This window comes from Ranitomeya variabilis, chromosome 2 (genome assembly GCF_051348905.1).
Source record: "Ranitomeya variabilis isolate aRanVar5 chromosome 2, aRanVar5.hap1, whole genome shotgun sequence".
In the NCBI taxonomy this organism is placed as follows: Eukaryota; Metazoa; Chordata; class Amphibia; order Anura; family Dendrobatidae; genus Ranitomeya; species Ranitomeya variabilis.
Genome location: NC_135233.1, coordinates 823,654,900 through 823,799,078, shown reverse-complemented (window position 1 = coordinate 823,799,078; position 144,179 = coordinate 823,654,900). Strand labels below are relative to the sequence as shown.

The 144,179-nt window shown below is 42.8% G+C and overlaps 1 protein-coding gene across 1 annotated transcript; it reads left to right on the top strand.

The window, feature by feature from the left end:
- Window positions 1–56,591: 56,591 nt before the first annotated feature.
- LOC143807923 (uncharacterized) lies at window positions 56,592–138,051 on the top strand. Its single transcript, XM_077290020.1, has 4 exons — window positions 56,592–56,645; window positions 101,087–101,296; window positions 103,912–104,145; window positions 137,374–138,051. Exons 2-4 carry the CDS (start codon window positions 101,276–101,278, stop codon window positions 137,515–137,517), a joined length of 399 nt encoding a protein of 132 aa, XP_077146135.1. The 5' UTR covers window positions 56,592–56,645; window positions 101,087–101,275; the 3' UTR covers window positions 137,518–138,051.
- Window positions 138,052–144,179: the final 6,128 nt, after the last annotated feature.

The window sequence follows — 144,179 nt, the reverse complement described above, 5'->3', positions numbered from 1 at the left end:
TAAGTTACAAATTCTGATTGCACTCCTAAACAAATTCTTGACAGCTTTAGTTTCCAAATTGGAAGTCACTTTTGAGGGGTTTCTGCTGTTTTGTCACCTCAGGGGCTCTGTAAATGCGACATTGCATTCTCATTTTATTCAAGCCAGATATCTCTCCAAAAATCAAATGGTGCTCCTTCTCTTCCAAGCTCTGCTTCATGTCAAAATAGTAGTTTTTGACCACATATGGAGTATTCTTGCATTTTGGAGAAAAAAGTGTGGCATTTATTTTCTCCAATTACCTACACCTTGTGAAAATGAAAAACAAATTGGGGCTAATGCAATATTTTAATGGGAAAAAATATACTGTTATGAAAGTAATGTCCCCCGATTCTGTACTAATGTCCCCCATCCTGGTATATATGATCTCCATCCTAGTTTATATGATCACCATCCTGTTATAAATGTCCCCCAGCATGCTGCATACATTTAAAAAATTCTATTCGCCTTTTCTCAGCTGCCTTGTAGCGCGGTGTCCTCTTCTAATGCTGGCAATGGACTTCAGCATGTAAGCGGCTCAGCGCATGACTTCAATGCCATGCGCCCCCACGCACCAACGTCAACTGCCAGTATATTCACTGCTCCCCACGCTGGGGACTATGGGTGTGGGGAGCCGGCGACTGCGGTTAACATGTGTCCACTATATAAGAAAGTGAATATTCACTGCTCCCTATGCTTATAGTCCTGCCCACCTCTCAGCACCCGCTTCACTGCAGAGAGGTGGGTGTGGGGAGAAATACATATTCATCATCTTTAATAGCGAGCACACGTTTTAGACCTAGCACCAGCTCCTGCCTCCTGTGACCCGCTTTTCCATCACCACTCCCCTACTTCCACAGGCACAGCCAGGTACACACCCAGACTATACGACGCCTCCCCTTCCTTTTTCTCTCAAAATTTTTTTTGGGGGAAACTGAGTAATATTCTGCAATGTTTAGTAATTCCTGTGAAAAGTTAGCAAACTTTCTGAAAACAGTTTTAAATGCATTGGGGGATTCCCATAAATAAGCTCCTCAGTCTCATCAAATCTGAATAGGTCCATAAAAAAAATTTGTAGGTTTTCTTGAAAATGTACATTTTGAACTTTTAATTATTTTAACTTTCTAACATAGGAAGAGATCACTGGAAAAATTATGCATAAGGTAAAAATAAAATTCGATCCATAACTATTTTCACAATGACACAAGCATTGGCATTTTAGCTGTTTACTAAAACATTCAAGATACAGTTATGTAATCAGTAAGAGCTTAAATTGCAGACTCGGCTTTAATTTGAGGGAATTCATTCACATAATTGGAGTAAGGGTTTAGTAATTACAGATTTTATATGTAGCTGCCTCTTTTTAACCCCTTCACAATCTTTGACCTGTCTATTAATCATGGTCGGGTAGGAGTTCACGACCTTTGATGTATAGGTACATCGTACCGATTGAGCGGGCACTGAAGCGGTGCTCGGGCTATCGTCATTGGGATAGCCAAGCTTCAGCTGTCACTGCCAAAAGGGTTGCCTGCACCACCTCGGCTGTATAACTCCCTAAATGTCATATTCAATATTGATTGCAATTTTTAAGAGAATAGAAGAGGGAGGTGGCTCTCCAGTCTGATGGGCACCCCCGTGATGTCATCACAAGGAACTGATCGTGGTCATTGCTACTTGAGGTCTTCATGACCTCCTCCAGTCTGCCAGTGACGGTGGACTGCATATACCATGCCAGGAACATGATCTAAGAAGCTTGTCCGTATAATACTGAAAAGTATAATGCATTTGAAATGCATTTTACCAGCGATCAGAGTGATAAAAGTTAAAGTCCCATAAAGGAACTTAATAGAAAAAAAAAACGCAGTATGGCTCAGCTCACATTTAACCTGCGCTCTACACAGAGGTTTCCATGTAAATCTCTGAAATACGGGATTCAGATAGAACCCCTGGTGGAAGATTCCCTATAATCGGGAGATGAAGACATTGTAGACGCTGTCTGGCGCATGATTCAGCAAAGTCCGTCTTTTTAGGTGTATATGAAAGCGCAGTCGAGCAGTTTTGTACACCTCTGAAAATCTGAACAGAGGCCAAATGTAGTCCAGAATAACTCTGCTGCCTCATTATAGTGAATGGATCTCTCCGGGGTTTCATCTGAATCACGTCTTTTGGAGATTTAAATGTAAAACATTTTATATGTGCTCAACGTACAACCCAGGATAAATGTGATGTAAAATGTTCCCAATAAAAGCTTCAACTCATTACACACAAAAAGAAAATCCCCATTCAGGTCTGTCAATGGAAATATAGGGGTTTCCACGTTACTGATAGCTCAAAGGCTTTCAAAGTGCTATGGCTCCTTGCACCCTCAAAAGAAATTCCGCAAATTTTGTGCATCCAAATGCCCCCATAATTTTTTAGCTCCACAGAGTACCTAAACCACATTTAGCATCTACATGTTTGGCATTTCTGTAGTGATGAGCGCTTGCTTAATTGACAGGGTCCATGTCTCCAGAAGAAAGAGTTGGGCACAATGTATGGGCAGTACAATGAAAGATTTGCAATTTTCACTCAACAACATGCTGCTTGTTTCTGGAAATCATCCATTGAGTCAAACATTGTCACTACATCTTTATATAAATTCCCAGAGGGGTGTAATTTCCAAAATGGGGTCACTTGAGGAGGAATTCTGCTCTTCTGGCACTTATAAGTTCTGTATATGGAGTCTTCAAACTATTCTACAATAATTTATTCTCAAAGAGCCAAGTAGCGCTTTGTCCTTCCCGAGTCTTGACGTTTGGTTAAGCAGTACTGTACAGCCACATATGAGGTATTGCCACATTCAGCAGAAATTGTGACAAATTTTACTGCCAATTTTACTCATTTTCCCATGTAACATAGAAAACAAATATTTTGTATTAAAAATGTAATTTTTTTCTTCACTGCCCAATAGTCTAAAATTTGGTGACACACCTAAGGTGTCAATATGGCACAGGCAAATCATAACGGCAACATTTTCATTACATTATGGCACTCCTACCCTTCTGAGCTTTCCACTGTGCCTAGAAAGTAGGGTATTGCATGTAGGGTATTGGCACAGTGTGGCCCACAGTGTGTGGCAAGATTGCCTTGTGCAGGCATGTACTACGGAGAACAGAGAATGAACTTCAATCCAATATTGCAGCCAGCGGGTAAGGAAAGGGTGAATCAAACACCTGAAAACCCCGCCCCTATGGCTGAAAATTGTTCCCTCCAAATTCAGTTGACAGAGTCCCTTTAAGCTACAGGTCTGAGGAGCATCAACTAAGGAATTTGCTTCTTAGACCTTGTGGGGGCATTACAACACAGAACCAGAGTCCAATCAGAGGACAATAAAATATTTTGTATTAGTCTATGCCTGATGAAGAGACCTGAGTAGCCATTAAAAGGTATCAACCACTGAGGACTCTCAGTTAAAAATATTTTTCTATCTACTGGCTAACACTGTACAAAGATATACAGGTGCTTCTCACAAAATTAGAATATCATCAAAAAGTTAATTTATTTCAGTTCTTCAATACAAAAAGTGAAACTCATTGTATAGAATCATTACAGAGTGATATATTTCACATATTTTTTCCTTTTAATGTTGATTATGGCTTACAGTCAATTAAAACCCAAAAGTCATTATCTCAGTAAATTAAAATACTTTATAACACCAGCTTGAAAAATAATTTTGAAGCCCGAAATGTTGGTCTATTGAAATGTATGTTCAGCAAATGCACTCAATACTTGGTCGGGGCTCCTTTTGCATAAATTACTGCATCAATTTAGCGTGGCATGGAAGTGATCAGCCTGTGGCACTGCTGAGGTGTTATAGAAGCACAGATTGATTTGATAGCAGCCTTTAGCTCATCTGCATTGTTGGGTCCGGTGTCTCTCATCTTCCTCTTGACAATACCCCATAGATTCTCTATGGGTTAAAGGTCAGGTGAGTTTGCTGACCATTCAAGCACAGTGATACTGTTGTTTTTAAACCAGGTATTGGTACTTTGGCAGTGTGGACAGGTGCCAAGTCTTGCCGTAGAATAAAATTTCCACCTCCAAAAAGCTTGTTGGCAGAGGGAAGCATGAAGTGCTCTTAAATTTCCTGGTAGGCGACTGTGCTGACTTTGGTCTTGATAAAACCCGGTACCTATACCAGCAGATGACATGGCTCCCCAAACCTTCACTGATTGTGAAAACTTCACACTATTCCTCAAGCAGCTTGGATTGTGTGCCTCTCCACTCTTCCTCCAGACTCTGATTTCCAAATGAAATGCAAAATTTACTTTCATCTGAAAATACCTTGGACCACTGAGCAACACTCCAGTTCTTTTTCTCCTTGGCCCAGGTAAGACGCTTCTGGCATTGTCTATTGGTCTTGAGTGGCTTGACACAAGGAATGCGACATTTGTAGCCCATGTCCTGGATATGTCTGTGTGTGGTAGCTCTTGAAACAATGACTCCAGCAGCAGTCCACTCCTTGTGACTGTCCCTCAAATTTTCGAATGGCCTTTTCCTAGCAATCCTTTCAAGGCTGCGGCTTTCCCACTTGCTTGTGCACCTTTTTCTACCACACTTTTTCCTTCTACTCAACTTTCCATTAATATGCTTGGATACAGCACTCTGAACAGCCAGCTTCTTTAGAAGTGACCTTTTGTGGCTTACCCTCCTTGTGGATTGTATCAATGACTGCCTTCTGTCAAGTCAGCAGTCTTCCCCATGATTGTGAAGCCTACTGAAACAGACTAAGGGACCTTTTTTAAATGCTTAGGAAGCCTTTGCAGGTGTTTTATGTTAATTATTCTAATTTACTGAGATAATGACTTTTGGGTTTTCATTGGCTGTAAGCCATAATCATCAACATTAACAGAGATAAACAGTTGAAATAAATCACTCTGTTTGTAATGACTCTATCTAATATATGAGTTTCACTTTTTGTTTTGAAAAACTGAAATTAACTTTTTGATGATATTCTAATTTTGTGAGAAGCACCTATCTATCTTTTCTGTGCTTCATAAAGTAACGCTGGTCATAATTGAAAAAATTGGCCTGGTCAGGAAGGTGAAAGCAGGTTGGGGGAATCAAGGGGTCAAAGGGACCAAAAGTAATTGGACAATTATATCAAAAGCTCTTTAATGGGCTATTGGAGGAAAATATAGTAGTGGTCTGTGGAGTGCAGAGATAAATGTAGGGACATCAATTTGGTTATCAAACCTTTATTAACCCTTCGATCTCCACAACGCATTTCGATAGCATAACACTATCTTCATCAGGTGGTTCAAAGGGAATAAACAAGGAAATTATGTCTTTATCGGGGAGGTACATAAGGGATTGGTTAAGACTCAGTCATGGCATCAAAACACCTTTCATATGCCAGATTAAAAACAAAAATAAATACAAGTGTGAAATGAAAATGGGAAACAACATAAAATGGAAAACACAAAAAATGACCATGTTAAAAATTAATAATATATATCATGGGGAGATTTTGAAACCTAGATCTTAAAAAACACATTAAAAATATATAAAAAAAATAATAAATAGAAATATATAATCATGAATAACTACATGAGCAGCACAAAATAAATATACCATTCTATAAATCTATAATAGATCATATTAAATATTAAAGGTAACCACCTATTATATGACAGGAACTAATCTTGGGTGTTAAAGGTTAACCACATTATCAATTACTATATTGAGCCACTCTGAAGCCAGGGTGCCGTGTTTAAAAATCCAGAAACGCTCTGTTGATGAGGCTGTTCAAACGATCAGGGGTAGTATCCGTTATCTGATCAATTATAATGAGCCTCATAAATTTGGGGTCCTTTTAGTGAAATGTACTGAAGTTTTTAGATATGTTGTGTAATTGATAGCCCGTTCGTATGTTGTGCCAGTATTTATTGAGTCTGTATCGTGCGGCCCAAATACTGGAGGCCACACGTATATTCCAAGAGATATACCACATATGTTGATTGACAATCGACTCAATGCTTGATGTTGTGAACTTGGCCCGTGGTTCTGAATGTAAAAGCTTTTGCTCCATTCTGGATAGTATCATGGCATAAGCATTTGGGTGCTTAATGAATGAAGGTTGCTAATTATTTTGGTTTCAAAGTCATGTTACGGGTGGCTGACATGTTACTTAAAGTTCTATTCTTTCTATAAATGATTTTTGGTTTGACTGGTAAATATTCAGATAGTATGAGGTCCCCCTTCAGGATGAGCCAAAACTTATTAAGCGAATTCTGAATGGCTACCCTGGATTGATAGTAAGTGGTAACCAAGCTCCATTTAGTCAACTCCAAGATTGTTTTACTATTGTTACTAATAGTTGATTCTATTTTGCTAATACATGAATCTTGTGTAAGTGATTTTGTTTTTGTAAAAGCATTGTGTTTTAGGGCTAGCGGAATGCACCGAGTATAGGAAGGAAACAACAAGGTGCGTTCGCAGCCCGGGGTCTACCGTGCAGAGATATCTGCTGCAAAGTAATTGGCGGCACTATATGGCGGTATAAGCAAACTCTGTTAACTTCACAGAATCGCAAAGATATGAAAACACTGTGCCCTGTTAACCTCACAGAGGATCACAGCTGCCTAACTGAGAAAAGCAAAGAGTGGTCATGCAGACAGCATAACACACAAACAAATTCTCATCGGAGGTGCCAGTATTCTAGGGGCTTATTTCAGCCAACCCTGACCACATGCAGACATGACCACCAAGTAGCAAAGCTCATAACATAGGTTGATACTAGCGCATGGCCATGCGAGCCTTATATAGCTGCAGCAGACAAGGACCTTCCTAGTGGTCCAATTGGAGCTGCTACAGGACCTGAGCGTGTGACCCCTGACCTCCAATGAGAGGTCCTCCCGTGGGCATGCTCAGTGTGTGCAAAGCAGGACTTAGTCCCAGAAAAGCCTGCTCGCTCGGCAGCAGTAACCCTTGCACAGTATCAGGCTGAGCAAGACGCTGGGACCAATGTCTCCACTGAGCAGGCTCCACTGTGACTGATGCAGAATGGGAGACCGCAGCGGAGATGGCTCGAGATTCCCCCTGTGCAGCGGCTGGAACTTGACCCCTAACATTGTGTAGCAATTTTTTGGGGTAACCTTTCTCTCAATGTTTTTGATTCTTCATAAAAATCCAAATCTCTAGTGCAATTCTTATGCACCCTTCCGTACTGGCCATAAGCAACATTGGTGATCCATTTGGGGAGGTGTCCACTATCAGACCTTAAGTAGCTGTTAACATCTACAGGTTTGATCAGATCATCTATGTAGTGGCGGTAATAGACCACATGATCCATAGCCAAGGGGGACTGCGCGATGAAGTCGGACTCGAATATTCCCATAGACAAGTTTGCGTAACTGGGTGCTAATCTTGTCCCCATTGCGCAGCCCCTTACCTGGCGATAAACTAATCTTTCAAAGGTAAAGACATTATTGTTTAAAATGAATAGAATGGCCACTTTCAAAAAATTCTTTTGCACTTGGGGCATAGTACTGTCTGTCATCAGATAATGGTCAATCGCTTTCAAACCTAAGTCGTGTGGTATATTGCTGTACAAAGCACAAACATCCAAAGTCAAGAATAAACAACCTGTCAACAGTGGCAGTTCTCTAAGTTCTTTAATCCATTGTGAAGAGTCCTTAAATATAAGTCAAGAATTGTCTTATAAGTAGTGTTGAGCATTCCGATACCGCAAGTATCGGGTATCGGCCGATACTTGCGGGTATCGGAATTCCGATACCGAGATCCGATACTTTTGTGGTATCGGGAATCGGTATCGGGATTAATATCAATGTGTAAAATAAAGAATTAAAATAAAAAATAGGGATATACTCACCTCTCCGGCGGCTCCTGGACTTTACCGCCGTAACCGGGAGCCGTTGTACCTAAGAATGCGCGCTTGAAGGGCCTTAGATGAGGTCACTGCGCTCTGATTGGTCCGTAGCGGTCGCGTGACCGCTACGCGACCAATCACAAAGCAGTGACGTCACCTAAGGTCTTTCAAGCGCGCATTCTTAGGTACAACGGCTCCCGGTTACGGCGGTAAAGTCCAGGCTGCGTCGGAGGGTGAGTATATCCCTATTTTTTATTTTAATTTTCTTTTACACATTGATATGGATCCCAGGGCCTGAAGGAGAGTTTCCTCTCCTTCAGACCCTGGGAACCATACAGGATACCGTCCGATACTTGGTGTCCCATTGACTTGTATGGGTATCGGTATCGGATTAGATCCGATACTTTGCCGGTATCGGCCGATACTTTCCGATACCGATACTTTCAAGTATCGGACGGTATCGCTCAACACTACTTATAAGCATCTTTTTATACCTGGGGGATATAGCGCACCAGTTATTTATCCCTTAGGATTATTGGGGTATTATATGGTGTCCTCTATATGAATTTATGCATGGTTTATACTAATGCATCTTTGCTATCAATTTTTTAAAAAGATGATTTATTATACTGCTAAGTCTGCAATTTGGTATGTCACCTTGACCCATGTTAGCACATGATTATTTGTGGCTCAAGTTGTTTCATTGATATTTTATATATTTTTACATTTGTACACCAATAAATGCTGTTTTTATTTTGCGTGCCCATCACTAGTGTATTTTTTTCCCTCTCATGTCATATGTTCTTTGATACATGAGTAGTAATTATCTAGGCTGTGCACCCATTTTTGTACATTCATATCACATTGTAACGTTTGAGTATTTTCTGTCATACAGGCCTCCAAAGTGACACCATTCTAAAAACTGTACCCCTCAAAGTCCTCAAAACCACATTCAAGAAGTTTATTAACCCTTCAGGTGCTTCACTGGAATTAATGCAATATGGAAGGAAAAAAATAACATTTTATTTTTTTTCTCAAATTAGTTTAGGTCCAAATTTTTTATTTTCACAAAGTAACAGGAGAAAATAGACCTTAAAATTTGTTGTGCAACTTCTCCTGACTATGCGGATACCCCATATGTGGGGGAAAACTAATGTTTGGGTGTATGGCAGCGATCAGAAGGGAAGGAGTACCATTTGTCTTTTTGAATACAAAAATGGTTGGAATCAAGATCGGACACCATGTTCTTTTGGAGTGCCTCTGATGTGCCTAAACAGTGGAAAGTATCTTTTCATTTCTTGTTTGAGGGATTTTCATCCATTGTTCCTTGAAAAATTCTTCCAGTTCTGTGAGATTCCTGGGTCATATTGCATGCACTGCTGATTTGAGATCTAGCCACAAAGATTCAATGATGTTCAGATCAGGGGGACTGTGAAGGCCATTGTAAAACCTTCAGATTTGTGCCTTTTAAGGTAGTCTATTGTGGATTTTCATGTGTATTTAGGATCATTGTTTATTTCTAGAAGCCATCCTCTGTTCAACTTCATCTTTTTTTGCAGATGGTGTTATTTGCATCAGGAATTTGTTCAAATTTCATTGAGTCCTTTCTTCCCTCTACCCGTGAAATGTTCCCCATGCCATTGGCTGCAACAAAACCCCAGAGCATGATAGATCCACCTCCATGCTTAATTGAGATAGAAGAGGATAGCAAAGGAAATTATTGAACCACTCTCCATAATCTTTGAAAATTCTTGGAGAACCGAAGAAATTGCAGAAGACTGTAGAAGAGCAAATGTCCTTATCTTCAAAAAGGGGAAACAGGTGGACCCAGGGAACTAAAGGCATGTGAGCCTAATTTCTATACCAGGAAACATATTTGAGCAAATTATTAAATATATATGCAAGTACCTGGATGAGAATGAAGTAATTAACCAGAGCCCGCTTGGGTTTGTAACTATAATAAGTCATGTCAGACTAACTTAATTTCCTTATATGACAGAATCACTGACTGAGTGGATCAGGGAAACAGAGTAGATATAGTATATCATGACTTCAGCAAGTCATTTGACAAGGTATATCATACCATCCTTATTGAAAAAATGACCAAGTCTGGAATAGATAAGGCAACTGTTAGGTGGATTCATAACTGGCTTTGTGAACGGACCAAAAGAGTGGTCATAAATGGCCGCGCATCCAATTGGTAAAATGTCTCAAGTGGGTTACCACAGGGCTCTATCCTGTGCCCTGTGTTGTTCAACATCTTTATCAATTATTTAGATGAAGGAATTGAGGGTAAACTGATTTAATTTGCCGATGACACAAAGATAGCAGGGATAGCTAATACTAGAGAAGAGAGTGACATGGTTCAAAAAGATCTAAACAAAACTGTACTTTTGGGTAAGAAAAATATAAAAGCATATACAGAATGTGAGGAATAGGGGTAGACAACAGCACATGTGAAAAAGACTTGAACATATTAATAGATCATAGACTGAACATGAGTCAATAGTGTGATGCAGCAGCAAAAAAGTTCAACACAATTCTGGGTTGGATTAACAGAAGCATACAGTCTAGATTATGTTAAGTAATTATCCCCCTCTACTCTTCTTTGATCAGACCTCCTATCGAATACCGTGTCCAGTTCTGAGCACCACATTTTAAAAACGACAAGAACAAACTGGAGCAAGTTCAGAGAAGAGCAACCAGAATGGTGACTGGCCTGTAAACAATGTCCTATGAAGAATGGTTAGAGGACTTGTGTATGTTTAGCAGGCAAAAGAGAAGATTGAGAGGAGACTTAATGGCCTCATTATAAGGAATCTTCCTTTGAGGGTTCCGTTTGAATCCCGTATTTCAGAGATTTACACAGAAACACCAGTGCCTTACTGTGATCTTTGCAAAAAAAAAAAATCAACAGCAAGTGAAGAATTTGTTTTGTTTATGTTTTATGCCATTCCTGATTAGACGACTTTATTCTTCGGGTCATTGCATTTACGGTGATACCAGATTTTTTTTTTTTAATGTTTGGCTGCTGTCATGGTATGTGCACACGTCAGGATTTCTTGCAGAAATTTCCTGAAGAAAACCGGAAATTTTCTGCAAGAAATCCGCATTTTTTTTTTGCGTTTTTTTCCCGTTTTTTTCGCATCTTTTTTAGCATTTTGCAAGCGAATGCTAAAGTTTCCCAAGCGATCTGTAGCATCACTTGGAAAACTGACTGACAGGTTGGTCACACTTGTCAAACATAGTGTTTGACAAGTGTGACCAACTTTTTACTATAGATGCTGCTTATGCAGCATCTATAGTAAAAGATAGAATGTTTAAAAATAATAAAAAAATGGTTATACTCACCCTCTGCAGACAGCCGATATCCTCAGCGGCGTCCGTTCCTAGATGGTGTGGTTCAGGACCTTCGATGACGTCGCGGTCACATGACCGGTCTCGCGACCAATCACAAGACAGCGACGTCATCGCAGGTCCTGAACCACACCATCTATAGGAACCGAAGCGGCAGCATGCAGCAGTGAGAGGCGGGAAGACTCCGGGGGCCATCGAAGGTGAGTATATGACTATTTTTTATTTTTATTCTTTTTTTTTGACCAATTATATGGTGCTCAGTCCGTGGAGGAGAGTCTCCTCTCCTCCACCCTGGGTACCAACCGCATATAATCTGCTTACTTCCCCCATGGTGTGCACAGCCCCGTGCGGGAAGTAAGCAGATCAATGCACTCCTAGGTGTGCGGAATCCCCGCAATTCCGCATTTTTAATGAACATGTTGCTTTTTTTTCCGCAATGCGATTTTTTCGCAGAAAAAAATGCAACATTTGCACAAAAAATGCGGAATACACTGTAAATAATAGGAGGCATATGTTAGCGTTTTTTTCTCGTTTTTATCACGTTTTTATAGCGAAAAAACGCGAAAAATACTGAACGTGTGCACATGGCCTCACACACAAAAAGATGCTTTTTCCTACAAAAACATGTTTTTTGCATAGCCATATTTTCAGAGCTATAAGTTTTCCATATTTCTGCAGACAGAGTTATTTCAGGGCTTGTTTTTTTGCGGGACAAGTTGATATTTTTATTGGCACCATTTTTGGGCACATGACATTTTTTGATCACTTTCTAGTCTGATGTTTGGGAGGTAGAATTAACAAAAACCAGTAATTCAGAAAACTTTGGGTTTTTTTTTAATGCTGTTTCGCATGTGGTAAAATTGATAAGGCAGCATTATTCCTCAGGTCAGTACAATTACAGCGATGTCACATTTACATTTTTTTTTGTTTTCGCGCTAATACATAAAACAATTTTTGCAACTTTGTATTCTGACATCTATAACTTTTTTATTTTTCCTCTTGGAAAATTGATTGACTTTTCCACTTGTCAAATTGACTGACCAAATATAGCTCCCTGAGTGCGTGAATGCCATAACCCGATCGTCTCAGCAACATATAGGCGATGATCAGTTTGACAGCAGCATTTAACGTTTTAATAGCCACAGGTGGAACACGCTATACAAAACAGCTGATGTGCCGTGAATGTTGTGGGCTCACCTCCAGGGAGCACACATCAAAGGGAGGGAAGCGACCTCCGCAGTACTAGTACAGCGGAGATCATGAAGGGGTTATATGTTATTTGTTAACCTTTTTTGTTTGGTATGATCTACTATAAGGGTATAATAATCAAAGTTTGAAAATTGAGAATTTTCACCAAATTTCTGATGATTTCTTAAGTAATCACAAATTTTACTACCTATTTTTATCACTAACATAAAGTACTATGTGTCACAAAAAAACATTCATCACTGGGATATATAGAAACATTCCACACTTATTATGATTTAAAGTGACAATTGTCAGAATTGAAAAATGGAGCTTGGTCCTTGAGCGGTTAAACAATAGAAATGTACAAAATGAATGAACAAAAAATGAAATCTAAATGAAATCAATATTTTTTGTGACCACTCTTTTGCCTTCCAAACAATATTAACCCCTTTCTGACATCTGACAGACTATCCCGTCGAGGTGGGGGCGGGCCTGTATGACCACCGACGGGATAATATGTCATATGCGATCGGCCGCTCTCACGGGGGGAGCGCGGCCAATCGCGGCCGGGTGTCAGCTGCCTATCGCAGCTGACATCCGGCACTATGTGCCAGGAGTGGTCACGGACCGCCCCCGGCACATTAACCTACGGCACACTGCGATAAAACATGACTACAGTGTCCCGGCGGTACAGGGAAGCATCGCGCAGGGAGGGGGCTCCCTGCAAGCTTCCCTGAGACCCCCGGAGCAACGTGATCTGATCGCGTTGCTCCGAGGGTCTCCTACCTTCTTCTCCCTGCAGGCCCTGGATCCAAAATGGCCGCGGGGCTGCATCCGGGTCCTGTAGGGAGGTGGCTTGCCAAGCGCCTGCTCAGAGCAAGCGCTGGTAAGCCTGCAGCACTGTAAGTCAGATCGCTGATCTGACACAGTGCACAGCAAAGTGTCAGATCAGCGATCTTACACTATAACATGATGCCCCCCCTGGGACAATGTTATAGTGTAAAAAAAAATTCAGATGTGTAAAAAAATGTTAAAAAAATTCCTAAAAAAATATGTATATATTGTTCCCATAAACACATTTCTTTATCTAAATAAATAAAAGTACACATATTTAGTATCGACGCGTCCGTAACGACCCGACCGATTAAACTATCCCACTAGTTAACCCCTTCAGTGAACACCAAAAAAAAAAACGAGGCAAAAAACAATGCTTTTTCATACCGCCGAACAAAAAGTGGAATAGCACGCGATCAAAAAGACAGATATAAATAACGATGGTACCGCTGAAAACGTCATCTTGTCCCGCAAAAAACGAGCCACGATACAGCATCATCAGCGAAAAAATAAAAAAGTTATAGTCCTCAGAATAAAGCAATGCAAAAATAATTATTTTTTCTATGAAATAGTTTTTATCGTATAAAAGCGCCAAAAAATCAGAATAAAAAGCGATCAAAAAAGTCACGTGCCTGAAAATGTTACCAATAAAAATGTCAACTCGTCCCGCAAAAAACAAGACCTCACATGACTGTGGACCAAAATATGGAAAAATTATAGCTCTCAAAATGTGGTAACGCAAAAAATATTTTTTGCAATAAAAAGCGTCTTTTAGTGTGTGACGGCTGCCAGTCATAAAAATCCACTAGAAAACCCGCTATAAATAGTAAATTAAACCCCCCTTCATCACCTCCTTAGTTAGGGAAAAATTAAAAAATGTATTTATTTCCATTTTCCCATTAGGGTTAGGGCTAGGGTTAAGGCTACAGTTAGTGTTGGGGCTAAAGTTAGGGTTAGGGTTGGGGCTAAAGTTAGGGTTTGGATTACATTTACGGTTGGGAATAGGGTTGGGATTAGGGTTAGGGGTGTGTCAGGGTTAGGGTTACCGTTGGGATTAGGGTTAGGGGTGTGTTTGGATTAGGGTTTCAGTGATAATTAGGGGGTTTCCACTGTTTAGGCACATCAGGGGCTCTCCAACGCAACATGGCGTCCCATCTCAATTTCTTTCAATTTTGCATTGAAAAGTCAAACGGCGCTCTTTCCCTTCCGAGCTCTCCCATGCGCCTAAACAGTGGTTTATCCCCACATATGGGGTATCAGCGTACAACAAATTGTACAACAACTTTTGGGGTCCAATTTCTTCTTTTCGCCCCCAATTTTTTATTTTCCCATTGGTAAGAGATCATTTTTGTGAAAAAATATGATTTTTTATTTTTACGACTCTGCATTATAAACTTCTGTGAATCATTTAATGGGTCAACATGCTCACCACACATCTAGATAAGTTCCTTAGGGGGTCTACTTTCCAAATGGTGTCACTTGTGGGGGGTTTCAGTGTTTAGGCACATCAGGGGCTCTCCAAACGCAACATGGTGTCCCATCTCAATTCCAGTCAATTTTGCATTGAAAAGTCAAATGGCGCTCCTTCGTTGCTCTGCAATTGCAACATGACGCCTGCAGACCAATCCATTTAAGTCTGCATTCCAAACGGCGCTCCTTCCCTTCCGAGCTCTGCCATGCGGCCAAACAGTGGTTTACCCCCACATACGGGGTATCAGTGTACTCAGGACAAATTGTACAAAAACTTTTGGGGTCCATTTTCTCCTGTTATCCTTGGTAAAATAAAACAAATTGGAGCTGAAGTAAATTTTTTGTGAAAAAAGTTAAATGTTAATTTTTATTTAAACATTCCAAAAATTCCTGTGAAACACCTGAAGGGTTAATAAACTTTTTGAATGTGGTTTTGAGCACCTTGAGGGGTGCAGTTTTTTGAATGGTGTCACACTTGGTTATTTTCTATCATATAGACCCCTCAAAATGACTTCAAATGAGATGTGGTCCCTAAAAAAATGGTGTTGTAAAAATGAGAAATTGCTGGTCAAATTTTAACCCTTATAACTCCCTAACAAAAAAAATGTTGGTTCCAAAATTGTGCTGATGTAAAGTAGACATGTGGGAAATGTTATTTATTAAGTATTTTGTGTGACATATCTGTGATTTAATTGTATAAAAATTCAAAGTTGGAAAATTGCGACATTTTCAAAATTTTCGCCAAATTTCGTTTTTTTCACAAATAAATGCAGGTAATATCAAAGAAATTTTACCACTTTCATGAAGTACAATATGTCCCGAGAAAACATTGTCAGAATCACCAGGATCCGTTGAAGCGTTCCAGAGTTATAACTCATAAAGGGACAGTGGTCAGAATTGTAAGAATTGGCCCGGTCATTAACGTGCAAACAACCCTTGGGGGTAAAGGGGTTAATTCCTCTAGGTACATTTGTACAACATTAGAGATTTTGCCAGATGTAATTCAGGAGTATGAGAAGCTAATTGTACCAAACAGATGATAATGGTCAGCATTTTGAAACGTAGGTTGGAACACTGCCATTATATGAAACAGAAGCATCTGTATAGGAGGCTTAAAACTGAGTGAAGAGCCAAACTCTGCTGCAAAGGTGAGGTTGTGAAAGACTGTTTCATATCACAGGTCTTACCCCATAACAGAAATGTTCTGTTCAACCCCTTAGGGACCAGGAGTATTTCCATTTTTGTTTTTCCATTTTTTTTTACTCCGCTTCTTCCCAGAGCCCTAATGTTGTTATTTTTCTGGCCATGGCCATTTGAGGGCTTGTTTTCTGCGGAAAGAGTTGTACTTTTGAATGACACCATTGCTTTTACCATATCTTGTACTGGAAAACAGGGAAAAAATTCAAAGTGCGATGAAATTGCAGAAAATGTGCAATTCTACTTTTATATTGTTTTTTTTTTTTACCATGTTCACTAAATGCTGAAACTGACCTGCTACTATGATTCTCCACGTCATTACGAAATCGTAAATATCAAACTTGTATAGGTTATGTTTATTTAAGTGGTGAAAAAAAATACAAAGTTTGTTAAAAAAAAAAAGTGGCCATTTTCCGAGACCTGTAACGTCTGTTTTTTGGGATCTGGAACTGGGTAAGGGCTTAATTTTTGCGTGCCAATCTGATGTTTTTACTGATACTATTTTGGTGTAGATACAATGTTTTGATCGCCCGTTGTTGCATTTTATTGCAATGTTGCAGCAACCAAGAAAACGTAATTCTGCCTTTATGATTTTTTTTTCTCATTACGCCGTTGACTGATTGGATAAATTATTTTTATATATTGATAGACTAGAATCTGCAATCTTCCGATTGCTTGTGCAACATAGAGCAGGGCTGCAACCCTGTTCTATGTAACAGAAATGCTCACTTGCTCTGAGCGCCGACCCCTGGATGGTACTCATAGCTACCCGGCAAGAACAACCACAGGGTAGTCCTGCAGACCCTAGGATGTCATGCCAACCCATCGGCGACTCATCATGTGACAAGGGCATGGTTAGTGACGTGCTTCCTGTGCATGAAGAGATTGACAGCAGCATTTAACATGTTAACAGCCGTGGGTGGATCTCGATTCCATCCACGTCTGTTAGGGGCAAATTACAGCTGATCAGATCAGCTTTCATATGCTGGAAAAGGTGGGTTTTTTTTCCTAAAACCCGTACCTGTATATGTGATAGAATTTTCTGATACAAGAGCTGTCTTCCACTCATTGTTTGCCATGGGGCAGTAATTTTTGATTTCTCACTTGGTGTTTTGGGGGTCAAGTCTTTGAGAGGGTGTTATCCAGAGTAAATTCACATTGAGCGGGGGCGCCATTTTGCTATACCTAGGGTGCCAACTTCCATGAACCAGAAGGGTGTTTGTTAGGTACAATTAGGCAATTTATATCTATACTGCTGACTATTATTTCCTTTCCTGCCTCTCTCTGGAACCCTATATTTTTTCAATGTTGGTTTTTGCCATGTATTTTTCTTCCCTTATTTTTTAATACATAATTAATAAAGATATATATTTATAGGGTTTTTCTAAGCTTTTTGTCTACTGAATCGACGATAATTGTAGCCAGAAAAATGAACAAGTGAATAAGAAATTTACAATCTCAACATGATTCAAGGCTCAAAGTCCCCTTTTTTCGAGTGCTATATTTTTCCAACTATAAGATGCACATTTTTTCTCCCAAATTTGGGAGTAAAATGGGGGTGCGTCTTACAGTCCGAATGTAGCTTACGGGAGGGGGGAGAGAAGCGGAGTCGCTACTGCAGGAAGCCCATGGTGGCAGGAGTGGGACTATTCTGTGGGCCTTGAGCTGGGAGGAGGGTGTGTCCCGGTGGTGCGAGCCAGGAGCGGAGTCCCCGCTGTGCACATTGACTTTGCAGTGGGCTTTAAAAAACTGGCGCCATGTCGCCACATGTGCAGATTTATATCTGAGATCTTAATCTTCGCATGCGCCACACCGGTGCTATTTTACCGAAGACTGCAGGGAAATCCATCTCCTGCCTTGCACCCCTGTGATAACCCCTCCTCCCAGCCCAGGGCCCTCAGCATCGCACCACTCCTGCTATCAAATGATGTAAATGTGATCCTAGTCCTGCCTCCTGTGATCCCACACCACTGCCGCTGCCCTCCCGGGTAAGCTACATTTGTAGTGTAAGATGCACATTTGACCCCTGACATGCCTGATCCTGATGATAGGTTAAAGATTTTTTTTTTCCCCATTTTCTTCCTATAAACTTGGGGTGCGTCTTATGGTCTGGTGCATCTTATAGTCCAAAAGAAACTGTATACAGCCTTACATTCCCCAACTCAATTGACTGCGTCACACACGATGTATGGAGTTTAAATATGAACGTGTGAGTAATGTATGCCATATAAAGCTCTTTTATATAAATTTTCTATGTTTCTTTAAGTGTAAAACTTGACAAATGAAGACTTGTTCTTGTCACTGCTGCTGATTAGATGTTATGACCATCACCAAGCCTGGAATCTGGATGTATGATAACAATGTATGTAAAGCGCCATGGAATAAATGGCGCTATAATAATAATAATATTTGATTGTGATAAGTCCCTTTACAATCTATGGACGCTAAAACTTGTTTCCCTTCTGGTAAGCTTGTATTTTATTTGACAGCAGAATATTGCAGGATGAAGTTCTATTATTGCTGTAAAAACTATTTGGATTATTATTTGTCTGTAATGTCAGTCAGGATTTGTTAGTATCTATTTGAAAACTGATCTGTCACAGCTGTCAAGACTTTGCGAAGGGAAGCCATGACACTAATGTGAGCGGTACAACAATGCAAACGTAGTTTATTAGATTTATTTCAGATACTGACATTTTAATATGTTATAATAAGGTTAATCGAGTAATTCATCTTTGCTGTGTATTGTGTGTTGCTAGCAGTTGGGATCTCCAGTTTCTATACATCCGTTTTATGGTGTATACCGGCCTCTTAATGTGTATACAAGTCAATTTTTGTGTATTTTAGCAATTTGAAAAAGAAATAACGTTAGAAGTAGTTTGTGGTCAAATCTTCATGAGAAAATCTTAATCATTGACTGATTGAGGTGTTACTGATATGAATATGGTGAAAAATTTGAAATAAAATTGCAAATCATCTAGAATACGCTAAAATCAAGTATGAGCATCACGCAGGGAAATACACGCCTTGGCAGACCAATGACGTCCCAGATCTGATCGGTAGAGACAAGTCTGGAGATGCTGCAGGTCATGGTACACATTTAGGTCATACAGGCTGCTTATAGTAGCACATGCAACATGGAGCCTGATGTGTTGAGAAGTGGCTCCTGGGACACTTGGGAGAAATGACCACACGGCTCCTTCCACACAAAAATCTATTTTACACTGAGCTGTTAGTGTACCTGGCTCCTGTACATTATGCCACCCCACACCATAATCTTGGTAGTAGGACCGGTGTGACATTCCCTCGTGAAGGTGTGCCATTGACCTAACATCACTACTCTCAAATGCTATTATGATACAGAGCATGACTGCAATGGAACCTGAAATGGAGGTCGATCCTCTTAAGTCCAACTTTGGTCTTTGAGGCAATGATCGCCAGAGATTGGTTTGGAGACTTCAATTCCCAGTGGCCATACAATGACAATTACAGGCTAAGGACATTTGAAGTTACTGTCCAGAGATGGCTACATATCTCAGGCTATTGCGACAGAGACCAGGGGTGGCTCCAGGTTTTTGAGGGCCCTGGGCGAAAGTCTCAGTGGGCCCCCCTTTAACACATACCACGATTCATGATCGCATAGAACACAGCCATGTAGTATATTACACAGCCCACGTAGAATATAACACAGCCACGTAGCATATAACACAGCCATGTAGTATATAACAGCCCACGTAGCATATAAAACAGCCACGTAGCATATACTGTAACACAGCCATGAATATATGTCACACAGTACACATAAAATAAATTGCAAATAAATCAAATTTTCATTCATATATCTGTATATGTAAAGAAAGTATACAGAAATTTTATATGCGTCACCCAAGTGCACTGTGTAACAATCGCTGTGGAAACCACAGCAGCAGCCAGACTAGAACCAAAACAATTCAGTAAGGGTCAAAAGAACCAAATGAAATACCAGGACATGGACTTATCAGAATATATTTTTATTATTATTGTGCGTGACAATGGTTACAAAATATATTAAAATTACATAAATCCACACTTATAAAATATATAAATATTAAATGTAAAAACTACAAAACATGCGCTGCACCAGGAAGATCAGGATGAAAGTGTAAAATACCACTCCTAACTCCAGCCCCACTACAATAACAGGATATCTTGGATTACGCTGACACCACGTAATTAGAGATTTCTCTGCCAAGTCCAACTCAATAAAAAACGGTAAAAAAGTGCACAAGTGCCAAATCCAAATTAAAATGTCTATGCCAAATTCAACTCAGTATAAAACAATAAAAAAGTGCACAAGTGCTAAATCCAGATTAGAGTAACCAATTATGATTATAAATCGATGCCAATCACTGCATAAAGTGACAGAGTGCAGAAAGTGTAAATAGCGCAACTCAGTATAAAGCAATATAAAAGTGCATACGTGCCAAATCCAGATTAAAGTAACCAATTATAATTATAACTTGATGGCAGTCACTGCATAAAGTGACAGAGTGCAGAAATTATAAATAGCACAAGAATTTATCCACAAAAAGTGCCTAGTAAAGTGTCAGTACATGTTGGAGATAGCTAATTATCGAAAAAATGGTGTCAGCGATTATATATTAGTATATACCTGCTGGGGCTGAATCCTGGACCTGCGCTTCTCCCGACGCGCGTTTCGGATTCGATATATCCTTCTTCTGAAGAAGGATATATCGAATCCGAAACGCGCGTCGGGAGAAGCGCAGGTCCAGGATTCAGCCCCAGCAGGTATATACTAATATATAATCGCTGACACCATTTTTTCGATAATTAGCTATCTCCAACATGTACTGACACTTTACTAGGCACTTTTTGTGGATAAATTCTTGTGCTATTTATAATTTCTGCACTCTGTCACTTTATGCAGTGACTGCCATCAAGTTATAATTATAATTGGTTACTTTAATCTGGATTTGGCACGTATGCACTTTTATATTGCTTTATACTGAGTTGCGCTATTTACACTTTCTGCACTCTGTCACTTTATGCAGTGATTGGCATCGATTTATAATCATAATTGGTTACTCTAATCTGGATTTAGCACTTGTGCACTTTTTTATTGTTTTATACTGAGTTGAATTTGGCATAGACATTTTAATTTGGATTTGGCACTTGTGCACTTTTTTACCGTTTTTTATTGAGTTGGACTTGGCAGAGAAATCTCTAATTACGTGGTGTCAGCGTAATCCAAGATATCCTGTTATTGTAGTGGGGCTGGAGTTAGGAGTGGTATTTTACACTTTCATCCTGATCTTCCTGGTGCAGCGCATGTTTTGTAGTTTTTACATTTAATATTTATATATTTTATAAGTGTGGATTTATGTAATTTTAATATATTTTGTAACCATTGTCACGCACAATAATAATAAAAATATATTCTGATAAGTCCATGTCCTGGTATTTCATTTGGTTCTTTTGACCCTTACTGAATTGTTTTGTAACACAGCCATGTAGTATATAACAGCCCACGTAGCATATAACAGCCACGTAGTATATAGCACAGCCCACGTAGCATATAACAGCCCATATAGTATATAGAACAGCCCATGTAGTATATAGCACAGCCACATAGTATATAACACGGCCCACGTAGTATATAGAACAGCCATGTAGTATATAGCACAGCCCACATAGCATATAACAGCCCACGTAGTATATAACATGGCCCACATAGTATATAGAACAGCCATATAGTATATAGCATGGCCCACGTAGTATTTAGAACAGCCATGTAGTATATAGCACAGACATGTGGTATACAGCACAGCCCCCCTCCCCCCAAGAATGGCCCCATAGTCCAGTACTGAGTACTCACTGTTATAGTTAAAAAAAAAAAAAAAAAAAAACACTCCTCACCTCTCAACGTGCCCACGCTGCTCCCTGCTCCAGTCTCGGCGGTTGCAGCTGCACTGTCTGACACATAGCGAGTGCGCGATGACGTCATCGCGCACCCGCAGTGTCAGAGGCAGAGCGAGGAATGATGGGAGAGGGAGCATCATGTGATGCTCTCTCCTCCATCATTTGCTTTGAACTTTACCGGCAGAATCCGGTATAGTTCAATGCAGCGGGGGAGTCGGCGCTGGCGGCAGGCGTGCCCCCTGCCTCACAGGGGCCCCATAGTGGCTGCGTGATGGGCCCCTGGGGGAGCGGGGGCCCTAGGCACTGGCAGCTGCCTGCCCCTAACGCTGGCCCTGAATGGGCCCCCCTGTCTCGCCAGGGCCCCGACACTTGTCCGGGTACGCCGGGTGCTGAAGCCGGCCCTGACAGAGACCATAGATAATAATCTGGGATAATACTGAAATAAAAATGAGGGAAAACCAAGGGCTCCCTTGAGTATTGTTTAGTACAAAATACATAGATAAAATATGTAATGACTATATGCTGACCTTGTGAGCTATGCATACTATCGCATTAATATAAAAGCTGAAGCCTTCTCCTTTCCAAATCACCCTGATGGCTGTAATAGTGTCCGTTTCAGCAAAAGAAAAAACTTAGGAGAAATCTAGGCGCTTGTCTTATTCTTAAAAGAAGCTTCTAATTCCAGTGTCAGAATCTGTGTATTCATAAATAAAAACATGTAAGAAGTCTATACAAACAAATATGTTTTCGATGCTGTACCAGGATCTTTATCCGTTCCTCAGACGTGATGTAGTTCCTTGTAAAGGACAGAAAACACAGTCATTGTTCTAGACTTATGAGTAGTGTTTTTATTTATTTACTAAATAAATACCCATAATTTTTCTTTCTGGAATTAAAAGCTCCTTTTACTTTTAACATAAGCGCTGAGGATTTTCCTATTTTTTTATATGCTGAACCAAATAATCAGTATTGGGACAAGAACTATAGAAAGGCAAGAGCCATTACACTGTAATTGATGGAGGCTGGTCCACATTTAGACACGAGAATGCTAATAAAATGTCCTGCGAAAGCAGATTGAGAGATCCAATCTAAACAGCAAGTTATTTAATGCTTATAACAAGAAAAATAAATATTTTAGTCAGCTCACCGTCCTCGTCTCCCTCCAGGGGTCCATCCATCAGCCAGGGTTGTGGCTCGGAACCTGCAGCAACGAAACCCAGAAAAAAAAAGTATGACCCCATGATGAAGAATCCGCTGCACCTTCAGTGGTCTTATTTGTATAAAACTTCTATTTTATTGAGAAATAGTTAAAAAATGTAAAAAAGCACAGTTACATGCAGTCAGATCAAACCAGTGGACACCTAGAACAACATGTTTCAGCCTATAGCAAGGCCTTAGTCATGGTCTCCAAGCTATTTAAAAGCCAATCATGGTGCAGCCATATTGCTGTGCAGTTTACCTGCACTTAGAATTCACTGATTAACCCCTTCACCCTGGGCCCTTTTCGTTTTTTGCGTTTCTGTTTTTTGCTCGCCCTCTTCCCAGAGCCATAACCAGTGGCATAGGAAGGGGGGTGCGGGGGGGCGGGCCGCCCCGGGCGGCACAATGCCGGGGGCGGCTCCAACCTAGAGAGGAGGAGGAAGAAAAAAAAAAAAAAGAGACGCGGGCCCTTTAAATCTTCGGGCGGCGCCGACCGCCGCCACGACCAGGCCCCCCCTCCCGGTGCCAGCGCTGGCATTGGGCCCCCCTTTAATACTCACCTCTCCTGGTTCCTGCGGCAGCTGCAGCATCTTCAGCGCCCTCTGACTCTGCGACGTCTCAGGGCAGAGGGTGCGATGACGTCATCACTGCGCGCTCAGCCTCTCTGTCCTGAGCGTTGCAGAGCCGGAGAGACGCTGAGTGCACGGGACCTACGCTGGGAACGGGAGAGGTGAGGATTTTACTTTTTTTTCTTTATGTCTGACTCAGACAGACTGGGGGCAATATGCTGGAGACAGACTGGGGGTAATATGCTGGAGACAGACTGGGGGCAATATGCTGGAGACAGACTGGGGACAATATGCTGGAGACAGACTGGGGGCAATATGCTGGAGACAGACTGGGGGTAATATGCTGGAGACAGACTGGGGGCAATATGCTGGAGACACACTGGGGGTAATATGCTGGAGACAGACTGGGGGTAATATGCTGGAGACAGACTGGAGGTAATATGCTGGAGACAGACTGGGGGTAATATGCTGGAGACAGACTGGGGGCAATATGCTGGAGACAGACTGGGGGCAATATGCTGGAGACAGACTGGGGGCAATATGCTGGAGACAGACTGGGGGCAATATGCTGGAGACAGACTGGGGGCAGATTGCTGGAGACAGACTGGGGACAGATTGCTAGACGCAATGGGGGCAGATTGCTGGACGCACTGGGGGCAGATTGCTGGACGCACTGGGGGCAGATTGCTGGACGCACTGGGGGCAGATTGCTGGACCCACTGGGGGCAGATTGCTGGACGCACTGGGGGCAGATTGCTGGACACACTGGGGTAATGCTGGATGCACTGGGGGCAATGCTGGACACACTGGGGGCAATGCTGGACACTGGGGCAGATTGCTGGACACTGGGGCAGATTGCTGGACACACTGGGGGCAATGCTGGACACTGGGGCAGATTGCTGGACACACTGGGGGCAATGCTGGACACTGGGGCAGATTGCTGGACACACTGGGGGCAATGCTGGACACTGGGGCAGATTGCTGGACACACTGGGGGCAATGCTGGACACTGGGGCAGATTGCTGGACACACTGGGGGCAATGCTGGACACTATGGCAGATTGCTGGACACACTGGGGGCAATGCTGGACACTGGGGGCAATTCTGGACACTGGGGCAGATTGCTGGACACACTGGGGGCAATGCTGGACACTGGGGCAGATTGGACACACTGGGGGCAATGCTGGACACTGGGGCAGATTGCTGGACACACTGGGGGCAATGCTGGACACTGGGTGCAATGCTGGACACTGGGGCAGATTGCTGGACACACTGGGGGCAATGCTGGACACTGAGGCAGATTGCTGGACACACTGGGGGCAATGCTGGACACTGGGGCAGATTGCTGGACACACTGGGGGCAATGCTGGACATTGGGGGCAATGCTGGACACTGGGGGCAATGCTGGACACTGGGGCAGATTGCTGGACGCACTGGGGGCAGATTGCTGGACGCACTGGGGGCAGATTGCTGGACGCACTGGGGGCAGATTGCTGGACGCACTGGGGGCAATGCTGGACACACTGGGGGCAATGCTGGACACACTGGGGGCAATGCTGGACACTGGGGGCAATGCTGGACACACTGGGGGCAATGCTGGACACTGGGGCAGATTGCTGGACACACTGGGGGCAATGCTGGACACTGGGGCAGATTGCTGGACACACTGGGGGCAATGCTGGACACTGGGGCAGATTGCTGGACACACTGGGGGCAATGCTGGACACTGGGGCAGATTGCTGGACACACTGGGGGCAATGCTGGACACTGGGGCAGATTGCTGGACACACTGGGGGCAATGCTGGACACTGGGGCAGATTGCTGGACACACTGGGGGCAATGCTGGACACTGGGGGCAATGCTGGACACTGGGGCAGATTGCTGGACACACTAAGGCAATGCTGGACACACTGGGGCAATGCTGGACACTGCGCCTGTGCGGCCGCCCTGCTTGTGAATCCCAGCCCCGCACTCTGCATAATGCATAACACACTGTGGGGCTGGGATTACCAAGGTGGGTGGCCGCACAGGCGCAGTCTGCAAGCCTGGCTGTGACGTCAGACGGCCAGAGCTCTCTGCGCCTGCACCAAACAGCGATACACAGCGCAGGCACCGGATTTCATGGGTAAACAGTGCTGAGGGGGCGGTGCCCGGCGTTGAGTGACGGCAATCGGGGGGGCGCCAAACTCGGAATCAGCCCCGGGCGACAAAAGCTCTAGCTACGCCAGTGGCCATAACGTTTTTATTTTTACATCAATATGGCCATATGAGGGCTTGTTTGTTGTGGGTCGAGTTATACTTTTGCCATATAGTGTACTGGAAAAAGGGGAAAAAAATTCAAAGAGCGGTGAAATTACAAAAAAGTGCAATTCCACACATTTTTTTTTATAGCATGTTCACTGAATGCTAAAACTGACCTGCCATTATGATTCTCCAGGTCATTACGAGTTTGTGGATGCCAAACATGTCTAGGTTATCTTTTATTTAAGTCGTCTCCATTTTTCGTGATCTCGGGTTGGGGGATGGCTTATTTTTTGCGTGCCGAGCTGACGTGTTTAATTATACCATTTTGGTGCAGATATGATGTTTTGATCACCTGTTATTGCATTTTAATGCAATGTTGCGGAAACAAAAAAAAAAATCGTAATTCTGGCGTTTTTCTTTTTTGTTTTCATTATGCCGTTTTCCAATCGGATTAATTATTTTTATATATTGATAGATCAGGCAATTATGAATGCAGTGATACCAAATATGTGCATTTTTTTTAATTGTTTTATTTTGAAAGGGGAAAAAATTGGGGGTCATTTAACCCCTTTACCCCCAAGGGTGGATTGCACGTTATGGACCGGGCCAATTTTTACATTTCTGACCACTGTCCCTTTAGGAGGTTATAACTCCGAAACGCTTCAACGAATCCCGGTGATTCTGACATTGTTTTCTCGTGACATATTGTACTTCATGATAGTAGTAAAATTTATTCGATATAACTTGCGTTTATTTGTGAAAAAAATGGAAATTTGGCGAAAATTTTGAAAATTTCACAATTTTCCAACTTTGAATTTTTATTCTGTTAAAACAGAGAGGTGTGTGACACAAAATAGTTAATAAATAACATTTACCACATGTCTACTTTACATCAGCACAATTTTGGAAAAAAAAAATTTTTTTCCTAGGAAGTTATAAGGGTTAAAAGTTGACCAGCAATTTCTCATTTTTACAACAAAATTTACAAAACCATTTTTTTTAGGGACCACCTCACATTTGAAGTCACTTTGAGGGGTCTATATGGCAGAAAATACCCAAAAGTGACACCATTCTGAAAACTGCACCACTCAAGGTGCTCAAAACCACATTTAAGAAGTTTATTAACCCTTCAGGTGTTTCACAGCAGCAGAAGCAACATGGAAGGAAAAAATTATCATTTTACTTTTTAGTCACAAAAATGATCTTTCAGCAATAATTTTTTTAATTTCCCAAGGGTAAAAAGAGAAAATGGACCTCAAAAGTTGTTGTCCAATTTGTCCTGAGTATGCTGTTACCCCACATGTGAGGGGGAACTACTTTTTGGGCACATGGCAGGGCTCAGAAGGAAAGGAGCACCATTTGACATTTTCAATCTAAAATTGGCTGGAATTAAGATCGGACGCCATGTCGCGTTTTGCGAGCCCCTGATGTGCCTAAACAGTGGAAAACCCCCACAAGTGACCCCATTTTGGAAACTAGACCCCCTAAGGAACTTATCTAGATGTGTCATGAGCACTTTTATCCCCCAAGTGCTTCACAAAAGTTTATAACGCCCGGGCGTGAAAAAAAAAAATCCTATTTTTTCCACAAACATGATCTTTAGTCCCCAATTTTTTATTTTCTCAAGGGTAGCAAGAGAATTTGGACCCCAAAAGTTGTTGTCCAATTTTTCCTGAGTACGCTGATACCCCATATGTGGGGGTAAACCACTGTTTGCGCGCATGGCAGAGCTCGGAAGGGAAGGAGCGCTATTTGACTTTTCAATGCAAAATTAACTTGAATTGACATGGGACGCCATGTTGCGTTTGGAAAGCCCCTGATGTGCCTAAACAGTGGAAAACCCCCACAAGTGACCCCATTTTGGAAACTAGACCCCCTAAGGAACTTATCTAGATGTGTCATGAGCACTTTTATCCCCCAAGTGCTTCACAAAAGTTTATAACGCCCGGGCGTGAAAAAAAAAAATCCTATTTTTTCCACAAACATGATCGTTTAGTTCCCAATTTTTTATTTTCTCAAGGGTAGCAAGAGAAATTGGACCCCAAAAGTTGTTGTCTAATTTGTCCTGAGTACGCTGATACCCCACATGTGGGGGTAAACCACTGTTTGGGCGCATGGCAGAGCTCAGAATGAAAGGACCACCATTTGACATTTTCAATCTAAAATTGGCTGGAATTGAGATTGGACGCCATGTCGCGTTTGGCGAGCCCCTGATGTGCCTAAACAGTGGAAAACCCCCACAAGTGACCCCATTTTGGAAACTAGACCCCCTAAGGAACTTATCTAGATGTGTCATGAGCACTTTTATCCCCCAAGTGCTTCACAAAAGTTTATAACGCCCGGGCGTGAAAAAAAAAATCCCATTTTTTCCACAAACATGATCGTTTAGTCCCCAATTTTTTATTTTCTCAAGGGTAGCAAGAGAAATTGGACCCCAAAAGTTGTCCAATTTGTCCTGAGTACGCTGATACCCCACATGTGGGAGAAAACTACTGTTTGGGTACACTTCGGGGCTTGGAAGGGAAGTAGTGACGTTTTGAAAAGCAGACTTTGATGGAATGGTCTGCGGGCATCATGTTCTGTTTGCAGAGCCCCTGATGTGCCTGAACAGTAGAAATCCTCCACAAATGACCCCATTTTGGAAATTAGACCTAATTGGGAACTTATCTAGGTGTGTGGTGAGAATTTGGAACCCCCAAGTGTTTCACTTAAATTTATAATGCCCGGGCGTGAAAATAAAAAATCCTATTTTTTCCTACAAAAATGATCATTTAGTCCCCAATTTTTAATTTTCCCAAGTGTAACAGGAGAAATTGGACCCCAAAAGTTGTTGTCCAATTTGTCCTGAGTACGCTGATACCCCACATGTGGGAGAAAACTACTGTTTGGGTACACTTCGGGGCTCGGAAGGGAAGTAGTGACGTTTTGAAAGGCAGACTTTGATGGAATGGTCTGCGGGCATCATGTTCCATTTGCAGAGCCCCTGATGTGCCTGAACAGTAGAAATCCCCCACAAATGACCCCATTTTGGAAACTAGACCTAACTGGGAACTTATCTAGGTGTGTGGTGAGAATTTGGAACCCCCAAGTGTTTCACTTAAATTTATAATGCCCGGGCGTGAAAATAAAAAATCCTATTTTTCCCTACAAAAATGATCATTTAGTCCCCAATTTTTAATTTTCCCAAGTGTAACAGGAGAAATTGGACCCCAAAAGTTGTTGTCCAATTTGTCCTGAGAAAGCTGATACCCCACATGTGGTAAAAATACTGTTTGGGCACACGTCGGGGCTCGGAAGGGATGTGGTGACGTTTTGGAAAGCAGACTTTGATGGAATGGTCTGCAGGCGTCATGTTCCGTTTGCAGAGCCCCTGATGTGCCCAAACAGTAAAAAAAAAACCCACAAGTGACATTTTGTAAACTAGACCCCCAATGAACTTACATAGATGTGCCCCCTTTTTGGAACTAATCTACTGTTTCCTGTAAAGTAAATTAGTAGTGCATGGAGGTGTGGTACAATTTGAAGCAATCCTTCATACACAGGCCAGGTTTTTCGGGGCAGGTGTCGCATTGATAAATGGTGTCTTTGCGTATTCCCCTTTTGTAACACACTCGGCACCTTTTTTGCGACTTACCTCTTTTTCCAGTTTGCGGGACCTCCCCCGGGAAATGCTGACCTGGTACGATACGAGCACCTTCAGTTCCGGAAGTACTGGGGCCCGCTCCTTCCCTCATGCCAAATATCAGGGCCTTAATCACTACCTCCTGGAACTGAAGGTACAACGTATCGGTGTGGCGTGCACATCGTGACAGCAGGAAAGCGTTTAGCATTGCCATTTGTACGATGTACACGGACAGCTTTTTGTACCACACCTTGGCCTTTCTCAAAGCACTGTACGGTTGGAGGAGTTGATCAGAGAGATCAACGCCCCCCATGTTTTTGTTGTACCCCAGTACACAGTCAGGTTTGCTGACCTGTGTAGAGGTACCCCGTACAGTGCTGAGGGCACTGCCATCACCGTGTATGGTGGTCAAGAGAAGGACATCCCTCTTGTCCTTGTACTTGACCACCAGCAGGTGGTCGCTACATTGGGCTCTGCTCTCACCTTTTCTGAGCATCTGCCCAAGTAGCGTCTTTGGGAGGCCTCTCTGATTTTTGCGGACAGTACCGCAGGCTGCGGTACCTCGCGCAGAGAGGGATTTGTAGAGTGGGATGCTGGAATAAAAGTTATCAGTGTAGAGGTGATAACCTTTATCCAGCAGTGGGTGCACCACATCCCACACTATTTTCCCACTCACTCCCAGGACAGGGGGACACTCAGGCGGTTCAATCCTGGTGTCCTTCCTTTCGTAGACTCTAAAGCTGTAGGTGTACCCTGAGGTACTCTCACACAGCTTGTAGAGTTTGATTCCGTACCTGGCCCTTTTGCTGGGCAGGTATTGACGGAATCTGAGCCGCCCCTTAAAATGAACCAAGGACTCACCCACGCAGATGTCCCTTTTGGGCACGTACACTTCACCAAACTTTTTGTTGAAGTGTTCGATGACCGACCGAACTTTGAACAGACGGTCAAAGTTGGGGTCATCTCGTGCGGGACACTGTGCATTATCGGAATAATGCAGGAACTTATGGATGGCCTCAAAACGCATTCGGACCATGACCATTCGGAACACTGGAGTGTTGTATAAAATATCAACGCTCCAATATTGCTGAATTTCTGGCTTCTTCAGGAGCCCCATATGAAGCATCAGGCCCCAAAACTGCATCATTTCAACTGCGTCTACAGGAGACCAGTGAGAGTATGATGAACCGGTGTTTTGCTCCAAAAATTGACGAGCGTACAAATTAGTTTGCTCCACCATGAGGTTAACAAAATCCTCAGAGAAAAAGACTTTGAAAAAGTGTATTTTTGTGAGGCCGGTGGTGTCAAACCTGATTCCTGATTCTGCCACAAAATCAGGAATTAGTGGCTCGTAATTTTCGGGGGGCGAGGTCCATACGGGGTCCGAAGAGGGGCGCGCTGGTTCATCTTCACTAGTGGGCCCTGCCTCATCTTCATCTTCATGAATGATGGGCACTGCTTCTGTCCTGCGGCATCTGCATGGCGGTTCCGCAGGGCCGGAGGAGAAAGATGAGGAGGGGGAAGAGGAAGAGGATGAGGAAGAATCAGAAAAATAAAGAAAAGTGGGATCCTCTCCCTCGCTATCAGTGTCGGAGGCAAGGAAAGAATATGCCTCCTCCGCTGAATAGCGCTGTTGGGACGAACGGGACGAGCGGGACATTTTTTTTGTGAGTATGGTGCTTTTGTGTACTTTATTGATAACTATGTGTACGTGTGGGGGGGGGATAGTGTTTGGTGCAAACTATTCTGAAAAGAAAAAGCTAAAGGAAAAAAAAAGCAAATGGGGAGAAAAAAATACCTGTGAAATGAAAAGTCTAAAACAGCAGGCCCTAGCTCTGATAAGTGAACCGCGTCACTTATCAAATTTCGGCGCCTGCTGGGTGTGCGAACGGGGATGTGGAAAAACGCCAGGCACGAGAGCTCAGATAAGTGAACCGTGTCACTTATCAGAGTTCGGCGGCTGCTGGGTGTGCGAACGGGGATGTGAAAAGGGAAGGCACAGATTAGACGCGGCGGCTGGGGGAGCGCACGGGGATGGGGGAAAAAGAAAAAAGAAAAGGGAAGCAGAGACTAGACGCAGCGGCTGGGGGAGCGCACGGGGATGGGGGAAAAAAAAAGAAAAGGGAAGCAGAGACTAGACACAGCGGCTGGGGGAGCGCATGGGGATGGGGTAAAAAAAAAAGAAAAGGGAAGCAGAGATTAGACGCAGCGGCTGAGGGAGCGCACGGGGATGGGGGAAAAAAAAAAGAAAAGGGAAGTCGGAGATTAGATGCAGCGGCTGAGGGAGCGCACGGGGATGGGGTAAAAAAAAAAAGAAAAGGGAAGCAGAGATTAGACGCAGCGGCTGAGGGAGCGCACGGGGATGGGGGAAAAAAAAAAGAAAAGGGAAGGCAGAGATTAGACGCAGCGGCTGAGGGAGCGCACGGGGATGGGGAAAAAAGAAAAGGGAAGTCGGAGATTAGATGCAGCGGCTGAGGGAGCGCACGGGGATGGGGGAAAAAAAAAAAAAAGGGAAGCAGAGATTAGACGCAGCGGCTGAGGGAGCGCACGGGGATGGGGGAAAAAAAAAAAAGAAAAGGGAAGCAGAGATTAGACGCAGCGGCTGAGGGAGCGCACGGGGATGGGGGAAAAAAAAAAGAAAAGGGAAGGCAGAGATTAGACGCAGCGGCTGAGGGAGCGCACGGGGATGGGGGAAAAAAAAAAAAAGAAAAGGGAAGTCGGAGATTAGATGCAGCGGCTGAGGGAGCGCACGGGGATGGGGGAAAAAAAAAAGAAAAGGGAAGGCAGAGATTAGACGCAGCGGCTGAGGGAGCGCACGGGGATGGGGGAAAAAAAGAAAAGGGAAGGCAGAGATCAGACGCAGCGTCTGAGGGAGCGCACGGGGATGGGGGAAAAAAAAAAGAAAAGGGAAGTCTGAGATTAGATGCAGCGGCTGAGGGAGCGCACGGGGATGGGGTAAAAAAGTGAGCACGAGTGTTGATAGGTGAACTGCGTCACCAATCAACGCTCGGCGGCGCTAAGGGGGTGAAAAAAAAGTGAGCACGAGTGTTGATAGGTGAACTGCGTCACCAATCAACGCTCGGTGGCTGCTAAATTTGGGCACGGATACGGCGCAAGGTGGGGATGGGGGGATGGGGGGGATGTGGCGGGGGGGGATGGGGGGTTTGAAGAAAGATCGGGCCGGGATCGGGGGATCAACACTTACAGTTCGCAGTCTCTCTTCTTTCTTCTGTCTTCTTTCTTCTTTCTTTTATTTTTTTTTTAGCGAGAATTATGGTGTCACAGGCTACTGTGGCACCACAAGTCTCAGCACAGGAGGGGATCTCTCAGCGTGACCGCTCTGAAGGAATCCTCACCAAGTGTGAGGATTCCTTCAGAGCAGTTACACAGGTCAGGGGCAGGTGAGACAGGTCACAGAGCGGTCACACCGCTGCTGTGACCTGTGATTGGTGGGATCGATGATCACATCGATCCCACCAATCAGACAAGGCCCTAGTGACGCCGGTGTTGCTAGGCACCAGCCTATGATCGGAGCTCACAGCTCCGATCATAGGCAGGTCACCGGCAGATGACCGGCAGGTGACCGGGAGGTCACCATCAGGGCACAGCGCGGTCACACCGCTGCTGTGCCCTGTGATTGGCGCGATTGACTATCACATCAATCGTGCCAATCAGAGCTGGAAGATCCGGACTGGAGCGCTGGAGGATCCGGAGCAGGAGCACAGGAGCCCAGCAGCCAGGGCAGAGGGGGCTGCGGAGCGCATTAGAGGCAGGGCACAGCGCGGTAACACCGCTGCTGTGCCCTGTGATTGGCGCGATCGACGATCACATCGATCGCGCCAATCAGAGTGGAAGGGATCCGGAGCCATGGCAGGGGACACGGGGCTGCAGAGCGCGCAGGTGCAGGCAGGGCACAGAGCGGTAACATCGCCGCTGTGCCCTGCGATTGGCGCGATCGATGTGATCGTCGATCGCGCCAATCCAGGGGGTTGTAGCCGATGCCTGGCGTTGCCAGGCACTGTCCTAGGATCGAGTACATCGGTACTCGATCCTAGCCTGGGACCTCACTGTTTCAGCCAAATTGATTGGCTGAAACAATGAGAAAGGCTGCGATTGGCTGCTCAGAATTGAGCAGCCAATCACAGCGATCGGGGGGGCGGCGACAGGCCCTAGGATGCCGACACCATCTTCCTCCAGGTAAGATGGCGTCGGAATTTTAATGCGATCACTGCGACTTAAGTCGCAGTGTCGCATTAAAGGGCATGACGTACTATTACATAGTTACATAGTTACATAGTTATTAAGGTTGAAGGAAGACTGTAAGTCCATCTAGTTCAACCCATAGCCTAACCTAACATGCCCTAACATGTTGATCCAGGGGAAGGCAAAAAAAACCCCATGTGGCAAAGAGTAACTCCACCATGGGGAAAAAATTCCTTCCCGACTCCACATACGGCAATCAGACTAGTTCCCTGGATCAACGCCTTATCAAGGAAAGGAAACGCCTTATCCCATCCTTGGGAAGTAGGGCCCACCCCACATGGACGGAATAGTACGTCTAATGACAGAAAGGGGTTAAACTCTTATTTTTAAAATGTTTTAAATATTGTTAAAAACTTTCAATAGTTTCCATGGGAGACTAGAAGCTGCTATCATCCGATCGCCTGTGCTACACAGAGCAGGTCTCCTCACTTGCTATGAGTGACGGCATTCTATTTATATAGCAAAACAATGTAAAGATGCACATTAAGTAATCTGTAATAGATTGCTCAGTGCGTATAGGCTGCCATTGTTTTCGGCAGTGCAAGTCCTATTTACACAAGATTATGGACCGCTGCAAATGATGATCTTTTTTTGCACTGTGTAAAAGATAATTTCACCACAAGAATGAGCATTTTGATTGTTGATTATATGATCATCAACCTGTTTAGAAATGCAGCTTTACTATCTGAAAGATAATATGATTACATCACTGACAATGAGAACACAAGAGAAGACAGGCAGTGATAAAAATGCTTCTAAACAAATAGCTGAGATCAATGCCAGCCCAAATACTAAAAGTGAACCCAACCCAGAAACAGAACCAAGGTGGTCTACAAAAAATAAAGGTAAACCATCTGTACATATCATTGAACCTATCCAAGGAGGTCTGACATTTGCACAAATAATTAATCCAAGAACCAAGCATGTTGATGGAAACAATAATAGGAGATGGTGCTTTACCTGTTGGCAATGGGTATTGGAGTTTACAACAGCTAAGACTTAGAAGGAACTGTTAAGAGTTTAATACTTTATTGGATGAGCTCTTTGATTTGTAAGTGTCAGTTTCTCCTGGAATCTCCCATGATGTAATGAAAAACATATTGCTCGTGGTATGCTGATGATTCTGCTGAAAAAGACAACAGTTACTAGTTGGGATCTTTGAGAAATACCACAACCTAGCAGAAACTGGACAGGCACATGACTGGCAGGTCCCACAAGTCAGAACAGGCAGTAGATCATTACCCACCTGCAGGAACTAACCTGTGGCAGACAATGGACTGTTGTCCTATGGTGCAGATTTTATATAAGCTTTTGACTTGATCCTAGACTCCTTCATGGTGGTTTGGACTCTGCTGTAAGGACAGTTCAAAAGAGTCACAAACCAAAATGGCGTGAATGTGATATGTGATTAATTTCCTTTGAGAACTGACATTTTGAACCTTGCCTTAGAAGAAAGGTTCCTTAGGTACTCATTATACAATTTTTTTTCACTCAGCATGGAATAAGAATTTATGTCCTCCTACAAAACAATCCATATGTTTCTTACCTTTTCATAGAAAATCAATATGATAATTCCATGTAGTGAATATTGTAGTCAATATCTTAAAAAACAACTAGTTTCTTTTTTAGTATCTGTATTTCTCCTGTCCCATTACTCAAACGTTAGTACTCCAGATACAGCATCTCATGTAATCACATAATTATTGTACTCATTTACATTCTCTTTATCAATCTAAAAAACGATCTGCTGACTTTTCATATCTTACCATAAACGGCGCATGATAAACAATCTCCCTGTATTTTCCCAAGAAGCCTCCTTGTTTCTCATATGTTACAAGAAAAATATCTAAAAATGTAATTCCTATATTCATTTCTGTATTAATGTAAGGAAACAAAATTAAGAAGTTTGCTAACATCCATGTAAATAAAGAAAAGTCTTTTTGTTAGGCTCAATGACAAAAAGTATGCCGCATATTGGCTTGTATAGGGGCCTTGCTAAAGTGCAATTACTGTATATCTTCACACCAAGACCCTGATTCATCAAGACCAGTGTGAGCAATGCTCTTGATGAGGGAGTGTTGGAGAAAGATGTTATGATTCATTAAGAGGATTTTAATGAATCAGAGTGTCTAACAAATGATGTACGGCTCCTTGTACCTCGCCACAAATCTTACTCCAGTTTGAGACTTGTGGTGTAAGGTATGCCATAGCTTGTCACAAATTAGAATTGGTGGAGCTACTCTAAGCTAGTGTGAAAGCACCTAAAGTTAGAAAACATGGAGTTGCTCAAACATTTTGTGAGTTTTGGTGTTTTCACGCTAAACTTGCCTAGCTCCGCCAAAGAATTCTGTTATTCTACAGATGTCATTGTGTTGCTGGTGGAGCTCTGTCCCATGATATCGCTGTTGCCGGAAGGCCAGCACTTATACACTAACAGCAGTGGAAGCATTAGTATCTTCATAAAAGAAGTGAACAAAACTACGCAAGTGGTAAAGCAAGCTATAAGATACTGGTAGCACTGCATGATTACATAGACACAAGGAAATAAAAACATATAAGTGAGAAGTGTCAGAAGACATTATAAGTAGGTGTCTATATCGTGATGTAGATAAAGCATTGTATAAAAAAAAGTAGTATAATAAAGGACGACAACAAGAATTGGAGAATTTATATATAGTGGGGAAAATAATTATTTGATACACTGCAGATTTTGCAGGTTTTCCCATCTGCAAAGAATGGGGAGTCTTGTCTGTAATTTTTATGGTAAGCACACTTCAACTGTGAAAGACATAATTTAAAAGTCAATGACCTGAAGAGAGCTGGAAACACAGTCTCAAATATTACCAATATTAACACACTATGCCATATGCCATCATGGATTAAAATCCTGCAGGGCACGCAAGGTCCTCCTGCTCACGCCAGCACATGTTCAGGCCATTTTGAAGTTTGTTAATGACCATCTGAATGGTCCAGTGTCCCAGTCCATCTGCCAGAGGAGGCATGGGAGAAGCTCAGATGATCAAATAAGCCCAAAATATAATTTTTTGGTATCAACTCCACTCGCCATGTTCAGAGGAAGAAGAAGGATGAGTACAACCCAAATAACACCATCCCAACCGTGAAACATTGTGGGGAAAACATAATTTGGGGGTGCTTTTCTGCAAAGGAGACAGGACAACCCCACTGTATTGAAAGAAGGATAAATGGGGTCATGTATCAGGAGATTTTGGCCAACATCCTCCTCCCTTCAGTAACAGAATTGTAGATTGGTCATGGCTGGGACTTCCAGCATGACAGAGACCCAAAACACACAGCCAAGAAACTAAGGAGTGGTTCCGTAAGAAGCATTTCAAGGTCCTGAAGTGGCCTAGCCACTCTCCAGACCTGAACCCAATAGAAACTCTTTAGAGGAAGCTGAAACTCAATGTTGTCTAGCAACAGTCCTGAAACCTGAAAGATTTAGAGAAGATCTGTATGGAGGAGTGGGACAAAATTCCTGCTGCAGTGTGTGCAAACTTAGTATAGAGCTAAGCTACAGGAAACGTCTGACCAAGGTTTCTGTACCAAATATTAAGTTCTGTTTTCCCACTGTATCAAAAGCTTATTTCATGCAGATTAGTTATATAAAAATCATTCAATGTAATTTTCTGTAAAATACAGATCTCTCTATTCTTTGTAGGTGAGAAAACTTGCAAAATCTGCAGTGTATCAAATACTTATTTTCAACACTGATATATACACTGCTCAAAAAATAAAGGGAACACTTAAACAACAGAATATAACTCCAAGTAAATCAAACTTATGTGAAATCAAACTGTCCACTTAGGAAGCAACACTGTTAGACAATCAATTTCACATGCTGTTGTTTAAATGGAATAGACAACAGATGGAAATTATTGGCAATTATCAAGACACAATAAAGAAGTAGTTCTGCAGGTGGGGACCACAGACCACATCTCAGTATCAATGCTTTCTGGCTGATGTTTTGGTCACTTTGGAATGTTGGCTGTGCTTTCACACTCATGGTAGCATGAGACGGACTCTACAATCCATACAAGTGGCTCAGGTGGTGCAGCTCATCCAGGATGGCACATCAATGCGAGCTGTGACAGGAAGGTTTGCTGTGTCTGTCAGCGTAGTGTTCAGAGGCTGGAGGCGCTACCAGGAGACAGGCCAGTACACCAGGAGTTATGTAGGGGGCCATAGGAGGGCAACAACCCAGCAGCAGGACCGCTACCTCAGAGGAACAAGAGGAGCACTGCCAGAGCCCTGCAAAGTGACCTCCAGCAGGCCACAAATGTGCATGTCTCTGCACAAATGGTTAGAAACCGACTCCATGAGGATGGTCTGAGTGCCCGACGTCCACAGATGGGGTTGTGCTCACAGCCCAACACCGTGCAGGATGCTTTGCATTTGCCACAGAACACCAGGATTGGCAAATTCGCCACTGGCGCCCTGTGCTCTTCACAGATGAAAGCAGGTTCACACTGAGCACATGTGACAGATGTGACAGAGTCTGGAGATGCCGTGGAGAGCGATCTGCTGCCTGCAACATCCTTCAGCATGACTTGTTTGGCAGTGGGTTAGTAATGGTGTGGGGTAGCATTTCTTTGGAGGGCCGCACAGCCCTCCATTTGCTCGCCAGAGGTAGCCTGACTGCCATTAGGTACCGAAATGAGATGCTCAAACCATTTGTGAGACCATATGCTGGTGCACTTGGCCCTGGGTTCCTCCTAATGCAGGACAATGCCAGACCACATGTGGCTGGAGTGTTTCAGTAGTTGCTGGAAGATGAAGGCATTGAAGTTGTGGACTGGCCCGGCCGTTCCCCAGACCTGAATCCAATTCAACACATCTGGGACATCATGTCTCGCCCATCCACCAACGTCACATTGCACCACATACTGTCCAGGAGTTGGCGGATACTTTAGTCTACGTCTGGGAGGGAGATCCCTCAGGAGACCATCCGCCTCCTCATCAGGAGCATGCCCAGATGTTGTAGGGAGTTCATACAGGTACGTGGAGGCCACACACAATACTGCGAATTACTTTGACTTGTTTTAAGGACATTACATTCCACTATAATTTTGTGTGTGACTCCAAATCCAGGCCTCCATTGGTTAATAAATTTGATTTCCATTAATGATTTTTGTGTGATTTTGTTGTCAGCACATTCAACTTTGTACAAAACAAAGTATTCAATGAGAATATTTCATTCATTCAGATCTAGGATGTGTTATTTGAGTGTTCCCTTTATTTTTTTGAGCAGTGTATTTACAGCTCTGGCAAAAATGAAGAGACTACTGCAAAATGTTCAGTTTCTCTGAATTTTCTCTTTATAGGTATTTTTTGAGTAAAATGTAAATTGTTCTTTTAGTCTATAAACTTCTGACAACATGTCTCCGAATTTCCAAGCAATAAATTTTGTATTTTTTTTCTGAAAAGGAGAAATGGTCAAAATTAAAAAACAAACAAAAAGTGCTTTCAGACCTCAAACAATGCAAAGAATACAAGTTCATAATCATTTAGAAGCAACAATACTAATGTTTTAACTCAGGAAGAGTTCAGAAATCAATATTTTGTGGAAAAACCATGATTTTTAATCAGAGCTTTCATGCGTCTTGGCATGCTTTCCACCAGTCTTTTACACTGCTTCTGGCATAAAAATTTAAGCTGTTCTTCTTTGTTTGATGGCTTGTGACTATCCATCATTCTCTTGATTATATTCCAGAGGTTTTCAATGGGGTTCAGGTCTGGGGTTTGGGCTGCCCATGACAGGGTTTGATGTGGTGGTCGCTTAATTTTTGCCAGAACTGTATATATAGTGGGGGAAATAAGTATTTTATCTCTTGCTGATTTTGTAAGTTTGTCCACTGATAAAACATGAACAGTCTATAATTTTAAGGGCAGGTTAATTTTAACATTGAGAGTTAGAATATTAAAAATAAAATCCAGAAAATCACATTGTATAAATTGTATAAATGTATTTGCATTTTGCAGTGAGAAATAAGTATTTGATCCCCTACCAACCAATAAGAGTCTTGGCTCCTACAGACCAGATAGACGCTCCTAATCAACTCGCTACCTGCATTAAAAGACAGCTGTCTTACATAGTCACCTTTATAAAAGACTCCTGTCCACAGACTCAATTAATATTATAGATTTTTCATGTCTTTGTCAGTGGGCAAACTTACAAAATCAGCAAGGGATCAAATACTTATTTCCCCCACTGTATAAGTGGTGGCACTAAAATGGCATTCTCTCAAGTATAGGAGTGGTTTTTCCAAGGACATAATCCTGTGACTGATTTGCACCTTGTTGATTCTCTGATTGTATTCTAAGGTACAGTGAGTTGAAAAAATGGTGAAACATTAAATCCTGCACAGGCTCCATTTATTATTCAGCTACTTTATGAGGTCAGATCCCCTCCCTTTCTGCTGATATCTCTCAGGGAATAAAAACTCACCAGATATCTTTGGTCAAGTGAAACCTGTGTTCCTGTAAGGGCTCATGCGTACATCCGTGCAACACGGTACGAACATGGACTGCAATGCACGCACTGGCTGTGGGTTTCCTGGCCTAAGCGTGACAGTCTCATAGAGTTATATAAAGTTGTCACGCTCAAGTCGGAAATCCTGCGGACCAATCTTTGCATTGTCGTCCATGTTCAGACCATGTTGCATGGATGTCTGTGTAAGGTGCCCAGGGAGGAAGCCGTGGGCGAGCTACTGCTTTTTCACAACCTGGCAGCCCACAAATAAGCAATGTCCCAGTCAATCAGAGTTGTGCTGTGTACAATGCAGTGTACACACTTTCAGGCTGGAGAGCTCTGCTGCATCCATGTCCTTTCGTCCAGGATCTGCCGCGCACACATCAGGGGACACCCTGTTCTTTACAACAAATACAGCTTTACTGGACAGTTCAGATATAAAAGTCTTTAACACACAGTTTCGGGCACAGTACCCTCCAGTTTCATTTTCATTAATACAGTACATTTCAAGCCTTTACTTACGTTCAGCTTGGACTATCCCTACGCTTGATCTTCCTTTCAGCCCCAGAGATTTCCAATCCATCCCCACAGCAGTCCCAAGATCCACTACGTTTCCCTCACGTGGTTCCCTATCCAGCTTCCTCTGAATGGAAAGGAATAAAGCACACTCATCAGTGCCTAGTTTGGGTCGTAGGCCTCGTATGTTACATGAAGGTCCACAGGAAATGCTGGTCTGGTCCCAAACATTCATCTGTATCTGTTCCTGCAGTCTACGACCCAGCTCTTCACCTACATTCCAGCACACAGCTTGCATTATATTCCTACATTAACACTAACAAGAATTGTTATATAAGTGGGTACGGAAAGTATTCATACCTCCTTAAATTTTTCACTCTTTGTTTCATTGCAGCCATTTGGTAAATTCAAAAAAGGTTTATTTATTTTCTTATTAATGTACACTCTGCACCCCATCTTGATTGAAAAACAGAAATAAAGTAATTTTTGCAAATGTATTAAAAAAGAAAAACTGAAACATCACATGGTCATAAGTATTCAGACCCTTTGCTCAGTATTGAGTAGAAGGACCCTTTTGAGCTAATACAGCCATGAGTCTTCTTGGGAATGATGCAGCAAGTTTTTTACACCTGGATTTGGAGATCCTCTGCTATTCTTACTTGCAGATCCACTCCAGTTCCGTCAGGTTGGATGGTGAACTTGGTGGACAGCCATTTTCAGGTCTCTCAAGAGATGCTCAATTGGGTTTAGGTCAGGGCTCTGGCTGGGCCAGTCAATAATGGTCACAGAGTTGTTCTGAAGCCACTCCGTTGTTATTTTAGCTGTGTGCTTAGGGTCATTATATTGCTCGCATTCATGTTTCCTTCAATAACAACCAGTCATCCTGTCCCTGCAGCTAAAAAACACCCCCATAGCATGATGCTGCCACCACCATGTTTCACTGTTGGGATTGTATTGGGCAGGTGATGAGCAGTGCCTGGTTTTCTCCACACATACCGCTTAGAATTATCATCAAAAAGGTCTATCTTCATCTCATGAGACCAGAGAATCTTATTTCTCATTGTCTGGGAGTCCTTCATGTGTTTTTTAGCAAACACTATGCAGGCTTTCATATGTCTTGCACTGAGGAGAGGCTTCGGTCGGGCCACTCTGCCATAAAGGCCTGGTGGAGGGCTGCAGTGATAGTTAACTTTGTGGAACTTTCTCCCATCTCCCTACTGCATCTCTGGAGCTCAGCCACAGTGATCTTGGGTTCTTCTTTACCTCTCTCACCAAGGATCTTCTCCCACGATTGCGCAGTTTGGCTGGACAGCCAGGACTAGGAAGACTTCTGGTGGTCCCATACTTCTTCCATTTAAGGATTATGGAGGCCACTGTGCTCTTAGGAACCTTGAGTGCTGCAGAAATTCTCTTGTAACCTTGGCCAGATCTGTGCCTTGCCACAATTCTGTCTCTGAGCTCCTTGGCCAGTTGCTTTGACCCCATGATTCTCATTTGGTCTGACATGCACTGTGAGCTGTGAGGTCTTACATAGACAGGTGTGTGCATTTCCAAATCAAGTCCTATCAGTTTAGTTAAACACAGATGAACTCCATTGAAGGAGTAGAACCATCTTAAGGAGGATCACAAGGAAATGGACAGCATGTGACTTAAATATGAGTGTCTGAGCAAAGGGTCTGAATACTTATGACCATATGATAATTTAGTTTTTCTTTTTTATTAAATTTGCAAAAATTTCTGTTTTTTCCCAGTCAAGATGGGGTGCAGAGTGTACATTAATGTGGAAAAAAAATGAACTGTTTTGAATTTACCAAGTGGCTGCAATGGAACAAAGAGTGAAAAATGGGGTATGAATACTTTCCGTACCCACTGTTTGTATACTAGATGATCAGCCATGTCCTTTATTCCAGGACCTTTATCATAGGGGTTAATTTTTTTCTGATTCCCTTCTATTTTCTGCTTGCAGATGACTTAAAGATCACCTGTCATATCAATGTTTGTGTCTGCCACTGGCTTCTCCATGCTTCTTCCTCTCCGTAGACATTTATGAACAGCCGTCATCATCTCTTGCTTCAGTGAGATGAAAATCGGTCTTCACTGACAACAGATTTACCGGTCGATTGAGACTGAGTCATCATTCGAGAAGGAAAATTAAGCATTTTACCTTAGTAAATGGTTCACCAAGATTGGAAATATCACAATAGGTGGACCTCACTTGCAGGAATGAAAAAGTCTTGTTAATAGAAACATGGTTTCTTATTAACCGCAATGCATTTCGGTGCCAGACTGGCACCTTTCTCAAGGTAAAAAAAAGAACATTTCATTGATTTTTTGTTGTTGTCAGCAGAGGAAATAATAGCGGGCACACAAGCTAAATGCATGTACGTGCTCAGTAGTAGTAATAAATCATAGAATACCATGGCACTCAAATGAGTTGATATTAATAGTAAAATTTAACTGTAAAAGATGCAACAATCATTCTGTACAGGTAGAAAGGCCAACGTTTCGATCCATATACCTTGATCACGGCCTAAAAGAAATATATACAAATACAAAATCAACCAAAATGTATTTATGTAAAAAAATCGCTTACATATGTATAGACACATGATTGCACAAAAGAACTACATGAATAAAAATTAAAAACTGTAATTGAGGGAAATAATCATAAATCTGTATATCTGATAAAGTATGCATAAAACTGCAAAGAAAAAATTAATACAAAATAGAAAGATAATGACCATCTGAAAAAATAATAAAAAGTAAATCATAAAGAATAAAAAATAAAATTAAAATGGAAAAAATGGGAAAAAATATGCTGTAAAAACATGAAAAAAGTAAAAGGGAAAGTAAAAATAAGAGGTGTAAAAAAGAGTTAAATAGTAAAAAAAACAGTACTCTTCTTTTCGTTTTACTCTCCCACTTTTACCTCTTCTCTCCTTTTTTCATGTTTTCTATTTATATATATATTTTTTCATTTTAATTTTGCTTTTATTTGTATTCTTTATTTTAGTCTATACAATTCTTCATTGCCCTTCATGACAACAGGTCAACCTCCAAAAGCCTTTACCACCTTGTGTATGCAGATGCACTAACAAATGCCTGCTGCCATTCCGAAGGAATGTCTGTTCTGGTGTCATGGGGTTACCACTAGAGATGAGCGAATTTGATTGGGTCAGGGCTTATTCAGCAAGTTATAGCACTTACCGAATAAGCTGCAGAGGGAACCTGGCTTCCTGGATCGCTCCGGCTGATCAACTGTTTGGCTCTGCAGCTGTATGTGCCACAGCTGTATGACAGTCATGACACTAGCATGGAGAGCCCAACAAACAGGCTGTCACAGCCGTGCAGCTGCGGAACAGTTGATCAGCCAGAGCAATCCAGGAAGCCAGGTTCCCTCTGCAGCTTATTTTGTAAGTGCTATAGCTTGCTGAACAAACCCTGACCCTATCAAATTTGCTCATATCTAGTTACCGCAACAGAGAGGAGCCAGAAGACTGCAGCGCCTGATTGCTCCTACTCCTGCTCTGAAAAGAAGCACTTCACCTTCTTTTTAAATGGTGTTAATTTCTTTTATCAGAAAGGTGTTAATCAGCTATGTTGGGAGCTCTGGGAGTCTGATTTTTCACCTGAGCTCGGTTAGCCATTTCCATCCCCTTTATAATCTGGGTCCTGATTGAAACCCATGTCAGAGCTAGCTTATGCTGTATGACTTGGAGGTGGTGTGTTTATATGAGAAGGAGTGTTGGAGGAGTTATCTCTGACTGTTGCATGGGTTTATAAGTATGATAATTCCCTTCCCTCCTCTTACTTTGGTTTCCCCATCCTTCACTGCCCGGTGCGTTCCTCTGTTATATGTGAGTGAATATTTGTATACCTGGTATTTTCAGTTATCCTTGTTCGTGTTGCCATTGTGGATTTGTGTACCGCTGCGCACGGTAGCACCCCTCTTCCCTGGTTGGGGGAAAAGAACAGATGGAGGGCTGATTCAGGAGATAAGGCAATGGTGACTGCCCCGGTATCTTCACCTTCAGAAGTATCCTGGGGAATAGGGCAAGCTAGGGTACCCCTAGTGTTAAGGACAGGGAAGAAGCCCCTGGTCCCTGGTCACCCAACAGCTGAGTTGTGACATCTGTAGTTGAACTGATCCCCTAACTAAATCCTTTTTAGGAGATGTTCCTGGCACTTGTTGTACTTTCTTGGGTGCCAAGATGTCTTCTTCATAATTATATAAGATCTCTTTAAATTCTTGATGATCTGATAAATGGTTGCTATAAGTGCAATCTTAAAAGCAGCAATATATTTATCTCTAAAGCTCTTTTGATGCAAAGCAATGATGCCTACAGGTGTTTTCTTTGAGGTAACTGTGTTTAACAGAAGGCAATGATCTCAAACAAAAGCCCCCTTTAAATAAATCAGTCTCCTCTTATAATTCATCAGCATGACAGTGTATTACCAGCTGCCTTAAAATGGAGCAGGAAAAACATGGGTTAACTGTGCTGCTGATGAATAGTTGAAGGATCCTGGAGACCAAAGAATATTCAATGCTGTTTATTTGTTAATGTTAATTTGTTATTTGATGAACAAGTCAGATGACATTGAAACATCTTGACAAATAAATTGCATTGAATATTCTTTGGTCTTCTGGATCCTTCTACTATTCATCAGCCATCATTCATAACCCAACCTACACAACCCCATCAGATAAGCACCAATATGCACCCTTCCTTGTTCTCATTGTATCTCCAGCTTTTTCTACTTACACTAGGTGCCTTGACATTGTTAATGCTTTCTATTGAACCAGCGAGAAGATCACTAAAATGATGTAAGCAGGTTATTTTGTGATAGGGCTGAAATTGGTGGAAATTGGATTTTTGTGATTAGGTTAATTTCAATAGGAAGAAATTACTTTCCAATTTTTTGCAATTCATGTTATCACCTAGAGTTAATGCAAATTACTGGTATAAAAACTCAAGCAGCAAACTTTATGAAAACAACAATTTGCGTCAGTCTGAAAACTTTTGTAGATAGCAATGCTAGCCTGACAACATCTACATTAAATTATTCTATGTTGTTTTGTACTGCAAAATAAATGTATTATTCTGAATTTGGAGTGACAGTGACTAATGGGTTTTCATTTTTCCCATTACCGGCTATTATATTTTTATCCTTCATCTTATTATGGCCTTACTATTATACTCATTGCACTTAATGTGGTGTGAAAAGTCTAACCTATAATTAATGGGCACCTGATGCTGCAAACCTGTTAAAAAGGGTATTGAAGATTGAACCATAAATGCATTATAAAACGTGGTTTGCCCATCTGTAAGGATGGCTTTTATTTTACCAAAGGTGAACAGACACTGTATTGTAGCATCTAGCAATGCATTACCATCCATTAAAACAAATCGCTAGTCGTGCCACTTTCAAAGAAAGGTAAAATGCGCTCAACAGAATATGAATTGCCATGGTGCTTTGTTTGTGTCGTTACCACTTAGGTCTATTCCTTAAAAGGTAAAAGAATAATCTATGTTGGAGGACAATAGGAATCTTTGCTTTTAGCATCTTTTTTTTATTTTTAGATTATGGGTGTTGCATAAAGCAGTGCATTTTGAGTAAAGAGTATCTTAGTCTACTTTACATACTAGATTAGTGCATATAAACATAGGTTCAACATTGGTCCTCTATTCAAAAAACATTGAAAGTTGAAAGTTTAAAGTTAAAGTTTTCACTCTGAAAATAGTTTTTAGTGTCTCTAACTTAGTACTTTCTCTGGTTTCTTACTAAGCTTATATAATTGGATCATTTTATGTGCCATCTTCACTTCCTTTGATTGCTCATTTGCTATGCTAACTCATTTTATAAATACCCTTGAGAGCTTTTATTTTTTCTTATTTTTTTGCTTATAGTTCACTAGAGGGTTTCAAAGTTGCTAATAGATAATTGAAGCTGAAGTGTGATTCACCATTATATTCCTGATTGCTTCCAATTAAAATGGTTCAGAATATTCACTTAGCTCAAAACCAATATGCTTCAAAGTAATGTATGAACTTTAACAACTTATGTGGTTATGGAAACTCATGATCTGTATGATATATGGACTTGTAAAATATTATGTTGCTTGTTGCCTAACAGGTGTATTACAAAAGCAAAGAGATAGGAATGGTACGCACTCACATGGTAGGGGCCATGCACTGGCGTGCGTGAAACAAAGTGCCCCATACTAACATCGAAATCACGTCCCCTTGATCATGAGGGAGCAACAGTCCATTATCCATAAACCATAAAAGACTGTCTGACACTTACCATCATTTTATTAATTACAGGACACATTAGTGGCGTGACTATGTGGTCATTTATATGGGCCAGAATTGAAGGACCATATTAACTTACGGAGCCAGAATTAAAAGACATTGTTAGCTTATGGGAGACAGAATTGGAAGACATTATTGACTTATGTGTGCCAGAATTGGAGGACTTTATTACTATTTGGAGGCCAGAATTGGAGGACATTACGATATAGGGGCTATGTAGGAGGACAGCATTACTATATGCAGGCCACAAAGGGAAACTATATTACTGTACCAGGGCCGTATAAGGGGACACTATTCATGCATGGGGCCACAAAGTGAAATATTACTACTATGTCAGGGCCACAAAGAGGGATGTTACAACTTTTTTTGGGGAGGATGGTAGGTGGATAATGCTATATTGCTACCATGCTGGGAGAAATTCATCACAGTGGCGGCTCAGTGGATAACACTGCAGCCTTGCAGCGCTGGAGTCCTGGGTTCTAATCCCACCTTGGACAACATCTGCAAGGAGTTTGTATGTTCTCCCCGTGTTTGCGTGGGTTTCCTCCGGGTACTCCAGTTTCTTCCCACATTCCAAAGACATACTGATAGGGATTCTAGATTGTGAGCCTCATCGGGGACAGTGATAATGTGTGCAAAACTGTAAAGCACTGCGGAATATGTTAGCGCTATATAAAAATAAAGATTATTTATTTATTATATTTAAGCACACAGGTGACATAAGCTTTATGACTGTATAGGGGGACACATAACTACTGTAATGTTTGTAATTTTTAGGGATACTTCTACTGTGGGACAAAAGGGAGGAATTATTACTGTACAGTTAGAGTAAAAGTGGAAGGGGTGATCTAGACGTGATCAGCCATAGATGTCTGTGTACTACATTTTGCAAAGCTGACTCGTGGCTGGAAGAATTCATAGCAGTGTGTGCTGAATAAAGAAGAAAACTAATTACTTCAATTGGAGGCATCACCGGTGAGTATCTGGTGTTACCTGTACTGAATACACTGATATCTTCCATTATACGTTCATTGTATAGGGGTAATATTAGTGTTAGTAGTGTGATTTTTATTAATCAGTATTGCATACTTTTCAGTCACTCTCTGGTAGTAATATGTGATATGGTCATGGTATGGTGGTATTAGTCTCTTGTAGATGATATTATTGAGATATTGGTCTTGGAATGGTGGCTATATTCAGACACTGTGTGGTAATAATATGTGGCCATTGTGTGGTTGTATTTATCTCATGTATGTGGTATTATTGGCATTTTTATTGTGGACTTTATTCTGTAATAGTAAGGGTAAAATATTTTCTATTCGGTAACTATCGTATTTTTCATACTATAAGATGCATCAGACCATTAGATGCACCTAGGTTTTAGAGACGGAAAATAGAGACAGAAAATGTAAGCAAATTGAAGCAAAAAATGTGGTCAATTGTGTACAAATATCCCACATCCTGGAATATATATATGTCCCCAATCCAGGTATACATGGCCCCCTCATCACCATCCTGGTATACATGGCCCCCTCATCACCATCCTGGTATGCATGGCCCCCTCATCCTTATCTTAGTATGCATGAGCCCTTCATCTCCAGCCTGGTATGCAGGGCCCCCTCATTCCTATCCTAGTATGCATGGCCCAATCCCCATCCTGGTATTCATGGTCCCCATCCAATTCTTGGTATGCATGGCCCCCTCATCCCCATCTTAGTATACATGGTTCCCTCATCCCCATCCTGGTATGCATGGCCCCCTCATCTCCATCCTGGTATGCATGGCCCTCTCATCCCCATCCTGGTATGCTTGGCCTCCATCCCTATCCTGGCATGCATGGCCTCCTCATCTCCATCCTGGTATGCATGGCCTCCATCTCCATTCTGGTATGGCCCCACATGAGAAAAACAAAACTCTACTTACCTTCCCTGCACTTTTCTGCAGCATCCTGTTCTGATGGCAGCAGCTGATTTATGCTTGAAAGCAGCGCATGGCAGTGATATCATGTGCTGCTTACAAGCAGAGGACAGCTGTCGCAATACTCACTGCTCCCCACGCCTGGGGCTATAGAAATGGGGAGCAGTGAATATTCCTTGATCTTTAATAGGGGCACAGTGCTAAAGAGAAATGAATATTCACTGCTCTCCATTCCCATGGGCATGGAGAGCAGTAAATACTCATTCTCTTTAGTAGTGGTCACATGATCGCCCGACCACTGCAGGAAACCGGCGGCTGCTGCTACTGTGCCTGGTATTAAAGAACAATGAATATTCACTGCCTCCACACCCATGGGAGTGGAGAGCAGTGAATATTCATTCTCTGTAATAGTAGGCACAAGTGATCACCCAGCAGCTGCAGACTGGCAACTGTGGCTAACACTGTGCCTGCTATTAAATAGAAATTACGGTAATATTCACTGCTCTTCTCGCCCATAGTCACTTCCACCTCCCAGCACAGGCTTCAGTGCATAGTGGTGGGAGGGATTATGGGCATGGGGAGTGAATATTTCTTTTTAGCAGTGGGCACAGGTGTTAGCTCCTGCCTCCTGTGATCTGCTCATCTGCTGCTGTCTCTTCACCCCCTAACTCCCTCCCATCTACAGCCACAATAAAATCTGCACTATAAGAGGCACCCCCATTTTCATCCAAATTTTTGGAGCAAAAAGGTGCATCTTATAGTCTAAAAAACGGTATAGACTATTTAATTTATTACTTAGGAAATTATCTTATTGTCATCTTTTCTGTCAATTTTATAAATTTTACTTGTATTATATTTTTCACCATGGGTTAACACAGTCTTTGTGAATCTTATTGGGGCCCACTCATCTGAGCCACATGCAATTGGGGGAGGGGGGAGTCTAAATATTGCTCTGGGGCCCATATAACTGTATTTATGCCACTCATAGTAAGCATTATTTATTTATTTTACTTATTTATATAGCGCTATTAATTCCACAGCACTTTACAGACATTATCATTGCTGTTCCCTATTTGTACTTAGAATCTAAATTCCCTATCAGTATGTCTTTGGAGTGTGGAAGGAAATTGGAGTGCCCGGAGCAAACCCACGAAAATACATGGTGAACATACAAATTCCTTGCAGATGTTGTCCTTGGTGGGATTTGAATCCAGGACCTCGGCTCTGCAAGACTTCAATACCAACCAATGGGCCATATTGCTGGCCTTGAATAAACCCATGATCCAGCTTTCAACATTTTGTAGGCAGAGCCTTTTGTTACTTAGCGCCACTCTTTGGAATTTATTTCCAAGATCAATCAGAGATCTCATGCCTGGACACATTAAAATCAAGACTCAAGCTGCACCTGTACAGTTTGGAGTTTCACAAAAAATAATATACCGTACTCACCTTCTACATTGGACACTATACTAAATTGACTAATCTGCTCTCCAAATGGAGAGCGTGTGTCAAACCTGCAGTAAAGCTTTATTTTTCCTGCAAATCTTCTTAACATGTGGATGACATTTTGAAGAAACTATAAAATGCAGAAGATTACTGTAATTTTTTTTAGTTGTTGCACCACCACAAGAAAGGTTTGTCAATGCGTGCATTACAGCAAAGAAAGCAAAAAGTAATTTCCTATATTAATGATTACATTACCATCCCATTTTCATCATACTTTCCACTGGTACTAAATAGCAGACTGTGCTTTTTCAGATTTGGTATAGTGCATGTGTTTCCCATTTTATTTATACTTTTATAGAGAATTGTTATACAGAGATCAAATTTTGCTTTACGTTGCTCATTTTCAGAATGTCAAATCATGGTTTTAATCCCTGACTAAAATGCGGCACGGGCAAAAACTGATAGTCTCTCTGAAAAAAATAACTGTAATAAATTATTGTGAAAATGGCCCTTTAAAACCCTTTCAATGGGATTTGCAGTAACGAGTATATTGTCTTCAATTAAAAGTGAATTCCTTTTTGATTTGTGAAATAAAAGGATCATTTCCCAGTTGTTCTCAGTTATAGGTCTGTGAGTTTCAGTACTCATTTTACCTATTTTTCATTAACACGGAATGACCCTTTTTTTAGTCGCTCACCCAGTTTAATGTAATTTGACTTTATTATGTAACTGTATATATGTATATTGTGTAATACTGTACTATTCAATTTTAATGGATATGAGGAAAATAGAAGCCATCACTTTACTTATTAATTTTGTATCTTTTGATCTTATTTGTAAAACCCACAATTTCGCACATGCATTGTCTCTGCTCTGTAATTTATTTCATTTAATCAGCCTGTTCATTCCCTCTTCTACTGCTAAAATTACAAAGGCGAAGAGAACGCTGTTATTTAAAAGTATACACGGGTGTAAATGTTCCTTGTCTTGAAGTTGTTTATATGGTAATCAAGATAAAATATTCATAGCATTTTCCTCCTCTGTAGATTACACAGCAAGAAATAAAACATTTGTGAGCTATATATTTATGCCCACTGGCAGGGGTTAGTGCCTGATTTTAGTCCTCTTCATTTTACAAGCTAGATTACTTACCTGATAAGTTCCTTTTTATTAAATGCAAGTTCTAAGTTAATAGAAATTTATTGTTTTTTAAAGGGAACCTGTCACCCCCAAAATCGATGGTGAGGTAAGCTCACCGTCATCAGGGGCTTATCTACAGCATTCTGTAATGCTGTAGATAAGCCCCCGATGTTACCTGAAAGATGAGAAAAAGAGGTTAGATTATACTCACCCAGGGGCGGTCCCGCTGCGGTCCGGTCAAATGGGTGTCTCAGGTCCGCTCTGGCGCCTCCTATCTTCATTCCATGACGTCCTCTTCTGGTCTTCACGCCGCGGCTCCGGCGCAGGCGTACTTTGCCCTGTTGAGGGCAGAGCAATGTACTGTAGTGCGCAAGCGCCGGGACTCTCTGACTTTTCCGGCGCCTGCGCACTGCAGTACTTTGCTCTGCCCTCAACAGGGCAGACAAAGTACGCCTGCGCCGGAGCCGCAGAGTGAAGATAAGAAGAGGAAGTCATGGAATGAAGATGGGAGGCGCTGTACTGGACCTGAGACGCCCATCGGAGCGGGACCGCCCCTGGGTGAGTATAATCTAACGTCTTTTTCTCCTCTTTCAGGTAACATCGGCGGCTTATCTATAGCATTACAGAATGCTGTAGATAAGCCCCTGATGACGGTGAGCTTACCTCACCATCGATTTTGGGGGTGACAGGTTCCCTTTAACACACACATAGCCCTTTACACAGGATTTACCAATTACTGTAACCTGCCAGTTGTAGAAAAACCTGTAATTTCTCAAATAGACAACTGTGTTACTATTCCCCCTGTTAAAGAGAACAGCCCAACAACCAGACAATGGATCCCCAGAGAGACACCATACAAGGGATAGATTTAAAAAAATGCCTTTATTGAATTTATATGGCAATATAAGTATATAAAAACAGACAATGGTGCGCATAATAGGACATGAAATCAACCCATATAATAGCTCAAATAACTCATAGTGGCAGACCCTCCCATATATATATATCAGGTTTACTTCAGGATATATACAAAAGTGCAATAAAGGAAAGTGCAACAGTGCAAAAATATACTATTATAAAACACACCTAAAATGCACATAATATGTGCTATACATACATGTATATATAACTGTCAAAAAAGTGCAATGTGCTTATATCAAATCAATCCAATGTAACAACACCCTCTATATGGCAACAACACCGAGGGTCAAAATTAAGGTGCACAGTGCAGGGGAATTTTTTTTTTAGCAATGATACTAATCCTGAGTATTACCTTGAAGGAGGGGGAAGGGTCGCCACGTCCTATCTGCTGCACCCCTATGCACGTTTCGGACTTTTGTCCTTCATCATCCCCCTGAAACCACAAGAGAACTGTGTGAAGCCACCCTGGCCGGTAGCTGTGCTTCAATAAATCAGGTGTAGCAGCGTGTGACAGCTGGATTAACCGGGTCGGAAATCTGCTGTACGTGCCACCTGTTACCTTGGTTGGAGCTCGTATGGTGCCGCTGTCCTTTTCCTCGCTGTGCCTTCGGTGGAGAATATCCTGGATCCTGAGTTGATGGTGTAGTCATGGCTTCTATGGCATTCACTGCTTCCTCGCGTCTGCGATCTCCGGAGCAGGACCTCCACCTGCAGAGCCGCACTCCACATATATGGAGCAACAGTTTTTTTATTTTACCAAGGGTAAAAGGAGAAACTGGACTCCGAAAGTTGTGGTCCAATTTGTCCTGAGTACTCCGATACCTCATATGTGGGGGGGGGGACCACTGTTTGGGCGCACGACAGGGCTCGGAAGGGAAGGAGCGCCATTTCACTTTTTGAATGAAAAGTTGTCTCCAATCTTTGGCGGACACCATGTCGAGTTTGGAGAGCCTCTGTGTGCCTAAAGATTGGAGCTCCCCCACAAGTGACCCCATTTTGGAAACTAGACTCCCCAATGAACTTATCTAGATGTGTGGTGAGCAATTTGAACCCCCAAGTGCTTCACAGAAGTTTATAACGCAGAACCGTGAAAATAAAAAATCATTTCTCTTTCCTCAAAAATGATTTTATAGCCTGCAATATTTTATTTTTACAAGGGTAATAGGAGAAATTGGACCCCAAAAGTTGTTGTCCAGTTTGTCCTGAGTACACTGATACCCCATATGTGGGGATAAACCACTGTTTGGGCACATGTCGGGTTTCGGAAGGGAGGGAGCACCAGTTGACTTTTTGAACGCAAGATTGGCTGGAATCAATAGTGGCGCCATGTCGCGTTTGGAGACCCCCTGATGTGCCTAAACAGTGGAAACTCCTCAATTCTAACTCCAACACTAACCCCAACACACCCCTAACCCTAATCCCAACTCTAACCATGACCTTAATCACAACCCTAACCCCAACACACCCCTAACCACAACCCTAACCCCAACATGCCCCTAACCCTAATTCCAACCCTAACCACAACCCTAACCCCAACACACCCCTAACCACAATCCCAACCATAACCCTATCCACAAGCCTAACCTAACCCCAACACAACCCTAACCCTAATCTTAACCCTAATTCCAACCCTAACCCTAATTCCAACCCTAACTCTAAATCCAACCCTAAGGCTATGTGCCCACATTGCGGATTTGTGTGCGGAGTTTTCCGCACCATTTTTGAAAAATCCGCAGGTAAAACGCACTGCTTTTTACCTGCGGATTTACCACAGATTTCCAGTGTTTATTGTGCAGACTTCAACAGTGGATTCCTATACAGGAACAGGTGTAAAACGCTGTGGAATCCGCACAAAGAATTGACATGCTGCAGAAAATACCGAGCAGTATTTTCTGCACCATGGGCACAGCGGATTTGGTTTTCCATAGGTTTACATGGAACTGTAAATGTGATGGAAAACTGCTATGAATCCGCAGCGGCCAATCCGCTGCAGATCCGCAGCCAAATCTGCACCATGTGCACATAGCCTAATCCTAACCCTGATTCTAACCGTAACCCTAACCCTAATTGGGTTTATTTACTATTTTTTATTTTTATCACTGTGATATGATCTATCACAGTGATCAAAATAAATGAATGAATTTTTCGGCCGGCAGATTCGGCGGGCGCACGGCGCATGCACCTGCCATTTTGGAAGATGGCGGCGCCCATGCAGAAGACAGACGAACACCGGGAGGGACACAGGAGGTCGGTAAGTATGAGGGGGTGGGATCGGAGCACGGGGGTGAGATCGGAGCACAGGGAGAGCGGACAGGAGTACAGAGGGGACCAGAGGACAGGACGGAGGACGGAGGGGAGGAGATTGGTGGCGGTGGCGGGGGCAGATCATGGTCTCCAGCCATGGCCGATGATATTGCAGCATCGGCCATGGCTGGATTGTAATATTTCACCAATTTTCATTGGTGAAATATTACGATTGCTCTGATTGAAAGTGAAAGTGAAACGTCACTTTCAACAGCCAATCAGAGCGATCATAGCAATGAGGGGGCAAAGCCACTCCCCTGGGCTCAAGTACCACTCCCCCTGTCCCTGCAGGTCGGGTGAAATTGGAGTTAACTCTTTCACCCGATCTGCAGGGACACGATCCCTCCATGACACCACATAGGCGTCACAGGTCGGATTGGCACCGACTTTCATGACGCCTACGTGGCGTCACAGGTCGGGAAGGGGCTAAAGAAGCATTCCTATCAAAATTTGTATCCTCTTATATTGCAGTCATCATATTATATGGCACTGTGTACTTACAATTGCTCATTTTACCTTTCTACCCAGCTAATTATTCTATTTTCCAATAGATCTATGGCATCACCTGAATAAAAACTGACTAGCTGAATCCTTCTAAGCTCTATATAGAAACAGGAGGTCAATCTTCCCTGTATAAGTCATACGTCACTGCAAAAGTCCCTGGCAGGGGTTAGGAGGAAGCAGTTGGGTCAAAAGGTTAAGAGGGGAATGATAAATGCAGGGACAAGAGACTTCCTGTTTGTACATAGTGCAGAGAAAAGAGCACAGTGCAATATAATAAGATGACTGCAATGTGTTGAGAGGATAAAAAACTTTGATGTGAGGAGAAGGAGTGCATCTTTAAATATAGACCAAATTTAGTGTTTTGGATGCAATTCATAGTCATGTTATCACTATACTACATATAACATAGCATCTCCCTCTGTTAGTAACAATGAAGTATTCTGTAGTACCATGAAATTAGTTTTTTTTTGCATATAACAACTAATTGGTTCTCATATGCATACAATCAATGAATATAATACAAGTTATACAATTCTAGTTATCATTATGTTTAGCTTCTCCTTCTCTATACCATGCAGTCCACAGATTGAACTACATGTACAATGTTATAGGTTTCCATTAAGCAACATCAGTGTGAACATACCCTTACTATCATTGTGGAGTAAGAGGGGCAGACTACATGTCTGTGCACGTACTTTAGTATGTACCTATTTATAAACAAATCTGACCTTACATAAAAGTAGACAAAAGAAGGGAACCATATATAATATTAATGATAAAACATAATTTTTATTGTTAAGCCATTAAAATGCAAATAAGAGAAAGGCGCTAAAATATAAATAACAGAGTGTCCAATAGGAGGAATACTAGTCCTATGCAGAGGGTAAATGAAAAGAAGCATCGGGCGAAACGTATGTCGGGGTGAGGGGGAACGACTAACCTGTCCAGAAAATCTTCTCCAGTGGCAAATTGTGTCTAGTTAAAGCGCATTATATTTTACTACTACTTAGCATATTGAATTTAATGATCTATCCATCTACTGCACATTCATTGCATTTCTATGCTTGCCTGCATATTACCATGATTTTTACTATCGTATACTCTACAGCAGGGGCGTAACTACCGTGGTCGCAGGGGTCGCCAGTGCGACCAGGCCCGGCAGGTCAGGGGCCCGGGCCCGGCAGGTCAGAGACATCCAACACCATGTTGCAGTGCAGGAGATTTCTCCTGCACGGCAACAGTATCTAGGGGGAGGGGGCAGCCGGGGCATGTGAGACACAGGAAGCAGCTCCAGTCAGCATGGTGAGACTGTCATCTTCTGCTCTGCAGCCCCGGGACAGAAGGTGAGAGCAGGGGGGAGGTGCGGGACAGAGCCGCAGTCAGGAGAAGCTGCAGCCGATTTACATCAGCCACCCCTAGAACCAAAACAATACAGGAAGAATCTAACTCCAGATGAAGAAACCAAGGCAAAAATTATTATTAAAATATGCCTTTATTTATGGGTGCGGCAATGGTTACAAAATTTATTAGAATTTATATATCATATGTTTACAATTAATACAATTATTTATAAAAATTATATAAAATGGCGCGGCACCAGGATTATAAGGTATGTCTAATATTCCTTTTCCCCCTCCTATATCAGAATAATCTCCATTATGCTACATATAAAACACTCCATTTCACGTGGTAAAATCTATTAGTAAATAATCAATCTGTGAAAACAAAGAAATAAATAACAAATATATAATAAGGTGCAAAACTATTTGCATAAATAAAGTGGCCAAGTGCATTAAATCCAAATATAATCGTTTTTAAAGTGCCAAAGTGAAAAGGAGTTTGCAAACCACTCAATAGGTGCAAACAGTGACAGCCTATGCTAAATCCACGTGTTTAAATAGCCTATATAGCAGCAGTATATTCACCTGAGGGGGATACAGCCTGTGCCTGCGTCTCGCCCGACGCGCGTTTCGGAAAACCGTTATCCTTCGTCAGGATAACGTCGTCCCCTGACGAAGGATAACGGTTTTCCGAAACGCGCGTCGGGCGAGACGCAGGCACAGGCTGTATCCCCCTCAGGTGAATATACTGCTGCTATATAGGCTATTTAAACACGTGGATTTAGCATAGGCTGTCACTGTTTGCACCTATTGAGTGGTTTGCAAACTCCTTTTCACTTTGGCACTTTAAAAACGATTATATTTGGATTTAATGCACTTGGCCACTTTATTTATGCAAATAGTTTTGCACCTTATTATATATTTGTTATTTATTTCTTTGTTTTCACAGATTGATTATTTACTAATAGATTTTACCACGTGAAATGGAGTGTTTTATATGTAGCATAATGGAGATTATTCTGATATAGGAGGGGGAAAAGGAATATTAGACATACCTTATAATCCTGGTGCCGCGCCATTTTATATAATTTTTATAAATAATTGTATTAATTGTAAACATATGATATATAAATTCTAATAAATTTTGTAACCATTGCCGCACCCATAAATAAAGGCATATTTTAATAATAATTTTTGCCTTGGTTTCTTCATCTGGAGTTAGATTCTTCCTGTATTGTTTTGGTTCTAGTTCGGTTCTATACTGTGGTTACCACAGAAGTTGCTACACAGTGCACCCTGGTGGGCCTATGGTGTTTGGATATTAATATATAATAATTTTTCTTTGCACATATATATATAGATTGATATTAGAATACATTGCCACCAATTAGTGTACTGTGATATTTATTATCAGCCACCCCTGTAACAGAGAGGAGATTGTGAGTTGTGTATATGAGCTGGTATCTGGTGTGTGTGTGTGTGTGTGTGTGTGTGATATCTGTAGTGTGTGTGTGTGTGTGTGTGTGTGTGTGTGATATCTGTAGTGTGTGTGTGTGATATCTGTAGTGTGTGATATCTGTAGTGTGTGTGTGTGTGTGTGTGATATCTGTAGTGTGTGTGTGTGTGATATCTGTAGTGTGTGTGTGTGTGTGTGATATCTGTAGTGTGTGTGTGTGAGATATCTGTAGTGTGTGTGTGTGAGATATCTGTAGTGTGTGTGTGTGATATCTGTAGTGTGTGTGTGTGTGTGTGATATCTGTAGTGTGTGTGTGTGATATCTGTAGTGTGTGTGTGTGTGTGATATCTGTAGTGTGTGTGTGTGTGTGATATCTGTAGTGTGTGTGTGATATCTGTAGTGTGTGTGATATCTGTAGTGTGTGTGTGTGTGATATCTGTAGTGTGTGTGATATCTGTAGTGTGTGTGTGTGTGTGATATCTGTAGTGTGTGTGATATCTGTAGTGTGTGTGTGTGTGTGATATCTGTAGTGTGTGTGTGTGTGTGTGATATCTGTAGTGTGTGTGATATCTGTAGTGTGTGTGTGTGAGATATCTGTAGTGTGTGTGTGATATCTGTAGTGTGTGTGTGTGTGTGTGTGATATCTGTAGTGTGTGTGTGTGATATCTGTAGTGTGTGTGTGTGTGATATCTGTAGTGTGTGTGTGATATCTGTAGTGTGTGTGTGTGATATATGTAGTGTGTGTGTGTGTGTGATATATATATAGTGTGTGTGTGTGTGATATCTGTAGTGTGTGTGTATGTGTGATATCTGTAGTGTGTGATATCTGTAGTGTGTGTGTGTGTGATATCTGTAGTGTGTGTGTGTGTGTGATATCTGTAGTGTGTGTGTGTGATATCTGTAGTGTGTGTGTGTGTGATATCTGTAGTGTGTGTGAGGCAGGGGCGTAATTACCACAGTCGCAGCGGTCGCCGCTGCAAGCGGCTCTGGCAGGTCAGGGGCCCATGTGTCCCCTTGAGCCTGTCTCCCTTGTCCCCTTATGCTTGTGTCCCTTGTCCCCATGTGCCAGTCTCCCTTGCCCATTAGTCGCTGTGTGTCCCCATGTGCCTGTCTCCTTTGTCCCCTTGTGCTTGTGTCAGTCTCTCTTGCCCACTAGTCCCTGTGTGTCAGTCTCCCTTTCCCACTTGTCTGTGTCCCCTTGTGCTTGTATCCCTTGTCCACTAGTCCCCATGTGCCCCTTGTGTCAGTCTCCCTTGCACACTTGTCCCCGTGTGCCCCTTGTGTCAGGCTCCCTTGCCCACTAGTCCCCTTGTAACCTTCTCCCCTGCCTCCTAGCCCCCATGTGTCCCCTTGTGCCTGTCTTCCTTGCTCCCTAGCCCCCCTATGTTACCCTTGTGCCTGTCTCCCCTAGCCCCCTTGTGCCCTCTCCCTTGCCCCCTCGTCACCATTTGCTCATGTCTTTCTCACTGCCCCTGTATGGAGGGGCTACATTATACTATGAGGGGGCTGCGTTGTATTCTATGGGGGTTACATTGAGTTGTATGGCAGGGCTGCAGGGGGGGGCCCCATTTGGAAGTTCGCACCGGGGCCCATAACTTTGTAGTTACGCCACTGCTCTACAGTATGTGGGATTCATGATTAAGTAACCATGCATATTTTATGCATAACCCCTGCTGGTAATACTGACATCTATAGATTCATTTATCCCCTTCTTTTGGTTTACCTTCTGGATAAGATTAGTCTCCCCCCCATTGAACACTTTGTTATTTAGTCTTTTAGTGCCTTTCTCTTATTTGTATTTTAATGGCTTAACAATAAAAATTACATTTTATCATTCATATTATACATGGTTCTCTTCTTTCGGCTACTTTCGTGTAAGTCCAAATTTGGTTGTATATTATGTGAAGTGCCATAGCTTGCTCCACTTTGGACACCATTGGATTTAATTTAGTATCTACGTAGCATAGACTTGCTCTTAAATAAGAAACCAAATGATAGGAATAACTCAATAGTACTTGTACTTTTAAGTCTGCACAACAGCAGAACTTTTCATAAAATTACTTTTAAGTCTGCACAACAGCAGAACTTTTCATAAAATATATATAGGACCCGATTCATAATGACTGGTGTTGTTCACAATGGTCTTGATGGTGAGATGGGGTGGAGTCAGATGCTCCTGATTCATGAAATGGTGTTGTTTACTTGTGTATTTCTGAGAAAGTCCTTGACAAGGCCTTTGAATGATAACCAAGCGTTCATCGTTGATGTGCTGCCTAATCTGTAGACCATCTAACACTCTGTCCTTTATTTTTTCAAATGACAGGCTAGGAAATGCCAAAATAAGGTACTTGAAAGAAAGAGACTGGTACTTGAGGTACCACTCTCTTTCAGTTGGCAAAGCTGTAACGAATTGCTTCATGATCATGAGACCCAGTTTCATGTGTAGAGATGGGAATATAATGTTCTTTCTGTCCTGTTAACAAGTGGCTCATGTAGAATGTTTGGGTCACCAGGTTTGAGGTCACATCTTAGAGTTCAATTCTTTCTCCACTCAATGATTTTCCCGAGTTCTGTTGTCCCATATGCACAGAAAACAAGTGTACTTGGTGTTTCCACGTTGCTGACTTCTTAGCATACTATTTTAAGGTCAACATAGATGATACAATTGTGTTTGTGATATTGCAACAACTCAATGACTCTCTTTATGTCTCCTTATTTTTCATAAAGAGAAAATGAATAGCTAATTGACGCTGCACCAAATAAATTGTGGAAGAGGACACACTCTAAGCTCTGCTTTGAGCCATTCATGAACAGTTGCCATTCATTTGAATTATAGGTTGGAATTCCCAATTCAATCATGTAAGTGTTAGGGCTAGCGGAACGCACCGAGTAAATATAGAGGTTTATTATAATTGGTGCACCGTGCAGGAGGAACCTGCTGCTAGTAAAAGGTGGCACTGTTTGGCGGTATAGACTAGCTCTGTTACTTCACAGAGTAGCCGTGAGAGGAAAGCACTGTGCCCTGTTTGCCTCACAGGAGCACAAGCTTACTGCCGAACTGATAGCAGTCAGTGGTTATGCACACATGCAATCTCCTCACCGGAGGTGCCGGAATTCTAGGGGCTTATTTCAGCCGGGTCCCTGAATACATTCATGCAATCTCCTCACCGGAGGTGCCGGTATTCTAGGGGCTTATTTCAACCGGGCCCCTGAATACATTCATACATAACCACACTGGCGCAAAGTGTTATGATCCCAATGGCAGGGGACCTCAAAGATTACAGCAAAGTCTGCAAAACATAAATACCAGCTCATAGGGAAGTGGTAACTAGGCTGACCATATACCTGATCCTAGCGCAAACACTAACAGCAGCCGGGGAACGTGCCTACGTTGGTCCTAGACGTCTCGCGCCAGCCGGAGAACTAACTACCCCTATCAGGGAAAATAAGACCTCTCTTGCCTCCAGAGAAAAGACCCCAAAATAATACAAGCCCCCAACAAATAATAACAGTGAGGTAAGAAGAAAAGACAAACGTAAGAATGAACTAGATTTAGCAAAGAGAGGCCCACTGACTAATAGCAGAATATAGTAAGAAGACTTATATGGTCAGCAAAAAACCCTGCAAAATATCCACGCTGAATATCCAAGAACCCCCAAACCGACTGACGGTGTGGGGGGGAGAATATCAGCCCCCCTAGAGCTTCCAGCAATAACAGGAATCACATATTGTACAAGCTGGACAAAAAATATGAACAATGCAAATGATCAAGAGTACGAAAGCAGGACTTAGCTTATCTTGCAAAGAACCAGGACCTGAAGACAGGAGCAAACAGAAGTGAACTGATTACAACGATGCCAGGCACTGGACTGAGAATCCAGGAAGTTTAAATAGCAACACCCCAAGCCTAACGAAGCAGGTGAGCACCAACCTGGTAAAAGACAATCCAAGTGCCAAATCACTAGTGACCACAAGAGGGAGCCAAAAAGTATAGTTCACAACAGTACCCCCCCTTTAAGGAGGGGTCACCGAACCCTCACCAAGACCACCAGGGCGACCAGGATGAGCAGCGTGGAAGGCACGAACCAAATCGGCCGCATGAACATCAGAGGCGGCCACCCAGGAATTATCCTCCTGACCATAGCCCTTCCATTTGACCAAATACTGGAGCCTCCATCTAGAGAGACGAGAATCCAAGATCTTCTCCACCACGTACTCCAACTCGCCCTCAACCAACACCGGAGCAGGAGGCTCAACAGCAGGAACCACAGGCACAACGTACCGCCGTAACAAAGACCTATGGAACACGTTGTGAATGGCAAACGACACCAGAAGATCCAAACGAAAAGAAACCGGGTTAAGAACTTCCAAAATTTTATAAGGACCAATAAAGCGAGGCTTAAACTTAGGAGAGGAAACCTTCAGAGGGACATACCGAGAAGACACCCAAACCAAATCCCCAACACGAAGTCGGGGGCCCACACCGCGGCGGCGGTTGGCAAAACGCTGAGCCTTCTCCTGTGACAACTTCAAGTTGTCCACCACATGATTCCAAATCCGCTGCAACCTATCCACCATGGAATCCACCCCAGGACAGTCAGAAGACTCAACATGACCCGAGGAGAAACGAGGAAGAAAACCAGAGTTGCAGAAGAATGGCGAAACCAAAGTAGCGGAACTAGCCCGATTATTAAGGGCAAACTCCGCCAATGGCAAGAAGGTCACCCAATCATCCTGGTCCGCAGAAACAAAACATCTCAAATAAGCCTCCAGTGTCTGATTAGTTCGCTCCGTTTGACCATTAGTCTGAGGATGGAAGGCAGATGAAAACGACAAATCAATGCCCATCTTAGCACAAAAAGATCGCCAGAATCTGGACACAAACTGGGATCCTCTGTCGGACGCGATATTCTCCGGAATGCCATGTAAACGAACCACATTCTGAAAAAACAAAGGAACCAGATCGGAAGAGGAAGGCAACTTAGGCAAGGGTACCAAATGGACCATCTTGGAAAAATGATCACACACCACCCAGATGACAGACATTCCCCGAGACACCGGAAGATCAGAAATGAAATCCATGGAAATGTGCGTCCAAGGCCTCTTCGGGACGGGCAAGGGCAAAAGCAACCTGCTAGCACGAGAACAACAAGGCTTAGCCCAAGCACAAGTCCCACAGGACTGCACAAATGACCGCACATCCCGTGACAAGGAAGGCCACCAAAAGGACCTAGCCACCAAATCTCGGGTACCAAAAATTCCCAGATGCCCTGCCAACACCGAGGAATGAACCTCGGAAATGACTCTGCTGGTCCATTTATCAGGAACAAACAGTCTGTCGGGTGGACACGAGTCAGGTCTACCAGCCTGAAATCTCTGCAACACACGTCGCAAATCCGGAGATATGGCCGACACGATCACTCCCTCTTTAAGAATACCAGCTGGCTCCGAGACTCCAGGAGAATCAGGCACAAAGCTCCTAGAGAGAGCATCAGCCTTAACATTCTTCGAACCAGGCAGGTATGAGACCACAAAGTCAAAACGAGAGAAAAACAATGACCAACGAGCCTGTCTAGGATTCAGGCGCTTAGCAGACTCGAGATACATCAGATTTTTGTGATCAGTCAAGACCACCACACGATGCTTAGCACCCTCGAGCCAATGACGCCACTCCTCAAATGCCCACTTCATGGCCAACAACTCCCGATTACCAACATCATAGTTCCGCTCAGCAGGCGAAAACTTCCTAGAGAAAAAGGCACATGGTCTCATCACAGAACAACCAGAGCCTCTCTGCGACAAAACAGCCCCAGCACCGATCTCAGAAGCATCCACTTCAACCTGAAAGGGAAGTGAGACATCAGGCTGGCACAAAACAGGCGCCGAAGTAAACCGGCGCTTCAGCTCCTGGAAGGCCTCCACGGCTGCAGGAGCCCAATTAGCCACATCAGAACCTTTCTTGGTCATATCCGTCAAAGGTTTAACAACGCTAGAAAAATTAGCGATAAAGCGACGGTAGAAATTAGTGAACCCCAAGAACTTCTGAAGACTCTTAACAGACGTGGGCTGAGTCCAATCATGAATAGCTCGGACCTTGACTGGGTCCATCTCCACGGCAGAAGGGGAGAAAATAAAACCCAAAAAGGAAACCTTCTGCACTCCAAAGAGACACTTTGAGCCCTTCACAAACAAAGCGTTATCACTAGTGTTGAGCATTCCGATACTGCAAGTATCGGGTATCGGCCGATACTTGCTGTATCGGAATTCCGATACCGAGATCCGATATTTTTGTGATATCGGGTATCGGTATCGAAACAACATTAATGTAAAAATGTGTAAAAGAGAGAATTAAAATAAAAACTAGATGGGTATTTCCTGAAGGAACTACAGATAGTGCTTTGGAATGGTGCCCGGGCTGCCCCTGCAAGACTTTCACACTTGGGTGCCCCTCAGGCGGTCCGATTTGGTGGGTTGGGTCAATCTGGGTCTGATTTTGTGGGCGGGGTAAATCTAGGTCCGATTCGGTGGGCGGGGTCACTTTTGGTCCGATTCTGTGGGCGCGGCCACTCTGGGTCCGATTCGGTGGGCGGAGCCACTCTGGGTCCGATTTGGTGGGCGGGGCACCTTAGGGACCAATTTGGTGGGTGGGGTCACTCGGTCCGATTTGGTGGGCTGGGCACCTCAGGGTCTGATTTGGTGGGCTGGGCACCTCAGGGTCCGATTTGGTGGGTGGGGTCACTCTGGGTCCGATTTGGTGGGCGGGGTCACTCTGGGCCCGATTTGGTGGAAGGGGTCACTCTGGGCCCGATTTGGTGGAAGGGGTCACTCTGGGTCTGATTTGGTGGAAGGGGTCACTCTGGGTCCGATTTGGTGGGCGGAGCCACTCTGGGTCCGATTTGGTGGGCGGGGTCACTCTGGGTCTGATTTAGGGGGCGGGGTCACTCTGGGTCCGATTTGGTGGGCCGGGCCCCTCGGGGTCCGATTTGGTGGGCCGGGCCCCTCGGGGTCCGAATTGGTGAGCGGGGTAATCTACTATCTAATTATCTAAGGGCACTTCCGTCTTTCTGTCTCACAACACCGCTACGTCATCATCTCGTGAGACCGCAATGCACTCTTGGGACCGGAGCGCGCAACAAGCATCGGGTACCGGCCACTCCAGGTGCAACAAGCATCGTGTACCGGCCGCTCTAGGAGGTGCAACAACCATCAGATACCGGCCGCTCCAGGAGGTGAGTATGTAACTTTTTTATTTTAATTCTTTTTTTTTTAACAGGGATATGCAGTATACTATGTGACTGGACAATATACTACGTGACTGGGCAGTATAACTACGTGGCTCTGCGCTGTATACTGCGTGGCTCTGTGCTGTATACTGCGTGGCCCTGCGCTGTATACTACGCGGCTCTGCGCTGTATACTACGCGGCTCTGCGCTGTATACTGCGTGGCTCTGCGCTGTGTACTGCGCGGCTCTGCGCTGTGTACTGCGCGGCTCTGCGCTGTGTACTGCGCGGCTCTGCGCTGTGTACTGCGCGTTCTGCGCTGTATACTGCGCGGCTCTGCGCTGTATACTGCGCAGCTCTGCGCAGCTCTGCGCAGCTCTGCGCTTTGTACTGCGCGGCTCTGCGCTATATACTGCGTGGCTCTTCGCTGTATACTACGCGGCTCTGCGCTGTGTACTGCGCGGCTCTGCGCTGTGTACTGCGCGGCTCTGCGCTGTGTACTGCGCGTGTCCGTGCTGTGTACTGCGGGGCTCTGCACTGTATACTGCGGGGCTCTGCGCTGTATACTACGCGGCTCAGCGCTGTATACTGCGCGGCTCTGTGCTGCATACTGCGTGGCTCTACGCTGCGTACTGCGCGGCTCTGCGCTGTATACTGGGTGGCTCTGCGCTGTGTACTGCGCGGCTCTGCGCGGTATACTGCGCGGCTCTGCGCTTTATACTGTGCGGCTCTGCGCTCTGTACTGCACGGCTCTGCGCTGTCTACTGCGCGGCTCTGCGCTGTGTACTGCTCGGCTCTGCGCTGTGTACTGCGCGGCTCTCCGCATTATACTGCGCGGCTCTGCGCTTTATACTGCGCGGCTTTGCGCTGTGTACTGCATGGCTCTGCGCTGTGTACTGCGCGGCTCTGCGCTGTGTACTGCACGGCTCTGCGCTGTGTACTGCACGGCTCTGCGCTTTATACTGCGCGGCTCTGCGCTGTGTACTGCACGGCTCTGCGCTGTGTACTGCGCGGCTCTGCGCTGTGTACTGCACGGCTCTGCGCTTTATACTGCGCGGCTCTGCGCTGTGTACTGCACGGCTCTGCGCTGTGTACTGCGCGGCTCTGCGCTGTGAACTGCGCGGCTCTGCGCTGTGTACTGCGCGGCTCTGCGCTTTATACTGCGCGGCTCTGCACTTTATACTGCGCGGCTCTGCGCTGTGTACTGCGCGGCTCTGCGCTGTGTACTGCACGGCTCTGCGCTTTATACTGCGCGGCTCTACGCTGTGTACTGCGCGGCTCTGCGCTGTGTACTGCGCGGCTCTGCGCTGTGTACTGCGCGGCTCTGCGCTGTGTACTGCGCGGCTCTGCGCTGTGTACTGCGCGGCTCTGCGCTGTGTACTGCGCGGCTCTGCGCTGTGTACTGCGCGGCTCTGCGCTGTGTACTGCACGGCTCTGCGCTTTATACTGCGCGGCTCTGCGCTGTGTACTGCACGGCTCTGCGCTGTGTACTGCGCGGCTCTGCGCTGTGTACTGCACGGCTCTGCGCTTTATACTGCGCGGCTATGCGCTGTGTACTGCGCGGCTCTGCGCTGTGTACTGCGCGGCTCTGCGCTGTGTACTGCGCGGCTCTGCGCTGTGTACTGCGCGGCTCTGCGCTGTGTACTGCACGGCTCTGCATTGTATACTGCGTGGCTGTGCAATATACTACGTGGACATGCATATTCTAGAATACCCGATGAGTTAGAATCGGGCCACAGTCTAATAATCATAAGACTACGGATAGTGGTTTGGAATTGTGCTGTACTGTCACTTTAAGAGCTGATATTATCTGACAAAACTTGTGACCTGGTGAGCTGATGTAGATTTCATAGGAGTTGGCATAGTAACTGTGTCTGACTGCGCATATCAATGAGCTAATCAGCCAGGTGGCAGTTATTTTTAGAAATTGCCTCAGAAACCAGCCCATTATAAACGTATAGGAAAATTTCTCCATTGAAACGCATTGAAAGACTTTTTTCAAACACAAATTGCGCAAAAACTACAAATCCGATCGACACGAAAAATACTTAGCACACCTCTCAGGAACGCTGGCTTCGAAATGACACCTCACTGGAGTCTGTGAGTTTAGCGGTTCGGGCCGCATTACGTGCGGACTGAATAATAAGAATAAGAAGAAGTTTACCACGGTGGAATAACAGTATAGTGCTTTGTTCCAAAGCACTATAAATATTGCTATACTCACCTCTCCGACGCAGCCTGCACCTTACCGAGGGAAGCGGCAGCGTTCTTTGTTTAAAATTCGCGCTTTTCTTTCCTTTACGTGAGTCCCGGCTTGTGATTGGTTGCGTGCCGCCCATGTGACCGGGACGCAACCAATCACAGCAAGCCGTGACGTAATTTCAGGTCCTTCAGGATTTTAAAATTACGTTCCGGCGTTGTGATTGGTTGCGTCGCAGTCACATGGGAGACGCAACCAATCACAGCAAGCCGTGACGTAATTTCAGGTCCTTAAGGATTTTAAAATTACGTCCCGGCTTTGTGATTGGTCCGCGTCCCGGCAACATGGCCGCCATTAACCAATCACAAGCCGTGACGTCACGGGAGGCTGGACACGCGCGCTTTTTAAAATGGGCGCGTGTCCAGCCTCCCGTGACGTCCCGGCTTGTGATTGGTTGCGCCGCGGTCAACCAATCACAAGCCGGGAGGCTGGACACGCGCCCATTTTAAAATTTTAAAATGCGCGCGTGTCCAGCCTCCCGGCTTGTGATTGGTTGACCGCGGCGCAACCAATCACAAGCCGGGACGTCACGGGAGGCTGGACACGCGCCCATTTTAAAAAGCGCGCGTGTCCAGCCTCCCGTGACGTCACGGCTTGTGATTGGTTAATGGCGGCCATGTTGCCGGGACGCGGACCAATCACAGCAAGCCGTGACGTAATTTCGTCACGGCTTGCTGTGATTGGTCCGCGTCCCGGCAACATGGCCGCCCTGACCAATCACAAGCCGGGACTTCACGTAACCAAGTAAAAGCGCGAATTTTAAACAAACAACGCTGCCGGTTCCCTCGCTGAGGTCCAGGCTGCGTCGGAGAGGTGAGGATAGCGATATTTTTTATTTTAATTCTTTCTTTTACACATTTATATGGATCCCAGGGCCTGAAGGAGAGTTTCCTCTCCTTCAGACCCTGGGAACCATCAGGAATACCGTCCGATACTTGAGTCCCATTGACTTATATTGGTATCGGGTATCGGTATCGAATTGGATCCGATACTTTGCCGGTATCGGCCGATACTTTCCGATACCGATACTTTCAAGTATCGGACGGTATCGCTCAACACTAGTTATCACGCAAAACCTGAAACACCATCCTGACCTGCTTTACATGAGAATCCCAATCATCCGGGAAAACTAGAATATCATCAAGATACACAATCAAAAATTTATCCAGATACTTCCGGAAGATATCATGCATAAAGGACTGAAACACTGAAGGGGCATTAGAGAGCCCAAAGGGCATCACCAAGTATTCAAAATGACCTTCGGGCGTATTGAATGCAGTTTTCCATTCATCTCCCTGCCTAATGCGCACAAGGTTGTACGCACCACGAAGATCTATCTTTGTGAACCACTTGGCGCCCTTAATCCGAGCAAACAAGTCTGACAATAGCGGCAACGGATACTGAAACTTAACAGTGATTTTATTCAGAAGCCGATAGTCTATACAAGGTCTCAAAGACCCGTCTTTCTTGGCCACAAAAAAGAATCCTGCACCGAGAGGGGAAGAGGATGGACGAATATGCCCCTTCTCCAAAGACTCCTTGACATAAGAACGCATCGCGGCATGCTCGGGTACAGACAAATTAAATAATCGTCCCTTAGGAAATTTACTGCCAGGAATCAAATCTATAGCGCAGTCACAGTCCCTATGAGGAGGAAGAGCACTGGACCTGGACTCACTGAATACATCCTGATAGTCACACAAATACTCAGGAACTTCTGAAGGAGTAGAAGTAGCAATAGACACCGGCGGAGAATCGCAATGAATTCCCTGACAACCCCAACTTGAGACAGACATAGCCTTCCAATCCAAAACAGGATTATGGGTCTGTAACCATGGCAGACCTAAAACGACCAAATCATTCATTTTATGCAGAACAAGAAAACGAATCACCTCCCGATGTTCAGGAGTCATGCACATGGTCACTTGTGTCCAATACTGCGGTTTATTTTCCGCCAGTGGCGTAGCATCAATTCCTCTGAGAGGAATCGGAACCTTTAAAGGCTCCAGGACAAAACCGCAGCGCTTGGCAAACGACAAGTCCATAAGACTCAGGGCAGCACCTGAATCCACAAATGCCATAACAGGGTAGGAAGACAATGAACAAATTAAAGTCACAGACAAAATAAATTTAGGCTGCAAATTACCAATGGTGACAGGACTGACAACCTTGGTTAGGCGTTTAGAGCATGCTGATATAACATGTGTAGAATCACCACAGTAAAAACACAGCCCATTCTGACGTCTATGATTTTGTCGTTCGGTTCTAGTCAGGATTCTATCGCATTGCATTGAGACAGGTGTCTGTTCAGACAACACCGCCAGAGGTTTAGCGGATTTGCGCTCCCGCAAACGCCGATCAATCTGAATAGCCAGCGCCATAGAATCATTCAGACTTGTAGGAATTGTAAAACCCACCATCACATTCTTAATGGCTTCAGAAAGGCCATTTCTGAAATTTGCGGCCAGAGCACATTCATTCCATCGAGTAAGCACGGACCATTTCCGAAATTTTTGGCAGTACACCTCAGCTTCATCCTGGCCCTGAGAGATGGCCAGTAGAGCTTTTTCTGCCTGAATTTCAAGATTAGGCTCCTCATAAAGCAATCCGAGCGCCAGAAAAAACGCATCAACATCCGCCAATGCAGGATCTCCTGGCGCTAACGAGAAAGCCCAATCCTGAGGGTCGCCACGCAAGAAGGAAATAATAATTTTGACTTGCTGAGCTGAATCTCCAGACGAACGAGGTTTCAAAGATAGAAACAATTTACAATTATTCCTAAAATTCCTAAATTTAAATCGATCTCCAGAGAACAGCTCAGGAATAGGTATCTTAGGCTCTGACATAGGACTGCTAAAAACAAAATCCTGAATGCCCTGCACATGTGCAGCAAGCTGATCCACACTAGTAATCAAGGTCTGAACATTCATGTCTGCAGCAAAGCTTCAAGCCACTCAGAGATAAAGGGGAGGAAGAAAAAAAAAACAAAAAAAAACCCTCAGAACTTTTTTTCTTTTAATCCCACTTCAGCAATGCATTAACTATTTATTGGCCTGGCATACTGTTATGATCTCAATGGCAGGGGACCTCAAAGATTACAGCAAAGTCTGCAAAACATAAATACCAGCTCATAGGGAAGTGGTAACTAGGCTGACCATATACCTGATCCTAGCACAAACACTAACAGCAGCCGGGGAACGTGCCTACGTTGGTCCTAGACGTCTTGCGCCAGCCGGAGAACTAACTACCCCTATCAGGGAAAATAAGACCTCTCTTGCCTCCAGAGAAAAGACCCCAAAGTAATACAAGCCCCCAACAAATAATAACAGTGAGGTAAGAAGAAAAGACAAACGTAAGAATGAACTAGATTTAGCAAAGAGAGGCCCACTGACTGATAGCAGAATATAGTAAGAAGACTTATATGGTCAGCAAAAAACCCTGCAAAATATCCACGCTGAATATCCAAGAACCCCCAAACCGACTGACGGTGTGGGGGGAGAATATCAGCCCCCCTAGAGCTTCCAGCAATAACAGGAATCACATATTGTACAAGCTGGACAAAAAATATGAACAATGCAAATGATCAAGAGTACGAAAGCAGGACTTAGCTTATCTTGCAAAGAACCAGGACCTGAAGACAGGAGCAAACAGAAGTGAACTGATTACAACGATGCCAGGCACTGGACTGAGAATCCAGGAAGTTTAAATAGCAACACCCCAAGCCTAACGAAGCAGGTGAGCACCAACCTGGTAAAAGACAATCCAAGTGCCAAATCACTAGTGACCACAAGAGGGAGCCAAAAAGTATAGTTCACAACAGCAAAGCACATATTTGGATTGATGCTAGTGCATGGCCGTGCGGCCATGCAAACCTTTTATAGCTGCAGCAAGTACAAGACCTACCTAGAAAGACCAATGAGAGACTGCCACAGAGCCTGAGCACCTTCAGGACCTTCCTGGAGAACCAATGGGCTTTGCTGCAGTATCCAAGCATGTGACCCTCGATCTCCAATGAGAGATCTTACCCTGGGCATGCTCAGAAGGGGAAAAGCAGGACTTAGTCCCAAAAGCGTCTGCTCGCCACTGCCCAGCACTGGTTTCAATTGCAGAAGCTGGAAAAGCAGCAGTAACCCTTTGCACAGAGTCAGACTGAGCGAGATGCTGGGACCGACCTCTCCACTGAGCAGGCTCCACTGCGGCAGGAGAAGAATGGGAGACCGCAGCGGAGATGGCCCGAGATTCCCCCTGTGCAGAGGCGGGAACTCGACCCCTAACAGTAAGTTATGGCAATATACAAAGCCACTGTCATGTATGGTTCATAATAGTGAGATCACAGACATCCATGCAGGCAACATGTGATGCATTTTACACAAGTCTGGAATCGTGGCCCGAGAAAAGGTGAAGAAGCCTCGACTTCAATATCCTCATAAGAAGTGTTGGCTCCAGTTTGCAAAGAAGTACGAAAAGTGGACTGTAGAAGATTGGAAACGTGTGATTCGGGGTACTCTGGTTCCCCCCACATTCCAAAAGACATACTGATAGGGAATTTAGCTTGTGAGCCCCATTGGGGACAGTGCCGATAATGTCCCTAAAGTGCTGTGGAATATGATGGGGCTATACGAGTAAATAAATAAATTAAATTTATAAATTGTGTCTTGAAGAATCAGGGCCACAATGCTGTGTAACTGTCTGCTCAGAAACCATCAACCTCCATATAGCAACTCCATTCGGGTAGATCAGAGCTGCTAAATGGAGGATCATGTTTTTTGTTCACATAGTAGTTTTGATAAGGACATCCTCCATACAGCAACTCCATTCTAGCTGTCTCCATACAGGGATGACTAGATCTGTATTCACACAGTAGTGTCTATAAGTATTTCTTCCATACAGTAACTCTATTACAGATAGCTCATTACAGGAATGAGTAGAACAGACTTGTTGCACTGAGGTTAATTTTTTCTGTGCACTTAGCACTGTCTGTAAAGATATTCTCCTTACTACCTAAAGCTATTTTAGCTGGCTCACTAAAGGAATAAGTAGAATTGAGATGCTGCATAGAGATTAATATTGGTCAGTTAACCATATGTTGTTGAGTATAAACCATCCTGTGGGCAGTTATTTTTGTCCTATGTGTACCAATCACTTTGGAGTCTTGCATTCCATTTGCAATTTTTTTTAATTTTTTGCAATTATCTGCAAGTATTTTTATTCAGGAGTGTTATGGAATATACAGTGCCTTGCGTAAGTATTCGGCTCCCTGCAACTTTTCAACCTTTTCCCACATATCATGCTTCAAACATAAAGATACCAAATGTAAATTTTTGGTGAAGAATCAACAACAAGTGGTACACAATTGTGAAGTTGAACGAAATTTATTGGTTATTTTAAATTTTTGTGGAAAATCACTGTATAGTCTTATAGTTACAAAAGATGCTAAGTATGGTCTGTTTTTGTGGAAAGGTAGTAAGTATTATGTAACTATAGAGTGAAACAATTAACTCCTTAACACCTGGAGCTGTTTTCGGTTTTGCGTTTTCGTTTTTTGCTCCCCTTCTTCTCAGAGCCATAACTTTTTTATTTTTCCGTCAATATGGCTATATGAGGGCTTGTTTTTTGCGGGACGAGCTGTACTTTTGAACAATGGCATTGTTTTGTCATGTCATGTACTAGAAAACAGTTAAAAAATTCCAAGTGCGGTAAAATTGCAAAAAAAGTGCAATCCCACACTTGTTTTTTGTTTGGCTTTTTTACTAGGTTCACTAAATAATTCTCCAGGTCATTATGAGTTCATAGACACCAAACATGCATAAGTTCTATTTTGTGTAAGTGGTGAAAAAAAATTCCAAACTTTTTTGAAAAAAATGCGCCATTTTCCAAGACCCGTAGTGTCTCCATTTTTCGTGATCACGGGTTGGGTGAGGGCTTATTTTTTGCACGCCAGGCTGACATTTTTAATGATACCATTATGATGCAGATATGATCTTTTGATCGCCCGTTATTGCATTTTAATACAATGTCATGGCGACCAAAAAATGTAATTTTGTTGTGTTGACTTTTTTTCTCACTACGCCGTATAGCGATCAGGTTAATCTTTTTTATTGATAGATCGGGCAATTCTGAATGCGGCAATACCAAATATGTGTATATTTGATTTTTTTATTGTTTTCTTTTAATGGGGCGAAAGGGGGGTGATTTTAACTTTTATTTTTTTTTATTTTTCTAATATTTTTAAAAACATTTTTTTTACTTTTAGCATGCTTCAATAGTCTCCTTGGGAGACTAGGAGCTGCCACAACCCGATCGGCTCTGCTACTTAGCGGCGATGATCAGATCTCCTCTATATAGCAGAATTACTCACTTGCTATGAGCGCCGACCAGCCAGCACTGACAACCATAGAGGTCTCCAGGAGACCTCTGGTTGTCATGCCAACACACCGGTGACCCGCGATCACGTGACGGAGTCAGCGGTGTGCGTATTTTTGTCGCGATTACCGGAAGTGCTTGTTAAATGCCGCTGTCAGTTTGACAGCGGCATTTAACTAGTTAATAGCAGCGGGTGGATCGCAATTCCACCCGCGGGTATTGTGGGCACATGTCAGCTGTTCAAAACAGCTGACATGTCCCTGGAAAGATTCACTGCCAGAGCCCACCTCAAAGGGAGGGAGGCCAACATCGGCGTAAATGTACACCCGATGTCGGAAAGGGGTTAAAGGGAGTTTGTCTGCACAAAATGACTATTCAAATAAAGAACAGGTGCCCAGTGCATCCTTGGCATAGCTCCAACTAAGTGTAAATCCGCACAGCGGGGAAGCCCACTCAGTGCACAGGTATTGCGTGAACCAATACTGCAGGCATATATACAGCAGTAAGTGCTCCGTGAGCCGGGGTGCCACGCCAAAGAAAATAACCACAATGAATACAAAAATTGAAAGAAACGGATGGCACTCAATGGTTAAAAAAATTCTTCCTTATTCTAATACTTTAAAACATTGGCGTCAGGAGGATGGGAGCAGGAGTGGAATGGACGACAGACGTTTTGCGCTGCAGTGGCGGTTCTACTGGTCACACCATTCCACTCCTGCTCCCATCCTCCCGACGCCGATGTTTTAAAGTATTAGAATAAAGAAGAATTTTTTGAGCCAGTGAGTGCCATCCTTGGCATAACCAAACACTGTTTTCCATCTATCTCTGCCCCTCTTTCATGATTAGGAAATGTAGTAGATGCGGAAAACTGAGCTCACAATAGGGTGATATCCTATGTAGAATGAGTTGGTAAGTGTTTGGTAAACGCTCACCTAGTGGAGTTGTAATAGGCACAACTCCTATGTAGGCATGAAGAAAAACAGCTACTGCTGCCCTGTGGCTGGTAGATAGCTCCCCCAAGAAGTAGGATTCAGTTGGATAAAATACATTAGGTGGGCTGCGCTGCTGGAGTAAACTGATTCTTCATCAATGACAATAATAAGATTTTTTTTTATTTATAAAGCATTTCAATGCCATACTGGTACCTTTTTTAAGTGACCAAACATTTTTTCTTTTCACTTGATAAAGGTGCTCGTATGGCGTTGAAACTCATTGTAAATAAATAATCCTATTATCATCATTGTTAAAGAATTTGTTTACACCAGCAGCGCAGCCCACCTAATGTATTTTGTCCAACTGGATCCTCTTTCTTGATTGACAGGTCTGGTTTCACAGTAGCCAGAGGAGTTTGGAGACTGATGAGAAACAAATAGGTGGGAAGGTGCTGCAAAGAATTGCTAGGCCATGCCAAGGATCCACTGCTCACCAGCGCTTAGTATGCAAGTTGTACAGTGTGCTTGTGTTTATACACTCATCGATCAACATCTTCTCCTGAAATCAGTGCAGTCCTGGTCCTCTTCTGTATCTTGGGACCACATTTCAGATTAGATAGATTACACAGCATCTTTTGTGTGGGCTAAAAGCTAATTTTTGGAATGCAATTCTATAAGGCCCACATAAAGGATCTCATATCATTATACTGATAAAGTGATATCTTGTCCACACAAAGATGCTGTGTGAGACAACTATTCTGAATAGCAGTCACTTGGGTGAAGAAGAGAAACAGAATATCACTGATTTCATTAGAAGAAAATGAGGGAAAAAAAGTCTCTTAATCGCTAGTAGCCCTATGGCCATAACTTCATACCTACCATTCTGTCCCATTCTCCATAATATTCCTCCCAAGTTTCTTCATCACCCTTCAACATGCAGACTCAGGTAAATAACATCACTTCTGCCTCTTACATGTGAAGACATTACATCCTCCTAAAAGCCTCAATGTTGAAAAAAAGCACTGCCCTTTATATATAGCCCCATCCTGCAGTACATCACCGTTCCCATCTATATGCAGCTCCATCCTCAAGTACATTACTCCTCTCAACCTCTACATACACAACCCCATCCTGCAGTATATCACATCTATATACAACTCTGTAATATATCACGCCTCTCATTATATACATTGCCATTTTGCAGTATAGCACTCCTCTCATCTATATACAGCTCCATCCTGCAAAATATCACCCCTCTCATCTATACACAGGCCCCTTTTGCAGTACTGTGGATATGATGTGGGGACATGTAGGGCTCTATCACCACTGTGGATGTGATGTGGGGACATGTAGGGCACTATCACGACTATGGATGTGATGTGGAGACATGTGGTGCTCTATCACCAGTGTGGATGTGATGTGGAGACATATGAAGCTCTGTCAGCACTGTGGATGTGAGTTGGGGACATGTGAAGCTCTATCACCACTGTGGATGTGAGGTGGGGACATGTGAAGCTCTGTAACCACTGTGGATGTGATGTGGAGGCATGTGGTGCTCTATCAACACTATGGATGTGCTATGGGTACTGTTATGATCTGGTGACCTTGGAGCCGCATGAGAGACTTTCTCAGGAGTAGGTGGTACCTGTACTGACCGCAAACCCTAAACTAACACCGCAACTAGAAGTAGCCATGGGATGTACCTAACACATCCTAGACATCTCGACACAGCCGGAGGACTAAATACCCCTATAGATGGAAATGGGAATTCTATCTTGCCTCAGAGCAGAACCCCAAAGGATAGGCAGCCTCCCACAAATATTGACTGTGAGTATAAGAGGAAAGACACACGCAGGCCGAAAAACAGGATTTAGTAAAAGAGGCACTTCTAGCTAAATAGAAAAGGATAGGACAGAATTTTAAGCGGTCAGTATTAAAATCCTAAAAATATCCACAGCAGATAATACAAATATTCCGCATCTAACTAAAGACATAGAAAGTATATCTGCATCTCCTGAGAATCCAGCATGACTGAAAAATCCAAACAAAGTCTAAGCTGGACAAAAGCACAATAAATTGCACTGAATTGCAAAGCACACTGCATGTGTGCACAGAGACAAAAAAACAGACACTTATCTTAGATGAATTGGCAGCAGGGCATGAGGAGCCAGAGAGAGATGCAATCCCTCCAAGTACAATGGACAACTGGCACAGGCTCATGGATCCTGCACACCTAAATACCTAATAGAGCTGCAATCAGCAGAAACACCTGCCTGGATTATAACCCCAAGACGACTGCACTACCACCAACAACCACCGGAGGGAGCCCAAGAGCAGAATTCACAACAGTACCCCCCTTGAAGAGGGGTCACCGAACCCTCACCAGAGCCCCCAGGCCGATCAGGACGAGCCAGATGAAAGGCACGGACCAAATCAGCAGCATGGACATCAGAGGCAAAAACCCAAGAATTATCCTCCTGGCCATAACCCTTCCATTTGACAAGGTACTGAAGCCTCCGCCTCGAAAAGCGAGAATCCAAAATCTTCTCAACCACATACTCCAACTCCCCACCAACCAACACAGGAGCAGGAGGATCAACAGAGGGAAGAACGGGCACCACATATTTCCGCAATAAAGATCAATGGAAAACATTATGGATGGCAAAAGAGGCCGGAAGGGCCAAACGAAAAGAAACCGGATTGATAATCTCAGAAATCCTATAAGGACCAATAAACCGAGGCTTAAACTTAGGGGAAGAAACCTTCATAGGAACATGATGGGAAGACAACCAGACCAAATCCCCAACCCGAAGCCGGGAACCAACACACCGACGACGGTTAGCAAAACGCTGAGCCTCCTCCTGAGACAACACCAAATTGTCCACCACATGAGCCCAAATCTGCTGCAACCTGTCAACCACAGAATCCACACCAGGACAATCAGAAGGCTCAACTTGCCCCGAAGAAAAACGAGGATGAAAACCAAAATTACAAAAGAAGGGTGAAACCAAGGTAGCCGAACTAGCCCGATTATTAAGGGCAAACTCGGCCAATGGCAAGAAAGCCACCCAATCATCCTGATCAGCAGACACAAAGCATCTCAAATAAGTTTCCAAAGTCTGATTAGTTCGCTCAGTCTGGCCATTTGTCTGAGGATGAAATGCGGAAGAAAAAGACAAATCAATGCCCAGCCTAGCACAAAAGGCCCGCCAAAACCTAGAAACAAACTGGGAACCTCTGTCAGACACAATATTCTCTGGAATACCATGCAAACGAACCACATGCTGAAAAAACAACGGAACCAAATCAGAAGAGGAAGGCAATTTAGGCAAAGGCACCAAATGAACTATCTTAGAAAACCGGTCACAAGCCACCCAGATAACCGACATCCTCTGGGAAACCGGATGATCTGAAATAAAATCCATAGAAATACGCGTCCAGGGCCTCTCAGGGACCGGCAAAGGCAAAAGCAAACCACTAGCACGGGAACAACAAGGCTTGGCCCGCGCACAAGTCCCACAGGACTGCACAAAAGAACGCACATCACGCGACAAAGAAGGCCACCAAAAGGACCTACCAACCAAATCTCTGGTACCAAAAATACCAGGATGGCCAGCCAACACAGAACAATGAACCTCAGAAATCACTCTACTAGTCCATCTATCAGGAACAAACAGTTTCCCCACTGGACAGTGGTCAGGTTTGTCAGTCTGAAATTCCTGCAGAACCCGTCGCAAATCAGGGGAAATGGCAGAAAGGACCACCCCTTCCTTCAGAATGCCGACCGGCTCAAGTACCTCAGGAGAATCAGGCAAAAAACTCCTAGAGAGGGCATCAGCCTTAATATTCTTAGAACCCGGAAGATACAAAACCACGAAATCAAAACGGGAGAAAAACAGGGACCATCGAGCCTGTCTAGGATTCAGCCGCTTGGCAGATTCGAGGTAAATCAGATTTTTATGATCGGTCAAGACCACAATACGGTGCTTGGCTCCCTCAAGCCAATGTCGCCATTCCTCAAACGCCCACTTCATAGCCAACAACTCCCGATTGCCGACATCATAATTGCGTTCAGCAGGCGAAAACTTACGGGAAAAGTAGGCACACGGTTTCATCAAGGAACCATCAGAATTCCTCTGAGACAAAATGGCCCCTGCCCCAATCTCAGAAGCGTCAACCTCAACCTGAAACGGAAGAGAAACATCTAGCTGACGCAACACCGGGGCAGAAGTAAATTGCCTTTCAGGAGCTTAAACGCCGGAGACAGCCACAGAGGACCAATTTGTTACATCAGCGCCTTTCTTCGTCAAATCGGTCAGGGGTTTAACCACACTGGAGAAGTTAGCTATGAAACGGCGATAAAAATTAGCAAAGCCCAAAAATTTCTGAAGGCTCTTCACGGATGTGGGCTGAATCCAATCATGAATGGCCTGAACCTTAACCGGATCCATCTCTATAGATGAGGGAGAAAAAATGAAGCCCAAAAAAGAAACCTTCTGTACTCCAAAGAGGCACTTAGACCCCTTCACAAACAAAGCATTATCACGAAGGATCTGAAATACCATCCTGACCTGTTTCACATGAGACTCCCAATCATCGGAAAAAATTAAGATGTCATCCAAATATACAATCATGAATTTATCAAGATAATTCCGGAAGATATCATGCATGAAGGACTGAAAAACAGATGGAGCATTAGAGAGCCCGAATGGCATCACAAGGTATTCAAAATGGCCTTCGGGCGTATTAAACGCAGTTTTCCATTCGTCACCCTGCTTAATACGAACAAGATTATATGCCCCCCGAAGGTCAATGTTAGTAAACCAACTAGCCCCCTTAATCCTGGCAAACAAATCGGAAAGCAAAGGTAAAGGGTATTGAAACTTGACCGTGATCTTATTCAAGAGGCGATAATCAATACAGGGTCTCAAGGAGCCATCCTTCTTAGCAACAAAAAAAAAATCCCGCTCCCAACGGTGAAGAAGATGGCCGAATATGCCCTTTCTCTAAAGACTCCTTAACATAACTCCGCATGGCGGTATGTTCCGGCACAGACAGGTTGAAAAGTCAGCCCTTTGGAAACTTACAGCCTGGAATCAAGTCAATAGCACAATCACAGTATCTATGCGGTGGAAGGGAACTGGACTTGGGCTCATCGAATACATACTGAAAATCAGACAAAAACTCATGAACTTCAGAAGAGGAGGAAGAGGAGATTGACATCACAGGAACGTCGTTATGAACCCTCTGACAACCCCAACTAGTCACAGACATAGACTTCCAATCCAACACAGGATTATGTATCTGCAACCATGGAAAACCCAGCACAATAGCATCATGCAAATTATGCAACACCAGAAAACGACAATCTTCCTGATGGGCTGGCGCCATGCACATGGTCACCTGTGTCCAAAACTGGGGATTATTTTTAGCCAAAGGTGTAGCATCAATGCCCCTTAAAGGAATGGGGTTCTGCAAAGACTGCAAGGGGAAACCACAACGCCTGGCAAATTCAAAGTCCATTAAGTTCAAAGCGGCGCCTGAATCCACAAACGCCATGACAGAAAATGATGACAATGAGCAGATCAAGGTCACAGATAACAGAAATTTAGGTTGTACAGTTCCGATGGTAACTGAACTAGCGATTCTCTTTGTACGCTTTGGGCAGACTGAAATGACATGAGAAGCATCGCCACAATAAAAACACAACCTATTCTGACGTCTGAATCCTTGTTGTTCCGTTCTAGACAGAATCCTATCACACTGCATAGGCTCAGGTATCTGCTCTGAGGGCAACGCCACAGCGCGCACAACTCTGCGCTCATGCAGGCGCCGATCAATCTGAATGGCCAGAGACATAGAATCGCTCAGACCAATAGGCGTGGGAAACTCCACCATAACATCTTTAACAGATTCAGAAAGACCCTTTCTGAAAATTGCCGCCAAAGCATCCTCATTCCATTTAGTCAGCACAGACCATTTTCTAAATTTCTGACAATACAATTCTGCCGCTTCTTGACCCTGAGACAGGGCCAACAAGGTCTTCTCAGCTTGATTCACAGAATTTGGTTCATCATATAATAATCCTAGAGCCTGAAAAAAGGCATCTACATTAAGCAAGGCCGGATTCCCAGATTCCAGGGAAAATGCCCAATCCTGAGGGTCGCCACGCAGCAGGGAGATGACAATTTTAATCTGCTGAATGGGATCACCAGAGGAACGAGGCTTCAGAGCAAAAAACAGTTTACAGTTGTTTTTAAAACTCAAAAATTTGGACCTGTCCCCAAAAAACAAATCAGGAGTAGGAATCCTAGGCTCTAAAAGCGGAGTCTGAGCAATATAATCAGAAATACCCTGTACCTTAGCAGCAAGCTGGTCTACACGAGAAACTAATCCCTGAACATCCATGCTAGCACAAGACTCCTCAGTCACCCAGAGGAAAAGAGGGAAGAAAAGACAAAGCAGGCTACAGAAAAAAAAAATGGCTCTTTCTTCCCTTCTTCTGAGATGCATTTAACTCATTGTTGGCCAGTTGTACTGTTATGATCTGGTGACCTTGGAGCCACATGAGAGACTTTCTCAGGAGTAGGTGGTACCTGTACTGACCGCAAACCCTAGACTAACACCGCAACTAGAAGTAGCCGTGGGATGTACCTAACACGTCCTAGACATCTCGACACAGCCGGAGGACTAAATACCCCTATAGATGGAAATGGGAATTCTATCTTGCCTCAGAGCAGAACCCCAAAGGACAGGCAGCCCCCCACAAATATTGACTGTGAGTATAAGAGGAAAGACACACGCAGGCAGAAAAACAGGATTTAGCAAAAGAGGCACTTCTAGCTAAATAGAAAAGGATAGGACAGAATTCTAAGCGGTCAGTATTAAAATCCTAAAAATATCCACAGCAGATAATACAAATATTCCACATCTAACTAAAGACATAGAAAGTATATCTGCATCTCCTGAGAATCCAGCATGACTGAAAAATCCAAACAAAGTCTAAGCTGGACAAAAACACAATAAATTGCACTGAATTGCAAAGCACACTGTTATGATCCGGTGACCCTGGAGCCGCATGAGACTATCTCTGGAGTAGGTGGTACCTGTAGTGACCGCAATCCTAATACTGACACCGCAACTAGAAGTAGCCGTGGGATGTACCTAACCAGGCCTAGACACCTCGACACAGCCGGAGGACTAAATACCCCTAAAGATGGAAATGGGAAATCCTATCTTGCCTCAGAGCAGAGCCCCAAAGGATAGGCAGCCCCCCACAAATATTGACTGTGAGTTTAAGAGGAAATACGTACAAAGGCAGAAAAAACAGAGTTTAGCAAAAGAGGCCCTTCTAGCTAGATAGAAAGGATAGGACAGAGTTCTAAGCGGTCAGTATTAAAACACTAGAAAATTCCACAGCAGAAAATACTATATACTACATCTAACTAAAGACATAGGGTGTATATCTGCATCTCCAGAGAAACCAGCATGACAGAAAAATCCAAACAAGTCAAGCTGGACAAAAACACAATAGATTGCACTGCACATAAAAGCACACTGCATGCGTGCTACAGAGAACCAAAAACAAGGCACTTATCTTAGCTGAAATGACAGCAGGGCAGTGGAGCCAGACAGAGATGCAATCCCTTCCAGATACAATGGACAACTGGCAGGGATTGATGGATCCTACAAACCTAAATACCTAATAGAGCTGCAATAAGCAGAAACACATGCCCTGGCCTATAATCCAGAGACCACTGCACTACCACTAACAACCACCGGAGGGAGCCCAAGAGCAGAATTCACAACAGTACCCCCCCTTGAAGAGGGGTCACCGAACCCTCACCAGAGCCCCCAGGCCGATCAGGACGAGCCAGATGAAAGGCCCGAACCAAATCAGCAGCATGGACATCAGAGGCAAAAACCCAAGAATTATCCTCCTGGCCGTAACCTTTCCATTTGACAAGGTACTGAAGCTTCCGTCTCGAAAAACGAGAATCCAAAATCTTCTCAACCACATACTCCAACTCCCCATCAACCAACACAGGAGCAGGAGGATCAACAGAGGGAAGAACGGGCACCACATATTTCCGCAATAAAGATCTATGGAAAACATTATGGATAGCAAAAGATGCCGGAAGGGCCAAACGAAAAGGCACTGGATTGATAATCTCAGAAATCCTATAAGGACCAATAAACCGAGGTTTAAACTTAGGGGAAGAAACCTTCATAGGAACATGACGAGAAGACAACCAGACCAAATCCCCAACCCGAAGCCGGGAACCAACACATCGACGACGATTAGCAAAACGTTGCGCCTCCTCCTGAGACAACACCAAATTGTCCACCACATGAGCCCAAATTTGCTGCAACCTGTCCACCACAGAATCCACACCAGGACAATCAGAAGGCTCAATCTGCCCTGAAGAAAAACGAGGATGAAAACCAAAATTACAAAAAAAAGGCGAAACCAAGGTAGCCGAACTAGCCCGATTATTAAGGGCAAACTCGGCTAATGGCAAGAAAGCCACCCAATCATCCTGATCAGCAGACACAAAGCATCTCAAATAAGTTTCCAAAGTCTGGTTGGCTCGCTCGGTTTGGCCATTTGTCTGAGGATGAAATGCGGAAGAAAAAGACAAATCAATGCCCAGCCTAGCACAAAAGGCTCGCCAAAATCTAGAAACAAACTGGGAACCTCTGTCAGACACAATATTCTCCGGAATACCATGCAAACGAACCACATGCTGAAAAAACAATGGAACCAAATCAGAAGAGGAAGGCAACTTAGGCTAAGGCACCAAATGAACCATCTTAGAAAACCGGTCACAAACCACCCAGATAACTGACATCCTCTGGGAAACCGGAAGGTCTGAAATAAAATCCATAGAAATATGCATCCAAGGCCTCTCAGGGACCGGCAAAGGCAAAAGCAACCCACTAGCGCGGGAACAACAAGGCTTAGCCCGCGCACAAGTCCCACAGGACTGAACAAAAGAATGCACATCCCGCAACAAAGAAGGCCACCAAAAAGACCTACCAACCAAATCTCTGGTACCAAAAATACCAGGATGACCAGCCAACACAGAACAATGAACCTCCGAAATCACCCTACTAGTCCATTTATCAGGAACAGTTTCCCCACTGGACAGCGGTCAGGTTTGTCAGCCTGAAATTCCTGAAGGACCCATCGTAAATCAGGGGAGATGGCAGAAAGAACCACCCCTTCCTTTAGAATGCCGACCGGTTCAAGGACCTCCGGAGAATCAGGCAAAAAGCTCCTAGAGAGGGCATCAGCTTTAATATTCTTAGAACCCGGAAGATACAAGACCACAAAATCAAAATGGGAGAAAAACAAAGACCATCGAGCCTGTCTAGGATTCAGCCGCTTGGCAGACTCGAGGTAAATCAGATTTTTATGATCGGTCAAAACCACAATGCGATGCTTGGCTCCCTCAAGCCAATGGCGCCATTCCTCGAACGCCCACTTCATAGCCAACAATTCCCGATTGCTGACATCATAATTACGTTCAGCAGGCGAAAACTTTTGGGGAAAGAAGGCACATGGTTTCATCAAGGAACCATCAGAATTCCTCTGAGACAAAACGGCCCCTGCCCCAATCTCAGAAGCGTCAACCTCAACCTGAAATGGAAGAGAAACATCTGGCTGACGCAACACCGGAGCAGAAGTAAATCGGCGTTTAAGCTCCTGAAAGGCAGAGACATCCGCAGAGGACCAATTCGTCACATCAGCGCCCTTTTTCATCAAATCGGTCAGGAGTTTAACCACACTGGAGAAGTTAGCAATGAAACGGCGATAAAAATTAGCAAAGCACAAAAATTTCTGAAGACTCTTCACGGACGTGAACCTTAACCGGATCCATCTCTATAGATAAGGGAGAAAAAATAAAGCCCAAAAAAGAAACTTTCTGCACTCCAAAAAGACACTTAGACCCCTTCACAAACAAAGCATTGTCACGAAGGATCTGAAAAACCATCCTGACCTGTTTCACATGAGACTCCCAATCATCGGAAAAAATCAAAATGTCATCTAAATATACAATCATGAATTTATCAAGATAATTCGGGAAGATATCATGCATGAAGGACTGAAAAACAGATGGAGCATTAGAGAGCCCGAAGGGCATCACAAGGTATTCAAAATGGCCCTCGGGCGTATTAAACGCAGTTTTCCATTAGTCACCCTGCTTAATACGAACAAGATTATATGCCCCTCGAAGGTCAATCTTAGTAAACCAACTAGCCCCCTTAATCCTAGCAAACAAATCAGAAAGCAAAGGCAAAGGGTATTGAAATTTGACCGTGATCTTATTCAAGAGGCGATAATCAATACAAGGTCTCAAGGAGCCATCCTTCTTGGCAACAAAAAAAAAATCCCGCTCCCAATGGTGAAGAAGATGGCCGAATATGCCCTTTCTCCAAAGACTCCTTAATATAACTCCACATAGCGGTATGTTCCGGCACAGACAGGTTGAAAAGTTGGCCCTTAGGAAACTTACAACCTGGAATCAAGTCAATAGCACAATCACAGTCCCTATGCAGTGGAAGGGAACTGGACTTGGGCTCATTGAACACATCCTGAAAATCAGACAAGAACTCTGGAATTTCAGAAGGGGGGGAAGAGGAGATTGACATCAAAGGAACGTCACCATGAACTCCCTGACAACCCCAACTAGTCACAGACATAGATTTCCAATCCAACACCGGATTATGTATCTGCAACCATGGAAAACCCAGCACAATAGCATCATGCAAATTATGCAACACCAAAAAGCGACAATCCTCCCGATGGGCTGGCGCCATGCACATGGTCACCTGTGTCCAAAACTGGGGTTTATTTTTAGCCAAAGGTGTAGCATCAATGCCCCTTAAAGGAATAGGGTTCTCCAAAGACTGCAAGGGGAAACCACAACGTCTAGCGAATTCAAAGTCCATTAAATTCAAAGCGGCGCCAGAATCTACAAACGCCATGACAGAAAATGACGACAATGAGCAGATCAATGTCACAGATAACAGAAATTTAGGTTGTACGGTACCAATGGTAACTGAACTAGCGATTCTCATAATACGCTTACGGCAGACCGAAATGACATGAGAAGCATCGCCACAGTAAAAACACAACCCATTCTAACGTCTGAATCCCCGTCGTTCAGCTCCAGACAGAATCCTATCGCACTGCATAGGCTCAGGTATCTGCTCTGAGAGCAACGCCACAGCGCGCACAACTCTGCGCTCACGCAGGCGCCGATCAATCTGAATGGCCAGAGACATAGAATCGCTCAGACCAATAGGCGTGGGAAACCCCACCATAACATCTTTAACAGATTCAGAAAGACCCTTTCTGAAAATTGCCGCCAAAGCATCCTCATTCCATTTAGTCAGCACAGACCATTTTCTAAATTTCTGACAATACAATTCTGCCGCTTCTTGACCCTGAAACAGGGTCAACAAGGTCTTCTCAGCATGATCCACAGAATTTGGTTCATCATATAATAACCCTAGAGCCTGAAAGAAGGCTTCTACATTAAGCAAGGCAGGATTCCCAGATTCCAGGGAAAATGCCCAATCCTGAGGATCGCCACGCAGCAGGGAGATGACTATTTTAACCTGCTGAATGGGATCACCAGAAGAACGAGGTTTCAGAGCAAAAAACAGTTTACAGTTATTTTTAAAACTCAAAAATTTAGACCTGTCCCCAAAAAATAACTCAGCAGTAGGAATCTTAGGCTCTAAAACCGGAGTCTGAACAATTTAATCGGAAATACCCTGTACCCTAGCAGCTAGTTGGTCTACACGAGAAGCTAATCCCTGAACATCCATGCTAGCACACAGCTCCTCAGTCACCCAGAGGAAAAGAGGGAAGGAAAGACAAAACAGACTGCAGAAAAAAAAATGGTTCAGGACTTTTCTTCCCTTCTTCTGAGATGCATTTAACTCATTGTTGGCCCATTTGTACTGTTATGATCCGGTGACCCTGGAGCCGCATGAGACTATCTCTGTAGTAGGTGGTACCTGTACTGACCGCAATCCTAATACTGACACCGCAACTAGAAGTAGCCGTGGGATGTACCTAACCAGGCCTAGACACCTCGACACAGCCGGAGGACTAAATACCCCTAAAGATGGAAATGGGAAATCCTATCTTGCCTCAGAGCAGAGCCCCAAAGGATAGGCAGCCCCCCACAAATATTGACTGTGAGTTTAAGAGGAAATACGTACAAAGGCAGAAAAAACAGAGTTTAGCAAAAGAGGCCCTTCTAGCTAGATAGAAAGGATAGGACAGAGTTCTAAGCGGTCAGTATTAAAACACTAGAAAATTCCACAGCAGAAAATACTATATACTACATCTAACTAAAGACATAGGGTGTATATCTGCATCTCCAGAGAAACCAGCATGACAGAAAAATCCAAACAAGTCAAGCTGGACAAAAACACAATAGATTGCACTGCACATAAAAGCACACTGCATGCGTGCTACAGAGAACCAAAAACAAGGCACTTATCTTAGCTGAAATGACAGCAGGGCAGTGGAGCCAGACAGAGATGCAATCCCTTCCAGATACAATGGACAACTGGCAGGGATTGATGGATCCTACAAACCTAAATACCTAATAGAGCTGCAATAAGCAGAAACACATGCCCTGGCCTATAATCCAGAGACCACTGCACTACCACTAACAACCACCGGAGGGAGCCCAAGAGCAGAATTCACAACAGTACCCCCCCTTGAAGAGGGGTCACCGAACCCTCACCAGAGCCCCCAGGCCGATCAGGACGAGCCAGATGAAAGGCCCGAACCAAATCAGCAGCATGGACATCAGAGGCAAAAACCCAAGAATTATCCTCCTGGCCGTAACCTTTCCATTTGACAAGGTACTGAAGCTTCCGTCTCGAAAAACGAGAATCCAAAATCTTCTCAACCACATACTCCAACTCCCCATCAACCAACACAGGAGCAGGAGGATCAACAGAGGGAAGAACGGGCACCACATATTTCCGCAATAAAGATCTATGGAAAACATTATGGATAGCAAAAGATGCCGGAAGGGCCAAACGAAAAGGCACTGGATTGATAATCTCAGAAATCCTATAAGGACCAATAAACCGAGGTTTAAACTTAGGGGAAGAAACCTTCATAGGAACATGACGAGAAGACAACCAGACCAAATCCCCAACCCGAAGCCGGGAACCAACACATCGACGACGATTAGCAAAACGTTGCGCCTCCTCCTGAGACAACACCAAATTGTCCACCACATGAGCCCAAATTTGCTGCAACCTGTCCACCACAGAATCCACACCAGGACAATCAGAAGGCTCAATCTGCCCTGAAGAAAAACGAGGATGAAAACCAAAATTACAAAAAAAAGGCGAAACCAAGGTAGCCGAACTAGCCCGATTATTAAGGGCAAACTCGGCTAATGGCAAGAAAGCCACCCAATCATCCTGATCAGCAGACACAAAGCATCTCAAATAAGTTTCCAAAGTCTGGTTGGCTCGCTCGGTTTGGCCATTTGTCTGAGGATGAAATGCGGAAGAAAAAGACAAATCAATGCCCAGCCTAGCACAAAAGGCTCGCCAAAATCTAGAAACAAACTGGGAACCTCTGTCAGACACAATATTCTCCGGAATACCATGCAAACGAACCACATGCTGAAAAAACAATGGAACCAAATCAGAAGAGGAAGGCAACTTAGGCTAAGGCACCAAATGAACCATCTTAGAAAACCGGTCACAAACCACCCAGATAACTGACATCCTCTGGGAAACCGGAAGGTCTGAAATAAAATCCATAGAAATATGCGTCCAAGGCCTCTCAGGGACCGGCAAAGGCAAAAGCAACCCACTAGCGCGGGAACAACAAGGCTTAGCCCGCGCACAAGTCCCACAGGACTGAACAAAAGAATGCACATCCCGCAACAAAGAAGGCCACCAAAAAGACCTACCAACCAAATCTCTGGTACCAAAAATACCAGGATGACCAGCCAACACAGAACAATGAACCTCCGAAATCACCCTACTAGTCCATTTATCAGGAACAGTTTCCCCACTGGACAGCGGTCAGGTTTGTCAGCCTGAAATTCCTGAAGGACCCGTCGTAAATCAGGGGAGATGGCAGAAAGAACCACCCCTTCCTTTAGAATGCCGACCGGTTCAAGGACCTCCGGAGAATCAGGCAAAAAGCTCCTAGAGAGGGCATCAGCTTTAATATTCTTAGAACCCGGAAGATACAAGACCACAAAATCAAAACGGGAGAAAAACAAAGACCATCGAGCCTGTCTAGGATTCAGCCGCTTGGCAGACTCGAGGTAAATCAGATTTTTATGATCGGTCAAAACCACAATGCGATGCTTGGCTCCCTCAAGCCAATGGCGCCATTCCTCGAACGCCCAGTTCATAGCCAACAATTCCCGATTGCCGACATCATAATTACGTTCAGCAGGCGAAAACTTTTGGGAAAAGAAGGCACATGGTTTCATCAAGGAACCATCAGAATTCCTCTGAGACAAAACGGCCCCTGCCCCAATCTCAGAAGCGTCAACCTCAACCTGAAATGGAAGAGAAACATCTGGCTGACGCAACACCGGAGCAGAAGTAAATCGGCGTTTAAGCTCCTGAAAGGCAGAGACATCCGCAGAGGACCAATTCGTCACATCAGCGCCCTTTTTCGTCAAATCGGTCAGGAGTTTAACCACACTGGAGAAGTTAGCAATGAAACGGCGATAAAAATTAGCAAAGCACAAAAATTTCTGAAGACTCTTCACGGACGTGAACCTTAACCGGATCCATCTCTATAGATAAGGGAGAAAAAATAAAGCCCAAAAAAGAAACTTTCTGCACTCCAAAAAGACACTTAGACCCCTTCACAAACAAAGCATTGTCACAAAGGATCTGAAAAACCATCCTGACCTGTTTCACATGAGACTCCCAATCATCGGAAAAAATCAAAATGTCATCCAAATATACAATCATGAATTTATCAAGATAATTCGGGAAGATATCATGCATGAAGGACTGAAAAACAGATGGAGCATTAGAGAGCCCGAAGGGCATCACAAGGTATTCAAAATGGCCCTCGGGCGTATTAAACGCAGTTTTCCATTAGTCACCCTGCTTAATACGAACAAGATTATATGCCCCTCGAAGGTCAATCTTAGTAAACCAACTAGCCCCCTTAATCCTAGCAAACAAATCAGAAAGCAAAGGCAAAGGGTATTGAAATTTGACCGTGATCTTATTCAAGAGGCGATAATCAATACAAGGTCTCAAGGAGCCATCCTTCTTGGCAACAAAAAAAAAATCCCGCTCCCAATGGTGAAGAAGATGGCCGAATATGCCCTTTCTCCAAAGACTCCTTAATATAACTCCACATAGCGGTATGTTCCGGCACAGACAGGTTGAAAAGTTGGCCCTTAGGAAACTTACAACCTGGAATCAAGTCAATAGCACAATCACAGTCCCTATGCAGTGGAAGGGAACTGGACTTGGGCTCATTGAACACATCCTGAAAATCAGACAAGAACTCTGGAATTTCAGAAGGGGGGGAAGAGGTGATTGACATCAAAGGAACGTCACCATGAACTCCCTGACAACCCCAACTAGTCACAGACATAGATTTCCAATCCAACACCGGATTATGTATCTGCAACCATGGAAAACCCAGCACAATAGCATCATGCAAATTATGCAACACCAAAAAGCGACAATCCTCCCGATGGGCTGGCGCCATGCACATGGTCACCTGTGTCCAAAACTGGGGTTTATTTTTAGCCAAAGGTGTAGCATCAATGCCCCTTAAAGTAATAGGGTTCTCCAAAGACTGCAAGGGGAAACCACAACGTCTAGCGAATTCAAAGTCCATTAAATTCAAAGCGGCGCCAGAATCTACAAACGCCATGACAGAAAATGACGACAATGAGCAGATCAATGTCACAGATAACAGAAATTTAGGTTGTACGGTACCAATGGTAACTGAACTAGCGATTCTCATAATACGCTTACGGCAGACCGAAATGACATGAGAAGCATCGCCACAGTAAAAACACAACCCATTCTAACGTCTGAATCCCCGTCGTTCAGCTCCAGACAGAATCCTATCGCACTGCATAGGCTCAGGTATCTGCTCTGAGAGCAACGCCACAGCGCGCACAACTCTGCGCTCACGCAGGCGCCGATCAATCTGAATGGCCAGAGACATAGAATCGCTCAGACCAATAGGCGTGGGAAACCCCACCATAACATCTTTAACAGATTCAGAAAGACCCTTTCTGAAAATTGCCGCCAAAGCATCCTCATTCCATTTAGTCAGCACAGACCATTTTCTAAATTTCTGACAATACAATTCTGCCGCTTCTTGACCCTGAAACAGGGTCAACAAGGTCTTCTCAGCATGATCCACAGAATTTGGTTCATCATATAATAACCCTAGAGCCTGAAAGAAGGCTTCTACATTAAGCAAGGCAGGATTCCCAGATTCCAGGGAAAATGCCCAATCCTGAGGATCGCCACGCAGCAGGGAGATGACTATTTTAACCTGCTGAATGGGATCACCAGAAGAACGAGGTTTCAGAGCAAAAAACAGTTTACAGTTATTTTTAAAACTCAAAAATTTAGACCTGTCCCCAAAAAATAACTCAGCAGTAGGAATCTTAGGCTCTAAAACCGGAGTCTGAACAATATAATCGGAAATACCCTGTACCCTAGCAGCTAGTTGGTCTACACGAGAAGCTAATCCCTGAACATCCATGCTAGCACACAGCTCCTCAGTCACCCAGAGGAAAAGAGGGAAGGAAAGACAAAACAGACTGCAGAAAAAAAAATGGTTCAGGACTTTTCTTCCCTTCTTCTGAGATGCATTTAACTCATTGTTGGCCCATTTGTACTGTTATGATCCGGTGACCCTGGAGCCGCATGAGACTATCTCTGTAGTAGGTGGTACCTGTACTGACCGCAATCCTAATACTGACACCGCAACTAGAAGTAGCCGTGGGATGTACCTAACCAGGCCTAGACACCTCGACACAGCCGGAGGACTAAATACCCCTAAAGATGGAAATGGGAAATCCTATCTTGCCTCAGAGCAGAGCCCCAAAGGATAGGCAGCCCCCCACAAATATTGACTGTGAGTTTAAGAGGAAATACGTACAAAGGCAGAAAAAACAGAGTTTAGCAAAAGAGGCCCTTCTAGCTAGATAGAAAGGATAGGACAGAGTTCTAAGCGGTCAGTATTAAAACACTAGAAAATTCCACAGCAGAAAATACTATATACTACATCTAACTAAAGACATAGGGTGTATATCTGCATCTCCAGAGAAACCAGCATGACAGAAAAATCCAAACAAGTCAAGCTGGACAAAAACACAATAGATTGCACTGCACATAAAAGCACACTGCATGCGTGCTACAGAGAACCAAAAACAAGGCACTTATCTTAGCTGAAATGACAGCAGGGCAGTGGAGCCAGACAGAGATGCAATCCCTCCTAGATACAATGGACAACTGGCAGGGATTGATGGATCCTACAAACCTAAATACCTAATAGAGCTGCAATAAGCAGAAACACATGCCCTGGCCTATAATCCAGAGACCACTGCACTACCACTAACAACCACCGGAGGGAGCCCAAGAGCAGAATTCACAACACACACTGCATGTGTGCTCAGAGACAAAAAACCAGACACTTATCTTAGATGAATTGGCAGCAGGGCATGAGGAGCCAGAGAGAGATGCAATCCCTCCAATTACAATGGACAACTGGCATGGGCTCATGGATCCTGCACACCTAAATACCTAATAGAGCTGCAATCAGCAGAAACACCTGCCCGGATTACAACCCCAAGACAACTGCACTACCACCAACAACCACCGGAGGGAGCCCAAGAGCAGAATTCACAACAGGGTGCATGTGAAGCTTTGTGTAACTGGTGTGTCAGAGGCTGCAGACCGTCGCTCTGCATCTGACTGTAGAAGGTATCAGCAGTTTGCTTTGCAGACTTCTTTGTGGTCCTTCTGACTCTAGGACCCAGTGCCTTCCTCTTGATCTAATTGACACACTTGGACCAGGGTCTTTATGACTCCCAGCTTGCTGCTGGAAGTGGCCGGTGAGTATTCCATTTCCCCCCTGTTGAGGCTTGGAGCTATAGCAGTCAGCTATCTTCCTTTTGTTTTCCTCGTGTTTGGAGGACGTCTGTGTTTCTCTCTGAGTATACTCAAGTTAAGTGTTCCCCTTGTTTGTCTATCCCATTTGCCTTTAGTTGTAGTGGGGAGCGACCAGTGACACCCTGTCAGGGCTTACTGCTATGGTCAGGCAGAGGATAGGTATCCTGCTCGGTGATAGGTGCGGAGACTATTTAGGGTCGCTTAGGGCAGACAGGGTGACGTTAGATCTGCCTAGGGGTCTCCACTGCCCGCTTCCCTAGTGTTAAACTCCCTTCCCCTTATCCCTTCATGTTGCACTTAGTCCTTCCTACGCTGTGCGTGACACTCTGTCATCATTGTACTGCTTTCCACAGATGAGGATGCAGGATCACTGCTCTGTTATTTCCAATACTGAAGTGATGACAAAGCACAGGTGCAGATTACTGACAGCCAATGAGTGTGCAGTGGGTGGGCAGAGGAAGGTGCTGGATACTGAGGCTGGGTGGTGCCAGCTCTGACTGTGAAGTTAGATAATACAGCACAAGGAACGGTCAAGTTTGGTAGAGCCGCAGGTAAACAAAGTGGGTGAATGGAATGAAGTGAAAGTTAGGAGGAACAAAAGGAAACAAAAAACAAAATTTATAGGAGTGTTGTATATTACAATACAGTACAGATTAGCTTCAAATTTTGGGGGGAATTTTGTGGTCGGGCAACCTCTTAAAGTAATAATCAATACTGAAATGATTCAGGCTGCTTTCATTCAATATAAAATCTTGTTGAAACATTAGAACTTATTCAGTGTGACAAGCTCAATAACAAGGAACATCTGCAAGAAGACATGCTTTTCACAGCACTGAACATCACTTGCTAGTATAAGTTATTAAATTGCACTTATGTATAGCTGTGTATTGTAAGAGAAAGTGAAAATTGAAACTATTTAAAAAGCATACATGTTATCTGTGTCAAGACCAGACTACAATGAGATATGTTAAAGTAGCTAATACATCTCTTATTTAATATAGCTATTATCTCATACAGCTACTATTTAAAAGTCTATAATTCTGGCTGGTTTTAAGCATGATATGACCAACTCAAATACTGAAGGAGTTTATTTAAATGGATAAAGGGTTTTACATAATGTATTCTTAAAATAAGTTGTTTTTTTTAACTAAATCTGTGTATATGTTTATGTAGTGTAGCGTCAGTGTGTTAATATACTCACCTACCATCGTCTTCTCTAGGATTCAGCACCGTTCTGCTCCTTTTCTCAGTGACATCACCACTCTTCAGACTCTCTGGGTCACACTGTGCTAGGCGTGAACCAGAAGCGGCTTTTATGTAGGGCTCGTGCAGATGCCCATGCAAATCGGTCCAATCATGGACTGCAATGCATGGACTGGCTGAAGCTCTCTCGACCCGAGCATGACAGCCTCACAGAAATACATTAAGCTGTCATGCTCCAGTCGGATGTCTGCATGTACCGTTACAATGTAAGTCTATGGAGTGTCAAAATAAGTCTCCATAGACTTACATTGTAAAAGAGTCTTCCAGCTCACGCATAAAGCATATAGTGAGTCAGATAGTCTGAAGAGCAGTGATGTCAATGAGAAGAACTCGAGAGAACACTGGATCTCAGAGAAAAGTGGCAGTAGGTGAATATATCACTGACACTATACTATATACACAGATTTAGCAAAATAAAAACTTCTTTGGAGGGTTTCTTTATTAATTAATACAGAAATCTAATTCTCCAGAATCTATTGTTGAGATACCATCAAAGTTTTAGAAAAGATGTAAGTCTGCTTTTATTGGAAAAATATCACAAGTGCTGAGTGTAAAACAAACCAGTGACCTGCCAAGTTTATTTTTGAAGAGTATTCCTATAACAGTTTGGCTTGTCTTTCTCTGTGTGAATGGTAAAATGGTGGAAATATTCTTAAATGTCACATATGTGCTTTTTGAGTTTGAAAAACTGTTTAATTGAAAGGTTCAGTTTTTGCATTTAAGAGGTGCTTTAACCAGTTAGAGTATGTTAAACTAGCCAGAAAAGGGGATAGCAGCTGCAGGGTTGATTAATTAATATTTATTAATTTCAATTAATTTTATTAATTTCATTGAATCTATTCTTCCTTCTACCTATGAAATGTTCTCTGTGCCATTGGCTGTAACATAACATCTAAACATGATTGATCCACCTCCCTCCTGAAAAGTTGGCAAGATGTTATTTTCTTTAAATTCTGTGCCCTTTTGTCAGGACTCTGTTGTTGGGTAACCCAGGATCAGGGGCTCCTTCCCTGTCCCTAACACTAGGGGACACCCTAGCTTGCCCTCTTCCTCTGGTTACTTCTGAAGCTGAGGATGCCAGGGCCACGTACCTTGCCTTAGCTCCTGAATCTGCCCTCAGTCTGTACCCTTCCTAGTAGTGGACTGTAGTTAACCAACCAGACAAGCAAGGTAATACGAACAGGGCTAACGGAAAATACCAAACATACAAATATACACTCAAATATAACAAAGGTGTGCACTGAGGAGTGGAGAATGACCAACAACAACTATCCTCCAAGCCATGCAGCATAATCTACCTCTGACAATGTGTGTTAGTCAGGACACAGATTATTTAGGGGATGGGAGTGGCTAACAGCCTTAGCTCCAAGAGCTCTCAAAAGAGCAGATTAACCCCTGCACTGTCTAAAGAAATTTACACCATTTTATAAGAAGGTGAAGTGATTCTATTCAGCGCATGAGTAGGAAAACTCAGATGCTGTGTTCTTCTGGCTCCTCTCTGTCGAGGTAAACCCATGACACTTTTTTTTCTCCATACATACCGTTGCTCATTGTAGCCAAAGAGTTCTAATTTAAACTCATTGGTCCACAGGACTTGTTTCTAAAATGCATCAGGCTTGTTTAGATGCTCTTCTGCATACTTCTGACAAAGAATTCTATGGTGAGCATGCAGGAGAGGTTTTCTTCTGATGACTCTTCCAAGAAGGCCATATTTGTGCAGGTGCCTCTGAAAAGTAGAACAATGTCCACAACTCCAGAGTCTGCTAAATCTTTCTGAAGGTATTTTACAGTCAAGAGGACGTTCTGATTTGCCTAAACTTTTACATGTTACTGTATATATAATTACAGTTGCTTCCAGATCTTATCTCAGTTTGTTCAGCTCTGATCACTGACTGCCATGAGGTGATACCTAGTAAGTGTTTGTAGTTATGAATAACCTAAGTCTGTATTTAAGCTCATGGATCTCATCTAACCAGTGATTTCAGCTCCCACCCTCCTCCCACATCGACAGCATGAGAGGACATCAGGAAGTGTTTATTATAATGATACATAACTTAGCTCAGCTGTATCGCTACACAGTAGCTTCAGATCTCATCTTCCACTGCTGCCTGCTTTCAATATCCTCTACACTGACTGCCATGAAATTAAATCTGGAAGTGTTTGTAATGATACATAACTCATCTGTGATGCTGGCTAGTCACTTCTCATGGACAAGCCATGAAGCAGGAGTCTAGGAGTCCAGGATTAAATACCAGGAATGTATGTCAAAGGCAAAAGGGCAAGATAAACCAATACTTAATAGTCAAATGGCAAAGTCCGAGGTCAGGCAACAAAGATCAGAGCATGTCAAAGGGGCAATGCAAATGAATAGTCAAAAGACATAGTCCTAGGTTAGGCAATGAAAATTAGTATAGTAGAACAAATAGCACAATGGACACACAGCACCAAGGAAATCTACAAATGACAATGGTCTGACCATTGTCAGCTAATTAAATAGCCAGGCAATCACCCAGAAAGGGTGATACCTGGAAGAAACTCAGCATGCTCGGATTGATTGGAACATTGATTGGACTGCTGGACAAGCCTTAATTTGCATGGAGATAGCTCAGCATGCTCCTGGCCTTGGTTGAGTGGCTGGGCGATCCCATTCACAAAACTAAAAGCCCAGCATGCCCCTGAAATCTATAGGGCAGCCGAGCAGACATTCACTGGGTCCCTAGGACACAGTGATTGGTGAATCTTGGCATCATCTCTGCTGTATCTCTACACAGTAGCTGCAGAGACCTGTGAGGAAGGGAGTACATGTTCTTTTCTCCCTTGCATGAAATTGCCTGCTTCTGATTGGTCAGTCTCCTACAAGGGAAATATCCACCCCCAGAGACAAATCTCTGTTAATGCTAAGTTAAACTGTAAGATAAATTATAACCTAAACTTAAAACTAATTAAAAAAATATAAGCTCTGCAGCCATTATTCCATTGTGTGGCCAGTTTAACATGCTCAAACTGAAAGGTCCTCTTTAAGTTTAAGTAGTATATGCAGAATTTACATTTTAGGCAGTCACCTAAAAAGAATGGTTTTGTTCCCTACTTGATAAAGAAGCCCATGATACAATTATCATTGCAAGTTGTCTCTCTGCTGGAGCCCACATATATTATCTGTAATGGCAATTCATTTTCAATTTCTCTGTGGTGCCACGATCAGGGATAATAAATATTACATAGGGCCTATTCAAATCAATGGTTTGTCAGAGCAGGTTCTTTAGAGTGAGAGGTAATCTTTGTGACCATTCTCTACTTTGGCCAGGAGACGAGCATCCTGAACATTGGGCCCCTTTCGCTACTAAAATGTAGACATATCTTGCAATGGACACGTTCCGTATGAACTAATGGAGTTCTTGATGTGTTTGAAATAAAAAGTGAAAATAAAGAGTTTGAAAGATATAAAGGGCTGTGCCAAATATTTTGGGACTTTGGGAGTCTATGTGAGCACTTTTGTATTCAAAGCTACTATTTTGACAGGGGACTGCTCATCACTTTTTAAACTCCCAACAATTGGTCAATCATCATCAAGTCTTTATTTTCTGAAACATTCTAATAAAAATGTTATGATCCCAAAATAGCTACAAAAGTTTTTCTCATCTAACTCAAATGTAAAAGAAAAGAAACACATTCTACAGACAGTGTGTTAAACAACTATTATTGCATGGGAGTAAATTATATAAGATAAAATAATAAGAAAGGCTCAGCCATCCTCTAGCAATTAAAATAAGAAGCTCAAATCTGCGACTAATCGTCCAATCTTTAAGAAGAGTAGAGCTTTACTCTTAGAATACCCTTAATACTTCCATAGATGCATTATATGATGTTTCAGATGTGAACATTTATATTCAGTAATTTTTATCTCAGATGGCATGAGGTAATTTTACAGAATCAGAATTAATAGCATTTTTTTTTGTTCCCATGGCATTAGCCAGATTGCAATTGTTTAAAACAGAAATATTAATTTTTCCATTTACAGAAAACATCTGTTTCCCAGAAAAAAAAATCCTCTATTGTAGGTAAAATATGGTAAGTGGAGATGCGTAGAAGAATTTCAAGGACAGCAGCAACAACAAAAATACATTGCATAACATTAAACTTAATTAAGGAACCTGCACCCAATTATATAAAAAAGGAAGATTTTTTTTGCTAACTCAAATTAAAGGATAAACTAAGTGAAAGGATAGCAGAGAAAGTTTTGAAGAAGAAAACTATGACATGTGCAAATGGTATACATAATAGAACTGTGCAAGCTAGAAGACTGAAAAAAATCCTTTCAAGTGTCTCACACGGAGAAAAGATGAGCAGGATGAAGGACATTGATTATGAGTTAGCGGGAGAACTGACAGCAGTTGGCTAATAGGGTACAGTGCATTAAGATTGAATTAATCCTTATTTTTGGTTCAAAGAGTGCTATTCAGTTAAAGTCTAAGTTTTGGGTTGCAATATAATGTAAACTTGTCCCTCTCAGTAATACATACTACATATGAAGTCTGTAAATGGATGTTGCTTCTGCGTTTAGCTCTCATGTACTAGCTCTGCTTCATCTATGTATGGGTTTCTCCTTCTAGAGCCCATGTATGGGTTTCTCCTTTGTGGTGATAGATGCTCATGCTCAAGAGTGAGTGATCCTCCTGTTTTTACAGAAGCTGCCATGGGTTCTCTCTCCTATTTCTGTATACTGATTCACATTCTATGTGATGGATCCCTTTCCCCTGTACCTTTTTTTTAGCTAGAGCCTGTGTAATCTGCCTTCCTTGCAAACGTAGATGCTTTCCTCCTTCACCACTTTCTGATCTACTATGATTAACCTTCTCCCTCGCTTGCCACTATTTGCATCACTATTTGCAAGAGAAAATTAGTACAGTGAGACCTGATGCAACCAGTAGTAATGTGCCAGAAGCAGCAGTGAGCTAATCATGTGAAGGAGTTAATAAAGCTCTACTGCAGCAAAACGCTAGAAAATTGTTACGGCAAACTATAGAAAGTTGCTTAATTTTGCATTTAATAAATAAATGCCGCGCAAGAGTATTCATAGCCTGAGGTTGTCCTGTGAAAACAAGTTATTACCGATGAGTAGAACTGTGAATTTTTACCAATGTTAACATGGAGTAGTGTGGCACATGCTCAGCTACTGCTCTATTTATTCCCTATGGGGCTGCCAAGCGCTGCACTTGACTTTTTCGAGCAGCGCCACAGAGAATGAATGGAGTTGGGCATCTGACCTCCTGCTCCAATTTGTCAGTTTTTAATAGGGATAAAAATGCTCCAACAGGAAATCAAATGTTCCACTCTTCTGGTATTCAGTGGTGGTCTCAACAGTTGGACAACCACTTACCAGTAAGTTATTACCTATTCTGCGGTAAGGCGATAACTTGTTCTAACTGTACAACCCCTTTAAGGCTCCGTTTACATATGTTAGTGATGCAGATTATGATTTTTCCAAATGGGATTAAAAGCACTTTCATACAAGAAAACCTCAGAACTTAAAGCTAATGTTATCTAATACCTGCAATCAAAGCCATAAAAAGTAGTGAAAAAAGCACTTCTACACATGTTTGTTTTTTGAAGCACTTGAAACAGAACATCATACTTTTTTGTATTGGTGTCCTTTTACATTTGTGAGACTTTGATGTCTCATATTCTTTCATCTGAGTGATCACATGTAATGATATAATGGCTGTCAGCGATATATAGTTCTCCCTTTAATGGTCACTATGGACAAGCCTTGAATGCTATTCACATTTTTTTTTCATGAAATCTTTAAAATCTTGTTCAGATTTATTGAGGCTTACTCTTGGACTGTGCATGGATTAACCTTAGAGTAAAATTAGTAATTTTTTTAAATTGTTGCCAAGTGTAGAAATCAGAATAGTTCAACCATCGCAATCAAAAGCTACACAGAAATGTTAGAAAACATAAAAATGAAAACTCCAGCATAAAGTCAATATATACTGTACTGAATATGTATACTGAAAATTACATGGAATACCAAATAATAAAATCACTTTGTATGTGCTGTAGGATTTTATTTAATTTTTGAATGATTATAAAATATTCTAGAGCAGTGATTTATAATTAGGCAGCAGGACAACTGTGCAAAAGAAATAGCAAAGACTGCTCCAGCATAACAGAATATCTTTCAAAAATTCTTTCTTTATTCTGACAACATCATTTTAAGTTAATCTAAAGGCTTATACAGATTAGATAGTGTAAGTCAAACGATCCTCCGACAGCTATTTCTCCTGACTCGTGCACAGCAATGCTGATCTTAGCTGAGCATTCTTATGTTCTCTGTGAAAGAGCCACTGCCAGGCTCCCCTGACAGTGACTTATCTTCCCTCTTAACAAAACGTTTGGCAAATGGAAATCTGATTGTATCTTTCTTTCCCCCAACATTGTCTTTTGAGAGAGTCGGGAGACCTCCATGCACTTGAGACTTATGGTTGATCCTGCCGATATCAAAAGGCTTGTCTCACTTTAGTCTAATACACCCAGAAACCTTAAGGGTTCTCTGGAACTTTTATGTCTTATTATGGGATTAAGAGCTCACAGGCAGGTGCTTCATTCAAAATTAGTGCATAGAGATGGCATGAATTTAAGGTGTATTATAAGGTTGTAACCCTGATCTGGTTTATTCCTACCAGGCATGTTTTCATTAAAGCCTTAGGGCCATTGAAACATTGTACAACATATGAGTATCTAGATTTCATCTTTTATTTCAATGTAGGACTCCAAGTGGCTCCTTAAGTACTTAAGAAATGGTTCAAATCTCAACTGGAACATTTCAGACACCCATAAACAGTCACAAGTCCAAACAGGAAAAAAAAACTATAACTCTATTCCACTGTGCAAGCCAAGCTCAACTACGGAGAATCACAAGGAAGGGCGGGTCAGTCCTGAGCAGGAAGCAGAGGAAATGGAAGATCAGTATGATGAGGTATGGTGTAATATTCTATTAAATATATCAACTGTTACAAAGGATTTTGGAAAAAGGTGTTAATAAGTATTGTATAAATCACCAGGAAATGGGAAATTTAAAATCAACAGTTCACAAAACTATTTGCACATGATAACTATAAATAATCAAGTCCTCTATCTGATAAGGATCACACATAGATAGCCTAACTAATGGTAAATCTGTACCAATTTAAGTCAGCCTTAAATACGGCATATGGTTACATCTTTCCACTTTTTTCCCAGTCGGAGCATTACAGTTTTATCGAGATCTGTCTATTTACTGAATAAGTGATCAGTTTTACTTGACCAAAATAGATGGGGGAATAACATGGTGGTCATGTCTACACACCCACAGGGTTGGCAACCTACTTTTCAAGATCTTCTGGAAAATGTTACCAAAATTCACAGAGGGTCTCAAATTTTTAGAGATATTTATTCTGTCTTCTAATGAAACCCCACCCCCACACCACATCGTTAAAATGGCCTTAAATCACAAAATAAAAACAATGCGAATTGCACCCAGTCTGCAAGACTGGAGAAGTGGTGCAGTGACATGCAATGCTTAACATTGAAATTGGAACACCAAGAAGGAAAAGTTATGGAATTATGGAAATCACAAGATTATCAGACATATTATTGATATGCAATTGATGAAAAAATGGAAACCAAATTTTCAAAATGTCTACATTAATACAGTAACAAATATGAATGCAAAATTAACACTATATGAAATGGTCAGTCACGCACAATATTGCACAAAAGTACTATGCTTTCATTATTAGACCTCATTCACATATCAGGTCATTATTAGACCTCATTCACATATCAAAATTTTGATCAGTATTTTATCAGCATTTCTATGCCCAAATCAGGAGTGTCTCCAATACACAGCACAGGTGTCAATCTTTCAATTATAGCTTTTTCTCTGTGAGTTCCACGCCTGGCTTTGACATAAAAGCACTAATGCAAAAATACTGACATGTAAATGAGGCCTTACTATTACGTAGTGATGAGCGAGTAAACTCGTTGCTTGCATTTTCCAGAGCACGCTGAGGTGACCTCCGAGTATTTATGGCTGTTCAGAATTTTAGTTTTCATCACGACAGCTGAATGATTTACAGCTGCTAGCCAGGCTGAGTACATGTGGGGGTTGTCTGGTTGCTAGGGAATCTCCACATGTAATCAAGCAGGCTAGTGGCTGTAAATCATTCAGCTGCCGCGATGAAAACTAAATCTCCGAGCAGTCATAAATACTCGGAGGTCACCCGAGCGTGCTCGGGAAAACCCGAGCAACGAGTACACTCGCTCATCAGTCATCACTACTTACTATTATGTTTTTAATATTCTGCATGTTTGACTTGATTTTAGGCCATATGTCCAATTTGGAGACCCAAAAGTTAAATAGGGAAAACCCATAAGTTAGTACATAGAGACATGTGGATATGTACTCTTCCACTATATGTTGTTGTAACGCTGCCTCCTGCTAATACGGACCATATCAGATGGTGGTGCCAGATGTTGTTTTGTGCTGACAAAGTTTTGCCACATTTCAGCCATGCTAGCCATGCCTTCCGAGGTGGTGCCCCAGCTGTGTTGGTGACTTCCTCCTCCTCTGCCTTGTTCTTCCACTGAGCCTCTGCTGTCAGGTGGGAATGCTATCAGTAGTGCCTCTACCAAAGTGCGCTTGTATTCACGCATTTTACGATCCCACTCCAGTGTTTTTAGGTGCACTATTCCCAAAGACACAGGTGCAAAGTAGAAAAATTTGTTTTTACGCACAGTATTCCCACAAACATGGGTGCAGATTAGAATTTTTTTATGCTTAGTATGCGCACAGACATGGGTGCATAGTAGAAAAATTTGTTTTAAGCACAGTACTCCCACAGGCACAGGTACAGAATAAAAAAGTGGATGAAAGGGCCACTACTCCCACAGACATAGGTGCAGAGTAGAGCATTTTTTATGCATACTATATAAGTGCAGAGCAGAAAAATATGTTTTTATGCACAGTACTCCCACACAAGGGTGAAGATTACACACAGAGGCTTAAAGGCACAGTACTTCCACAGACACAGGTGCAGAGTACACAGAGGCTTAAATTCATAGTACTCCCACAGACATGGGTGCAGAGTACAAATACAGCAGCTTTTTTGCAGAGTGCACACACACAGAACCTAACACTGTCCCTCACTCTAGCTGCATAGTGTCCCTATGCTAAGCAGAGCAGAATGGTGGTGGCACCCGTGAACCTGCATTTATGCAGGTTAAGTCATGTACTGTGCTGACCAATCACAGCCATGCCAACACTTGACTGGCTGTGATGGCTCCAGAAGTGCCCACAGTAAAAGCTTGTTGATTGGCTGCACTGCAACCTTTCAAGAAGCTTTATTCAACACCAAACCTGAACAGTACCAGGTCCTCCAGTAAAATGTATGTGTTTGGAGTTCAGTACCGGACACTAGAAGTCTGGTACGAACCCTAAACTTTACAGTGTGGATTCTCTTATCACTAAGCATGACCCAAATATATGTATATAATGAATACATACATGTACTCCAATGTTATGTTTAACATTTTCTGGTAAACCTTTTTTAGGAATCAACATCAAAATTTATGGACAGCCTCTTGGAAACAAAAAATGGCACAAAGGATGAAAAATACCAAAGGACAGTTAACCTAGAAAACAATAAAACTAAAAATCTGACAATATTTGTGAAGAGCAAAGAGAATCAGCACACCTTGTTGTCAGTCAGTAGTGTTCCTCTGGAGAATGACAGCCTTTCTTTAATTTCAACACATTCTCCTTCTCACTCCAAAGCTCCGCTAAAGGTACTGTCACCTCAATGCATTCAATTTATTGTAAATTTAGTTGTATTGCAATATGTGTTGATCACTAGTAATGATATAGTCAATATCTTTACAGTGAAAGATTTTTTCATGATTTTTAATCATCAAACAACAGATTTTTGCCAAGGTTTCGAGTATGGCTGGTGTTATAGGCTTACTGCATTTCCACAAGTTTTAGCTAAATTTTGGACTAGCTAAAGCCAAAAGGTGCATATACACTGAAAAATTATATAGAAAAAGCATTTTACAATAATCTTGCAGTCAAAACAGGCTGCCAATCACTCGATGAACAAGCAGACATCTGAGTTATCTAGTGAAGTGACTTTTGCACAGTGACTTTTGTACATCTTAAAAGAACATCATTCTCATCAGTGCCTCATCCTGTATCAACAGGACTTGCATTACTGAGAAGAATGACAGCCTATGTGACTGAATGATTTATGCCAGATGATTCAGTGCACATTGTTTATGGTGGTATGTTTAAATATTCACCGGTCGCCAGTCATTTAGTGCCTCTAGTCAGTCTGTATAAATGGAACTGAATTTTAATACGTTTTAGCCGACTCCAAGGTTTCACCAAATTTTCATGTTGAACTAGACACACAAAGGTCTAGTGGTTGCAGAGCAGAATAAAAAAAAATCTTTAATTTTGTCTCTCCGTTGCTGAGATATTACCAAGAAAAGGTATTTGGGACCTAATGAGCTAAATTTTGTAATGTCCAAGTGGATGTTATTAGTTTCCACTGGGGGCATGTACTTTTTTCCCTGCATGATTTTCCCAAACATAAGGAGGCAGCAACACAGTAGAAAGATAAGTCGCCACCAACAGAAGCTTAAGTTTCTTAGAGTGTGAGATGTAAGGATTAAGCTCTGATCTCCTCTTCTAACCTCCTGCTTGTTTAGAAAGTGCAGCTGAGTTTAGCTGTGTCACATTACAAACATTTCTAGCAGCTCTCTTCCTCTCATAGCACTGTGAGCTCTGTTTCACTGCATTTTCCCCCATAATGCCTGTCTGGAAATGAGATGAGTGTTCAGCATAAATGAGTACACACCCACATTTTAATCAAAATGTCACTAAATACAATAACAATTTCCAAAATTTTCGAGAAGACTGAGTTTCGTATAACATTTTTTAGCCCATAATTCTAACTTTCTTTACAAAATATTGCATTTTACTCAAATTAGTTGATTAAAAAATATGTTATTATTATTTATTTATATAGCACCATTGATTCCTTGGTGCTGTACATGAGAAGGGGTTAAATGCATATTACAGATATCACTTACAGTAAGCAAACTACCAATTACAGACTGATTCAAAGGGGCGAGGACCCTGCCCTTGCGGGCTTACATTCTGCAGGATGGTGGGGAAGGAGACAGTAGGTTGAGGGTTGCAGGAGCTCTGGTGTTGGTGGGGCAGTAGCTCCGGTAGTGGTGAGGAAGCAGAGGGGGCAGGGCAGGCTGTAGGCTTTCCTGGAGAAGTAGATTTTCAGGTTCCGTCTGAAGGATCCAAATGTGGTTGATAGTCACATGTGTTGGGGCAAAGAATTCCAGAGGATGGGGGATATTCGGGAGAAGTCTTGGAGGCAGTTGTGTGAGGAGCGAATAAGTGTGGAGGAGAGAAGGAGGTCTTGGGAGGACCGGAGATTGCGTGAGGGAAGATATTGGGAGATTAGTTCAGAGATATATGGAGGAGAAAGGTTATGGATGGCTCTGTAGGTCAGTATTAGTAATTTGAACAGGATATGCTCAAGGAATGTGAGCCAGTGAAGAGATTTGAGGAGGGGGAAGCGGAGGAGTAGCGAGAAGAGAGATGAATTAGTTGGGCAGCAGAGTTAAGGATGGACTGGAGAGGTGCAAGGGTGTTAGCAGGGAGGCCACAGAAAAGGATGTTGCAGTAGTTGAGGCAGGAGATGATGAGGGCATGTACAAGCATTTTAGTAGATTGAGGAAAGGAAAGATTCTGGAGATATTTTTGAGCTGGTGGCGATAGGAGGTGGAAAGAGCTTGGATGTGCGGTTTGAAGGACAGGGTAGAGTCAAGGGTTACTCCGAGGCAGCAGACTTCCAGTACGGGAGAAAGGGTAATGTAGTTAATTGCGATAGATAGGTCAGGTAAGGAAGATCTATTAGATGGAGGAAAGATGATGAGTTCAGATTTGTCCACATTGAGTTTTAGGAAGCAAGAGGAGAAGAAGTATATGGCTGATAGACACTATGGGATTCTGGACAGCAGAGAGGTGACGTCTGGGCCAGAAAGGTAGATTTGAGTGTCATCAGCATAAAGGTGGTACTGGAATCCACGGGACTTTATGAATACATCCCACATCAAAACTTACTACATCTAGTATTTTTTATGAACTCCATTATTTTTAAGGACAGTGCTAAGTTTTCAAGGTATGGAATGAACAAGTTGTTGACATATTGCAACATCTATGTTTTTCCATTTTTCAAGAACAACCTCTTTTAGAGCCTAGATGCTGGATGAAGACTGGTGTTCACCTTGTCTCAGCTGAATTCCACAAAGGTGTTTTGATTGGGTTCAGATAAGTAGTCATACTTGGCCAATAAATTGCCTTCCCTTTCTTTTTCTTCAGATGTGTGTTTTGGATCATTGTCATGCTGGAAAAGTACACATCTACCAAAGGCATAGCGTGATAGTAGCATTTTCTCTTTTAAAGTAGAGCAGTACATTTGTAAATTCATGATACTATCAATGAAATGTACATCCCTGACACCAGGAGCACTTATGCAGCCCCATGCATGGTGTCTATAGTGAAACATGGTGGTGTTAGTGTCCTTATGTAGGGCTACATGAGCACTGTGAGTTTCGAATAGCTACATTTCACTGATGGTATCGTGAACTCACAGATGTACTGCTCTATATTGAAAGAGAAGATGCTACCATCACTCTATGCCCGTGTTAGAAGGTCATGGCTCAGTTTCCATCCAGTGACTTTTTGCTGCATGGTCAGCTTCCCTCTCTGCTAGACTACGGTCCTTTTCATCTTTATCCAAATGCTGGTGGTTTTTTGCCTTCGTTTTCCTTTTTTGGCTGGCTTCTCTCCAGGTGTTTTTCTTTTTCTATTTTGCTTTTGTCGTATCACATTTAGGAATGGGCTTTATATGTTCACTTTTGACTTACTTCGCTTGCTGGCTTTACTACCATACAGATTGGTGTTTAGTGCTCCAGCTCCTCTGCTAGGGGTTTACCTTGTTCGGTTAGCCCCAGTTGTTTTTCCTCCTGCAAATCTGTGAGTTTCCTCCCCAGCACCTTTCCCTTCTTCTCCACGTTTGGGGATTGATGGAATTCATCTATTCTGTTTTATTTTTGTTCTAATTTTTCCATGTCTAACTTTTGTGAACTTGTTATAGCTTCTCAACCTGGGTTTACATGTCTCACTGCACAGTTTCCTCTACTTTTGTTGGATTTGTGTTGCAGCCTCCACTGTGTTTCCCCAGGAAGCCCAAGAAACCCTCAATGGCCTTTTAGGGAGCCAGGTTCGAGGAGGTATATTTAGTTGTGCTGCTAGGGCCTTTTCAGTCTGTACAGTAACCAGTTGGGTACAGATGCGGCTTCTCTTTTCACACTGAGAAACCTAAGCTATGGTGAGGGACGGTATGTTCTATTTCTGCTACATTGCTGTCTGCATGTGATTGAGCAACTTCTAAAACTAGAAAAACATGCCTCTAGTAAAAATTATCTGATAACACCCACCTGGACAAAAGATTATTATTATTTATTTTTAAAGCACCATTGATTCCAAGGAGCTGCACATGAGAAAGGGTTACATACAAAACACAAGTAGAAATTGCAATGAACAAACTAATAGTATCAGACAGGTACAGAGCCCTACCCTTATGGGCTTACATTCTATAGGATAATGGGGAAGGAGGCATTAGGTTCTGGGTTTCAACAGGTCAAGTGTTGGTGAGGCGGCAGCTCTGGTAGTGGTGAGGTGGTACGGGGTCTATTGCAGGTTGTAAGCTGTTTTGAAAGATGGGTTTTTAAGTTCCTCTTGAAAGTTATGAATGTAGGGAATAATCAGATATGTTGGGGCACAGAATTCCAGGGGATGGGGGATACTTGAGAGAAATCTTGCAGGCGATTGTGGGAGGAAGTACGAGTGTGGAAAAGAGGAGGTCTTGGGAGGACCAGAGATATTGGGAGATTACTTCAGGGATTTATGGGGGAGACAGATTATGGACAGCTTTGTAGGTCAGTGGTAGCAGTTTGAAATGAATATGTTGATGAATTTGGAGCCAATGAAGGGATTTGCAGATGGGAGAAGCAGAGGAGTATTGATAAGAGCATCATGCAGCAGAGATATGGACAGACTGGAGAGGTGTGAAAGTGTTAGCAGGAAAGCCACAGAGGAAAATATTGCAGTAGTCGAGGCGGGAGATGATGAGGGCATGCCCTATTATTTTAGTAAATTGAGGGTTGAGGAAAGGATAAATTCTGTAAATACTTTTGCGTTGGAGGTGGCAGGAGGTGGAGAGAGCTTGGATGTGTGGTTTGAAGGACAAGGCAGAGACAAGGGTCACTCCTAGGCAGCGGACTTCATGTACAGAGGAAAGCATGCTGTCATTTATTGTGATAGCCAGATCAGTTATTATTATTATTATAACGCCATTTATTCCATGGCGCTTTACATGTGAAGAGGGGTATACATAATAAAAACAAGTACAATAATCTTGAACAATACAAGTCACAACTGGTACAGGAGGAGAGAGGACCCTGCCCACAAGGGCTCACAATCTAAAAGGGATGGGTGAGGATACAGTAGGTTAGGATAGAGCTGGTCGTGTAGTTATTTGGTCGATCAGTGGTTACTGCAGGTTGTAGGCTTGTCGGAAGAGGTGGGTCTTCAGGTTCTTTTTGAAGGTTTCGATGGTAGGTGAGAATCTGATATGTTGTGGTAGAGAGTTCCAGAGTAGGCGTGATGCGCGAGAGAAATCTTGTATGCGATTGTGGGAAGAGGAGACAAGAGGGGAGTAGAGAAAGAGATCTTGTGAAATATCGGAGGTTGCGTGCAGGAAAGTACCAGGAGACGAGGTCACAGATGTATGGAGGAGACAGATTGTGGATGGCTTTGTATGTCATGCTTAGGCTTTTGTACTGGAGTCTCCGGGTAATGGGGAGCCAGTGAAGGGATTGACATAGGGGAGAGGCCAGGGAATAGCGGGGGGACAGGTGGATTAGTCAGGCAGCTGAGTTTAGAATAGATTGGAGGGGTGCGAGAGTGTTAGAGGGGAGGCCACAGAGCAGGAGGTTACAGTAGTCGAAGCGGGAGATGATGAGGGAATGGACTAGGGTTTTTGCAGATTCTTGGTTTAGGAATGTACGGATCCGTTAAATATTTTTGAGTTGAAGGTGGCAGGAAGTAGAAAGGGCTTGGATATGTGGTTTGAAGGAGAGATCAGTGTCAAGGATCACCCCGAGACAGCGAGCTAGTGGGACTGGGGAGAGTGGGCAGCCGTTTACTGTAATGGATAAGTTCATTGGGGGGTCACGTGAGAAGGGGAAAAGAGGATGAATTCTGTTTTGTCCCTATTAAGTTTTAGAAATCTAGCGGAAATGAAGGATGAAATAGCGGATAGACATTGAGGGATTCTGGTTAGCAGGGTGGTGATATCTGGTCCAGAGATGTAGATCTGTGTGTCATCAGCATAGAGATGATACTGAAAACCGTGAGATTCTATGAGCTGTCCCAGACCAAAAGTGTAAATGGAGAAGAGCAGGGGCTCTAGAACTGAACCTTGCAGGTCTCTGACAGATAGGGAGCAAGGTGAGTAGGTGGTGTGAGTGGGAGACGCTGAATGTCCGGTCAGTTAGGTATGATGAGATCCAGGATAGGGCCAAGTCTGTGATGCCAAGGGATGAGAGGGTCCGCAGCAACAGGGAATGGTCCACTGTGTCAAAGGCAGAAGGATGGTCCAGGAGGAGGAGGATAGAGTAGTGTTGCTTGCTCTTGGCGGTTAATAGGTCATTGGTGACCTTAGTTAGGGCAGTTTCAGTGGAGTGGTATGACCGGAAGCCTGATTATAAGCAGTCGAAGAGGAAGCAGGAAGATAGATGGGAGGACAGTTCAAGATGGACGTGTTGTTACAGTAGTTTTGAGGCATAGGGGAGAAGTGATATAGGGCGATAGCTAGATACAGAGGATGGGTCAAAAGAGGGCTTTTTGAAGATAGGTGTGATTGTGGCATGTTTAAAGCTTGAGGGGAAAACACCAGTTGTTAGTGATTTTGTTTGAAGGTTGAAGAGATGGGTTAGGGTTGGGATGAAGACTGTGGCGAGGTTTGGGATGAAGTGGGAAGGGATTGGGTCAAGTGCACAGGTGGTGAGATGCGATCTTGAGAGTAGAGTGGAGAGGTGTTCTTCTGTAATGGTGGAGAAGTTGGTTTTGGAGGTGGAGGGCTGGGTAGTTGGGAGGAAGGGCTCTTGGGGTTGTCGACTAAAACTGTCTCTGATGTTCTCAATCTTCTGCTTGAAAAATGCGGCAAACTCTTCAGCTGAGATGAGTGGGGAGGGAGGAGGTGCTGGGGGACGGAGGAGAGAATTGAAGGTGTTGAATAACTGTTTAGGGTTGTGAGACAGGGAAGATATGAGAGATGAGAAGTAGGTTTGTTTCGCTGTGGCGAGTGTGGTCTTGAAAGTAGTGAGGGACTGTTTCAAAGCGATGAAGTGCTTGTTGGAGTGGGATCTTTTCCATCGCCGCTCAGCAGCCCTGGAAGCTCGCCTTAGTTCTTTGGTCGGGCTGGCGTGCCAGGGCTGTCTGTTGATTTTACGAGCTTTGGTACGTGTGAGAGGGGCAAGAGATTCCAAATCTACAGCTACTGTGGTGTTATACAGAGCGGCAGCGTCATCCGCATTGTGTAGGGAACTTATGTCTGTGAGAGGAAGGAGGGATTCAGAGAGTGAGTGTAGATCAAGGTGTTTAAGATTTCTGCAAGGGTGTGCAAGTTTGTGTGGTGGGGATTGTAGACAAGGAGTGGATTGGGACGAGAATGTGAGTAGATTGTGGTCAGAAAGAGGAAGGGGTGAGTTAGAGAGGTTAGATAGGGAGCAGAGGCGGGTGAAGATGAGGTCCAGTGTGTGACCATCTTTGTCAGTGGCTGCAGAAGACCTTTGAGTGAGGCAGAAGGAGGAAGTGAGAGATAGAAGTTTAGTGGCAGCTGAGAGGGAAGTGTCAATGGGGATGTTGAAGTCACCCATGATGATAGTGGGAATGTCCGAGGAAAGGAAATTAAGTAGCCAGGTGGTGAAGTGGTCAAAGAAGGTGGTGGCTGGCCATGGGGGCAGTAAATGACAGCCACTTGGAGGTTGGAGGGCGAGTAGATGCATACAGAGTGCACCTCAAATGAAGGGAGGGTAAAAGAGGGTGGCAGTTGGATGTGGGTGAAGGAGCAGTTATCTGACAGGAGAAAATCAACTCCTTCGCCATGCTGGCTGCTGGGGCAGGGTGCGTGACAAAGGTGGAAGCCACCATGCGAAACTGCAGCAGGAGAAGCTGTGTCAGAAGGGGTGAGCCAGGTTTTGGTGATGGCGAGGAAGGAAAGTTTGTTAGTAATAAAAATATCATGGATGTAGGAAAGCTTGCTGCAGACAGAGTGAGTATTCCATAGAGCTCCTGTTAGTGGGACTGGGGAAGCGGGGGCTGGGCGAATGGGTATAAGGTTAGAGAGGTTACAATCTATTTTTTTTTTACTTACATGACCTTTAACATGATTTATCAAAGGGGATCACGTGACATGTCACGTGATGCATCAGGCACCTGGGGGGAGACGACGCCTTCTAAACTGCCTCGGCCCTGGCTGCTCTTAATCTGCCTCTGCCATGGACCCAATTTTTTTATGTTTTATTCACCAAGCTACTTAGTTATCATTTTTTACTTGAAATATGGAGCGCTAGCATGCTGGTAAAGTCATTGATTATCAGAAAGTTATTTCTGGATCGCTGGGAGAAATGGCTCTTGGAGGATTCTTTTCTGATAGCAGTGTTTTAGGCTACATTGTGAGCGAGTCAATTTTCGTAGATGATGAAAATCCCACACATGAACTCAGCAGGCCAGTGTCAGTGTATCTGAACATACAGTGAGATAAAGGTCTTATATTCTAGGTTCTTCAAAGTAACCACCTTTTGCTTTGATGACTGCTTTGCATACTCTTTGTATTCTCTTGATGAGCTTCAAGAGGTAGTCACTGGGAATGATCTTCCAACAATCTTGAAGGAGTTCCCAGAGATGCTTAGCACTTGATGGCCCTTTTGCCTTCACTCTGCAGTCCAGCTCACCCCAAATCATCTCGATTGGGTTCAGGTCTGGTGGCTGTGGAGGCCAGGTCATCTGGCGTAGCACCCCATCACTCTCCTTCTTGGTCAAATAGCCCTTACACAGCCTGGAGGTGTGTTTGAGGTCATTGTCCTGTTGAAAAAATAAATGATGGTCCAACTAAACGCAAACCGGTTGGAATAGCATGCCGTTGCAAGATGCTGTGGTAGCCATGCTGATTCAGTATGCCTTCAATTTTGAATAAATCCCCAACAGTGTCACCAGCAAAGCACCCCCACACCATCACACCTCCTCTTCCATGCTTCATGGTGGGAATCAGGCATGTAGAGTCCATCCGTTCTCCTTTTCTGCATCGCACAAACACACGGTGGTTGGAACCGAAGATCTCAAATATGGACTCATCAGACCCAAGCACAGATTTCCACTGGTCTAATGTCCATTCCTTGTGTTCTTTAGCCCAAACAAGTCTCTTCTGCTTGTTGCCTGTCCTTAGCAGTGGTTTCCTAGCAGCTATTTTACCATGAAGGCCTGCTGCAAAGTCTCCTCTTAACAGTTTTTGTAGAAATGTGTCTGCTGCTAGAACTCTGTGTGGCATTGACCTGGTCTCTAATCTGAGCTGCTGTTAACCTGCGATTTCTGAGGCTGGTGACTCAGATAAACTTATCCTCAGAAGCAGAGGTGACTCTTGCTCTTCCTTTCCTGAGGCGGTCCTCATGTGAGCCAGTTTCTTTGTAGCGCTTGATGGTTTTTGCCACTGCACTTGGGGACACTTTCAAAGTTTGCCCAATTTTTCGGACTGACTGACCTTAATTTCTTAAAGTAATGATGGCCACTCATTTTTCTTTACTTAGCTGCTTTTTTCTTGCCATAATACAAATTCTAACAGTCTATTCAGTAGGACTATCAGCTGTGTATCCACCAGACTTCTGCACAACACAACTGATGGTCCCAACCCCATTTATAAGGCAAGAAATCCCACTTATTAAACCTGACAGGGCACACCTGTGAAGTGAAAACCTCTTGAAGCTTATCAAGAGAACGCCAAGAGTGTGCAAAGCAGTCATCAAAGCAAAAGGTGGCTACTTTGAAGAAACTAGAATATAAGACATAATTTCAGTTGTTTCACACTTTTATGTTAAGTATACAATTTCACATGCGTTAATTCATAGTTTTGATGCCTTAAGTGTGAATATACAATTTTCATAGTCATGAAAATACAGAAAAATCTTTAAATGAGAAGGTGTGTCCAAACTCTCTCTTGGTCATTCAGGGGCTAATAAGGGAGTTCCTTCAATCAGGAAAGGAAAGGGAGGCCATAAGCTGTAGCTGTACTTCAATGTGGATAACTGCTCACAGGCCCAAATAATATGTCCCAACATAGCCCCTACATACAATATGAACCCCCACAGAATATATACAGAATAAGCCCACACAGAGCCCCCTACATACAGTATGAGTCAACACACAGCCCTATAGATACAGTATGAAGTTTCACATAGCCCCCAATATGCAACATTATCCCCAAATACAGTTTGAGATCCCACATAGCCTCCTATATGGAATATGAGCTCTCACATATCTCCCTATATAAAGTACGAGTCCGCGCATAGCTTCCTGTATACAGTATGAGTTCGCATATAGCTCCTGTGGCCGGTCGTGTCACTCGGCTGCTTCCCAATGTACACACAGGAACATTTGGTATTAAAGTCTTTGGGTGGTTTATTGCTTCATAAACCGCAAGGCAAAGTAATAACACAAAACAGCCTTTCTGGCACAAATGAAAATAAAAAGTCCATGCAAACAGTCATTCCCGGTATGGCTCAAGCACTCTGGGATGCAGCACACTTCAGCTCCTTCTGGAGCTTGTGTCTGGAGACTTCCTTCCTCCAAAAATACAACACAGAGAAAAAAAATAGTTGCTGGACATTGAACTCTGCCAACTACACCCTTGAGGTGGAGATATGGTGAATAGGCATACCGCCCATCTCTCACCTACTCACCAAAAACCCAGACCATTGTAACAACTGGTTTAATACCCCCTCAGCACACAGCATGTTGGAGAGAAACTTATGGGTTTGCCATCACAGAAAAAAACAATCTTCATGATACATATCTCCCCTCACACACAGCGCCAATGTCCATGTCACACTCCCTAGATACAGTGTGAGCCCACATATAGCTCCCTATATACAGTGTAGGCCTGTATATAGTCAGTGTTGTCACATGACAGCGTGAGCCTGCACTGAGACCGCAGGTAAAAAGTTTACCTACGGTCACTGGTGTTGGCTCATGGGGACTGCTGCTCCCATCAACCTACGCTACCTGCTGCTACCTGCTCTCTAAATTAATATAAAAAAACAAAAACAGCATGGGTTCATCTGTATTTTTGATAACCAGCCAGGCAAAACTGAAAGCTGCGGGCTGTAACCCTCTGCTGTCAGCTTTAGCAAGGTTGGTTATCAAGAATAGAGTGGTCCCCATGCCGTTTTTTTAAGTTATTTATATAAATAATTTAAAAATAAGGCCTGGGGTTCCCCCATTTTTGACAACCAACTAAGCTAAAGCACACATATAGGGGCTGGTATTCTCAGGCTAGTAAGGGACCTTGGGTATTGGCCTTCCCAGCCTAAAAATAACAGCCTGCGGCTACCCAAAAAGGCACATCTATTAGATGCGCTAGTTCTGATGCTTTGCTTGGCTCTTCCCAGTTGCCCTGTGGTGGTAGCAAGTGGGGTACATACTTGTGGGATTAATGTCACCTTTGTATTGTCCACTGACATCGAGCACATGGGTTAGTACTGGAGAGGTGTCTATAAGATGCCTGTCACGGATATCCGTGACAGAGAGGTGCCAGAATTCCTCGGTGTCTGATTGCTCCTACTCCTGTGCTGAGAAGAAGCACTTCTTCATTTTACTGGTGTTTATTCCTTTTGACAGAGCAGTGGTTAATTGGTTATGTTGTAAAACACTGAGCTCTCAGCTGAGCTCAGTTAGCCACTTCTGTTCCTTTCATAGTCTGGCTCCTGATTCAAATCCATGTCAGAGATAGCATTTACTGCATGGCTTAGGAGGAGCGGAGTTCATATGAGAAGGAGTTCTGGAGGAGTTATCTGTGACTGTTGCCTGGTTTGTAAGTGTGGTAATTCCCATCCCTCCTCTACTTTGGTTTATTCCCCTTCCTCCATTCCCAGTTGCATTCCCCTGTTATATGTGAGTGAATATTTTTTTTTTTTTAAATCGCACATCAGAGGACAGAGAAAAAGGATCCCCCATCTCCCCGATACTTACCAGTGTCTCCTGGTGTACCTGGATCCTGCCATTTCCCACCACGGCCGCTGGTGTCTTCCTCTGGTAAGAAAATGGCAGGTGCATGCGCAACGCGCCCGCCGAGATCTGCCGGCCGGCACCCGGCAACAATAGGAAGATTTTTCCTATTGGTTCATTTTGGTCACTGTGATAGACCCTATCACAGTGATCAAAATAAAAAAAAGTAAATAACCCTCCCCCTTTATCACACCCTTAGCTAGGGAAAAATAATAAAATAAAGAAAATGTATTTATTTCCATTTTCCCATTAGGGTTAAAGTTGGGGTAAAGTTAGAGTTAGGATTAGGTTTGGGGCTAAAATTAGAGTTAGGGTTAGAGTTGATATTAGGGTTTGGGATTAGGGTTAAGGTTAGGGTTGGGATTAAGGTTAAGGTTGGGATTAGGGTTAGGGGTGTGTTGGGATTAGTGTTGGGATTAGGATTAGGGTTGGGATTAGGGTTATGGGTGTGTTGGGGTTAAGGTTGTGATTAGGGTTAGCTTTGTTGTTAGGGTTATGGTTAGGGTTGGGATTAAGGTTAGGGGTGTGTTGGGATTAGTGTTGGGATTAGGATTAAGGTTGTGATTAGGGTTATGGTTAGGGTTGGAATTAGGGTTAGGGGTGTGTTGGGGTTAGGGTTGTGACTAGGGGTATGGTTAGGGTTGGGATTAGGGTTAGGGGTGTGCTGAAGTTAGGGTTGTAGATAGAATTGGGGGTTTCTGCCTTTTAGGTACATCAGGGGGTCTCAAAACGTGACATGGCGCCGCCATTGATTCCAACCAATTTTGCGTTCAAAAACTCAAATGGTGCTCCCTCCCTTCTGAGCTCTGCTGTGCTCCCAAACAGTGGTTTACCTCCACACATGGGGAATCAGCGTACTCAGGACAATTTGGACAACAACTTTTGGGGTCCAATTTCTCCAGTTACCCTTGGGAAAATAAAAAATTGGTGGCTAAAATTTAATTTTTGTGGAAAAAAAAGGATTTTTTATTTTCACAGCTCTGCGTTATAAACTTCTGTGAAGCACTTGGGCATTCAAAGTGCTCATCACACATCTAGTTTAGCTCCTTGGGGGATCTAGTTTCCAAAATGGGGTCACTTCTGGGGGTTTCTACTGTTTAGGCACATCAAGGGCTCTGCAAATGCAACATGACTCCCACAGACCATTCCACCAAAGTCTGCATTCCAAAACATCACTACTCCCCTTCCGAGCCCTGACGTGTGCCCAAACAGTAGTTTTCTCCCACATATGGGGTATGAGCATACTCAGGACAAATTGGACAACAACTTTTGGGGTCCAATTTTACCTGTTACCCTTGGGAAAATAAAATATTGCGGGCTAAAAAAATTATTTTTGTGGAAAAAAAATATTTTTTATTTTCACGGCTCTGTGTTATAAACTTATGTCAAGCTCTTGTGGGTTCATAGTACTCACCACACATCTGGATAAGCTCCTTGGGGGGGTCTAGTTTCCAAAATGGGGTCCCCTGTGGGGGTTTCTACTGTTTAGGCACATCAGGGGCTCTGCAAATGCAACATGACGCCCGCAGAGCATTCTATCAAAGTCTGCATTCCAAAACGGCTCTCCATCCCTTCTGAGCTCTGCCATGCACCCAAACAGTGGTCTTCCCCCACATATGGGGTATCAGAGCACTCAGGACAAATTGAACAACTTTTATGGTCCAATTTCTCCTCTTACTCTTGTAAATGTAAAAATATGGAGGTGAAAAGATAATTTTTGTGAAAAAATATAATTTTTTATTTTCACGGCTCTACATTATAAACTTCTTTGAAGCAATTGGGAGTTCATAGTGCTCACCACACTTTTAGATAAGCTCCTTAGGGATCTAGTTTCCAAAATGGGGTCACTTGTGGGGGGTTTCTACTGTTTAGGCACATCAAGGGCTCTGCAAATGCAACATGACTCCCACAGACCATTCCACCAAAGTCTGCATTCCAAAACATCACTACTCCCCTTCCGAGCCCTGACGTGTGCCCAAACAGTAGTTTTCTCCCACATATGGGGTATGAGCATACTCAGGACAAATTGGACAACAACTTTTGGGGTCCAATTTTACCTGTTACCCTTGGGAAAATAAAATATTGCGGGCTAAAAAAATTATTTTTGTGGAAAAAAAATATTTTTTATTTTCACGGCTCTGTGTTATAAACTTATGTCAAGCTCTTGTGGGTTCATAGTACTCACCACACATCTGGATAAGCTCCTTGGGGGGGTCTAGTTTCCAAAATGGGGTCCCCTGTGGGGGTTTCTACTGTTTAGGCACATCAGGGGCTCTGCAAATGCAACATGACGCCCGCAGAGCATTCTATCAAAGTCTGCATTCCAAAACGGCTCTCCATCCCTTCTGAGCTCTGCCATGCACCCAAACAGTGGTCTTCCCCCACATATGGGGTATCAGAGCACTCAGGACAAATTGAACAACTTTTATGGTCCAATTTCTCCTCTTACTCTTGTAAATCTAAAAATATGGAGGTGAAAAGATAATTTTTGTGAAAAAATATAATTTTTTATTTTCACGGCTCTACATTATAAACTTCTTTGAAGCAATTGGGAGTTCATAGTGCTCACCACACTTTTAGATAAGCTCCTTAGGGATCTAGTTTCCAAAATGGGGTCACTTGTGGGGGGTTTCTACTGTTTAGGCACATCAAGGGCTCTGCAAATACAACATGACGCCAGCAGACCATTCCATCAAAGTCTGCATTTTAAAATGTCACTACTTCCCTTTCATTCCCAAACAGTGTTCCCCCCACATATAGGGTATGAATGTACTCAGGACAATCTAGACAACAACTTTTCCAATTTTTCCTGTTACCCTTGTGGAAATAAAATATTGTGCGCTAAAAAATAATTTTTGAGTAGTGTTGAGCGATACCGTCCGATACTTGAAAGTATCGGTATCAGATAGTATCGGCCGATACCCGAAAAGTATCGGATATCACCGATACCTGATACCAATACAAGTCAGTGGGACTCCAAGTATCGGAAGGTATCCTGTATGGTTCCCAGGGTCTGAAGGAGAGGAAACTCTCCTTCAGGCCCTGGGATCCATATTAATGTGTAAAATAAAGAATAAAAATAAAAAATATTGATATACTCACCTCTCCGATGCAGCCTGGACCAATCACAGGCCGCGACGTCATCTAAGGTCTTTCAAGCGTTCATTCTTAGGAACGGAAGCTGCCGGTTACATCGGTAAGGTCCAGGCTGCGTCGGAGAGGTGAGTATATCAATATTTTTTATTTTTATTCTTTATTTTACACATTAATATCGATCCCGATACCGATTCCCAATATCACAAAAGTATCGGATCTCGGTATCGGAATTCCGATACAGCAAATATCGTCCGATACCCGATACTTGCGGTATCGGAATGCTCAACACTATTTTTGAGGAAAAAAAAGATTTTTTATTTTCATGTCCCTGAGTTATAAAATTCTGTGAAGCACTTGGGGGTTCAAAGTGCTAACCGCACATCTAGATAAGTTCCATAAGGGGTCTAGTTTCCAAAATGGTGTCACATGTGGGGGGTTTACACTGTTTAGGCACATCAAGGGCTCAAATGCGACATGGCGTCCGATCTCAATTTCAGCAAATTCTGCACTGAAAAAGTCAAATTGTGCTCCCTCCCTTCCGAGCTCTGCCATGCGTCCAAACAGTAGTTTACCCCCACATATGGGGTATCAACGGACTCATGATAAATTGCACAACAACATTCGGGGTCCAATTTCTCCTGTTGCCCCTGTAAAAATAAGAATTTGGGGGCAAAAAGATAATTTTTGTGGAAAAAATACGATTTTTTATTTTCACGGTTCTACGTTATAAACTTCTGTGAAGCACTTGGGGTTTCAAAGTGCTCACCACACATCTAGATAAGATCCTTAAGAAGTCTAGTTTCCAAAATGGTGTCACTTGTGAGGGGTTTAAACTGTTTAGGCACATCATGGGCTCTCCAAACATGACATGGCGTCCAATCTCAATTCCAGCCAATTCTGCATTGAAAAAGTCAAATGGCACTCCTTCTCTTCCAAGCTCTGCCGTGCACACAAACAGTGGTTTACACCCACATACGGGGTATCGGCGTATTCAGGAGAAATTGCTCAACAAATTGTGTGGTTCATTTTCTCTTTTTACACTTGTGAAAAAAAAAATTGGTTCTGAAGTAAAATGTTTGTAATAAAAAGTTAAATGTTAATTTTTTCCTTCCACATTGCTTCAGTTCCTGTGAAGCATGTAAAGGGCTAATAAACTTCTTGAATGTGGTTTTGAGCACCCTTAGATGACGTCACTGCTTTGTGATTGGTCGCGTAGCGGTCACGCGACCGCTACGCGACCAATCAGAAGCTGCGGACGTCTTCTAAGGTATTTCAAGCGCTTGAAAGACCTTAGGTGACGTCACTGTTTTGTGATTGGTCGCGTAGCGGTTACGCGACCGCTACGGACCAATCAGAGCGCTGTGACGTCATCTAAGGCCCTTCAAGCGCGCATTCTTAGGTACAACGGCTCTCGGTTACGGTGGTAAAGTCCAGGCTGCGTCGGAGAGGTGAGTATATCCCTATTCTTTATTTTAATTCTTTCTTTTACACATTGATATGGATCCCAGGGCCTGAAGGAGAGTTTCCTCTCTTTCAGACCCTGGGAACCATACAGGATACCGTCTGATACTTGGTGTCCCATTGACTTGTATTGGTATCGGGTATCGGATTAGATCCGATACTTTGCCGGTATCGGCCGATACTTTCCGATACCGATACTTTCAAGTATCGGACGGTATCGCTCAACACTAAGTACAATACGTCACAAAAAAAACAATCTCAGAATAAGTGGGATCCATTAAAATATTCCAGAGTTATAACCTCATAAAGTGACAGTGTTCAAAATTGTAAAAATTGGCCTGGTCATTAAGCTGCAAATTGGCTCCGTCACTAAGGGGTTAATGGAAAGACAAGCTATTGCAAAAGTGTATAAGTTACATTAGAAATCATGCGTGAAACCATACGTCTTTCAATCATCAAAGCAATACCTCAAGATACATGGTGGCAGGTTTATATTCTCTGTATGTTATTTATAGGATGTTATGTATTATCTTTCCACTACTGCCATAGGGACATTTCCATCACTTTGCTTTATATGGTGCAAAACACTTTGTGGATCAACTGAGTCTCAGCTTTGAAATGAGAAACATTAGGCTACGAGATCACACGTTTCATTTTGAAGCAACTACGCTTTACATGTCCTTTAGAAAAGAACGTTGTCTTATCAGGTCACGATTTGCTTTCCGGAAGCAGAATTATCTGTGATCTGGGGTGAAGGGAAAGATTACATTACATATCTGCTTTTTCTCCTTTGTTTCTTTTCATCACATAGAATTGTGGTGATATGAAACATCTTTTTTAAGCTATTATATTTCTATTGTCCAGAGTATATGCTAAGAATTTAAAATTCATCTAACAAAAAGTACATTTTGCAGACACAAAAAGCTGCAGTAATTATAGATTACAAGAACTTTACCTTCACATCATTAAGGCTATGTTCACATGTGGTGTTTTTGCAGTGATTTTGGTTCAATTTTTTTAATGAAAATTAAAAGCTGCTTTTTACAGTATCACAAAAAGCTTTGGAACCTTATATACATGCTCTTTTTCCTGATAGAATTGGAAAACTGCAGCGTTTTTTTTAAATCTGCAACAGGTCAATGCGTTAAGAGTTTTTGCAGTGTTTTTTCACCTATATAAAGCAATGAGAAAGTGAAAAAATGCTGCCTACGATATCTTTGAATTTTGTGCTGTTTTTAAGACTTTTTTCGTCTCCTCACTGCTGTGATGTTTTAAATATTTTTATATAATAAAGATTGTATTTTCTTAGGGATCTCTATGGTGCCTCGAATATCTTTGGATTTTGAACATTTTAGAAAGGGCAAGATGATTTTTTCACAATAAATGACACTATTGTTTATAAAAAATCTTACTTTATGTAACTGTGTCTTTTATCAACCTATATAATTATGTACAGTCACGGCCAGAAGTGTTGGCACCCTTGAAACTGTTCCAGAAAATGAAGTATTTTGCCCAGAAAATTATTGTAGTTATACATGGTTTGCTAAACACGTTTAATTCCTTTGTGTGTATTAAAACAATGTATTAATGTAAGCATGTAAGGGATAATATAAAGCTTAACATTCAATATACCAATAAAGTAATGACAAAACAAGATACTTTATTAAGAACCCAAACCGGCCTGTCCTTCAATGCAGGCTGGATTGAGAATTCTGTCAAGGTAGACCCCCAGATTTTAACTGAGAGCGTTCCATTATCTTGCTATGGTTATTGACCTACATGTGGTATATGACACCACCAAACTAGGTATATTTTTCAAGTGTTAGTGGTACTGACATGAGCAGTCATTTTCGGCAAACTATTGCTTCAGCTGGCCTGCATTGAAGGGCAGGCCTGTCTGAGTTCTTAATTGTCTTATTTTGTCATTATTTTAATGATATATTAAATGTTAAGTTTTGTATTATCCCTATTTCTGCTTACTCTAATACACTGTCTATGTGGGAATATTTTCCTTGATTTGATGCTTTGATGAAAATTTAATTGGCTTTTTCCTATCTGTGTATTGGAACAACACAAAAAAAACAGAGAAAAAAATCTAATTGTACATAATTTTGCACAAAACAAAAAAAACAGGGTCCGGACAAAATTGGTGGCACCTTTCCAAAAATGTGGGTAAACAACTTTGTTTTAAGCATGTGATGCTTGTTCAAATTTGTCTGTGACAAGAAGCAGGTGTGGGAAAAATGAAAATCACCCTTGAAACAAGATAAAAAGGGAGAAGTTTACTCAATCTTTGCATTGTGTGTTTGTGTGTGCCACACTAAGCATGGAAAAAAGAAAGAAAACTCTGAGCACTTGAGATTTTATTGGCTAAGAATGGGGAGATGGTGCACATGGGTAAGTAGGACCATACGTCATATTTATCTATATAGTTGTGTCAAGGAAATATGAAATGGTACAGATTGGTGCTATGGCTGAGAGAGTATTTGAGGATGATAGGCTATTGACTAGAGCCCCCTTAATTTTTAGACTTTTGATAGTAATATCATCCAATTTATTGTCAGTTGGAGGGGGTTATTAGTCCATTTGCATTGATGTGCATGTTTACCATGTGAAAGAAGTTCAAGGTAGTCTATGTTATTCTGTTTTTGGGAATGAGCTAGCTTGACCCACCTACCAGTGGGGATTGCTTTGTAGTAGGAGTGAATGTCTGGGAGTCCCAATTCTAATTATTTAGGGTAGGTGGGGAGTTTATTTCCTAATCTCTCTTTTTTTATACTTCAAATAAAAAGGGAAACACAGCTGTGCTCAAAAGTTTACGGAAGAATTTTTGCTTTCTTGGCCTTTTTCAGAGAATATGAAAGATAACACCAAAACTTTTTCTCCACTTATGGTTAGTGGTTGGGTGAAGCCATTTATTGTCAAACTACTGTGTTTTCTCTTTTTAAATAATAATGACAACCCAAAACATCCAAATGACCCTGATTAAAAACTCACATACCCTGGTGATTTTGGCCGGATAACATGCACAGAAGTTGACACAAATGGGTTTGAGTGGCTACTAAAGGTAACATCCTCACCTGTGACATGTTTGCTTGTAATCAGTGCATGTGCATAAAAGCTGAGTGAGTTTCTGGGATCCAGACAGCCCCTGACGTTTCTGGATTGTGAGTCATGCGGAAAACAAACAATTGTCAATGGATCTATGGGAAAAGGTAGTTGAACTTTATAAAACAGGAAAGGGATACAAAAAGATATCCAAGGAATTGATAAAGCCTGTAAGCAGCTTTCAAACTGTCATTAACAAATGGAAAATCAGGGGCTGTGTAAAAACAAAACCACAGTCATGTATACCAGCAAAAATGTCATCCACAACTGCCAGGAAAATTGTTCAGGATGCAAAGAAAAACCCACAAATAGCATCAGCTGAAATACAAGACTCTCTGAAAACTAGCGACGTGGCTGTTTCAAGATGCACAATAAGTTGGCACTTGAAGAAAAAAGGACTGCATGGTCGAGTCGCCAGAAGAAAGCCATTACTGCACAAATGCCACAAAGTATCTCACCTACAATACGCAAAACAGCACAGAGACAAGCCTCAAAACTTCTTGAACAAGGTAAATGTTACATTTGGAGAGAAGTCAACAAGGCCTATGATGAAAGGAACACCATTCCTACTGTAAAGCATGGAGATGGATCACTGATGGTTTGGGGATGTGTGAGCTACAAAGGCACAGGAAACTTGGTCGGAAGTTGAAGGAAAGATGAATGTAGCACATTGTTAGCAAACACTAGAGGCAAATTTGAACTCATCAGCCTGGAAGCTGTGCATGGGACATACTTGGACTTTCCAACATGACAATGATCCAAAATACAAGGCCAACTCGACCTGTCATTGGCTACAGCAGAACAAAGTAAAGGTTCTGGAGTGGCCATCTCAGTCTCCTGGCCTCAATATCATTGAGCCACTCTGCGAAGATCTCAAGCGTGCAGTTTATGTTAAACAGCCCAGGAATTTACAGGAACTGGAGGCTTTTTGCCAAGAAAAGTGAGCAGCTTTGCCATCTGAGAAAATAAAGAACCTCATCCACAACTACCACAAAAGATTTCAAGCTGTCATTGATGTTAGAAGGGCAATACACAGTATTAAGAAATGGGGTATGTGAACTTTTGATCAGGGTCATTTGCATGTTTTGGGTTGTCATTATGCATTAAAAAAGAAAAAGCACAGTAGTTTGACAATAAATGGCTTCACCCAACCACTAACCATGAGTGGAGAAAAAGTTTTGGTGTTATCATTCATATTCTCTGAAAAAACGCCAAGAAAGCTAAAATTCTGCTGGGGTATGTAAACGTTTGAGCAGAACTGTAAGTTGCTTAATAGCTGTAAGAAAGCTTATAGAAAGATTAATAGGGATAATGTTGATTGTGTATAATATTTTTGGAAGTTGGAATCAAGTATGGTTTCACCACATTTATTCTTTCTGTCCAAGATAAGTATGGCAAGTCATAAGATTTTAGAAGGGTTTTAATAGTGTTGATAAGCGTTAGGAAGCTACTTGGGTATAATTATTTTGGGTCACTGGTAGTTAGGACTCCTAAGTATTTTATATGTTTTTGGGGTCATTTAAAATGTGTGCTTTTCTTAATAGTTTCTATATAATTTTTTTGGGCTGAAATGTTGTGAGTTTATGATTTATCTAAATTGATTTTGAAGATTGATAATTCACTGAATTGTTCAAAAACTTTGGTGAGTTTAGGGTAAGATTTCTTAGGGTCTGTGAGTAAAAGGTAAAACTAGAAGATCATCTTGAAAAGTTGCAACATTTTATTCTGAGTGCTCTACTTTTAGACCTTTAATATCTGGATATTGTCTGATCTTTTGTATAAGAGTCTCCATAACTAGTATAAAGAGAAAAGCAGACCAATGGCATCCCTGACTTGTTCTGTTTTGAATGTTGAAGCTCTGGGAAAGGGAACTAGTGACTTTTACTTTCACTGAGGGTTGTGAATAAATTGTCAGGATTGCATCAAGTAATGCAATTGGAGAAGCGAATCTCTTTAGAGTGCTTACCATAAAGTGCCAGCTAATTCTATAAAATGCTTTTTCCACAACAGTTAAGAAGAGGGTCAGGGGGGACTTTGTTTTTAGGATGTAGAAGATTGAGTGTAGGATCATAGGAGAGTTGTCTTTTCACTTGCTGCCTTTCACAAAACCAGTAACACATGAGCTGTGCACACAGTGAACAGGCCTGTAAAGACACTGTTCACACCACCAGGAGACAAACCACACAAAAAAAGGGCCAGTAAAACCAAAAAATACTCTGTTGCAAAAAAATAACAGCATGTGCTAATGAAAAGATGGAAAAACACAGAGTATTTGGTTAATACGTTTTTTGCAAAAAATGTATATTAAGCTGCTCTACAAAACGTCAAGGAAGGAATACCCGTATTAGAGCAGTCCTAACTAATGTATGTAATCCCTATCTGATGTCTTTAAAAACCTGGTCATATGTATAATACCTGTATGACCAGGATTCAGAAAGGTAATGTCCAATGTGGACACACAGCATAGAACGGCTTTTATGTGCATGGCTCACAAGGAGGGGTAGAAACCTCCCTAGTCTTTTAGAAACAAGAAAACAATAGATTAAAACAGAAATGCATTAGCCGTGCACACAGTAAACAGGCCTGTAGGGACACTGTTCACACCACCAGGAGACAAACCACACAAAAAAGGGCCAGTAAAACCAAAAAATACTCTGCTGCAAAAAAATAACAGTAAACAGCAAGTGCTAATGAAAAGATGGAAAAACACAGGGTATTTGGTTAATACGTTTTTGCAAAAAATTTATATTAAGCTGCTCTACCAAACATCAAGGAATACCTGTATTAGAGCAGTCCTAACTGATGTATGTAATCCCTATCTGATGTATTTAAAAACCTGGTCATATGTACAGTTATATGAAAAAGTTTGGGCACCCCTATTAATCTTAAGCGTAATGTTTTATAAAAATTGTTTTTTTTGCAACAGCTATTTCAGTTTCATATATCTAATAACTGTTGGACACAGTAATGTTTCTGCCTTGAAATGAGGTTTATTGCAAGTTGTTCTCCTGTTTGAATCTCCTCTGAAGAGTGGCATCATGGGCTCCTCAAAACAACTGTCAAATGATCTGAAAACAAAGATTCAACATAGTTGTTCAGGGGAAGGATACAAAAAGCTGTCTCAGAGATTTAACCTGTCAATTTCCACTGTGAGGAACATAGTAAGGAAATGGAAGAACACAGGTACAGTTCTTGTTAAGGCCAGAAGTGGCAGGCCAAGAAAAACATCAGAAAGGCAGAGAAGAAGAATGGTGAGATCAGTCAAGGACAATCCTCAGACCACCTCCAGAGAACTGCAGCATCAACTTGCTGCAGATGGTGTCACTGTGCATCGGTCAACTATACAACGCACTTTGCACAAGGAGAAGCTGTATGGGAGAGTGATGCGAAAGAAGCCGTTTCTGCAAGCACGCCACAAACAGAGTCAGCTGAGGTATGCAAAAGCACATTTGGAGAAGCCAATTTCTTTTTGGAAGACGCTCCTGTGGACTCATGAAACCAAGATTGAGTTGTTTGGTAATACAAAAAGGCGTTATGCATGGCGGCAAAAAAACACAGTGTGTTGTATAGTTGACCGATGCACAGTGACACCATCTGCAGCAAGTTGATGCTGCAGCTCTCTGGAGGTGGTCTGAGGATTGTCCTTGACTGATCTCACCATTCTTCTTCTCTGCTTTTCTGATGTTTTTCTTGGCCTGCCACTACTGGCCTTAACAAGAACTGTACCTGTGTTCTTCCATTTCCTTACTATGTTCCTCACAGTGGAAATTGACAGGTTAAATCTCTGAGACAGCTTTTTGTATCCTTCCCCTGAACAACTGTGTTGAATAATCTTTGTTTTCAGATCATTTGACAGCTGTTTTGAGGAGCCCATGTTGCCACTCTTCAGAGGAGATTCAAACAGGAGAACAACTTGCAAGTGACCACTTTAAGTAGCTTTTCTCATGATTGCATACACCTGGCTATGAAGTTCAAAACTCAATGAGGTTACAAAACCAAAAAAAGTGCTTTAGTAAGTCAGTAAAAAGTAGGTAGGAGTATTTAAAACAAGAAAATGATAAGGGTGCCCATACTTATGCACCTGTCAAATTTTGTTTGAATGCAGATTGCACATTTTCTGTTAGTACAATAAACCTCCTTTCAAGGCAGAAACATTACTGTGTCCAACAGTTATTAGATATATGAAACTGAAATAGCTGTTGCAAAATAAACAATTTTTATAAAACATTAAGCTTAAGATTAATAGGGGTGCCCAAACTTTTTCATATAACTGTATAATACCTGTATGAGCAGGATTCAGAAAGGTATTGTCCAATGTGGACACACAGCATAGAACGGCTTTTATGTGCACGGCTCACAAGGAGGGGTGGAAACCTCCCTAGTCTTGTAGAAACAAGAAAACAATAGATTAAAACGGAAACACATGAGCCATGCACACAATGAAAAGGCCTGTAGGGACACTGTTCACACCACCAGGAGACAAAGCACACAAATGAGGGCCAGTAAAACAAAAAAAATACTCTTTTGTAAAAAATAACAGCAAACAGCAAGTGCTAATGAAAAGATGGAAAACACAGGGTATTTGGTTAATAGTACGTTTTTGCAAAAAATGTATATTAAGCTGCTCTACCAAACATCAAGGAATACCCGTATTAGAGCAGTCCTAACTAATGTATGTAATCCCTATCTGATGTATTTAAAAACCTGGTCATATGTATAATACCTGTATGAGCAGGATTCAGAAAGGTATTGTCCAATGCGGACACACAGCATAGAACGGCTTTTATGTGCATGGCTCACAAGGAGGGGTTAAACCTCCCTAGTCTTGTAGAAAAAAGAAAACAATAGATTAAAACGGAAAAACATGAGCCATGCACACAATGAATAGGCCTGTAGGGACACTGTTCACACCACCAGGAGACAAACCACACAAATAAGGGCCAGTAAAACAAAAAAATACTCTGTTGCAAAAAAATAACAGCAAACAGCAAGTGCTAATGAAAAGATGGAAAAACACAGGGTATTTGGTTAATACTTTTTTTTGCAAAAAAGGTATATTAAGCCGCTCTACCAATCGTCAAGGTATACCCGTATTAGAGCAGTCCTAACTAATGTATGTAATCCCTATCTGATGTATTTAAAAACCTGGTCATATGTATAATTTGGGTTTTTAGGAATAACAGTTATGAATGCTTCAAGTGATTGTTTAAGAGTGAAGATCTCAAGATGAAAGAATTAAAAAGATTTGTTAAGGGTGGAAGTAATGGTTTGGTGAATTTTTTGTTCTAGATAAGGGATGACATCGGGGCCAGGTGTTTTCCCACTGGCAATAGTTTTTAGAGTGTCTAATACTTCTTGTGGGGTGATATGGAATGTTAGTATTTCACAATCCCTTAGTTTGAGTGTAAGGGATGACAGTGAGTTAAGTTATTTATTTTATTGGAGGCTTAAAATGGGTTTTTCATTGCGTTTAACTCACCCCTTACTACTGATTTATGAGCTTCACAAATTTTAGAGATTGGAGGGGGCTGATTATTTATTTTCTTTGAAGTCTAATTCAATGGAATTGGATAGATTTGACTTTTTATATTTGTAGAATAAATGGAACTTTATTAGATAAGTCAGAGTTGGTCATGGTAACGAGGCAATATTTAGTTCTAAGAAGGTTGGGGCATGGCAAAAGCGTGTTATTGAATCTATGAAAGTGGTTTTGATTAATGGGTGGTTGCTTTTTTGGGTAAATAAGTAATCTGGTGTGTGGTAAGATTTGTGGGGATGGGAAAAAAATTACAATCTTTTACAGTTGGACTTTGGAATTTCCAGGGGTCTATGAAATCGAGAGAGCTCAAGACTAAATGGATTTTCCTAATAGTTTTTTGAGACATAGTATAATGTCTAGTGGATGTGTCTAAGAATGGGTTTAATGGGGTAATAAAGTCTCCTCCCATAAGTATTCATTTGGTAAAAATTGTTATGATTTCCACTGTTTTAAGAAACCATGTATCTTGTCTTTGGCTTGGTGCATATAAATTGCATAGTGTTAGGCTGGGTTCACACTGCGTTAGCAGCAGCCCGTTCAGCACATATGCTAACGGGCTGCTGTTAATGCAAGTGCTGACGTTTACATCGTGATAGCGCAGATAGAGCATCTACTAGCTCTATCTGCACTAACAGTGACGGACCCGGAAACGCTGCAGCCTGCGTCTCAGGGTCCGTCACTCAATGATGGCACATCCTAGCGATGCGTCCGACATTGCAGTCAATGGCGGCCGTAACGGACTATGTTACACCGCGTTTATGTCGCGGTGTAGCGCAGTCCATCTAACGGGCACCATTAACGCAATGTGAACCCAGCCTTATAAGGGTATTAGCAATGTAGCCTAATATCACGACCCTTCCGGGTCTGAAAGAGAAACTTTTAACATGAATGGTAAACCCTTATGTAGGGCGATAATACCTGCTTTAGAAGAGGAGGAGCTACGTTGTTACAAACTTGAACATACAAATTTAACCCCTTCAGGCTAAAGGAGGCCTCCATATCAGAACAAGACTTAGAAGAGTCAGCCATTGGGGATGAAAGTATGGATATGTTTTGTTCCTAAAAGTAAACTAGATAAACTAAATAAATAGCATTTTGAACAAATATTTATCAACAAGAAGAATCATAACTGCAGTGGGGGAGTCTCAGCATCCCTAATAAAGGCAGATAAGACAGTCCAAGTAGTGATTTATCTTCCAACCTTAAAAGTGAAACAGCAGCAAACAAAAACATTGACATATCTACTAGTATATGATTAGATTCATTGTATGGGGTAATACCCCAATGAAAAAGCAAGGTGGAGGGGGAAGTGGGGTAAAGGGGTGGATTTAGTTTGAAAACTTGCATAGGATTGAGACTGGACAAGAGTGGGGAAAATGAGGGTTACATTACCCTCGACCTTTATTCCAAAGGCCTTTAAATCTTCTGCTATCATTACACTACTTGTGCAAAATTATAAACTAAAAGATATGAGAGCTTAAACATCTACTTATGAACAAGTGGTGATTTTTCCTAAAACACACTCAAATCACAAAAATGGTCAAATTAAGCAAAGAGAGTGATAAAAACTCCACAAAAAATATCAAATCTTGTAAACAAGAAGGTGAATTAGACAAATTCCTAAAGAAAAAACTTTCCACCCCTGAACCAGCTTTTGTAAAGTCATCCTCCCATTCCCTAGACTCAGCACCAATTGAAGACTTTAGTAATAAAGACTGAAAGTGAGTCGTTATCCGAAGATTCTGCAACCTTCCAGATCATTCCTCAAAACATCCTTGGCCCAAGCCTTGAAGCCCTTATTACTGGAACATTCAGGTGTCACAATATTGTAGCAGGATTTCCTGAGGAAATGAGCTCCTTTCCTGTCCCTCAAGCTAGGATAACCCTAGGCTATCACTGTTCCCTAGATTAACCCTGATGGTGGAGATGCTGGGGTTTCATACCTTGTTATGCTTCTATATGTACGCTGATATCTTTCCTTACTTACCCAGGGAGGTATGGGACAGAAGTGTGTAGCATAACACAAACCTGACAGACAGGAGAAACAGACAGGGGTAAAAGAAAACTACAATCAAACAAATATACTCACAAAACAACCTATTAGTAGGGCACCATGGTGGCACAGTGGTTAGCACAGCAGCCTTGCAGCGCTGGAGTCCTGGGTTCAAACCCCACCAAGGACAACAACTGCACATGTTTGCGTGGATTTCCTCTGGGTACTCCATTTTCCTCCCACATTCCAAGGACATACTGATAGGGAATTTAGATGTGTGCAACCTGTAAAGCGCTGCGGAATATGTTAGCGCTATATAAAAATAAAGATTATTATTAATAATGGTGAGTATATATACCTGAGAGAAGTGGCCAACACATAACAGCTAAGACAATTCAGGACAGAGAGTTACAAGAAGTAAACAGAATTGATTAGCCCTTGCAGTAACAGAGCAAGGAAGAAGAAATCTACTTCTCCTAACTCCAGGAAACAAGTGACAAGACTCTTACTGCCGTGAAACCAGTGACATAATCCTCTTTCAGGCTTAAAGAACAGTGAGTTATATTCTTGTAGTAATTTCAGATGGCAGTGACATAATAAAAAAGGTTGCAATGTCTAATCTGTATTGATGGGAGGAGCAGAGGTGCAGTAGTTGAAGTTAATGTAATACTGATTCTGTGGCCTCTTAAAATGGTGGATTTTGCCGCAAAATAAGTAAGATTGTATTCAGGGGCCTACAAAAGAAGGAATTGTCCTGATAAGTCTGAAGGACCTATCAGTCTCTCTGTTTATTTACATTTTTGTATCACAATCTATATTTCTGAGGTAATTTATGCTCAGGATCAGCTTAGCCTCTCCTGTGCTATGAGAGCTCTTTATTGCTACCTCCTCCTCGGTCTTATTGTTCTTTGTGTGTTATCCCACCGGTGTGAGCCTTGAGCTGCAATGTTACCTTTGATTCACCTCATATCTAATTCTCTTTCTAATTCTCTTAACCTCTTGGCTCTTACTGAAACCTGGATCCAGCAGTCAGACACCACCGCTGCTGCTGCTCTTTCATATGGTGGACTACACTTTTCTCATTCCCCAAGATTGGACAACAGAGCAGGTGGAGGCGTTGGTCTGCTCCTTTCACCCAAATGTACCTTCCAAGTTACCCCCCAAGTACCCTCACTTGTCTTCCCTTCGTTTGAGGTTCATGCTGTCAGACTCTACATCCCCTTCTCCATGCGAGTGGTGGTTGTGTATCGTCCTCCAGGCCCCTCTCATCAGTTCCTGGATCACTTTGCCACCTGGCTTCCGCACTTTCTCTCCCGTGACACCCCCACCCTCATCATGGGTGATTTCAACATCCCCATTGCTTCCCCCCTCTCCCCATCTGCTTTTCACCTTTTATCTCTAACCTCCTCTTTCGGCCTCTCGCAGCATACTAACTCTCCAACACATGAAGATGGAAACGCCCTCGACTTGGTCTTCTCCCGGCTTTGCTCAGTGGATGATTTCACAAACTCCCCTCTCCCGCTCTCTGACCACAACCTTCTTTCATTCTCTATCAAGAACTGCCATTCCGCTCAGGTCACCCCCACTTTCCATACTTATAGAAACATACAGGCCTGTTATGACCCCAATGGCAGAGGGTCTCAGAAATAATAACCAAGTCTGCAAACACAAAAAACCAGCTCATAGGGCAGTGGTAACTGGGCTGACCATATATCTAATCCTAGCACCACAAATAGAAGCAGCCGGGGAACGTGCCTACGTTGGTTCTAGACGTCTCGCGCCAGCCGGAGAACTAACTAACCCTAGAAGGGAAAAGAAAGACCTTTCTTGCCTCCAGAGATAAGACCCCAAAAAGTTGGATACAAGCCCCCAACAAATAATAACGGTGAGGTAAGAGGAAAAGACAAACATAAGAATGAACTAGGTATTTAGCAAAGAGAGGCCCACTAGCTAATAGCAGAATATAGTAAGATGACTTATATGGTCAGCAAAAACCCTATTAAAATATCCACGCTGGATTTTCAAGAACCCCCGAACCGTCTAACGGCCGGGGGGAGAACACCAGCACCCCTAGAGCTTCCAGCAAGGTCAGAAATCACATTTAGTACAAGCTGGACAAAAATAGAAGCAAAGCAAATAACCCAAATAACCAAAAAGCAAGACTTAGCTTAATTTTGCAAAAACCAGGACCAGCGGACAGGAGCAAACAGAAGGATCTGATTACAACGATGCCAGGCACTGGACTAAGGATCCAGGAAGTTAATATAGCAACACCCCTGGACTAACGGCCCAGGTGAGTGCCAAAGTGAAGAAAGACAATCCCAGAGTCATATCACTAGTGACCACAAGAGGGAGCCAAAAAGTCTAATTCACAACACAGGCCATTAACACCCAGAAACTTATGAAGAACTTGCAGTCCTCATTGGCCCCAATCTCCTCCATCTCATGTCCTGATTCTGCTCTGAAGCATTACAATGAAACCCTGAAAAGTGCCCTGGATGAAGCTGCACCTCCTATACATAGAACAACTTGGCACAGACAGCGACAACCGTGGCACACGTTGCAAACACGTTTCCTGCAGCGGTGCTCCAGGTGTGCCGAACGTCTGTGGAGAAAATCTAATCTACCCGAAGATTTCATCCATTATAAGTTCATGCTAAAAACATACAACTCTGCCCTTCACCTCTCCAAACAAACCTATTTCAACACCCTCATCACCTCACTATCCAATAACCCTAAACGTCTCTTTGACACTTTCCAGTCCCTACTCAACCCAAGAGTGCAGGCCCCAACCACGGATCTCCATGCTGATGATCTGGCCAATTACTTCAAAGAAAAAATTGACCACATTCGACAGGAAATCATCTCCCAATCTCTTCATACCATGCACTGTCCTCCCTCCCCCACTGCATCTAGTTCACTCTCTGACTTTGAACCAGTTACAGAAGAAGTAATCAGGCTCCTTGCATCTTCTCGCCCAACCACTTGCACCTGTGACCCCATTCCATCACATCTCCTCCAGTCCCTTTCCCCGGCTGTCACCTCTCACCTAACAAAAATATTCAACCTTTCTCTCACTTACGGTATTTTTCCATCCTCATTTAAGCATGCCATCATACATCCATTACTTAAAAAACCATCCCTCGATCAAAACTGTGCCGCTAATTATAGACCTGTCTCTAATCTTCCCTTCATCTCAAACTCCTCGAATGCCTGGTCCACTCCCATCTTACCCACTATCTCTCAGATAACTCTCTTCTCGACCCTCTTCAATCTGGTTTCCGCTCTTTACACTCTACTGAAACTGCCCTCACTAAAGTCTCTAGTGACCTACTAACAGCTAAATCTAATGGTCACTACGCCATGCTAATTCTCCTGGATCTGTCTGCAGCATTCAACACTGTGGATCATCAGCTCCTCCTCACTATGCTCCGCTCCATCGGCATCAAGGACACCGTTCTCTCCTGGTTCTCCTCCTATCTCTCTGACCGCTCCTTCACTGTATCTTTTGCTGGTTCCTCCTCCTCTCACCTTCCCCTTACTGTTGGGGTTCCTCAAGGAGCAGTCCTAGGCCCTCTCCTCTTCTCTTTGTATACTGCCCCTATTGGAAAAACAATCAGTAGATTTGGTTTCCAGTACCATCTCTATGCTGACGACACCCAATTATACACTTCTTCTCCTGTTATCACGCCGACCTTTTTAGAAAACACCAGTGAACCTGTCAAAAACTGAACTCCTCGTGTTCTCTCCCTCTATTAACCTACCTTTGCCTGACATTGCCATCTCCGTGTGTGGTTCCACCATTACTCCAAAGCAACATGCCCGCTGCCTTGGGGTCATACTTGATTCGGAGCTTTCATTCACCCCCCACATCCGATCACTGGCTCGCTCTTCTTATCTGCATCTCAAAAACATTTCTAGAATTCGCCCTTTTCTTTCTTTTGACTCTGCAAAAACTCTTACTGTTTCACTTATTCATTCTCGTCTGGACTATTGTAACTCTCTACTAATCGACCTCCCTCTTACCAAACTCTCCCCGCTCCAATCTGTCCTGAATGCTGCTGCCAGGATCATATTCCTCACCAACCGTTACACCGATGCCTCTACCTTGTGCCAGTCATTACACTGGCTACCCATCCACTCCAGAATCCAGTACAAAACTACTACCCTCATCCACAAAGCACTCCATGGCTCAGCACCACCCTACATCTCCTCTCTGGTCTCAGTCTACCAACCTACCCGTGCCCTCCGCTCCGCAAATGACCTCAGGCTAGCATCCTCAATAATCAGAACCTCCCACTCCCGTCTCCAAGACTTTACACGTGCTGCGCTGACTCTTTGGAATGCACTACCTAGGTTAATATGATTAATCCCCAATACCCACGGTTTTAAGCGCGCCCTAAAATCTCATTTGTTCAGATTGGCCTACGGCCTCAACGCATTAACCTAACTATCCCTGTGTGGCCCATTAAAAAAACAAACAAAAAAAACAATCAGGTTCCTCGCATCATGTTCTCATACACTTCATGCAGTTAATAGCCTCTGTGTCTGTACTGCTACATACTTAGGCAGTTAACTGGTTCATGCAGCTTTACTTGAACACCCGAGCCTTACACTATGGCTGGTCCGAATAACTAAAGCAATTGTTACCATCCACCTCTTGTGTCTCCCCTTTTCCTCATAGTTTGTAAGCTTGCGAGCAGGGCCCTTATTCCTCTTGGTATCTATTTTGAACTGTGATTTCTGTTATGCTGTAGTGTCTATTGTCTGTACAAGTCCCCTCTATAATTTGTAAAGCACTGCGGAATATGTTGGCGCTATATAAATAAAATTATTATTATTATTATATCTGCTAGCCATTAGGATTTTCCTTAATTGCCTGTTTCCAAAGGAGGAGGTCAGCTGCATAGGAGGTCATGTGAAGGTAACTTGTTAGATTGCAAGCTCTTTCTCTCTTTTCTGGAGATGTTTGTAAGGATTTTAATTTTTTCTCTTTGACAGAGGAAATTAATTTATTAGCGACAACACTCTTATTAAAAAGGAAATATATTCCAAATTTATAAAAGCATGATAGTAGACCCCTTATAGATTTAAAGGGGGTGTGACACACAGAAAAAAATAGTTACGGATACTTTTAAAATAAAAAAATGAAGATATAGTCTACCAGTAGCCCTGTTGAACAAGTGAAGACCTCACTGGTGGAGGTGTCAACTCAGGAAGTGATGTGTACTGTGTTTAGAAACCAAAGAACTGCAAAAGCTTGAGGTTGCCTGCAGCAGTCAGGTGAATAAAAGAGAAATATCCTATTATGCCCTTTTCTAATCAATAGACCGCTCAAACCAATCATAGGTCCTCTAATTCCCAAACAGAGCAGACATTGCGGGCTCAAATCTCTGGCGAAGTTTATGCTGAATCCACAGAACTACTGGTGTTTGGGTATGGCTCTAATTGTTTATTTTTAAAGCAACCATGCCTAATTTTTACTCTTGGACAACCTCTTTAAGAGATTTTCATTACTAGATACAACAAGCAAAGGACCAATTCATGATTCTTAGAATATCATATAAGATTTTCAGTAATAGAAATCATTCATGGAGCATTGCCAAATGGGTTTCATCATTTTACATTTCGACATCACAGTTTGTACAAATATGAACATGTATCTATAATATGTCAGGAGTTCATTCTGACTGGATTTCTAATGTGTAGCAGATATAGGTTAGCTCATGAGTTGCTGCAGGGAGTTTCAATTCCATTTGGCTTCTCTACTTTATAATTAATATTGCACTGGTTCACTTCCTAACGCACCAAAGATGGACCTAGGCTTCAACATTCTAGGAATACAGGATAAGATTTTTGTGCTCCCCGTTGATAACTACATGAGAACATATATTCATCAAATTAAGTCTGTAGTTATTATGATATGATGATACATGACATGAATTGTAATGGAGTAATAACGATTTTCTTTCTTACAATGTGGAGAAAAATGAAACCATGCTTTACTGTGTTTGGAGATACACAAATGAACAATGGCTATTTTTCGCAATATTATATAAATGAAATGAGACTGTAGAAAATATAATTCATTTCATCAAATGAAGGCACGCAAAAGAATATCAAAAACCTGCATATATTAATACAGACAATGCAATAACTTCGGCAATGGACATTGCGCAGTATTTTATCAAAGAGATCATGTTACAAAGTTGTTATTCTTTTCAACTTTTAGAAGCTTGTTAGAAAACTACAAGTAATGAGAGCCTTTTAGCTATTTTTAAGGGAAAATAACCAAAAGTAATTAAATACTGTATATTAGGTTTTATCTTTTACATTTCTGAAAGTTTGTAAGGTTCCACAATAACATCATTCTTTTTCTCCTCTTTCTGGTAGATACCTCGGATAATCTTGACACGGCCCTCCACATCAGATGAGGACAATGACCAGATAACTCAGGAACAAGACTTTGATCTAGAGGAGACTGATATGGCAGAAGATATCTTTTTGGATGTCTTAAACAATACCAGTCATTCGTGACATCACTGGCGAACACAGACAGAAGAGGGCCACTGCGTTAGAACAGTATATGGTCCTTTTGCAGGCAAATAATTCATGCAAATGCAAAATTCCACCTGCTTTAGAGGTGAAAATGGGCCTCTTATGTCTTGGGCCCTGGTGCAGCTGCGCTGGTTGCACATATGGTATGTCCGCCCCTGCGTGACATGTCTACAGTACTGCCTGTGTTTTCGTGAAGCAGCAATGAAGCCATCATGCCTTACTAGATTTTTTCCAGAAGATCTACATTAGAGACTTATTATTTTGCCTTCTATTATGTACCCAAAGAGCACAACTCAAAGACTATTTCCCACATGTACAAACTTTCTGCTTCCATTCAAATAAAGATATTTTTCACATTTTTTATGTTAGCATTGTAGCTGACAGTCTGGCTTCTTAGTAGACTTCTACTTCTATACTTGTAGGAATTAATGCACGTCAAGCTTATTAAGTAGATAATGGGACAAGTATTTTTTTTAAATAATGGACAATGTCATTGACTGCATATAACCCAGATAAAAAACTAAAATAAAAAGAGCACAAAAATAATTATTATGTGAATGTCTTTTTTCCACTGGAAAAAGAACAAGATATGGATAATGTAACTTAATTTGCCTTTCCAGATTTATCCACTGTGAATAAAGCCGAATAATTACAATGAATTGGTTGTGTCTATTTTCTGTATGGCACTGCTACAAAGAAAGCTGGTATGGGAGACAGGTATTATACAATGCTTTATAATTCAAACTTGGGCAGCAGAACTGTTTTATGCAAACTGTTATTTTATATATTAATAGAAGCTGTAAAGTATCTTTACATACTGTAGGGAAAATTATGCATTCTAAGAATGGAAATACTATTAAGGACAATTATGAAAGAATGGAGAAGTGCATATATGTGATTAACACCATGTTTTATTTAACCAAATACCAAATTGGGTGGTACGTGCCTATAGTTGGGAAAGGCTAACTGTGATATTATGGAAAATGAGTAAATGGTTGGGGGAGATTAAAATGACAATAACTGAAAATAACTAATTCGAATATGAATACACACAACAAATGGTATACATGATAATTACAGGTGCTTCTCACAAAATTAGAATATCATCAAAAAGTTAATTTATTTATTTCAGTTCTTCAATACAAAAAGTGAAACTCATATTATATAGAGTTTTTACAAATAGAGTGATCTATTTCAAGTGTTTATTTCTGTTAATTTTGATGATTATGGCTTACATGGCTTATGGCTTACAGGCAATGAAAACCCAAAAGTCATTATCTCAGTAAATTAGAATAATTGACAAAAAAACACCTGCAAAGGTTTCCTAAGCTTTTAAAAAGGTCACTTACTCTGTTTCAGTAGGCTCCACAATCATGGGGAAGACTGCTGTCTTGACAGATGTCCAGAAGGCAGTCATTGACACACTCCACATGGAGGGAAAGCCACAAAAAGTCATTGCTAAAGAAGCTTGCAGTTCACAGAGTGCTGTATCCAAGCATATTAACGGAAAGTTGAGTGGAAGGAAAAAGTGTGGTAGAAAACGGTGCACAAGCAATCGGGATAATCGCAGCCTTGAAAGGACTGTTAAGAAAATGCCATTAAAAAATTTGGGGGAGATTCACAAGGAGTGGACTGCTGCTGGAGCCATTGCTTCAAGAGCCACCACACACAGAAGTATCCAGGACATGGGCTACAAGTATCGCATTCCTTATGTCAAGCCACTCATGACTAATAGACAACGCCAGAAGAGTCTTACCTGGGCCAAGGAGAAAAAGAACTGGTCCAAGGTGTTGTTTTCAGATGAAAGTAAATTTAGCATTTCATTTAGAAATCAAGGTCCCAGAGTATGGAGGAAGAATGGAGAGGCACATAATCCAAGCTGCTTGAGGTCTAGTGTGAGGTTCCCACAATCAGTGACGGTTTGGGGAGCCATGTCATCTGCAGGTGTAGGTCCACTGTGTTTTTGTAATAGAGTGCAGGGTTGAGTATGTCACCATGGAACAGACAGACCAACTGTTGAGGGGAATTTATTAACAGGAGTAAGATTCTCCTCGCAGGGAGTAAACAGGGGGTTAATAGAGGTAAATCAAACAATAAACAGTTAAGTGAGAACAAAAGGGTTAACGAGTGTTCTTGTAACTTATCAGTCCAGGGAGGTCCTGACTGGATTCCAGCTTGGGTACAGTCACCAGCAGAGTCCGCTTTCATGTACTCACAAGTTGCAGTCTTTAGCTCTTACAGCACAGCCAGGAATCAGGGGCTCCACACTGTTAAGTCTCTCACCAAGAATCACAGTCTCTGTACTGATACTGCGGGGACCAGGGAATAGAAGTCTCTTCTCTGTTTCCTGGGAACTGGAAACTCCCGGGTTAAGACTCTTCTCCCAGTGAAGCTGCAAGCAGGAAGTCACACAGCCACTTTGCTGCGAGTCTCTGTACACCAGGCTGACAGTCTCTCTCTCTTTGCAGCAAGAATACACACACACTGAGCAGTTTCCTTAGTCACACTCAGGGGTCCTGGCTTGTCAGTGCGGTCTCCGGGGCTGCACGCTCAGGTCATTGTAAGGGCATACGTAGTCTCTGATTATGGAGGCTTCCAAGTCCCCACTCTCACCCCAGCCTTAGTGCCCTCACGGGGATCACTCTGTCATGGGGAGCGCGGCGCGGTGCTCTCTGGCACGCTGTCCCCTCTGTCTGGCACGCTCTGCTCTCCCGCTCTTTTCTGACCACACCCCCCTCTCTTCCTCTCTGCCCCCAGCCGTCACATGGTCCCTTCTGTCCAGGGCAGAAAGTCTTCCCCCCGACAACCCAGCTGTCTGACTAAGTGGTTCCATGTAAGGAGCAGGGAAAGCAACCTCCTTACATTTTATCAAGACCAAAGTCAGCTTAACCATCTACCAGGAAATTTTAGAGCACTTAATGCTTCCCTAGGCCGACAAATTTTTTGAAGATGGAAAATTCAATCTCCAGCAGGACTTGGCACCTGTCCACACTGCCAAAAGTACCAATACCTGGTTTAAAAACAACAGTATCACTTTGCTTTGATTGGCCAGCAAACTCGCCTGACCTTAACCTCATGGAGAATCTATGGAGTATTGTCAAGAGGAAAATGAGAGACACCAGACCCAACAATGCAAATGAGCTGAAGGCTTCCATAACTCCTCAGCAGTGTCACAGGCTGATCGCCTCCATGCCACGCCGCTTTGATGCAGTAACTGATGCAAAAGGAGCCCCGACCAAGTATTGAGTGCATTTACTGAACATACATTCAGTGGGCCAACATTTTAGATTTTAAAATAATATTTCAAGCTGGTGTTATAAAGTATTCCAGTTTACTGAGATAATGACTTTTGGGTTTTCATTGGCTGTAAGCCATAATCATCAACATTAACAGAAATAAACACTTGAAATAGATCACTCTGTTTGGTTATGACTATGTAATATATGAGTTTCACTTTTTGTATTGAAGAACTGAAATAAATTAACTTTTTAATGATATTCTAATTTTGTGAGAAGCACCTGTATATAAATAAATATTGATAGAAATAAATTTAATCTGAGCAGACTGTACTACACTGTTTTCCTAACTTCCATCAAAGTGACTGTAACTTGAAGTTAAAGTAGTTGTCTGGACTAAAATGAAAAGTGTGCAGTCATACAGAATGCATAAATTCTCCCAGTGCATGCACTGAATGCTGCTAGAATTTGCCATTCTCTGTCTATGAGCGACAATCGGGCATACGATATTCATACAGAGTGACTGCAGACTTTTCATTTGAGAACAAAAAAACCCTTTAAAGGGAACCTGTCCCCAGGTTTGGCTGATATAAGATATAAACACCGCCTTTCAGGGCTTATCAACAGCATTCTATAATGCTGTAGATAAGCCTCCGATCTGACCTGAAAAATAAGAAAAATAAGTTTTACTTTACTCACCCGAGGGGCAGTCTGGTCCGATGGGTGTCATAGGGCCGGGTCCTCCCATGTTCTTATGATCGCTGCCATCCTGCTTGCTTCATGGCTCCCCAGCACCGCGCAGGTGTTATGCAGGTGTACTTATCTGCCCTGTTGAGGGCAGAGCAAAGTACTGCAGTGCACAAGCGCTGGGCATCTCTGACCTTTCCCGGAGCCTGCACACTGCAGTACTTTCCTTTGCCCCAAAAGGGCAGATAAGTTCACCTGCACAGGAGCCTGGTGTCAGGGAGCCATGAAGCAAGCAAGAGAGTTGGGATCATAAGATGATGGGAGGCGACAGACCTGGACCTGCGACACCCATCGGACCGGACTGCCCCCCGGGTGAGTGTAATAAAACTTATTTTTCTTATCTTTCAGGTCAGATAGGGGGCTTATCTACAGCATTATAGAATGCTGCAGATAAGCCCTGATATCATCTAGGGGTGCAGTGATCATATTAACACCACATGTGCCTCACAGAATTTTATACCACTGAGTGGTGAAGAAAGAATAAATTACATTTTTACCACTAAAATGTTGTTTTAGCCCCAAGTTTTTAATTTTTCTAAGGGCTAATAGGAACTTTTTTTTTACAACAAACTAAGGTCCATTTTTTTCCTGAGTGTGCCAATACCCTACATGTAATCAGGAAATATTTTTCAGGCACAGTGCAAAACTCAGAAGGCAAGGAGCGCCAGATTTTATTGTTATGGTTTGCAGGTGCCATGACACACTGGGAGAGCCCATGAGGTGCCAGAACAGAGAACCCCCCATAATTAACCCCATTTTATGAAATACAAGTCTCAATGAATTCATCTAGGGGTGCAGTGATCATATTGACACCATGGGTGTGTCACAGAATTTTATACCATTGGGCAGTTAACACAAATTAAATACATTTTTACCACCAAAATTTGGTTTTAGCCAAAGATTTTACATTTTCACACAAAAAGTGGGTAAAAATGGCACCAAAATATGTCCTACAATGTCTACTGAACATGGGAATACCCCATATGTGGCTGTATAATACTACTTAGCCATGCGGAGAGACTCGGGAGGAACGGAGCGCTATTTGCCTATTCAAGTGGATAGGTCTGTGCACATGTCAGTGTGTTTCCACGGACCGTGTGTCCATGGGCAAAACACGCTGCGATGTCCATCTTTTAATGTCAGTACAGGCCACAAGACGTCCCGCACACATGCATACACATAACACGCATGGATACATCTGCACCGGGGAAGAAGAGTTACCGTAAGCACTGTACCCTGGCACCGGGTACTGAATACGGCTCTGATCATTCTCCCCTGCGCTGCTGGCGATCAGCGTGAGCAGGGGAGAATGATGAGAGTTACATTGAAGTGATAAGTGACAGCAGGTGGCGGCTGATGGGACTATTACTCCCATCAGACTATCCCTGCTGCTGCTAATAACAATGACAGCAGAAGCGGCTAATGAGAGTATTCATCAGTCGCGCCTGCACTATAAATAAATAAATGAAAAAAACGAATTGGTTTCCCCCTGTATGTTCTATAACTAGCCAGGCAAAACTCACAGCTGGGGGCTGCAGCCCTCATCTGTCAGCTTCAGTAAGGTTGGTTATCAAGAATAGAGGGGTCCCCAGGCTGTTTAAAAAAAAAAAAATGTTTACATAAATAATTTAAAAAAAAAACAGCATGGGGTCCCCCCTTTCATTTTTAACAACCAGCCTTGCTAAAGCTCACAGCTCGGGGCTAGTATTCTCAGGTTTGTAAGTGCCCATGGATATTGACCACCCCCAGTTTAAAAATAGCAGCCTTCAGCCGCCCAGAAAAGGCACATCTATTAGATGCGCCAATTCTGGCACTTTGTCCGGCTCTTCCCACTTGCCCTGTAGTGGTGGCAAATGGGGTTCATATTTGTGGGGTTGATGTCACCTTTTTATTGTCAGGTAACATCAAGCCCATGGCTTAGTGATGGAGAAGCATCTATAAGACAATTATCCATTACTGATCCTATAGTTACATGAAAAATGAAGACACAGCCAGAATAAAGTCATTTAATAGAAATACATCAAAGCACAGTTTTACCTTTTTATTTAAAAATAAAAAACATATTTATACTCACCAAACGCCTGTTCCACCAAAGCCCTCGTTCTCCTGTAATAAAACAAAAATAAAAAAAATAACAATATACCATACCTGTCTGTCGTTCTGTCCCACGCCGTAATCCATGTCTGGAGTATAATTAGTTTTCAACCTGGACGGTGTCAAGATGCGAATATCCAGGCTGAAAACCACTGGTAAATGAGCTGCTGGGAACACAGCGTCAGTGACCAGGGGGTGCATCATAGAGGTTATATCTGGTCACTAGGCTCCATTCCCAGCTGGACTGAGCTGCAATGAGATCCCTGCTAGCACCGTAAAAAGTAAAAAAAATAGTTTTCATTGTGTAAAAGCGCCAAGCATAAAAGAAAGTGTGGTAATGTGGTATTAATGTGGTATCACTGTATTTGTACTGACCCACACAATAAAGCTGTCTTATCAATTTTATCACATGTGGAACAACATAAAAAAAACTTCCTGAATTTCTGTTATTTGTTCATTTTGCCTCCCAAAAAGTTGCTTGATCATGTGCAGTGCATAACCAGCAACTTTCTCTGTCAGTGCAGAGCTGACAGATTCTTTAGCATGGGGATGCTGCTGCATACC

Excerpts from the sequence above, each read along its gene's own strand:
- LOC143807923 (XM_077290020.1), top strand. The coding sequence starts at position 101,276 with ATGGAAGATCAGTATGATGAG. Across the intron at positions 101,297-103,911 it reads TGGAAGATCAGTATGATGAG|GAATCAACATCAAAATTTAT; the intron begins GTATGGTGTAAT and ends AACCTTTTTTAG. Across the intron at positions 104,146-137,373 it reads ACTCCAAAGCTCCGCTAAAG|ATACCTCGGATAATCTTGAC; the intron begins GTACTGTCACCT and ends TCTTTCTGGTAG.